Source organism: Microtus oregoni, unplaced genomic scaffold (assembly GCF_018167655.1).
Source record: "Microtus oregoni isolate MIOR12 unplaced genomic scaffold, Mior012 000006F_ref0000085, whole genome shotgun sequence".
Classification (NCBI taxonomy): Eukaryota; Metazoa; Chordata; class Mammalia; order Rodentia; family Cricetidae; genus Microtus; species Microtus oregoni.
In genome coordinates, this window is record NW_024543065.1 from 42,986,796 (window position 1) to 43,103,367 (window position 116,572).

The following is a 116,572-nucleotide window of genomic DNA, read 5'->3' on the forward strand; positions in this document are numbered from 1 at the left end:
AAGTGGATGTTGGTCATGAGGGTTTGTGGTCAGAAGCAGTCACGTCCATGTGCAAGAAAGACAAATCCCCCCAGCATGAAAAGCATCCCCATTGATCAGCCACCTTGTGATGGAGGAAGGTCATTGGTTAATTAATAAAGAAACTGCTTGGCCTCATAGGTTAAAACATAGGTGGGTGGAGTAAACAGAACAGAATGCTGGGAGGAAGAGGAAGTGAGCTCAGACTCGATAGCTCTCCTCTCTGGGGCAGACGCGATGAAGCTTCTACCCAGGATGGACATAGGCTAGAATCTTCCCGGTGAGCGCACCTTGGGGTGCTACACACATTATTAGAAATGGGCTAGTCCAGGTGCGAGAGTTAGCCGAGAAGAGGCTAGATATAATGGGCCAAGCAGTGTTTAAAAGAATACAGTTTCCGTGTAATTATTTCGGATAAAGCTAGCCATGCAGGAGCCAGGGCGGCCAGAACGCAACCCTGCCACTCCTTCAACAACCTTGGTAGCCTGAGCTCCAGATAAGTTTAGACTTTTACCTCCTTCAGATAAATGCCATCTCCCAAGAAAGACACCCTGTGATGGTAAATACTGTCAACTTGATAGTATGTAGTGTTACCTAGGACCAAGCTCTGAACAGGTCTGTAAGGAAGTTTCTAGGCTGAAGTAATTGCGATGTGAAGAGCCGCAGCAAGTGTGAGCAGCACTACACTAAGGGCTTGAGCCACAGACAGAATAAAAGGAACACAGAAGTTGGCGAGACAGCCCAGCAGGGAGAGGCACTCACTACAAATGCCTGGCAACCTGACCTCAACCCCCAGAACCCATGTAATGGTGGCAGGAAGGAACTGACTCCCTGAAAGGTGTTCTCTTGCGGCCATACACATGGTGTGGCATTCGCCCTCACCACCACCACCCACTGATAATAATGATAAGGGGAACCAGCAAGGGGGCTTATTGAGGAAGAAGGGCACTTGTCACCAAAACCCCCACAAGTTACCATCTGGTTTGCACAAGCACACCGTGATGCATGCACAACACACACATAAACAATGTACAAAAAAATTGAAGCTACAGGGGAGCTAAGCAGCAGCATTCCTTCCTCTGCCTCCTGTCTGAAAATGCAGGGTGGACAAGCTGTCCCAAGCCCCTGCCATCCATCACATCTTCCACGCCATAATGGATCATACCCTGGAGCTGCCACCCAGACTGAAGCCTTTTTCCCTTCAGTGGCTTTTGTCAGGAAGTTTTTCCCAGCAAGAGAAGGACAAGCCAGGGCGTGGTGGCGCACGCCTTTAATCCAGCACCTGGGGAGGCAGAGACAGTAAGTTCGAGGTCAGCCTGGTCTACAAAGGAAATTTTAGGATAGCCTGGACTGTTACAAAGAGAAACCCTTTTTTTCTTTTGTGTCTTTAAAAACAAAAACAAAACAAAACAAAACAGAAAGACAATGACGAATTAATAACAGGAATGTATGTTTCTGTTTATTTGGTTGTAAACATTGCAAATTGGCACCACGTGGTCGGCCTGTAATCTCTGGGCTCTAGAGGCTGAGATGAGAAGATCTAGAATTCAAGTTCAGTCTGAACTACACAGTGAAACTGTCTCAAAAGAAAAAAAAAGTGGAGTTGAGCCAGCCGAATTTAAGCAGACCAGAATGGATGAGAAGTAAGTGGGAGTTGTTGGAAAACCTTAAGAGCCAGGCTTTATGAAGGGGAGTATACAGTCAGCAGAGCAACGGCCTTCCCCAGGGTAGCTAGATCCCATCACCAGAACCTGGGACACAGGAATAAAGGACTGTGTTACTTTACCTGGCGAACAGGACCAGATAAGAAGATAAGATAGCATTAAGTCTGCTCTACTGATTTTAAAAACAGTAAAGCATTGTCTTGGATTATCCTGATGGGCTTATATGACCAAGGGGATCATTAAACATGGAAGACGGAGGCAGGAGAATCTAACAATTGTAATGGCTCAGTGGTTAAGAGCACTGGCTTGCTCTTCCAGAGGACCTGGGTTCAATTCCCAGCACCCACATGGAGATTTACAACTGTAAACTCCAGTTCCAGATTTGGAGTCCTCTTCTACCCTTCTCAGGCACTGCATGCACATGACAAACAGATATACATGAAAGATAGGTATCTAGATAGATATCTAGATAGATAGATAGATAGATAGATAGATAGATAGATAGGACAGATGGAAAGATAGATGCTATCAATATTGTACATCCAAGAGTACCTTTCTATATATGATTTGGTTGCAACTTCTCAGGCACTGCATAGGATAAACAGATATACATGAAATATAAATAAATAGATATATAAATATATTGTACATCCAAGGGCATCTTTCTACATATGACTTGGTTGCAAAATATACCCTAGGAACACTGCTATTAAGACTGAACTTGGGCAGCTTTGGAGTGGATGCCAAAGAGCTTTCAATTCTGACCTCTAGTGGCTTCAAAATTATTCTGTAGCTTCTTGGTGTCACTGTGCCAGCAGAGCAGGTGCTACGTGGTTGGCTGGGCTCTGCAGTCACCTGGCAAGTGACAATTCTAGGCCAGTCCTGCTCTAAGTACCCAGGGGTCTACTGAGCTTTGGGGGTGGGAGGGAGTTGGTTTTTCAAGACAGGGTTTCCTTGTGTAGCCTTGGCTGTTCTGCAACTAGCTCTGTAGACCAGGCTGACCTCAAACTCAAGAGATCTGCCTGCCTCAGTCTCCCAAGTGCTGGGATCAAAGGTGTGTGCTTCCCAGCTCTCTACTGACCTTTTTGATGCTCCGGAAATTCTACATCCCAGCTGAGTGTCCCATTTCTGAAGCAGAAGTTCCCTAAGACAGCCCGACCTCAGTGATCACTGCCATATGGTGAGCTGCGCCTTCCACCACTACAGAGTCTGCAGCGGCTTGCTTCATTGCCTCAGTAACTTAAAAGTCGGTTTCTTAAAAGGAATAAATATACAAGTTGTGTGTGGAATAAATTCCATATACAATGGATAAAATAAAACCTATGACTCAGGTTCAGGGTCATGTGGCAATATGTTCAGAGGTGAAAGTCTCTGTCACAAAGCTGGACAAACTGAGTTGGATCCCAAGACTCACAAGACAAGAACGATTCCCACAAGTTGTCCTCTGAATGAACTCGGCACGGAAGGCAGACACTCAAGGGCATACCTGTGCACATGCACACACACCTACACACTAAGCAAATGTTTGTTTTTATTTTAAATCTATGGCTCAGCTACATTTGGAGATTTCACTGTTTTGACTTCTTTTGACAGGATCTTGTAGAGCCCAGGCTGGCAGAGGATGACCTTGAACGCTCGATCCTCCTGCCTCCACCTCTTAAGTGCTGGTGTTACTTAATAACCCGGCAAGTTATTATAATCATACAGAAGCTTGAGAATCTAAGGTTAAAATTATCATAGGAATTGGAGAGGTCATGATCTCAGGTCATGCTGGTCCTCACAGGCAGCGGCCAGCAGCTTTTCACCTCATTCCATCTGGGCCAGGGTCTCCCCCGAATCCCAGCACCTCAGCCAGGACATAAGAGGTCCGTAGCTGTCCTTTACTGAGCCAGACAAAAGCTTAATGCCCACACCAGCCCATGAGGTAGCAGTTACCCACGGCTGTTTGCAATCAAGAGCCGACCTGGTTACTTTGGTTATCAGCTTGACACACCCAGAAGAGGAAGGGGTCCTCAACCGGAGAACTGCTTGGACCAGAATGCCCTGGGTGAATGTCCGTGGACATTTCTTGCTTGCTAATTGGTGTAGAAGGGACAAGCCCACTGTGATTGGTCCCATTCCTGGGCAGGTAGGCCTGGGCTGGTACCTGACTCAGGCATGGCAACGCGTCTTTAATCCCAGCAGGCAGATCTCTGTGAGCTCAAGGCCATCCTGGAGCAAGTTCCAGGAAAGCCAGAGTTACAGAGTAAGACTCACTGTTAAAATAATAATAATAATGATGATGATGAAAATAAAAGACAGTTATCTGAGTGTAAGCCTGGTATCTGCATCAAGCTCTTGCCTTGAGCTCCTGCCGCGGCTTCCCTCCTCCGTGATGCACTATAACCTGTAAGCTAAAGTAAGCCCTTTTCCTCCCCAGTTGCTTTAAAAACAACAGCCAACTCTCAGAGAGAAGGCAGAAGTGTGCAAAGGCCCACAAAGAACTATGACTGACCGGCCACATTTGTCTGATTACCCGCTCTTTAACAGTACATCAATCAGTCACCACCACAGCTACCTTTGAACATTGCCCAAAACCATTCCCAAGAGAGACTCCACCTGCCACCACCACACATGCCCCTGTCAATGCTCAGCTGTCGTCCAACTGAATGTGGTCAGCTAACAAAAAAGGACCAACATTGCCATCTAAAGGAAGATGGGAGCATGGCAGCCAGCATCGATGGTCTTAGGAGTCTAACAGTCCCAACACTGCCCCTAGAGGATGATGAGGGCATGGCAGCCAACAGCTATAGTCTTAATATTCTGACAGTGCCAACACTGCCTCTAGAGGAAGATGAATGCATGGCAGTCAGTAGCCATGCTTTTTAACAGTGCCAACGCTGCCCCTAGAGGATGATGGGTGCATGGCAGCCAGCAACCATGGTCTTGAGAGTAACAATGCCAACAGTGCCCCCAGAGGATGAGGGCATGGCAGCCAGAGGCCTTGGTAATACAGTTCCATCTGGATCTTTGAAGGTTATCTGGGAAGGGAATGCCCCCTTCCAGGGGACCCATGAGCCATGTCCAAGCCCACCAAGTTAGCACTTTCAGCCCAAAGTCTCCGGGCTACTTCCTCATCTTCAGCCTCAGGAGACGGAGCCTTCTCTCTGAGTCCATCAAAGTACTTCCCAGAAACACTCTCCAGTTCCTCTGCCACTGCCAGGTACGTGCTGGGCTGGGCCGCCAGCTGGGGACTCTTGAACAGCAGCCAGAAGAAGGGCCCTACAATCAACCACAGAACATTCCGTCAAAAAAAAAAAAGAAGGAAAGAGAGAGAGAAGAAAATTCCCTGCTCTACCCCCCCAAAACCCCTAGGGATGGAACCTTCCCTGAAGCCCCACGGACCCACCTCCATGCCTTTGTCCTTGCAGTTCCCTCTACCTAAAGGTCCCTTCCCTGGCAACATCAAAAACAAAACCTCCAAACAGAGGGATGAGCACAAATCTGCCTCCTACAGAAAACCTCCCCAGGGTTTCCAGAAAAAAATGAAAACATATTTTTCCCTAGAAATCAGCTCAAGGCTTATCCTGCAGGACAATTTTCTTATTCATCAGTGGGGCTGTAGCCTGCTTTGTTGATCTGAGGTCAGAACCACATAGAATTATGACTCATCTTCTACCCCAGGAAGACATGGGAAGGAGCAGAAAGAGGCACACACAGCACTCAGAAGGTGAAAGGTCAGAAGTTTAAGACCAGTCTCACCCATATAATGAGTTCAAGTCCAATTACTCATTAAGGCCATAGTGAGGGGAAAAAAGTCAGGTGTAATGGCACATTTATTTAATCCCAGCACTCCAAAGGCAGAGGCAAGCAGATCTCTGTGAGTTCGAGGCCAGCTTAGTCTACATAGCAAGTTCCAAGTCAGAGATACATAGTGAGACCCAGTCAGAGAGAGAACCAAAAAGAAATAAAGGGAAAGTCCTGGATCCCCAGCTAGCAGCGCTCTGTGAGGGGATACCCAGGCTGGAAGGGGACTCACCAAGTGTGAAGCTGGAGAAGGCAGAGTTGTGCATGTCTGTGTGTCTACCCAGCTCTGTCCTGGCCACACCGGGGTGCAGAGCATTGACCGTCACACCTGTGCCTGGGAACAATAGACAAGACAGCTCAGCTGTTAAAGAGCTTGCCACACAGGAGGTCCTGAGTTTGATGCCCAGAACCCAGGTCAAAACACATGCCTGTGATGGTAATCCAGGCTTCTAATACCTAGTGAGTGCTGGGAGGCAGAGACAGGTAGATCCCCAGGGCTCACTGAAGCTAGCCTAGCCTAGGTGGTGAGCTCCAGGCCAAGGAGAGACACTGTCTCAAATAAAAAGCAACATGGATGTCAGCCAACATTGTCCACTGACTTACACACACACACACACACACACATACAGACCACATGCATGCACACATGCTCGTGCACACATACAAACAGGCACACATAAAGACTAGTGAAAAAAGACCAGGTTGGCCCCTTGACTAGAAGGCTGCTGGAGCCACCACTACACTCTGGGTCTTCGCTATCCTAGGCTGCTTCCACACTTGAACCACATCATCCTCTGTGGCTCTGAAGCCTCCATCTCAAGTGGTCTCCCCAGCACAGCAGCCCTGGAGTGTAGGGATAAGTCCCGCTCCTTAGGGGGCGTGTTCGCCTCGGGCTAATGTCTGCCTATAAATTTGGCGAGCGTGCTCCGAGCTGTCTCTTCTGCTTTCCTGGTCTCCGCAGGAACGGTGGTTCTGTAAGTCTATTTCTACATTAAAACTATATATATTTTTACAATCTGTCTGCATTCGTTTACGCCACTACATTTTGGCGCCCAACGTGGGGCTCGAACCCACGACTCTGAGATTAAGAGTCTCATGCTCTACCGACTGAGCTAGCCGGGCAGACGGCTGGGGTGCTGGGGACGCAGCCCCGCCGCCCTTATTACTACACTGGAGGTATGAGAGACCCACTTTCCTGGGCTCCACCACCCCCACCAGGGTCTGAAGCAGGGGACTAGAATGGGATCTAAGATGCTGCAGTTATGACTATCTCCCAAGGGTGGCTGGCACTGCTGGCCACAGACAACTTTTGAGAAACAAGAAGCCAGGGGAAGCTTCTTTACCTCTAACACTACATTCCTTCCATTAGAGTAGAAGGAACTGGGGAACCATCCAGGAAGAGTCCTGAATTCAACCAACTAGATGCTAGGAGCAACCTCTCACGAACCCAGTTGCGACAGGCATGTCTGCAAACACTGATGTGTCCCCTAGGGCCAAAACCACTTGCAGTGGACAACCACTGGCTTAGAACACCAGAGGCTTAGAAAGCTATCCAAGATAAGCATGTCTGATGAAGGCAGGTTGGTTGAGACCAAACAGCAACCATTAGAGCCATGATTTATTAGTGATGTCTACCTCCAGCACTGGAAGGGGCCATGGCATGGTGGTACAGGTGCCATCCTTTTGTCTAAAGCTACTACGTGCCCTTCCACCAACAGCTCAGGGTTTCAGAACTCTTCCAGATGAGGAGGAAGGAAGGAGAAGAGAAAAGATCACCATGTGCACACCTTGCAGCCGGCGGCTCAGCTCCTTGGTGAAGAGGACAACAGCCAACTTGCTCTGGCAGTAGGCCGCCTTGGTGTCATACTTTTTCGTCTTCCAGTTCAAGTCATCAAAGTCTATGTGCCCAGCAACATGAGCCAGGGAGGACAAGTTGATGATGCGCGAAGGGGCCGAGGCCTTCAGCTTGTCCAGGAGCAAGTTTGTCAACAGAAAGTGACCTAGATGAAGGATGACAAGAAAACATTATTTTCTCACAATGGCTATTTTACTTTTTTAAAATATTTTTTATGTGTATGAGTGTTTTGTCTGCATGTGTATCTGTGCAAAACATGCATGCAGTGCCCATGGAGGCCACAAGAGGGCAGTGGAGCCCCTGGAACTGGAGTTAGAGATGGGGGTCAAACCCAGGTCCTCTGAAAGAGCAGCCAGTCCTCTTAACCACTAAGCCACAATTTTAATTTTTCATTTCCAGCGGTAGCATAATCCTCCTCTTCCTCTATATTCTCCCTTATCCACTTTATTATTCTGCTTGGAGTTGTTTTGTTTTCCTAAGGAGAAAAAAAACTTAGATTTACATTCAGCTGATTTTTCTTTTTTTCCTTTTTTTTTTTCCAAGACAGGATTTCTCTGTGTAGCCCTGGCTGTCCTAGAACTCAGTCTGTAAAGCAGGCTGGCCTTGAACTCAGATTTTTGTTTTCAACTGAACACGTACCACAGCACATGGAGGGAAAAGCATCCTTCGGGAGCTCTTATTCTCCTTCCCCCACCACCCCAGGTCAGGGATCAAACGCAGATCAGGCTTAGCAGCACGTGTTCTGTTTCTGAGACAAGTATCACTATTAGCTCTGCCTGATAAGCTTAGGAACTCACTCGGTTGGTTAGACTAACCTTGAACTCCAGGCAATCCTCCTGCCTCTGCAAGGGTTAAAGGTGGCAGCACTGGATATGAGAACAGGCTGACTGTGCCACCTATTGTTGATCTCAGCGGATCCCCATCCTCCCTCACCGCTCCATGGACATCAGGAGCTGGGCACTTCCATCAAGGGTGTATTAGTGGCTGTGCTCCCCCACTAGAGCCATGGTGGATGACACCAAGCCCAGTGTCTCTGTTACTATTCTATTGTTATGAAGAGATATCATGTCATCCCTTATAAGAGAAAGCACATGCCTAGTTTTAGAGGGCTGGTCCACATAATCATGGTGGCGGGCAGGCATGGTGCCAGAGAAGTAGCCAAGAGCATTATATCCTGGTCCACAGGCAGAGGAGGAAAGAGACAAAGCCCAATGACACCCCGCCTCCAACAAGGCCACAACTCTTAACTCTTCCCAAACAGTTCCACTAGCTGGAAACCAAATATATGAGGCTATGGGGGCCGTTCTCATTAAAGCCCGCATACCAAGTTAATTTTTTTTTAATCATAGTTATTCTGGTGGTGAAATGGCAGCTTCCTCTTGCAGCCTCTCTTCCTTTTTTCTCCCTTTCATTAGCAAAAATAAGAATTTGGGAAGAACGCAAAAGTTAAAGGACAAAAGCATCATCCAGTCAATAAAGAGGCTAACGAACTGAACAGACAGTTCTCAACTGAAGAAATGCACATGGTCAGCGAATATTTGAGAAGGCATTCTGTACCCTTAGCAGAGAAACTGTTCTGAGACCTCATCTCCACCCAGTAAGGATGTCCATCACCCAGAGAACAGATGATGACAAATGCCGGGGAGAACGCGTGGAAAGGGAGCCTACTCACTGCTATGGAATCTAAGGTGGTGTCGCCACTATGGACATTAGTGCGGACTTCTCTACACTGGACTATCACACGGCCCAGTTCCATCTCTCCTGGACAGAGACAGAGGCGCTCTGAGTCAGCACACCACAGAGACACCTGCTCATTCAGGTTTAATCTGCACTGCACTGCTTCCTAGAAGATCATCAACAGATGGAAGAAAATATGATACCAAGACCTTGTATCCAAAAAAGAAAAAAGGCCAGGCACAGTGGCATGTGCCTACAATCCCAGCACCGGGGAAGTAGAGGAAGGAGGATCAGATATTTACAGTCGTCTTTGGATACAAGTTCAAGGCTAGCCTGGGTCTCGACAGACAAGAAGTTGGGACGGGAGCATGCTGCAGAGGACGGGGTGGAGTCTGGAGAGGAGAAATGTTGGGCAGAGATGATCATATTTCACTCTAAGCATATAGGAAATTCTCAAAGTTAAATTCTTTTTTTTTAAGTTTTTGAGACTATACATAACCTTGACTGGTCTGGAACTTCTTATATAAAATAGGCTAACCTAGCAATTCACAGAGAATCCACCTGCCTCTGTTTCCCCAGTACTAGGATTAAAGAAAGGTGTGTACCACCACCTGGCTGAAGGGAAAAAATTAAAGAACATGTAATAGATAAATGCAATGGAGAAATAGGAGGCCATAAAGAAAACTGAAATCAGAGCTGGAGAGACAGCTCAGCAGGTGAGAGCACTGGCTGCTCTTCCAGAGGACTCAGGCTCAATTCCCAGCATCCATATGGCTACTCACAACTCCTATCCTAGGGGATCTGATACCCTCTTCTGGCCTCAGAGGTCACCAGGCATGAATGTGGGGCACAGACACACATACAGGCAACACACACATACACGCACGCGCGCGCGCGCACACACACACACACACACACACACACACACACACACACTAAAAACAAATCTTTTTTAAAAGAAAGAGAAAAAAACAGAAGGGAAGAGACAGTCATTTTCACTGTCCATCTGGCACAACCTAGCCTGAAAACAGAACCTCAGAGGGGAGCTGCCGAGGTCATGTTTGCTGTGGCCACGTTCGCAGGCGGGTATCTTGGTTACGATGACTACCCTGAAAGTGGCTGGTGCGCAAGCCTCTCCCTGCTCTTGACAGTGGATGTGATGTGATCAGCCACTTCCAGTCCCAGCTGCCTTGACTTCCTGAAGCTATGGGACTGGAACTGAGAGTCAGATAAACCTTTTCTCCCCTAAACTGCTCTGCCAGGGCGTTTTATCACAGTCACAGAAATAAAACAATGAAAGAGTGCTGTGGGAAAGCCTTCAGCCAATTGCCTTTAAGATACCAGCCCATGCGGTCTCGTGTAGACAGCAAGTGCAGGCCTCTTGGCTGCTGGATTCGGTTCCAGTTCCCAGAGCGCGCTGAGGACTGCAGATGCTACTCTGTGAGTTTATCCCCTAATAAATAAACCTTTGTTACACTCCATTCCAGGCTATTGTGGAACTCTTTTGTATGCCAACAAAAGAGGACTACGGGAAGAAAAAGAAGGCCTAAGAGAACTGCAGTGGGAGAGAGTAACAAGTGAGACCAAAGTATAAGGACACATACATTTGAAATACTACTACTTATTGATGACCTAAAAATTAATTAATTTTTTTTTTTTTTTTGGTTTTTCGAGACAGGGTTTCTCTGTAGCTTTGGAGCCTGTCCTGGAACTAGCTCTTGTAGACCAGGCTGGCCTCGAACTCACAGAGATACACCTGCCTCTGCCTCCCGAGTGCTGGGATTAAAGGCGTGCGCCACCACCGTCCAGCCTAAAAATTAATTTTTAAAATAGAGGAAAAAATGAAGACTTACCCAGTCTATGGGACAGACACTTACATTAATAAATTTTAAAAGAATGGAGCAAGACCCCACCCCACCCCAGATTGGTGACAGCCCAGATCTCACCCAGGTGGTTGACACCAAACTGCATCTCAAAGCCATCCTCAGTGGTCCACTGCGGGCACCGCATCACGGCTGCATTGTTGACCAGAACGTCTACCCGTTCCTCCTCTAGAAGACATGGGTGAGGACAGACACATCAGGGCTAGGGATGGGCTCCACCCCAGCCTAGGGTAGGACAGTGTCCCACACACATTCCTGTCTACCTGGCCCCTGGGAAGGTGGCTACTTGGGAATAGCATCTTTGTAGAGATATTCCATGCCACTCAGGTAAGATCATGGAATGGGCCTCGATGCAACCAGGGCTAGTGTCCTCCTAAGGGAGTCCAGGCAGGCTGAAGCACAAAGGGAGGAAATCCAGTGACAACAGACACAAAGACCAGAGTGCTGGGCACTGACTGGTAGAAGTTGGTTGCTGGGAAAGGGTCTTGGAAGTCACCAAAGGGTCCTGGGTTATAGCAACACTCTCTGTTTGCTTACTGGTCAACCATGACATGAGCAGCCTTTACCTCGTAGTCCCACAGCCACATCCTAAGCCTGAGCTTTGTAGCTCAACACGGTGGGGGGGGGGGGGAGACTGTCACAGATGCAATCTAGTGAAGTCCTCGGGGCTGCAGATACAGCTCAGGTGGTAGAGTGTTTGTCCAGCCTGCACCAGCCCCTGGCTTCCATCTCTAGTACCACACAAAACAGGTGCTGTGGTAACATCTGTAATCCAAGCACTCAGGAAAAGATAAGAGGATCAGAAGGTTGGGGTCGTCCTCAGACTAAAAGGGAGTTCAAGGACAACCTGGGATAGCCACCTTGTCTCAAAAAAAATAAATAAACAGGAACTGGGGGAGATGGCTCTGCAGTTAAGAGTGCATAATGTCCTTAAAGAGGACCCCAGAAATTTTTCTGGTTGACATCACAAAATGCTACAAACCAAGCAAGTTAAACAACAGAAACTGGGGCTGGAGAAATGGCTCAGTGGTTAAAACCACCTGCTGAGTTTGAAGAGGACCTGGGTTCGGTTCCCAGAATCCATATGGCAGCTGCCCGGATAGTTTCATGGCAACTTGACTCAAGCCAGAGATGTCTGAAAGGAGGAAATTTCAGTTGGGAAAATGGCTCCAGGAGATCGGGCTGTAGGCAAACCTGTAGTGCATTTTCTTAATCAGAGATCAGTAGGGGAGGCCCAGTCCATTGTGGGTGGAGTCACTCAGGCTAGGGGGTCCTAGGTTCTACAAGAAAGCAGACTGACCAAGCCAAGGGAAGCAAGCCAGTTCACACTTTCCTCCATGGCCTCTCCATCAGCTCCTTCATCCATGTTCCAGAACCGCTTGAGTTCCTGTCCTGACTTCTTTCAATGATGGACTATGACGTGAAAGTACAAATCAAATAGCCCCTTTCCTCCCCAACTTGCTTTGATCATGATGTTTCATCACAGCAATAGAAACCCCAACTAAGACAGAGGCCCACCCATGTCTCCAGTTCTAAGGAATCCAATGCCTTCTTCTAGCCTCCTTGGGCAACAGGCATGAACATGGTACTACATACATGCCAGCAAAATACTCATACTCATAAAATAAAAGTAAATAAATCTTTAAAACGTCATAAATTGATGGACAAGATGCTGGATCAGAACCTAAGCAAGAGCTGGTCCAGCTGGGGCTGAGGAAGGGAATCTGCCCCAAGCCTTGGCTAATAGATGGCCAGTTCCTCCCTATATTTCTTACAGCATCTTCTCTCTGCACAGCCCTCTGTGCCCCAGTTTCCCGTAATGATGACACCAGGGATACTGACCTAGGACCTATTCTAATGACCTTACTTCAACTTGATAATCTCCACAGAGAGCCTACCTCCAAACAAGGTCACCTTCTGAGATCCTAGGTAGGAGTCAGGGCCTCCCCCACAGAGACATAACTGAATCCTTAACACTTCCAAGACATTTTCAGTGGAGATAGGAATTGAGTGTCTAGCACCTAAGAGATGTGGATCAGGCCCTCATTCTTCCTTCATGGGGAAGAGATATAGGACACCAATGAAGTACACAAGCTCCAAGCCACAGGTGGTAATATTAGCAGACTATTGCGGAAGCTGAGGCAGGAAAATGACAAGTTCAAGGCCAGCCAGGGTAAGGCAAAACCTTGTCTCAGGGCTGGAGAAACAGCTCAGAGGTTAAGAGCACACATTGCTCTTGCAAAGGACTGGGTTTCAATCCCATCCCCTACACCAGGGGTCACAACCACCTGTCACTCCAGCTCCAGGACATCCATTGCCCTCTCCTGGTCTCTGCAGGCACCTGCGCCCACATGTACAAACAGACACACAACCAAAAATAAGTAAGCTAGTAAAATAAGATACATCATTGCTGATAAAGGCCATACACCTTTAATCCCAATACAAAATAAATGCTCAGGTCACTTTTCCTTTTTATTCATTCCGGGAGCCCAGTCCATGGGCAATGCTGCCCACAGGGAAAGTGGGTCTTCCCGACTAACCTCGTCTGGAAACTCCTGACAGACAATGCCCACCAGTTTATCTCCTGGATACTTCTAGGACCTGACACACCGACAACCAACACCACACGTCTGTACAGTCCCAGTGTCGGGGTGGGAGGGGGGAGATCAGACCTGAAAGCTGGCAGACAGGAGTTTATGTCTTAGATATAAAGCCTGACACGGTGGCTCATGCCTATAATCCTGGTCAGCCCGGGCTACAGAGTGAGATTCTGTCTCAAAAATAAAAAGCCTGACTGGACTTTTGACACTGACCAGTTCACATAGCTTCCCTGTGACTTGGTTTCTGCCTTTATTAAAAAGCATAATAGTGCCCGCCTAGTAGAAACACATAATTACTATCCAATCAACAGGCATTTGCTAAGCACCTATCATTGGGCACTGGAAATACAGGGTGGAGAGGAAAGTCAAGGTCACTGCCTTCCTGAAATGGACATTCCAGCAAGACTGAGAACCAAAACCCGCTCAAAAGGGGACTCTCCCCTTCATCAGTAAGTTCTAGCCACAGGAGGTTTCTTGGGCTAATAAGTGGTTTTATTAAAAGAAAAAAGAAACTAAAAGAAAACTAAAAGAAACTCTCTCAGGCTGGAGACAGCTTGGAAACCCTGTCTCCAAAACAAAAACAAACTACCAGGGAAAAAAATTAACAGGGGGCTGGGAGATGGCTCAGAGATTCAGAGCACTGCTGCTCTTCCAGAGGACCTGGGTTTGATTCTCAGCACCCACATGGCAGCTCGCAACCATCTGTATCTCCAGTTCCAGAGGAGCCACGCCCTCTTTTGGCCTCTGTAAGCACTGCATGCATGTGACGCACATATGTGAAAATAAGAAAAACACTCATACACAGAAATAATTTTTAAAAAATAAACTAAGAGCTGGAGAGATGGCTCAGAGGTTAAGAGCACTGGCTGCTCTTCCAGAGGTCCTGAGTTCAATTCCCAGGAACCACATGGTGGCTCACAACCATCTGTAATGAGATCTGGTGCCCCCTTCTGGCATACAGAAAGATATATATAAACATAGACAGATGATTGATGAATAGATAAATAGATAGATAGATAGATAGATAGATAGATAGATAGATAATAAAATAAAAATAGCATGTTGAACACATTTTACACTCCCTGATAGTTGCTTCAAGCTATGCTCCTATTCAAAACACTGACACGTGACAATTTTAACATCACCTAGAAGGAAACAAAGGGGTGAGTCAGTCCTCAGTGTGACAGAAATATAGAATTTGTCAGCTAAGCCCTGGGTTATCAAAGGGCACTCAACAAACAAGAGCCTCCGGCACTGCCCTCCAGTAGCGCACGGATTATCCATGACCTGACACACAGGTCCCTTGTGACTCATCTGTGTCCTTAGAAAATTGGGAGCAATGATGAGTCAGCATCCTCCTCTTCTCAACTCACCCTCAAACTTCAGATGTGATTCTGGAATAAGCACATTCAGCTGCTAGCATCTCCCTGACTCCGCCTTCTTTTCTCCTCGATCTCTGTTTGGAATTCCCACCTTACTCTATTCTGTGTTGCAATAGGCCCAAAGTAGCTTCTTTATTAACCAATGGTAATAAAACATATTCACAGCACACAGAGGGGAATCCCACATCATCCATGTTTATGGATCAATAGGATAAACATGGGGAAATGGGCATTCTACCAACTGTCATCTACAGACTCAATGCAATCCCTATGAAAATTCCAACACAATTCTACACAGATCTTAAGAGGACAGTTTTACAGCTTCAAATGTGAACACACACACAATAACAGAATAGCTAACACAATGCTGAACAATGAAGAACTGCTGGAGGTCTAAACTTCTGTAAACAGAGCTACAGTGACAAGCACAGCACGGTACAAGGCAGACACGTTCATCAAAGGACAAACATGCAGGCCCAAACATAAGTGCAGGCAGCCATGTATACTTGATCTTTGCTAAAGAAGCAAGAAACACACACTGGAAAAAATAGCACTGTTACAGTTTTTGTCAAAAAAGATAGTTGAATATAGAAGAATGCAAATAGATCCATACTCATCACCTTGTATAAAACTCACTTCAAAAGGGTCAAAGACCTCAATATAAGAACAAATACACTGAACCAGACAGAAGAGGAACTGGGAAATACATCTGGACACACTGGCATAGGAGATGACTTTATGAACAGAACACCAATAATACACTCCCTAAGAACAACTAATAGACAAGATGGCATGAGACTGAGAACCTTCAGCAAGACAAAGAATGCCATCATTCAGACAAGGCAGCATCCTAGAGAATGGGAAATGACATTTACTGTCTCTACATCCAATAGAGGACTAATATCCAAAATATATAAAGAACTCAAAACACTTGATAGGAAGAAAATAAATAACCCTATTTTAAGATGAGGCACATATACAAACCAAGAATTCTCAAAAGAAATATCTCTAGCCGGGCGGTGGTGGCGCACGCCTTTAATCCCAGCACTCGGGAGGCAGAGGCAGGCGGATCTCTGTGAGTTCGAGGCCAGCCTGGTCTACAAGAGCTAGTTCCAGGACAGGAACCAAAAGCTACGGAGAAACCCTGACTCGAAAAATCAAAAAAAAAAAAAAAAAGAAATATCTCTAATAGCTTTAACCACATAAAGAACTGTTCAAAATACTTAACCATTACAAATATGAAAATCAAAATTTACATTGGTATAGTTTTTTGCATAGTGATACAAGTTCAAATTATATTTGTTATTTCTATTTACAATATTTGTACACCTATGCAAAGTTACTCTGTCAGATTGTATACATGCATGTTTCTACCTCTGTTTAGGACATTTTGTATTTTGATACAACTTTTAGGATATATTTTCATATTGCATTATATACTACTTTTACCTCTGAACAAGATACTTATACATTGTTTACATTTTGAGGTCACTGTCCCCATTTGCTGCACATTTGTTTACAGATTATTTAATATTCTGTTATGAAATCTTAGTCCTTAAATTATACAAGTATTAAATGTTATAGGTCAATAGTTATTCATGTTTGTTGTACATACAGTCAGATCAATTAGGTTCTTTAGACACATAGAGGTTATATTCTGTCTAGATAGGTATTCTTCAACCACTGCAAGGATCTGTAGAACATAGCATTTAAATAATTTAGGGTTATACTGATATGAGACACAATTGCTTCCGACAGCACCAATCTATTCCTGAGAGAATGTTAAGCACCGAAGACACTCCACTCGGAATTTGTTTTCTTCTTGGCACAATTGGCCTTTGGGCAAGGAACTGCCCAAAGTACATGGTATCTGGAGACTGGATAAGCAGGGCACAAGGAAAAGGACTGTCAAGACAGGGTAAGACGGTACTGAAAATTTTCCTGCCTCAAAAAGTGGTCTGTAAGTTACGCTAGGCCTTAGCTAAAGTTGGTTGCTTCAACATTGCAAATGAGATTTTGGGTGATTGCTCAGGTAGCCAACTGCCTCCGTCATGTACTGCTGGCTTTGGAAAATGCTTGATTGCACTTCCTGCCTACTCAAGTAATATTATCTTCCTTCTCAAGCCTTCGATGGAATTGAAGATTAGATAGTCTTAGTTACCTTCCTCTTATGATTTAGTCAAGTCAATTTCCGATGCAAGACTTAGACTCTTTAAAATAGAATGTTTATTAAAACATTTATCATGTGTTCCTTGCTTAATATTGTTTATGATGGTTGTAATTTTATACTTGATATCTGTTCCTATTGTATATAGTTTTGTTTTGGCTTGAATCGCTCTTATTTAGACAAAAGGGTAAGTGATGGGGAATCTTTGTCAACTAATTATCTTTAAGAGGTGGAACCAAGTTAGGCTGTGGCTTTCTGGAACCTGGAGAAAAACAGCACACGGCTAGGTGCCTTCTCTGTGTGGTTCCCTTTTAGCACAGTTGAGCTTGGACTTCTCGTTCCTGTTTCGTGAGTTTGCCCCTTATAATAAATATAAATATGTAATTGTTTTATCTTTTAGCTAGCCTGGTTATTTTTCGAATCGAGATAATTCAACAGTTCTGGTTCTCTGTAGGTATTGGAGCATAAGGATAGACCCACAGGATTAGATTTACACTCACAAAAGAGGCTGCCTCCCCATTCCCTTCCAGTACTGACACAGTCAGGGTGCTACTTATGAATCAGGAAGTGAGGCCTCACCAGAAACAGAATCTGCACTGTGTTGCACTTCCAGCCTCCAGAAGAGCAAGTAGGAAATGTCTGCTGCTACTCATCACCCAGACTACAGCTCTTTACTCCAGTCACCCAAACAGACTAGCTGCCCAGGTTCCAGACTCCCCGCAGGGAAATAAGAATTCAGCATAAACCTGTGGCTGGAACAACCAGTTTAGGAGCAGGGAGCCCCCTCTTACTAGCTCTGGAAACTGTGGCAGCCTCCACTACAAAAGGGTGAACTAGGAGGCCTAGCTAACTCGGAGGCCTGAGCTGCAAGGTCCACAGAGGTGCTGGAGAGACGGCTCAGCGGTTACACGTACTTGATACTCTTCCAGAGGACCCAAGTTCAGTTCCCAGCACCCACAAAGAGAGGCTCACCACCGTCTATAATTTCAGCTGGAGAGAATTCAACACTCTCTTCTGGTATCTGAGGGCACTCACACATACACATAAGTAAAAATTAAAAAAAAAAAATCTTTTAAATGGAAGAATATTATTATTAAGGTCCCAATGGCAAACCAAAATTCCATTCCATGAAGTTCACCCTGGGAAACCCACAAGTTTATTAGGCTTACTTATAGATAAGGGGTTATAGGCAAGAGCATAGCTGACCCCAAAGCTGCATGGCCACACAGATGGTGGCCCTCTCAGTTAACCATCACCAGCCACGTGTAATTAAATGATAACTATATACAAATGCTGGGAGCACAGTCCAGACACTCAGATGAGGGTCCAATGACCACCCCAACCTCTCTGTCTTAGTTGCTCTTCTATTGCTGTGATAAGACACCATGACCAAGGCAGCTTAGAGAGGAAAGCATTTATCTGAGGCTTACAGTTTCAGAGAGTTAGAGTACATGACCATCACGGTGGGACTATGACAGCAGACAGGCAGATGCTCTTGTACACTGTAAAGATTTGTCACTTGTATTTATCTAATAAATGCTGACTGGCCAGTAGTCAGGCAGGAAGTATAGGCAGGGTAAACAGACTATGAGAATTCTGGGAAAAGAAAAGGCAAAGACAAAGTCATGTTGGGGCCGAAATATGCAGGCCTATATTCCACACTGTCTGGCGGTCAGAGAATCTGAGCGACTTGCAAGGCACCTGCCACACAGGAAGGGATCGCCTGGCTCTTTTGAAGCAAACTCTGTGCCACCTCAACAGGTGCCAGGATATGCTAATGCCGTTCTGCTCCTTCTGTTATAAATTATGAGGTCACCTGGGAAAAAGGTGTTTTCAGGCTACATGACAAAAATAGGTATAGACAAGATGTGACTTAAGTCATTCCCCACTACCTAGGAAACAGAATGCTAATGAAGATTTGTTAACTTCCCTCTATGATATAAAAGCTGTTTGGAAAATAAATGTGGGTGATTTCAGGATCTGAATGATCACTGAAAGTCCCTCCCGATACTGTCATGTGAATAGTGTCTTCATTCCCGCGCCTCTATGCTGGTGAGAAATGTTTTATGTTGGGGGTTGGACCCTGAAAAACACAGAAGAGTAACCAGATGTACAGAGGAAAACATGAGGAACCCATGAAAAAAACTGCACCATAGGTGGAAAGGTGAATAAGGAGCGCTCAGAAATAAGTAGTAGAATTTTAAAAAGCAGAAAAGTAGGAAATAAAAATCAGGAGTAAAAATTTGTAAATAATAAATATAGATATGGGACAAGGAAGTAGCATTCAGTTATGTATGTTGATAGCTAAAGGAACTAAAAGAGGAGCAGAAGCAAAGGCAGAGATATTTACAGTTTGTAAACAGCATATTCCCACCCCTGCACTGGCTGAGTACCCGCAGCCTCTGGCTCAGGGCAGCCAAGGTGAGGTCGCACCGTCTCCTGCAAGTGGAACTGCATTAGTCGTGGAGATGCAGCTTCTATCGCGGCTGAACGGGCAGGAAGAGTGAAGGAAGTGTAGTGTTTTGCTAGCTATCGTCTGGGTTACTGCGGAAATGGTGGCAGTCCACGCACAGGCGCTGTAGCCAGCTGGGTCTAACCTGCCTGCATGGTGGAGCCAGAAAGGCAAGCAGGCCAACAGAAATGCATCGAGGCTAAATTTCCCATGCCTCTACACTGCTGAGAAACGTTTTATGTTGTGGCTGGATCCTGACATAAGTCACCAGCCAGACACAGAGGAAGCAAGATGAGAATGCCTCGCTGAGAAAAGGTACCAAGCCACGTGGCTAAACATAGCCAAGAATTATGGGTTAATTTAAGTTGTAAGAGCTAATTTTTTTAATTAATTTATTTATTTATTTATTTAAAATTTCTGTCTCTTCCCTGTCACCGTCTCCCATTTCCCTCCCCCTCCCCCAATCAAGTCCCCCTCCCTCATCAGCTCGAAGAGCAATCAGGGTTCCCTGTCCTGTGGGAAGTTCAAGGACCACCCACCTCCATCCAGGTCTAGTAAGGTGAGCATCCAAACTGCCTAGGCTTCCCCCAAAGCCAGTACGTGCAGTAGGATCAAAAACCCATTGCCATTGTTCTTGAGTTCTCAGTAGTCCTCATTGTCCGCTATGTTCAGGGAGTCCGGTTTTATCCCAGGTTTTTTCAGACCCAGACCAGCTGGCCTTGGTGAGTTCCCGGATAGAACATCCCCATTGTCTCAGTGTGTGGGTGCACCCCCGAGGTCCTAAGTTCCTTGCTCATGCTCTCTCTCCTTCTGCTCCTGATTTGGACCTTGAGATTTCTGTCTGGTGCTCCAATGTGGGTCTCTGTCTCTGTCTCCTTTCATCCCCTGATGAAGGTTAATAATCAGGAGGATGCCTATATGTTTTTCTTTGGGTTCTCCTTCTTATTTAGCTAATTAATAATAAGCCTGAACTAATAGGTCAAACAGTTTATAATTAATATAAGCCTCTGTGTGTTTCTTTAGGACTGAATGGCTGCAGGACCAGGTGGAACAGAAACTTCTATCTACAGGCAGGCATGGTGCTAGGGGAACAACTGAGAGTTCACATCTGACCCATAACCATGAGGCAGACAGAGCTAACTGGGAACAGTGTGGGCTTTTGAAACCTCAAAGCCCATCCTCAGTGACACACCTTCTTCAACAAGGCCACATCTCCTAATGCTTCCCAAACAGTTCTACTACCTTGGGACCAAGTATTCAAACATAAGAGCCTATGGAGGCCATTCTCATCCAAACTACATCCCCTCCTACTCTGAGGGAATGCCAACAGTCCACAACCAGATCACAATGGACTCTCATGAGTAGGCACAGCTGATCTTACAGAAGAACAGAAAAACAGGTAGTAGCTGAATTCAGCCAGCAGATCACATTGACCAACCTCTTCTTCAGAACTTACTAGCTTCAGGTTCCTAGAGAACTGACTGGAAGCTCTAAACCTTGGCTGGAAAAGTCAATGTCTTCCTGCCTACCTTTGATGATCTTCCTAGCAAACTCTCGGATGGACTTGAGGGAAGCCAAGTCTAGGTGCTGGGCACGCACATGGGGATTCAAGGTCTCTCCACGAATGTCCCTCGCAGCTGCCTCACACTTCTCCATGTCACGACAGGCCAGAATGACGTTGCCTCCTGGACACCCAGAAGAAAACATGAAAAGAAAAAGAAAATAAATGCACCCCTACATATCTATCCAACAGACATAAAAATATACACCCGCTAAAATCTGTATACAAGCAGTCTTAGTAATATATTCAATGACCAAAACATAGAAACGCAAATATCACCAGGCTTGGTGGTATAGGCCTGAAACAGCAGTGACTCTGAAGGCTGAGGCAGGAGGATTGTAAGTTCAAGGCCTGCCTGGGCTACAGAGTGAGTTCAAGACCTACCTAGGCATTTTAGTAAGAACCTGTCTCAAAAAGTAAAAAAACAGGGCTGAGGATGTAATTCAGCAGTAGAGCACCTGCCTAAAATCTACCAGTACAGGGCTGGGGGCAAGGCTCAGTGGTAGAGCCCCTGCCTAGCAAACGAGAGACTCTGAGTCCAATCTCCAACACAAACAAACAATAGCAAACATCCATCCACTAATCAATAGATAAACCAACTGCAGTCTATCTGTGCAATGGATATTCAGTCATAAAAGGGAATGACACACTGACATATGACACAGTGAATGAACCTTGAAATTACTATACTCGATTAGTCAGACACAAAATTCATACATGACACACTCCTTTAATCCCAGCACTTGGGAGGCAGAGTTCAAGTCCAACCCAATCTACAGACGAATTCCAGGACAGGCTCCAAAACTACAGAAAAGCCTGTCTCGAGAAACCAATAATAACAATAATTCATACATACATGCTTCCATTTATATAAAATGTCCCAAAAAAGCAAATGCAGAAAGAGAGACCCAGGTTTCCTGGAGCTGTGCTGGCAGGGGAAGATCAGGGAGCCATGGATGATGAATAAAGAGATGATGGGTAATCTTAAGGGTCATGAAATATTCTAAGACCATGTTAGAAGACGGAAACATTTTGGGGGCATATGGGAATGTTCAGTGATCTTAGTGCTACCGTTACTCTGAGAAATGCCACCAGACGCTGTCTCCTGTCTTCCACAAGCATGTGCACACACACAAATACAAACTTATCAAGACATACAAATACAGGGGCTGGAAATTGGCTCAACAGGTACTTGCAGTTAAGTCTGAGAACCAGAGTTCAATTCCCAGGAACAACATAAAGGAAGAAGAAAACCAGCTTCCATAGTTGTCCTCTGAACTACACACACACACACACACACACACACACACACAAATGGCAAAGCTCAAACCCTATCCCACCCCAACATATACATACTACATAATAAAAACAGATTTTTTTTTTTTTAAAGAATGTAACTACTCCAACAAGCAAACTTACACAGTAGTCTTTTCAGGGTCTGGCTTTTTTCACTTAGTGCATATCCTCTAGAATCACCGCACAGGAGCATGTCCAAATTCCTTTCCCTTTGAAAGCTTGGTAATATTCCACTGTATGGATGGACCACATTCTGACTGTCTGCAATGAGCACCTGGAATGCTTCCTTCCACCGTTGAGCTATTTTAAACAACACTACCATACACACCAGTGTGCACGAATCTCTTCAAATTCCGAAGCAGGTGTTGCTCTTACCTCTTTTAGCCAGTTCCAAAGCCGTTTGTTTCCCAATACCTGTGTTGGCTCCTGTCACAATGACAGTCTTCCCAGGTATGGTGGCCTTGCTGGGACAAGCCCCACCAGCGACATAGTCCCTGAGGGTGAGAAACAGCTGAATGAATTCTCTCTGCCTCATGCCTGGACTTATGCCAACCACCCTTCAAAGTTCACATCCCCCACCAAAGCACCAAAACACATGGTATTCTTATCATGGTCTCAGCAAAGACTACACTTGAGAAGTCTCTGTGAGGTGGGATTACTATTTTTTATAAAAACAAAAGATTAGGGTCAGAGGTGGTGGCATACACCTTTAATCCCAGCACTTGGGAGGCAGAGGCAGGTGGTTCTCTGAGTTCAAGGTCTACAGAGTGAGTTCCAGGGCAGCCAGGACTACACAGAGAACAAAATAAAACAAAAAGATTGTAAACAGAAACACAAGCCCAGCTTTGAGAGGCAGTGGCAGAAGGACCAAGAATTCACCAAGTTCAAGACCAACCTAGGCTACATGACATTTTGTCTCAAAACAAGTAAATAAAATAAAGGACATGAAGTTGGAAGGAAGGTGCATCCGAAGGAGTCCAGGGAGTTGGAGAACACGAGTGGGAAGTAGCTATGATAAATGTACATTATACACAGCGTGGGGCTGGAGAGAAGTCTCGGCAGCACAAGTTCTGCTGCTCTTACAAAGCCTCCAGGTTCCGTTCCCAGCACCCACGTGGTGTCTCGCAACCATCCACAACTCCAGTTCCAGCTCTGACACACTCTCCCTCTTATAATCTCGGAAAACGCGACATAAACATACACGCAAGGAAAAAAAAAAGCAGGCCGTGCGTGGTGACACGCGCCTTTGATCCCAGCACTCCGGGAGGCAGAGGCAGGTGAATTCAGTCAGCCTGGTCTACCTGAGTTCTAGGACAGCCAGGGCTGCACAGTAAGACCCTGTCTCAAAAACGCAAGGGAAAAAAAAGGAGGAGAGGAAGAGGGAAAAGAAGGCAGACAGGAAGTGCGGAGAGGAGGAAAAGTAAAGAGGGGTCCAGAGACAAAAAAGTGTGCAAGGTCCGGGCCCCACCCCTTCTCCTTAGGTGACCTTGGGAAGGTGACCCACCCCCACCCCCCCAGCTCAATCTGGAAAAGCGGTGCTGGTGGGTAAGCTGGGAGAATCCAAGAATGAGGACTGAGGATAAAGGATCCTTCTCTGGCCTTAATCGGCAGTCCCCTGCCGCAGGTCTACCACCGTGCGTGCACAGAGACGCACAGACTCACTTGAGCAGCACGGTGCCACCGATCACCGTGCCCACTACGGACACCGGCAACAGAAAGCGGTTCATTCCAGGCTGGGGAACAGAGGACCGGTAGATCTGCCCTCCGGGCCACTACAACGAGGGCCCAGTAACACACGTGCGAAAGAGCGTGGAAGTGGAAGGACGCGGCCTCCAGAACACGCCCTGAGGTGGGGCCAAGAGCGGGGACGGGGCTTCTTTGGGACGTAGGCCATGGCGCACTTAATGCTGGGAGTCGTAGTTTCAGGAGATGGGGCGGGGCCGAGGCTGACGGGCGTGCCAGCAGCCGGATCAAACGTCGTCACACTCAACCTATCCAGGCGTCCTAAGGTGGGGTTTGTTTTGTTTTGTATTGTGTTGTGTTGTGTTTTGTTTTGTTTTAATCAGCTGGGAGCTGCTCCCGGCACTCCGGAGACAGAGGCAGGCAGATCTCTGAGTTCCATGCCAGCCTGGTCTACAGGAGTTCCAGGATTACACAGAAAAGCACTGTCGGGTGGGGAGGGGGGGGAACGGGGTAGGGGGAGAGTTTGGTAGAAACCATTACCATTTATTTCCAGACAGCGAGCCCCACAGAATGAACCATGAGCTTCCCTCGCTACATGATATTTAACAATAGTACTTTCTGCATAGGTCTTGTGGGGGAAGGAGGAAGGCTAGGGCCCAGACCCCTATGTCTGAGGGAGGATGGTGGGGTCTGGACCCCTGGGTCTGAAGGAAAAGAAGGCTATTGACTTTAAAATGACCTACTGAGCCCAGTGGGATGGCTCATGGGGTAAAAGCTCGTTATACAAGCTTTGCAACTTGTGTTTCATCCCTAGAACTCGCAGGGCGGAAAGATAAAGCCAACTCCCAAAAGCTGTCCTCTGACCTCCCACCGTGGCACGTATGTGCTCATACACAAACACACCCAAACAAAACAGAAGTAAACAGAGAAACGTTTTAATATAGTGAGGCCTTGGTGTCTAGAAAGGAGTGGGGGGGGGGGGGGGCAAGAAAAGAAAGAAGGAAGGAAAAGAAGTTAGGGGGAAAGCTATAGATTGTGGAGGAATGCATCCTGAGGTAGAAAATTTCCCAGCATATTTGGCATCTCATTTGTCCTCCTGAAGGTGATATTGAGATAATATTTTTCAATTATCAGATTGGCAACATTGAAAATCATGTTAAACATTCGGTGCTGGCAAGGATGGGCGGGGGAAACTGTCTGTTGGCAGGAGTGTCACTTTTCCGGTGTTCCTGAAAGCCTTGTCGCGGGGTCATCCAGACACTCCCCTATATAAGAAGTCATGCTTAGGGGAGGCTTGACTGTTCCAAAAGAAAACCAACCAGGCTTCATGCACATTTGTGAGTACTCCCTCACCATGTCTTGCAACAATTATTTAGTGCCTCTTGTGTTCCCAACACAGTTACATCTGAATTCAGTCCTTGCCCTCATAGTTTCCCAGACTGTAACAATAAAAGGTCATTCTCCTGGGCCTGAAGGATAACCCAGTGGTTAAGAGCACTTGCTGCTCTTGCAGAGGACCCGGGTTCAGTGCCCAGAACCCAACATGGCAGCTCACAACCATCTGTCACTGCAGCTCTAAAGGACCAGACACCCTCTTCTGACCTTTATGGGCACTGCACAAAAATGGTGCATAGACATACAAACAGGCACAACACTCACTAGCATAAAATAAATTAATTAATCTTTAATTTAATAGGTGTGTTTTTAAAAGTGTCTGAGTCCCTTCATTTACCACCAATGTGAGGAGATGTCCTAATTAGGGTTATTATTGCTATGATGAAACATTGTGACCAAAAACAAGTTGGGGAGGAAAGGGTTTATTAGAATGGCTTACAGCCTGTGGGCCAGCTAGTCCAACAATGGCTGTCTACCAATGGTCAAAGAATCTAATAGCCATTCAGTCTGTGAGGCTGGCCTTCATGATACACCAGGATCCTGAAGAAATAGGCTCCAATGCCAGTGAAGCAATGGATTTGGAAAGAGCATGATTAGAAAATTGCATCTGGAGTAGGAGATCGCTAACCATGTGTTTTGGAGAGGATTGCAAAAGCACCTTGGCACTCTGGGCTAGAAAAGCCTTTGAGTGCTGAGACATTAGTGGTCTGTTCTGTAGGAGCTTGGAAGATAAGGATGTTGAGGTCAAGCCAGTAAGCAACCCTTCTCCATGGCCTCTGCATCAGTTCCTGCCTTCAGGTTCCTGCCCCTGTTCGTGTCCCTGTCCTGACTTCCTTCAATGATGACCAGTGATGTGGAAGAGTAAGGCAAATGAACCCTTTCCTCCCTAAGTTACTTTGGTCATGGTGTTGATCACAGCAATAGTAACCCTAACTAAGACGGTGGGGGGAGGGGAGGCAAGCTGTGGAATAAGCCACAATGGTGGCTACTGCTGTGAAATATTTAACTATGTAAAGATGTGTAACATTTGTTTATGCTATGGCATATTATGTTAACTGTGTAAAAGAGTGTTACATTTGCTTATGCTGCATTTGTTTAAGAATGTAAGGATGCATGTTTAATTATGTAAAGAGGTGTTGCATTTGTTTCACCTTGCCTGCCTAAGGCACCTGATTGGTCCAATAAAGAATTGAATGGCCAATAGTTAGGTGGAGAACAGATAGGCAGGGCTGGCAAGCAGAGAGAATGAATGGAAGGAGGAATATAGGCTGTTGAAATACGGAGCGGCGGGCTGTGTCCCGCCACCCGGCTAGCTTTACCCAAAATAATTATACGGAAACTGTATTCTTTTAAACACTGCCTGACCCATTAGTTTCAGTTTCTTATTGGCTAGCTTTTACATATTGATCTAACCCATTTCTATTAATCTGTGTAGCCCAAGAGCTGGCTTACCAGGAATGATCTTAACCTGCGTCTGTCTGGAGTGGGAGAATCATGGCGACTCCCTGACTCAGCTTCTTTCTCCCAGCATTCCGTTCTGTTTACTCCGCCTACCTAAGGGTTGGCCTATCAAATGGGTCTAGGCAGTTTCTTTATTAATAAGAAATTACTCCCACATCATTTCCCCTTTTTCTGTTTAAACAAAAAAGAAAGGCTTTAACTTTAACATAGTAAAATTACATATAGCAAAACAGTTATCAAGCAAGAATTACAGTTACAATATTTATATCTATTTTATCTTTTATCATAACTAAGGAAAATTATAACTATCTATTCATTCTTTAACTCCATCAAAGACTCCAGAAGGATATAATACTACCTAAGTAAACAAGAAATAAGAAAACTCTAGAAATGACAGAGACATCTTGTTGCCTGGACAGTCACCCAAAGTTCTTTTGTATGGTTGGGGCATCCATCTTCAGCCTTCAGGCCCATAGTATCCAGCAGACATTTCCATGAAGCAGGAAATTTCAAAGACAGTTCAGTCACTATCTGCTGTGTCCTGCAGAATGTCTCGCAGACTCTTTCATGAGTCATGAACCCCAAAAGACCGTCTCACCTTTAGGCAAGTTCAGCAGTCCTCTCTCTGCGGGTTCTCTGTGTCCATTTTATGCAACAGTCCAGGCAAGAGCAGTTTCTTGCCCAAATGGCTATCAAACTCCATAAGGATCCTCTTCGATGCCCATCTTCCTCTCGAAGTAGATTGGTGCTGCCAGGAGCAGACGTGTCTCATTGTCATGAAAAGTCCTAAGTTATTAAAATATTTTAAATGCCATATTCTGTAGCCTTTGAGAGATATGAAGAATGCCTATCTGAAATATATCTCTATATATCTAGAAAATCTAAGTAACATGACTACAAACTTGACTATTATGATTATCCATCAACAACCTATATTTCCTAATTATACATTACATTTTAAAAATGAACTACACAATCACACCTTATTCAAGATCAAAAATACATATACATATAACAAAATTGACCTTAAAATCCATACCATTGCAAATTATTCATACCTATATCATATCCCCCTTTAAATGTAAAAGAACATTTATAAACAATATTTTGGAAACATGGGCGCAGTTTTTTCTCTCCAAACTGCTTCCTGTTGAATGGGGGCGTCGTTAATTAGGTCTTTCATGGTATAACCTGTGTGCTAGTTTCATCTCAGTTGGCAGTTGAGCGAAGCAATTTTCTGAAGATGTTCACAACAACCTTTCAGGAGGGCGTGGTCTATCATACCAAATTGGGATAGAAGAAATCCACAGGGTCTGGTCCTCTGTGAAAACAAAAGAAGACCCTCTCCAAAGCATCATATCCTTAAACCCAAATTTTGAAATCGTAATACCCTTATATCCATTCTGGTTTAGCTTGGCAGCCCATGTAATGAAATGTCTCTCTGTACTTAGCTCCTTCACAGTCAAAAAATTTAAAGAAAACACAATGTACATAATCCAGACTCTCTGTGAATTTTTCATTTTTACGTGGCTTATTTTTCTTTATTTCTTTTAATTTCTTAACTGTACTCTGTCTCTTTAAAGACTTTACCTTTTTTTTTAAAACCATTAACTTTATTTTCTATATTCTTTTTGTTCTCTCTCTCAAGTCTATGTGCATTCATCCAACAGTGTGGTCTTTTATGTCTGAATATGTTTTATTGTGAATCTATAACATTTTTTTACTATCCAGGAACATTTCTTAAAATGTTAAGCAGTTCTTAAAAACTTAAGTTGTGCCATGTACAGGTAATACGGTACCGCCTGTGTCCTGCCCAGTTGAAACCTTAAATGCGCTGTTTTTATGGTAATTACGGTAGTTCCTGCCTGAGACCATCACAGTTCAGCATGGCAGAGCTGAGCCAAGCCGCTCCTGCCTCAGAGCCATTTGGTGCCCCTGAGCCACACACAGTTCCAGGCACATAGCAGTCCACATTGCCATCAAGCAAGCCGTAGAGCTTTACTCCAAATGCTCCATTCAAAAGCTCTGTCTCCCACAGGAGCCAGACAGAGATCGCAATGGCGGCACAGCCCAGAAAGCCGGCATTTTAAAACAGCCAGTTTTTTCCTGCTGCTGAGTCAGGACAATTTCTTTGCGGCACGCAACCCACAAACAGCAAAAAGCTATCTTAAATTCTCTTTCTCTCCTTTTTAAGCCCTCTCAGGTTTTACGTGGAGTTCATTAGCACGTTGGGTGCCACTCTGTTGAAATACGGAGCGGCGGGCTGTGTCCCGCCACCCGGCTAGCTTTACCCAAAATAATTATACGGAAACTGTATTCTTTTAAACACTGCCTGACCCATTAGTTTCAGTTTCTTATTGGCTAGCTTTTACATATTGATCTAACCCATTTCTATTAATCTGTGTAGCCCAAGAGCTGGCTTACCAGGAATGATCTTAACCTGCGGCTGTCTGGAGTGGGAGAATCATGGCGACTCCCTGACTCAGCTTCTTTCTCCCAGCATTCCGTTCTGTTTACTCCGCCTACCTAAGGGTTGGCCTATCAAATGGGTCTAGGCAGTTTCTTTATTAATAAGAAATTACTCCCACATCAATAGGCTCCGGAGAAGAAGGAGAAGAGAGAAGAAGGAGAAGGCGAGAACAAGGGAGAAAGAGAAGGACACGACGCCCAGGGCAAGAAGCCAGGCAGCCACCAGACAGACAGACAGACAAACAGACAGACACAAGAAGCAGTGAAAGTAAGATATACAGAAGCAAAGAAAAGTAAAAGGTCCCAGGGCAAAACGTAGATGAAGAAAAACAGGTTAATTTAAGTTTTAAAAGGTAGCCAGAAACAATCATAAGCTAAGGCCAAGCATCCAAAACTAATAATGTCTCCATGTCATGAATTGGGAGCTGGTTAGTGACCCAAAAGAAAAAGCCTACTACAGGCTACTTTCTTGGGTTTGCTTGTTTGTTTGTTTTGAAGCGGGGCCTCCTGAAGCTCGGGCAGGTCTCTAACTCCCCAGGTAGTTGAAGATGACCCTGAGTGCAAGCGTCCTAACTTCCTCTCTACTGCTAGGTCAAATTCTCACTGAGAAGGCCAGTTGGTCCTCTCAACTGCCCTAGGAGTACAGCCAGTCCGCCCAGTGGCAGGAGAGAGCCACAGACAATACACAGACAAACCAGCATGGCAGTGTCGCAATAAGCTTAGTGCAGAAAACAAGCATTAGGCCCCAGCTTGCCAGCCCCTACCATGCAATTTCAGAAAGATGTCTTTTGTGCTTACAAGAACCTGGTCCACAGTGAGTCCCGGAACGTGACTGGCTAGGAAAGTGGTTATTACAAAGAAAAAAATGCAAGCAAACTCCTGCTTTTGAAGGCCTCCTACCCGATTCCCAGACACACCCATGGTGGATGGAATGTCTTTGTAAACTTCGGGTTGGCTGTGCTCCCTTTGCCAAGGTTTCTGTTGTCACGAAGAAACTGACTTGTACTGGGTGCTGTCCCAGGTGCTGAGAGGATTCGCCTGCAGGGTCCCCTGATCTTCCCAGGGCAGATGCTTCAAAGCACCCAGCAAAGGTCTCTCTCAGCCCCTCCTGCCTTCCCTGGATTCCTCTCTATCTCTCTCTCCAACTCTTTCTTCCTCCATCTCTTTCTCCCTCCCTCCACTTCCAACATTTTTTTTTTTTTGAAAGAGTCTCTTGTAGCCCAGCCTGGCTCAGACTACCCTTGAACCTTGAATTCCTGATTCTCCTAACTCCACCCCATTCAAGGTCTGGAATTACAGGTTCACACCACCTTGCTTGGGCTCCTGACTGTACATCCTAAGTGCTAGGAAAACTGATGTATTTTACAGAGCACTGGGAATCAGACCCAAGGCTTTGTTCATGCATGGTGGACAAGCACTCTACCAACTGAGCTATAGCCCCTTGCTTGAAGTTACTGAATAGTGGGGTCATTTGTTACATGGCCACAGGAAGTAAAGCAAGGATTCTGCTTATCAGGACACCTTGTTGGAAAAATACCTTGAACAAACTCTTCAGATCCTGACCAGGGTCCAATGTTGAAACTCCAGTTCCTCCCCCCTCATTGCTGTTGCCAAACTCAAACTCCCTCTATGACCCGCATCCTGATAGCTTCTAAAGATAAAACAGCCTTGTCTGGACAAGCAATCCAGGAGGGAGAAAATGAGGACTGGCACATAGCTCCCATTTTCCGACTCCCCTAGAAAAACTCTGCTTATTCCCTCCCCCTTATGGTAGACACCCCTTTCCTGCTATGTCAGCCCCTCGATGTTTGAAACAAACATTCAGTCCATTGAGGGCAGTGTCCAGTCTCTTTTCTGTGTCCTGTCCCTTTAAGTTGCCTCAGAAATCTAACCTACCTCACAGCAATGGTTCAGTAACTCGGAGAAAAGACGGGCAAAAGAGATGGAGGAACAGAGGGTGGGTGAGAAGAGACTGAAGAGGTAGAAGAAGAAAGACACAATAGGAGAATTGGTGATGTTCCCTGCCAGGACTCTGGGCAAACAAAGGCAGGCTGGGGCATCCTGAAGAGGAAAGAGGAGGCTTCTGTGGGAAGATCAAGAAGGGAGCTCCCAACTGTGAGACAAGCTAGGCAAAAAATAAATAAATAAAAATAAAAGTAAGAAACAAGAATGCCTCTGGGGTGGAAAGAGGAGAGCAGCCTGATTTTGAGGTGAAGCTGCAGGGGAGATAGAAGAGAGGATGCAGTCCTACAAAAGAACCTAGATTGTGGTATAAAAGCCAGGTTGCCAAACTTGTCTGCAGCTCAGAGGGTACTAGGAAACCACAGGGGAGTTTAAAGCAATAACGGTTATGAGTAAGACGGCTGTTTTCATGAAGGGGGGTGCTGTGGGACAATGGTCTGCACCCTGTCACTTGTACTTTAAATAAACACTGATTGGCCAGTAGCCAGGCAGGAAGTATAGGTGGGGATACCAGGAAGGAATTAGAGGCTGGGCAACAAGAAAAAGCGAAGAGGATTCTGCAGTCTGCAGTCAATACCCAGACACAGAGGAAGCCAGACACAGAGCAAGCAAGATATGACTGCCTTCACTGAAAAAGGTACCAAGCCATGTGGCTAACATATACAAGAATTATGGGCTAAAATATAAGTTATAAGAGTTAATAAGAATCCTGAGTTAATAGGTCAATCAGTTTATAATTAATGTAGGACTCTGTGAGTTTCAGGCAGGACAGAAACCTCAGTCAACAGAATGGTGCCCAACGTGTGGACAAGTGCATCCACAGAAAACCTGAAAGAGCTTGGGAAGTAATTCTAGACACAAAATTACAGCATTAAGCATGGCTTCTTGGTAGCAGCAATTTCTCGGGTTTGCTCTCTTTGCTAGAGGCAAACGCATCTCATTTAAGAGAAGCTTCCTGACTCAGTTTTAGCTGCAAAAACTTTGCAGCCCTTTTAAGAAGCTCTGCCACAAAACTTAAATAGTATTTATGAATAGCCTACAGCATGCTTCTTGGTGGTGGCACAGACCTTGAAATGCCATAAAGTTGTGGCAATAAACATGGCTCTGGCCAGTACCTCCACCATGAAGCTAGATTCTCAGAAAGCTAAGGAATGGGGTTTATCCAACTGTCAAAACCACAGCTTTAATCCTAGCCATATCACTTAGCAAATTAAAGACTCGTGTGCTCAGGAAAAGAGAGATATACAGTAAAGACAGATTCAGATGAAGAAAACCTCTAAATGGTTTACAGTGTGTTTAAATATATGTGTAGGCTTGGAAGAGAAAAGAAAAAAGGATAAAGTTTTTAAAATAAAAAAGAAAGAAAGAGAGTAGTTGGCTGTGGTAGCACATACCTTTAATCCCAACACTTGGGAGACAGAGGCAGGCCGACCTCCTCTCGTGAGTTCAGGGACAAAAACCTCAGTCAACAGGGAGATGTGTTTGCTTGTTGTGTGTGTGTGTGTGTGGTGTATGTGGTGCATGTATGTGTGTGCATGTGATGTGTGTATGGTATGTGTGTGCGTGTGTGGTGTGTGTGTGATGCGTGTTTATGTGTGTGTGGTGTGTGTATGGTGTGTGTGTGATGTGTGTGTGTGTGGTATATGTGTGTGGTGTATGTGGTGTGGGGGTGTGTGGTGTGTGGGTGTGGTTTCGCTGTTGCTGCTGTTCTCTGTCTCAGATGCAGACTATGGGCTGAGGAGAGACAGGGGGCAGTGCCAGCGTCAGGTCCCTCCCCACATGTCTAGCTGTCCTCCAGCACCCATTCTTCACCCTTTGCTCATGGTCCCTGGCATTGTAGCAGTCCCCACCCACTTCTTCCTTCCTCCTGGCTGGGAGACAGCAGTGAAGACAGCAGTTGAAACAGCCATCTTGAGTCCCAACGTGGAAACTCCGCAGCAGTCTATTCCTTACCCATGGACCTGCTTTCCACGGTTTCAGATACACAAGGTCAACCACGGTTCAAAATGTTGAATGGAAACTTCTAGAAATGAACACTTTGTAAGTCTCTGATTGTGTCATTCTGAGTAGCAAGATAAAATCTGGAGCCTTCCAAATGTGTGGGTGCTGTGCCTCCTACCAGCATGGAACTCCAGGAGAGCCACTCTGGGCTATTTTGTTCGTATATCTATCCATGGAACATATTACAATACCTGGCAAAGAATAAATGCTTAATAAACAATTAGTGAGGGAACAATCTTGAAGGAACTTATGAAAAGTCCAGAGCAAATATGGAGACGCAGAACTCATCTCTCAACTTTCATCAGAGAAGCTCCTGTTTGCAGTGGTGGGGGGAGGATTAATGAAGACTCACAATTGGTTAAGGTGCCAAGGGCATGAGACTACAAAGTAGTCAGGCAGTGGTGGCGCATGCCTTTAATCCTTGCACTTGGGAGGCAGAGGTAAGTGGATCTCTATGAGTTCAAGGCCAGCCTGGTCTATAGAGTGACAGAGTGAGTTCCAGGACTGGTTCCATAGCTACTGGGAAACCCTATCTCAAGAGGAGAGAGAGAGAGAGAGAGAGAGAGAGAGAGAGAGAGAGAGAGAGAGAGAGACAGAGACAGAGACAGAGAGACAGAGAGAGATTGCAAAGCGCTCAAGCCTCACCTGGACATATACGTCACACTACCATCTCCTAAGACTCAGACATCATTGTGGGAGAGCGGTGGAAAGAGTATAAGGCTCAGAATCTGTGGGTGACCACAGGAAACAGTGTCTTCTGGACACAGCAGGGCAGCTGCACAAATGAACGCAAAGTGGTTATAACCGAGTGCACAAAACCTGATCAAGTTCAAGACAGACCAGATCCCAGAGAGGGAAGATGGGTGTGCAATCCCAGGCCCAAAAGACAAACCATTGGCAACCGATAAACGGTGAGAGAAAGAGTCAGTCCCACGTCCCAATGGAAGATCACACACCCAAGGACACTTGGTGCATCCACACGACTTGATAGGTGGGGGGAAGGGAAGGCACAAAGGTGGGCAGGTAGGGAAGAGTGGGTGGATCTAGAGTGTGGGGTAAATATGATCAGAGTATGTATAATATTATCAAAGAATTAATTTTAAAAGTTTTTAGGAGGGATCTGGAGAGAAGCATGAATGATTAAGGTCACTGACTGCTCTTCTAGAGGACCCATGTTCAACTCCCAGCATCCTCATGGCAACTCACAACTGTCTGTAATTCCAGGTCCATGGGGCTCAACACCCATGGCAAACCATAAATGTACATAAAATAAAATAAATAAATAAAATAAAAAAGTTTTTAAGAGAAGTTCAGATCAAGAGGCCAGCATTGTAAAGTACCTGCCCAGCACAAAGAGGTCTTAGGTGTGATTCCCGGTACTACAAAAGCCAGGCAGGCAGCACACCAACAACCCAAGGACTCTGGAGGTAGAGGCAGGAGGATCAGAAGTTCAATATCATTCTCAGCTACACAGCAAATTTGAGGTCAATCTGGGCTAGAGACTCTGTCTCCCAAAAAATGAAAGAAAAGAAGAGGGAAGGGAGGGGAGGGAAGGGGAGGATCTTAGAGCAGGAAGGAAAACTGAGGCTGGAGCCATTAAGGCAGCTACTGGAATGCGGAACTGCCTGTCTACCGAGCCTTCTTGCCCCTGTGCCTTCACGTCACCTTGGTTACTGAACTGTTTGTTCATTCCTCTGTCCAGCTTTTCCGTCATCAACTGGCCGGCACTTACTTAAGCATGACCCAAACGGTTGGCCTGTCTGATCAATCACACAGGGAGGCCCTCCTAGCCTGTGGAGACAGGTACTAGAAATCACACCCATTTTAGAGAGGAAGAAACTGAAAGTCAGGATCTCAAAAAGAAAACCTCACACTTGCTCCAACCCACACCTACACTGGTGTCTGGCCACCCCCACTGCCACCGGCCTTCTCGGAAGGCCAACTCTTCCAGTTTCAGTCAGGGACTGCTGAGGCGGTCTCACCTTCTGTCCCTCCCAAATAACAAACAGTCCCCGCCACCACCCTGCTCCTCCACCTCCCTCTGCCAGCCAGGCCGGTTCTGGAGAGCCACCAAGCACCAGTCAAGCATCCAGGGTGTCGCTCCCTCCCCCATCTCAGGCTGCTCCTAGCAGGAACTAACTCTGGGGGAATCCTCCTTGTCTCCAAGCTTCATGAGGGACCCAGCCACCACCCCTAACTGACTCTGTGGCCCAGACTGGCCTGGAACGCACTGTGTTGTCAGGCTAGCCCGGCCTTGAGTTTGCACTGAAGCACCTGCTCCTGTCTCCCTGTGCCATCACCAGGGCTGCTCCGCTTCAACAAGAGGCCCCACAACATGTGCACGGGGTGAGCACTTCCGGACTCAAGGGGCTACGGTAATACTAAAATAAGCAGACTTGATGTCAAGAATGAGACAGATTGGTGAGTCCTGGGCAGAGTTGGAGGAGGGAGCAGGGATAGATAAGATCAAAATACAGCCAAGAATGGTGGTGGTGACCCATGTGTGAGTGCCAGGACAACCAGAGCAACATAGTAAGAATTTATCTAAAAAAATAAAAATATGTTGTATGCGTACATGAATTTTTTTTCTGGTCATCTTTTTTTTTTCTTCCAACACAGTATGTTTACTGATTATTTGGGAATTTCACATAATGCACCCCAGTCACACTCACTTCCCAGTCCTCCCAGGTCCTCCCTCCTACCCTTGTAACCTTCCCCTGAAAAAGGAAGAAGGAAAAAAAAGTAAAAACAAAAACAAAACAAACAAAAAAGCCCACAAGTCCAAATTGTGTTGCCCATATATTCACTGGATCATAGTCAAACTCCCAGTGGCCTGTCCCTTAGAGAAAACTGAGTCTTTCCCCACCCCCGCCAGAAACCAACCACTGTGAAGAGCTACACTTCAGCGTCCATATCACGATGTTTAAGAGTTCTCTTTTCTGGCCGTGGTGGTGCACGTCTTTAATTCCAGCACTTGACAGGCAGAAGCAGGCAGATCTCTGTGAGTCTGAGGCCAGCCTGGTCTACAAGAGCTAGTTCCAGGACAGCCAGGGCTGTTACACAGGAAAAAAAAAAACCACAAGAGTTCTCTTCAATGGTTCTTTGCTGTCTAGACTGTTTCTTTTGGGGTGTTAGGTCAGGTCAGGGGAGAAGGTTGTCATAAAAGCCTTCTATGTTTTTCATTCTCAACTTTGAGTCTGTAGTCATCGATACCACTGCAAAAGAAGCTTCCTTGCTCTTGATAGTCAGTGGCAGCGTGGACCATGAATTTCCATATAATTTCTGGTAAAAGCACAGACCACAAACCTAAGTATGGTCTCCCGTGGCAGAACAGACCACAGGCACCATCATGGCCGTCGGTGCAGCACAGACCACAGACCTAAGTATGGTCTCCCGTGGGAGTACAGACCACAGATACCGTCATGGCCCTTGGTGCAGCACAGACATCAGCATGACCTCCAGTGCAACATGGACCATGGACACCAACATGGCCTCTTCGGGGGCACGGCCCAAGAACATCAGCATGGCTTCAGGTGGCAGCACAGACCACAGACATCCATATGGCCTTTAGTGGTAACATGGACCACAGACATAAGTCGTTCCTTTTTCAGTACTAGCAATAGAACTCAGAGCCTTCCATGTGTTAAGCAGGCTCCCTACAGCTGAGCCGTGGCCTCATCCCCTCACTGGTGGATTCTAAGCAGATGTTCAAACCACAGCAACACGTCCCCAGCCCCTCACTGTTAGATTCCAGGCAAGTGTTTTATCCCTGAATCACATCCCCATCCAACAGCTGTAGATTCCAAGCAATCGCTCTATCATTGAGCTACATCCCCAGACACAGGGACCAAATCCACTTAAGCCCCTCAGTCAGAGCTGTCCGGAGACTGACCACCTTCACAGCCGCAGCATCCCGCTCATCTCTCACAGCCGTGGCCAAAGCTCTGCCGATTTCATCCACCAGCCTCCTTAGGGCCTTCCTTCCCCAGCTCAAAATCCTCTGTACATTCCTCAAAATCCAGGTCAATACTCGGGCACCACCCTGGGAAGCCTTCCCTCTCCACCCTAGAGCAACAGCTGGCCCTGGAGCCTCTGCTCACACCATTGCTTCACCTCTGCCCTGAAAGCTTGTTTCCCTCAGTGTGAAGGGAGGTGCATCGTGTCCTTGGTTTGGGTCTTAGTTTTTTAGTTGACTATAGCCATGATTGTTTCTTACCAGGTTGTTGTTGTTTTAGTGTGTGTGTGTGTGTGTGTGTGTGTGTGTGTGTGTGTGAGAGAGAGAGAGAGAGAGAGAGAGAGAGAGAGAACATTGTGTATGCATGTGGACCAGGTTGTTGCTGTTGTTTTGGAGTGGTGTGTGTGTGTGTACGCGTGTGTATGTATGTGTGTGAGCATTGTGTGTGCATGTGGACCAGATTGTTGTTGTTTTAAAGTGTGTGCGTGTGTGTATGTGTGTGTGAGCATTGTGTGTACACGTGGGTGTGGCATGCTGCCCCTGCGAAGGTCAGAACACCACTTTCAGAAATCAGTTCTCGTCTTCTGCCGTGGATTCTGGAGGTCTAATTCAGGTTGTCAGGCTTGTCGCAAGTGCCTTGACCCACTGAGACACCTCACCAGTTCAATTAATTAATTAATTAATTATGTGTACCGCTGTGGAGGTCAAAGGACAGTTTTCAGGAGTCAGTTCTTCCCTTCCACTGTGAGTTCTGGGGACTAGACTCATGTCAACAGGCTTGGGAGCAAGTACCTTTACTGACCTCATGTAGTCCAGGCTGGCTTCGGCTTTGAATGTGAAGCTAAGGATGTCCTTATATTTTTGATCCGTTTGTCCCTACCTCCTGAGTCCTGTGGTTATAGGTGTGCCCACAATGCCTGGTTTATACAGTGCTGGGGATTGAACCTGGGTCTTCATGCATGCTAGGCAAGCAGTCTGCCCTCCTAGCTACATCCTATTTCCTGTCTTGTTGTTGCTGTTGTTTTCTGTTTTGAAGCAGGGGCTCTCTGAGTACCTCAGACTAGCCTTTAATGTGTGGCAGTCTACCTGCCTCAACCTCCCTGGTGCTGGGATATCAGGCAGGGGCCACCAAGCACAGCCTCAATTTGAAGTTCTGTTCCCATAAGCTCCTCTGAGGGCTGTGAGACGCCTCAGAATGTGAAGGAATCTCCACCAAGCCTGACTGACGGCCAGAGTTCAGTCCCAGGAACCCACATGATGCAAGGACAGAACTACTGCCACAAGCTGCTGTCTGGCCGCCATGTGCATGCATGCGTGGCGTTCGTGCAAGAACACACACACTTTGGAAATAAAAATATTTTAAAATGTTTGGGTTTTGTCTTTTTCTCCAAGATTTTTTTAAAATTATGTCTGTCTATTTGTGGGTTTGTACCACTGAGCCACACCTTCAGGCCCTCGCTGGGCGATTCCGTGCCCACAGCAGGCCTGACTTCCCTCATAGAAGGACAAACGAGAGTAACCTGTAAGCTAAAATAAATCCTTCCTCCCCTAAGCTGCTTTAGGGGGTTGTCATAGCAACAGAAGGAAACCAGAACAGAAAGTCCTTCAGTTGACGGGAAAAGACTTCTGGTTCCCTCATCCTCACAGCCCCTCGGGGATACATTAAGTAGTCTCTCCAGGGACAGGACACAATGCCTCTGTCACCTACACTCATGCACACACCACAAACCAAGACTATGTGTGTATGCAGATGGGGCGCATTTCCTCAATAAGGGTTTCCTACTGAGGGAAAGGGTAAGGCAAACATTAGAAATCAGGGCCCTTATGTTTATGTGGTACTTAGAATAGAACCCAGGAGCTGGAAAGATGGCTCAGAGGTTAAGAACATGTAAAAGCTCTCCCCAAGGACCAGAGTTCAATTCCTACATCCACGTTGGGTGTCTACCAATCACTTGTAACTCCAGATCCTGGAACTCTGATGCCTCTTGCCTTCTTGGGTGACTGTACACACTCACATAGAGACACAAATACTTACACATGATAAAAGTAATTAAAACTAAATCTTTAAAAAGAGAGAAAATATAGCCCATCCCCCCCCCCCAGCAGACTCTACCACTTAACCACTTCCCGGCCCATCAATGGGGGATTCTACGCAGGCACTCTTCTGCTAAATGATGCTCCTTAGAATGCATTTACTTTTATCTTTTTAATTTTATTAATAAAATTTATTTATTCTATGTGTTTTTCACATCATGAATTTGATTCTATTCTTTCCCCATCCCTTTGCATCAGGCTCTGCCCTTTGACCGTTTATCATAAGACAAGCTTTACTAAGTTGTCCAGGCCCTTGGAAGACCTTGAATTTTCAATTCTCCTTCCTCAGCCTCAGAATTACAGGCCAATGGTTAGCCGGTTGCTGTGTAAAGAATGAAGAAGTTCTCTTGTATTCAGGCAGATATAGTCCTCTGATAACCAGCTCCTGTTTCATGACTCCACCCTCCCTGGTAACCAGCTCTAGCTCCCCTTACCTAGAAACTTGATTTTTCTCCTATGGCAGGAACTCGTGTGAGAGGTCTAGGTGGGAGTGGAGAGGTTAGAGATGATGAAAGTGGCAAGGGTCAATGAAGAATGGATAAGGAAAATGTGGTATATTTGCACAATGGAGTACTACACAGCAGAAAAAAAAATAACAACATCTTAAAATTTACAGGCAAATGGATGGAGCTAGAAAACATCATTTTGAGTGAGGTAACCCAGACCCAGAAAGATAATTATCATATCTACTCACAAATAAGTGGGGGTTTTTGTTTTTTTCTAAATTATAGCAGAATTCTTTTATTTATTTATTTATTTATTTATTATGGATACAATATTCTGTTTTGTATATATGCCTGCAGGCCAAAAGAGGGTACCAGATCTCATTACAGATGATTGTGAGCCACCATGTGGTTGCTGGGAATTGAACTCATGTCCTTTGGAAGAGCACGCAATGCTCTTAACAGCTGAGCCATCTCTCCAGCCCCCTCATAGGTGGTTTTTAAACATAAAGCAAAGAAAACCAGCCTACAAACCACAATCCCAGAGAACCTAGACAACAATGAGAACCCTAAGAGAGACATACATGGATCTAATCTACATGGGAAGTAGAAAAAGAAAAGATCTCCTGAGTAAATTGGGAGCATGGGGACCTTGGGAGGGAAAAGACAAGGAGGGGAGCAGAGAAAGATGTAGAGCTCAATTATTATATATATATATATATATATATATATATATATATATATATATATGAAAGTGTCAAGGGTCAGCAGCCACACACCAAGGCCCTATGTGAATGAGGAAAATTCCACCTCCTGGATACAGTGAACCAAGGTGTTCACTGAGCCAAAACTGAGAGGGTGATAATCAGTCCCGCTGGAGGCCCTCCATGGCTGGATGAGCAGGCACGGGATGGAAAGGCTTCTTCAGGGAGGGATTCCTCAGGTGAGCTGTCCAGGGAGACATTCACAGCCTCCACCCCAGGCTGTCTGAGTCAGGTTTGCTAGGGGTGGGAGCCTCATTTGACTTTGGGAGCCAAAGCCACAGTTTAGAGAGAGGGAGGGGAAAGGAGGAAGAGCTCTTTGCACTGGAATGAGGGTGGAGGGTCAGGTTTCAGTGTTGTCTGGACTACATACAACCAGGAGTAGTTGTGGGCAGGAGGACTGGAGGGTAGGACAGTGGGTGGATTCCTCTGCAGTTCTTCAAAGAGAAGCAAGGCTCAGCCTTCCTCCCTCAGACCCAGGAATTCAGGCCCTAGACCCCTCCCTGAGACCCAGGAGTCCAACCCCAGTCCTCCTCCCTCAGACCCAGGAGTCAGCCCCAGCCCTCCTCCCTCAGACCCAGGAGTCAGCCCCAGCCCTCCTCCCTCACCAACCCCAGCAAAGACCCTGTGGTAGGTTGGGATTTGGAGTTCAAGGAACAGGGAAATTCTCTGTTCAAACTCCAAGGAGGAAGAAGTAAGGTCAGATCTGAAAGATGCCAGCTTTTATGGAAGAAGAATCCAGGAACCAAATGTGATCTAGGGTCCCTGAATTAAGGCGACACTGTGGGGGCCAAGTACACAGCAGAGAGAACCTTGTCAGGCTCCTCCATGGTCCATAGTGGGTGAATAAGACCAAATGGGAACCACAGAGTGAAGGAGGGAGAGGCGAGGAGTTGCCCCTCATCTGCTTTCTGGGTTTTGCAGGTTTCAAATCTGACATTCCATCCACTAACTGGCAACCAACATCCACAAGGGTATTCTAGCTTAACATGGGCAGGTGAGATGGCCCAGTGAGTAAAGACGCTTGGCATAAAGCCTGATAACTTGACATCAGCCCCCAAAAGCCACCTCCACAGTGGAAGGAGAGAACTGACTACATACGTTATTCTCTGACCTTCACACATACACCATCACATGCACACACACACACACACACACACACACATACGCACAAACACGCACTCGCGTACAGAGCCGACATTACTTAATATGGTGCTCTCCAGTTCCACTAATTTTCTCACAAATGACATGACGCCATTTCTTCTTTGTGGCTGAATAGTACTCATTTTCCTTATCCATTCAACCATTGTAGGCACCTAAGCTGATTCCACAACGTGACTCTTACAAATACTGTTTGGCCTAATACCTGAAGATACTGGTCCTCAGTTTCCTCATCGTGGTAAAGACACATACCCATCATGGGTTTGGGGAAGACATGATGTGTGCGGCTTAGCCACTGAGGACCGTGGAACAAAATACCTGAGAAAGGTGTCTGTGCCCATTCCAGGGGTGTGCCAGGGAGGCTGGGCTGTTAGTTCAGGTCTAGGCTTTGTTGTTACCACTATTGTTTGAGCCTATTGTAGACCAGGCTAGCCTCAGACTCACTATGTATCTGAGGATGCCCTTGAACTCATGGTCCTCCTGCCTCCACCTTCTCTGTCCTGGGTCACGCGTGTTTTATGTGATGCTGGGGACTGGACCCCTTCATGTGTGCTAAGCAAGCACTGTACTGACGAAACTGCATCCCCAGACAGGGTCTCACACTGTAGCCCGGCCTGGCCTTGGACTTACTACATAGCCTAGGCTGACCTCAAACTCAACACAGTCCTCCTGCCTCAGTGCTACAGGAGTGAGCCACCACATCCGGCCTTGTCAGTGGTTCTCAGCCTGTGGGTCGTGACATCAGATATTTACATTATGATTCATAGCGGTGGCAAAATCACAGTTACGAAGTAGCAACAAAATAATTTTATGTTTGGGGGTCACCACAACATGAGGAACTGTGTTAAAGGTTCACATGAGACAAGTCTTATCCCTCAGCTCCATAGGGATGACTGAGGGAAATTTTCCAAGGAAGATGGAAGCGGGTAGGTGGAGTCTGAAGCCAGGGCAGCAGTGGCTGTGTGTCCTGGGAGGCAGGACACATGGTGGCCCTAGAGACGCACTCAGTGTTTGATCTCCTTCACACACACACACACATACACACACACACACACGCACACACACACACACACACGACACAGACTCTTGGTGACCTAGCTGTAAGAACAAGTGGCCCAACCACTCCACGCCTTAGCTTCCTTACTAGTCAGTCAATAGGAAATCCAACCTCTACCCCACCCCCAGCGCCAAGGAGGACTCAAAGATATATTTAAGGAGGAGTTTTTAGCTCAGATGTGCGAACAAGTGTGACAGCAAATTGCTGTTGTTATTCTGTTGTTACAGCGGACACACATAATTTCCGGGATCCCCTGCAGCCAGCCCAGCCCCCGCACTTGAGACTGTGTGCCAACCCCGCCCCAGCCACCTCAGGCCAGCAGTGCCAGGTGAGCGCTCAGGTATGCAGGAGCCACAAGGCCTGGGAGGAGGCAAAGGAGGAGTCTAGAATACAAGGGAGGGCGAGCTGAAGGCTGAGAGTCAGACAGAACCAGCAGGCAGGTGAGGAAGCCTGAACACCGGAGCGGCCAGGCCAGACCAACCCCGGTGTGAGGGAGGAGAGAGCTGGGGGCTGGATACCTGGATATAAGGGAGGCGAGCTGGAGCCTGGACCCCTGGGTCTGAGGGAGGAGAGCTGAGGTCTAGACTCTCAGATATGAGGGATAAGGTACCTCTGGGTCCCTAGGTCTGAGCAAGGAGGGTTGGAGTCTAAATTCTTGGATCTGAGAGATGAGGTCCTCCCTGAATCCCTGGATCGGAACAAGGAGACCTGGGGTCTCAACTCTTGTATCTGAGGGATAATGTTCTCCTTGGTCACCTAGGTCCGAGGAAAAAGGCTGGAGCTTGGAAGTCTGAGTGTAAGAAAGGAGAGCTGAGATCTGGACTTCAGGGTCTAAAGGAGGAGGGTTAGAGCCTAGACTCCTGGGTATAAGGAAGGGGGCTAGGGGCTGGGCCCTAGGTGAGGGGAAATGGTCAAGTCTTGACTCCTGGGTCTAAAGGAGCCAGGCTGGGCCTGGACAACTTGGTCTGAGGGAGGAGGGCTGAGTCAGGGTCACGTCACTGAGCCCAGTCAGTCACTCACATCTTTGCTGGCTCTCAGGGCACCTCCAGGAGGACAGAACACTCATTCTGCCACCATGAGCACCACCACGGGGTAAGTGCCCCCCTGCCCCTCCACCCTTCCCCCACACCTGCAAATCCTGTTTCTACAACCCAGGCTCTAGACACTCGGGAGGAATGCTCCCCTCCCTACCCAGCCTGTGGCTCAGCACAGACAGAAGGGGTTCATTTGTAAATATGCATACTCTGCCATGGTGTGGCTCTGGCAGAGGCATGTCACCTCCTGGAACCCAACCCCTCTTCTCGATAAATGGGAATTGGGGACATATTTCGAGAGTTGATAGAATCAGGCACGCATGACAGAACTCAGCCGGCCCTTCCCACGGCAGACACTCCCGCCTTTAGGAACTGCTGCGGTTCCTGTCCTTATCTTAGTATTAAAAATCGACCCTCTGCTAGAAAGGCGTGAGGACGGTGAAGACTCAGATCTCCTGGTTGGGGGCTGGGGGGTTGTACAGGAAGACAAAGAGTGGCAGAAACTAAACAGTGAGCTCTCCAGCTCGTAGGTCCTCAAACGTAGCGACATGCCCCAAGCAGGATCAGGATGAAAGGCAAGGGTCTAACTAGACTTGATTGCCTAGCTCTGACCTGCTGTTATTCTGGTAGAAATTGGGATTTAAGAAATTACAGGGAGTGGGGATGTGTCTCAGCTAGGGGAGTGCTTGCCTAGCATGTATGAAATACTAGGGGAGAGGGGGTTCTAATCCACACCACCACATTAACAAGGCGTGGGCACAACATTAATCCCAGCATTCAAAGGGCAGAGGCAAGCCGATTTCTGCAAGTTCAAGGCTAGTCTGGTCTATATAGCAAGTTCCAAGCCAGCTAGGGCTACATAGTGAGATTCTGTTTCAAAACACATCTAAATAAATTAACCAGTCGTGGAGGATTATGCCTATATTCCCAGTACTTAGGATATAAAGGCAGGAGAATCAGGAGTTCAAAATCATCCTCAGCTTTGGGGCCAGCCTAGGCTACATGTGACTGTGTCTCAACAAAAAAGAATTATTGCAAGCAGTAATTTTAAGAGGAGACTGAGGACAGGAAGAGACAGGGAATAGCTTGCCTGGGAAGATCTGAACTGTGCTGGAAGGGAAAGGGAATAATTCTGTGCCCACTCCGGCTACTGAAAAATCATTGCATCAATTCTCATTTATTGAGAACTATTGTGTGCTAACCGCTGGGCATCATCATAATCAGAATAATAATAATTCTTATCGAGACTGAAAAATACATTACCTACCAGGTCATATTGTACGACAGCCACACCAGGTAGATGCTGTACTATGTTACAGGAAGGGAAACTGAGGCTGGAAAGATTAAGTTCCCTTACCAGGGTCTTGTCGAGGTTTTCTTTTTGTAGGTTTACTTTTATTTTTATTTATGTGTGAATGTCTATCTGTCTGCCTTATGCATTTGTGCACGTGAGTGTGGTGCCTGCAGAGGTCAGAAGAGGGAGCTGCATCTCCTGGAGCTGGAGTTGCAGGCAGTTGTGAGCTGCCTCATGTGGGTGTTGGGAACTGAACTTGGGTCCTCTGGAAGAGCTTGTTCTGTTTGTTTGTTTGTTTGTTTGTTTTTAAAACAGGGCATCTCTGTTTAGCCCTGGCTGTACTGGAACTTGCTCTGTAGGCCAGGCTGGCCTCTTACTCCCAAGTGGGATTAAAGGTGCATTCTACCACTGCCTGGCAAGAGTGTGTTCTCAACCACTCAACCATCTCTCCAGCCCTGAGGTCTTATTTGTTTGTGTTGTTTGTTTGTCTGTTTATTTGGGTTCTTTTGGTGTTGTTTTGTTTACAGGGTCTGGCTCTTCTTTATTTAGAGACAGGGTCTCACTATGTAGCTCAGGCAGGCCTCAAGCTTACAGAAATCCTCCCATCTCTGTCTCCTGAGTGCTAGAATGATGAGTGTGACCTAATCACACCAGACTCTGCCCTTCTGTATTAGTCGGTGTTCTCTACAGGGACAGAACTGGTAGAATGAACACACACACTCACCACACACACACACACACACACACACACACACACACGACTTACTGAAGTAGCTTACATGCTGTGATCTGGGTAGCCCAACAATGACTGTCTCATGACACAAAGGCCAGGAATCCAGTCATTGTTCAGTTTCCCAAACTGGATGTGTGAGCAGTCCCTGTCTGGTGCTGAAGTCACCACGAATTTCTAGAAAGCTGTTGGTTTTCTCTCTATATTAGAATCCTGAAGAAGTGTGTTCTAGTATCAGTAAAGGAATGCCTCGGCAACAGAATATATGAACCTGCCAGACAGGGTCAGGGCAAGCAGGCAAAAAGCAGGAGTTTCCTACTTCCACGTCCTTTTGTGGGGGCTTCTGTCACAGGTGTGATCCTGGGTTAGGATGGGTCTCCCACCTCAGATGATCCAACTGAGAAAACCCCTCACAGGCATGCCCAGCACCTTGGATTTAAGTTGATTCCAGATGTAGTCAAGGTGACAACCAAGATTAGCTATCTGTCTGTTGTTGGAGGAGGCTGCTTGTTTGTTCCCAGTTGCCCAGAACAGAAATAATCACACAGAAACTATATTATTTGCAATACTGTTTGGCCAATATCTTAAGCGTATTTCTGGCTAACTCTTATATCTTAAATCAGCCCATTTCTATTAATCTGTGTATCGCCACGTGGCTGTTGGCTTACCGACAAGGTTCCAGTGCATCTGTCTCCTGCGGGCAGCTACATGGCACCTCCTTGACTCCACCTACTCTCTCTCTCTATCTCTTTCAGTCTGGCTTCACTCTGTTAAGCCATTGGCTGAAAGCAGTTTCTTTATGAACCAATGACAATAAAACATATTCACAGCATACATCATCTCCCACATCAATCTGTCTTTCTATCTGTCTCTCTCTGTGTATGTGTGTGTCTTTCTGTGTCTGTGTCTGTCTGTCTGTCTATCTCTGTGTGTCTGTGTCTCTGTGTGTGTGTGTGTGTGTGATCCCCTGAAGCTGGAATTACAGGTAGTTGTGAGCAGCCTGGCCTGGTTGCCCAGAACCAAACCAGGATCTTCTAGAAAGGCAACAAATTCTCTTAACCACTGAACCAACTCTTTAGCCCCACCTGCCCCATGAATTTGAACCCAGAGCCGGATATTGTAGTGTGTGCCTATATTCCCAGCACATTTGGGAGTACAGGCAGTAAGAACTGAAGTTCAAGACCATCCTCAGCTACACAGTGATTTCAAGACCCTATCTCAAAAACACTAAAGGATTTTTAATATATATAGAGAGAGTTCTAACCAGGGATACATAGGGAGACCCCATCTCAGGGAGAGAAACAAAGGCAGGCAGGCAGACAGAATATTTGAACCCAGGTCTATGTAACATAGCAGTCTCTGCCCCCACACATTATCACATCATACCATCTTTTTAAACACCTGTGTTGCCCTGTTCTCTCCTGATTAAACTTTCCATGGCTCACCCTTAGCCTGGCATTCCTGCAGAATCTATCACCACCCCCATGGTTCCTCTCAACCTGTGAGTAAAGACCCCTTTGGGGGCCAAATGACTCTTCATGGGGATCATATATCAATCAGATATCCTGTATATCAGATACTTACATTACGATTCATACCAGTAGCAAAATTACAGTTATGAAGTAACAACAAAAATAATTTTATGATTGGAGGTCAGCACAACACGAGGAGCTACATTAAAGGGTCACAGTCTTAGGAAGGTTGAGAACCATTGCTCTAAGCCCTTATTTTTTTCTTCACCAGGCCTGAAGCTGCACCCAAACCAAGTGCCAAGTCTATCTATGGTGAGCTTGAGTGTAAAAAAAGACCAAGAATGAAGGTCTTGGGAAAAGAGAGAATACAGTCTATAGTCTTGAGTCTGAGGGAGGAGGGCTGAATCTGGACTCCTGGGTCTGAGGGAGGAGGCTGGTTCTGGACTCCTGGATCTGAGAGAGGAGGCTGGGGCCTGGGCTCCTGGGTCTGAGGGAGGAGGCTGGGGATAGACTCCTGGATCTGAGAGAGGAGGCTGGGGCCTGGGCTCCTGGGTCTGAGGGAGGAGGCTGGGGATAGACTCCTGGATCTGAGAGAGGAGGCTGGGGCCTGGGCTCCTGGGTCTGAGGGCAGGGGGCTGGGGCCTGGTCTCCTGGGTCTGAGGGAGGAGGCTGGGGATAGACTCCTGGTCTGAGGGAGGATGGACTGGACTCCTGATCTGAGGGAGGAGGGCTGAGGTCTGGATCTAAGGGACAATGCTGAAGTCTGACTCTAGATGTACTTTCCCCTCCCTGCCCTTTAGAACAGAGGAAACGTTACTCCACTGTGGTTATGGCCGACGTGTCCCAGTATCATGTCAATGTGAGTCTGTGTTTTCCTAAGAAATCTCTTGGGGATAAGTGGACCCAAAGAGACAGGGCTTTAGAAAACAGATAGTCCATCAAGCAGAAAGGACTCTAGGGCGCAGCGGGGCTGGCACACGCATTTAATCCCAGTACTTGGGAGGCAGAGGCAGGCAGATCTCAGGGTTCGAGGCTAGCCTGGTCTGCAAAGCAAGTTCAAGGAGAACCAGGACTGATATATAGAGAAACCTTGTCTCAGAAAACCAACGACCGAGAAAGAGAGAGAGACTCTAGGGAAACTCAGCCGTCTCTCCCTCTGGATGTCCCTCCTCATTACCTGGGACTGAATCAGTTCCATCTAATCTTCCTCTGAGCTGTTCCCAGTGCTGGATGTAGGGACAAATCAGCCACAGTTCTGTATGGCAGTTTCTGAGAGGCCCCACAAGAGGGTGTGGAATACTGTCATACAGAGCAGAGGAAGCCCTTATAAGGGAGTTAGTCCTTATTATTCCCTTCCCTTGAGGGGCCTCCAGTCTTGGTAAGAAGATGGCCAAACTAGAAGGACGTCTACTCAGTGCTGGCCACTAAAGGAGCCCTGGTGGCTTGGAGGCTGGTTTTTGTTTGGTTGTTTGGGTTGGTTTTGTTTTGTTTTTTTCTTTTGGGGGGGGGGGGTGTTATTTTGTTGGGTGTTTTGTTTTGCTTTGTTTCCGAAACAAGGTTTCTCTGTGTAACAGCTATCCTGGAACTAGTTCTATAGACCAGGTTGGCTTTGAATTTACAGAGACCCACCTGCCTCTGCCTCCCGAGTGCTAGGATTAAAGGCATGCTCTGCCACCACCCGGCTTGTTTTGTTGGTTTGTTTTGTTTTTTGATGTCTTCTGGGTCTGAAGGAAGAGGGCTGGAGCCTGCACTGGTTCTCTGGGAGGAGGACTGAGGTCTGGACTCAAGGCTCTGAGGGAAAGGATTCTGGGAGACATGTGGTTTGAACTGGAAGTCACCTCCAGAGGCGCTTAGCCCACCCAGCACCAGGCTGCCATTGCCTGGGATTCACTGCGTTCTTTGTCTCCTGCCAGCACCTGGTCACCTTCTGCTTGGGGGAGGAGGATGGCGTGCACACGGTGGAAGATGCTTCCAGGAAGCTGGCCGTCATGGACAGCCAGGGGCGCGTCTGGGCACAGGAGATGCTACTGAGAGTGTCGCCTGGCCATGTCACTCTGCTTGACCCGGTCTCCAAGGTGTCAGGGGACATGCGGGTAGAAAGAGCGATGGGGGCTGGGATATGAGTGTGAATCTTGGCTCCTACGCGTTCTTCCCCCGGGAACTTTGGCAAGCTGTCTTTTGCAACCTCACCTATTAAACAGGTGTTATTTCTAGGACCCTAAACTCTTGAAGTTGTCCTGTCCCAGCTCCTGGGCACAGCTGAAGAAGTATCAGGAGTCTATACTTCCGTTTACCTTTCTGTCCCATCCTGCAGGAGGAACTAGAGTCATATCCACTTGACGCCATCGTACGCTGCGATACGGTGGTACCCCGTGGCCGGAGCCGCTCGCTGCTGCTCCTGGTGTGCCAAGAGCCAGAGCGTGCACAACCAGATGTCCATTTCTTTCAAGGCCTGCTCCTCGGGGTGAGTGGGCGTGACTCCATGTGGCTTTCTTTTGGGGCGGAGTCTGGGGCGGGGCTTGTTTGGGGGCGGGGCCTAGGAAAGCGAGTCTGGGAGGTAGCTCGGTTTGAGGACCGATTGAACTCTGAACCAAGACTGAACGCAATGATGGGAAGAAGATGCAGGCGAAAGGCTGAGATACTCTGAGGCCTTGAGAAAAACCTGGGAAGATGGTCTGGGGATCGGATAGAACCAAGATGAGAGTCCGTGGTGTCCGTCCAAGACACCAGGAAGCAGGGTGCTAACTACAGGAGAGAGGTCTGGGCGGACAGTGGGTGGGGCGCAAGAGGGGAGATCTAAAAGTATGATTGACAGGCGGAACTCATCCGGGAGGACGTCCAAGGGGCTCTGCAGAACTACCGCTCCGGACGCGGGGAACGCAGGGCGGCAGCGCTCAGGTGAGGAGGAGGAAGAAGAGATGCAGAACGTTCTGGAAAACATTCTCCCGTCTATGGGTCTAATTCTCCTCAACTAAGAAATGAGCTTGATATGAACAACCTAGAGTGTTGAATGTGGTCACAAGTTAGCCTTGGTCAGGTCTGACCTGTACCTCCCAGACAAGGTGACCCCTCGCCCCTTCTCAAGACTTGAACCTGTCTTGGTCTTTTGTTTATCCGTCTGCGTATCCAATTCCTCACTATAAAACGCCCGGCCCACGTTTGACCACGTGTCTCTCTCCCTGGTACCATTGGTTGGCCCAGCCTCAGTTTCCCCCTTCTTACTAAGCAGGGCAACGCAGGAGGAGCTCCAACGTGGCGCCTCTCCGGCTGCGGAGACCCCGCCCTTACAGCGTCGTCCGTCAGTCCGCGCGGTGATCAGCGCAGTGGAACCGTCCACGGGCCGTGGGCGACCCCAAGTGGAGCCAATTCCAGAGACGGGGGAAGCGGGGAGACCCGGTCCAGTTCGCACTACCACGAGCAACGCTATCCCTACCTCCCCGGACCTGGGCCCGCGGGGTCCTGAGCTGGCGGGTCTGCAAGCGGAGCGGGATGTGGTGAGCCTGCGTGAGAGGCACGCGGCGATCAAGAAAGCCCGGGGCTGGGGTGTGAGATTCAGGAACGTGGCTCTTCTAGGTGTGACAGCTGCATAGGTGCTGAGCTCCGGGGTAGGGCTTAGTTCTAGGCCTGTCCCTGGAGACTGGGTATAGACCACCCACTGCCCCAGTTATAGGCGTGGCCTGACGAAAGAGGTGTGTCAGGAGCTCAGATTGGAAGGCCTGGACCTAGACCAGCTTCGAGACTCTGAAACTTTTGCTCCTCTTGCGTATGGCAGGATATCCTGAACCACGTGTTCGACGACGTGGAGAGCTTCGTATCCAGACTGCAAAAGTCAGCAGAGGCTGCCCGGGTTTTGGAGCACCGCGAGCGCGGCCGCAGGACACGACGCCGAGCTGCCGGAGGTAAGGGGCATTTATGGCTAACGGAGGCACACCTTGCTAAATGATGCCCAAATATCCTCTCTCCCTGGAGTCCCCGACCACCAGCCAGGTCTGACTTCCTAAGGCCATCTGTTTGGGTGCTTATTCCTTTGGAACTATTATCCACCTCACGTGCTCCCCACCCACAGAGGGCCTGCTGACGCTGCGGGCCAAGCCACCCACGGAGGCTGAATACACCGACGTGATTCAGAAAATTAAATATGCCTTCAGTCTGCTGGTGAGGACGCATCATTGCTGGGCATCGATGGGGTGAGGGACCTACGACTCTGACCCATCCACCATCTGTGCACTGATATTAAATGACCTCCCTCCATCCAGGCCCGACTGCGGGGCAACATCGCCAACCCCTCCTCTCCAGAGCTGTTGCACTTTCTGTTCGGACCTCTGCAGATGGTGAGACTCATTCCCAGCCCTCAGGGGCCCCCTCCCCCATTTTGAAAGGATTGGGACTTCAAGAATGTCGTGTTGGCATGCTCCCTCCTGTTGGCCTGGTAGATTGTGAACACGTCAGGCGGCCCTGAGTTCGCGAGCCGCGTGAGACGACCACACCTGACCTTGGAGGCTGTGGCGCTGCTCCGTGACAATGTGACTCCTCGCGAAAATACACTGTGGACTTCTTTGGGGGACTCCTGGACCCGCCCAGGGTGAGAGGGGAAAGCAGAGTATAGAGGTGGGACTTGACGGACAGGATGCTGCTAAATAAATTGAGGAGGGGGTGGGATTTAGGGTAAATGCCAGGATCCAATTGGAGAAAAGGCTTGAGATTAGCGTGAAGGAAAGGTTTAAGCTCTAACCAGTCTAATTGAAGCAAAAGGTGGGGTCTTGGAGAATTTAGAGATGGACTACAAGGCAAGGAGGGGTGCTTCTGTGAGTGGGACCCAGCTACATGGAAACATCCAGTGTGTGGAAGGTGTGTCCTATAGGTTCCGAGTGGGAGGGAATCTGAGCTTGGAGGCTTAACCGCAGAAGCAGAGTTGGAGACCTGGAGAGACCAAGAGTGGGTCAAAGGGCAAGGAAGATTGATACAAGTGTCTAGAGAGTAGCTAGACGCTTGGGCTTGGTGCCACACACCTGTAATCCCAGTATTGGGGAAGTGGTGCCAGAGGATCAGAAGTTTAAGGTTGCCCTCCACCAGAAGCCAAGCTTGAGACCCTATCCCAAAAACGGCAGTGCAGGAGGTGTGAGCTTCTGCAGTTTTATCCCCGAACTTATTATCTAAATGTGGACAGAGAGAATTGCCTCCACAGAATAGTTCTCTGTTTTTCACATGTGCTCACCCAAAGCCCACACACTACAGTAATAAGCAAATAGATAACTGTTTCATGTAATCAAACACTTAGGAAATCGAATCGGGAGACTATCTGCAAGCCAGACTAGTCAAGGCCAGACTAAATAGCTTTCTCCAGGCTAGCCAGGGCTATCTATCAAGACTGTCCCAATCCTCCACCCACCCACCCCCTAAATAGGAAATGGTTTTGGCCTCAGAGGCTGGAGGAGGCAGGAGAGTGGAATCAGTGTGTTTGGGACTATAATTGATGGGTGTTTAAGAGAACAAACTGCTCTTCCGAAGAATCTAGGTTCGATTCCCAGCACCCACATGGTGGCTCACAGCTGTCTGTAGCTCCAGTTCCAGAGAATCCGATGCTTTCTTCTGCCTTCCATGGGCACCAGGCACACACGGGATTCACACTTGTGTACATGCAAGCAAACCAACATACACATACATTTTTTTTCTAAATTTTTTAACAAGGAAATATAATGTCCCTGGCTGGACTGATGGCTCAGTGCTTAAGAGCAATGGCTGCTCTTTCAGAGGTCCTGAGTTCAATTCCTAGCAACCACATGATAGTGCACAACCATCTATAATGAGATCTGGTGCCCTCTTCTGGCAGCAGGTGTACATGCCCGTAGATCACTGTACATGAGAAATAAAATCTTGGGGGGGGGGGGAAGTTGGTTTTCAAAAAAAAAAAAAAACTAAGAAAGAAATATAATGTCCTAGTGGGGTTTTGACGGTGGAAGCAGACAAAGAAAGATGGAGTTTAGAATCTTAAAAATAGAGCCAGGTTTACAGGAAGAGAGAAATTTATGAACTAATGCCCCTGGCTTAGTCTGGCCTGATCTTTGGCCACGTCTCTGGCCACAGGGTGGAGCTGCCCCCAGAAGAAGGATCTCCATACAGTCCCGAATTCTACAGCGGCTGGGAACCTCCAGCCACTGACCCTCAGGGCCGCGCCTGGGAAGACCCAGTGGAAAAGCAGCTACAACATGAGAAGCGGCGCAGGCAGGTGAGGCAGAGCTGCCAGGGAAGCACTAAGTTTCCCCTTTCCGCACAAGGGTGAGCAGGAAATCTGAGGTCCAGCCTGCCTGACCCCATGCTCTCTTACTTCCCACAGCAAAGCGCCCCTCAGATCGCTGTCAATGGGTAAGTGTCAGGGCGGCCAGAGGTGGGGCTGGGAGGACTGAGTCCCGGGGTCACCCGGCGCTGACTCCGACTCTCCCCTTCTTTTTTCTTGTCTTTTTTTTTTTTTTACCCCCTCTGTCTTCCCGGCTCTTTGCAGGTGGGTGAGGTGGTGAGGAGGCGGGGCTGGGGTTAGGGTGGGGTAGGAGCCAGGAGGGAGGGGGGAGGAGCCCAGAGTTCTGGGTCCAAGGGAAGAGGGAATGGAGGCTTAAGTTCTTAAAGCTGAGAGAGTAAGGTGCTGGAAGTGGGTGTGACTAAGGGCTAGGACCCCAGTGTCCTCAAAAGACTGAAAAGGACCTGGGAAAGCACCATACTTGAATCCCCAGAGCACTGGCTGTTAGAGAAAAGATGGAGACCTAAAAGCAAGGTTAGGACTTCCAAGAAGATGGATACATGTCTGAGGAAACTTAGAAAGTGCTGGCATCTCTGGGCCACTAACAGGGTGGGGCTTCTGACTTCCTAAGGCTTTAAAGAGTAACACCTACTGGGCGTAAACGGGAATGCTTGCAGGGCTAAAAGGGGCAGAGGAAATTGAAGGCCAAGACCTGGACTCCTGCCTACTTCCCTGGGAAGGAAAGAACTAGGGGCCTAAATTTATAGTTCTACCGAACTGTGGAAGCTGAGGGCTGTAGGTCCAAGGGAGGAAGTGATGGAGAGGGGTCACAACTCTAGGGTTCTTTGGCAAATAGGGGTCAGGAGTGAAGGGAGTGGATGTGGGTTGAGTACAAAATTATAGAACTGGAGGAGACGAATGGGGGTCTAGGTGAGAGCCCCAGCAGAGGGTCTCAGCAGGGACGGCATACTGGGAGCTGTCAGTCCCACACATGGGGCGCCGAGGCCCTGAAGAGTCCCCTTCTCCCTTGTACAGGTAGGCCTGATCCGGGATGAGGTCTGTCTTGCTGGGGGGGGGTGGGAGGGCCATAGCCAACCATCCCCCAGGCTGCCTGGTGCCACAGGACCCTCGCCTCTGTCTGCCTGCTTCTGAGTCTCGGGCTCGGTGCCGCCAGCTTTTTACTCACCTTCTCTGGCTGTAACTTCTTTGCCTGGAAAGTGAGGAGTCTCTGGTGCTGTAAGGGGCTTGCAAAGAGCTCAGAGCTGTGCTTCATCTTGAGTTCAACTCAGGCTGTGTGTGGCACAGTTCAGAGTGACCCTGACAGGGCAGCCTGGGGCCAGCTCAGTCACACCTTTCTCTCCTGTGGTGGCCTTTACCACACTATGCCTCGGTTCCCTCCCTATAAAAAGTGAAATAATGGCCATACTCTGATGATGCAGGCCTGTAATCCCAGCAACTCAGAAGCACAAAGCAGGGGGGATCAAAAGTTCAAGGCCTACTTGAACCACAGAGAAAGCTTCAAAGACCAGCCTGAGTAAAGCAACAAACCCTCGCCTCAAAATAAAAAATAAATAGAATAGAAAGCGATCTGGGAGGGACTGGAGAAATGACTCAGTGGTCAAGAGCCCTAGCTGCTCTTCCGGAGGACCCTGCAGGCTCATTTCCCAGCACCCACATAGTAGCTCACAACCATCTGTAACTCCAGTCTCACAGGATCTTCTGGTCTCTGCAGGCACCAGGCACACAAGTTGTGCACAGATTTACATGCAGACAACACATCCATCTATGCCAGGCAGTGGTGGCGCACGCCTTTAATCCCAGCATTCAGCAGGCAGATGCAGTTGGATCTCTGTGAGTTCGAGGCCAGCCTGGTCTACATAACGAGTTCCAAGACAGACTCCAAAGCTACGGAGAAACCCTGTCTCAAAAAACAAAACAATCCATACATATAAAACAACATAGAGGAGTGGGCTGCTGCTAAGTGGCAGGCATTTTCCGAGAATCTATCTGTAAAGGGTTATGGGCATAGCTCAGCAGAAGAAAGATTGCCTGTGAACCCGGTAGTGAGGGTTGGGCATATGGCTTAATGGTAGAATTTAACCAGTGAAGGGCTCTGACTGTGGCTCCCCTGTAGAGCCTTTCCTAGTATCTACTACTGAAGGACTGGGATGTGGCTCAGAGGAAAAGCGCTTGCCTAGAATCTACCACTGAGGGGCTGGGATATGGTTCAGTGGACAGTGCCTGCCTAGCATGCACAAGGCACTGGTTCAATCCCCTGTACCACAAAGAAAAATAAGTTGGAGTGGGGATAATGGTGCGATCTCAGAAGAAGGAAAAAACCAAGTAGGATCCAAATTCACGGAAGTACTGGAGAATGAAATCTGAACGGTGATCGGCAGGCATTACTATGTAAGCATGAGGGTTGGCTCTTGTTTGTGCCCTGCTCACTATCCTAGGGACTGATCGGCACAGACCTGCTGTTTCTAGCTGAGTCTCACCATTCTCACTGGTAAAACACAAGCGAGGGGCTGGAGAAATGGCTCAGAGGTTAAGAACACTGTCTGCTCTTGCAGAGGACCTAGGTTCATTTCCCAGCTCCACATGGTGGCTCACAACCATCTGTAACTCCAGTTCTAGGAACGCAGTTCTAGGACACCCTCTCCTAGGTGCTGCTCACAGGTGGTGCACACACATACATGCATGCAAAACACATACAAAAGGGGCTGAAGAGATGGCTCAGAGGTTAAGAGCACTGACTGCTCTTCCAGAGGTCCTGAGTTCAATTCCCAGCAACCACATGGTGGCTCACAACCATCTATAATGAGACCTGGTGCCCTCTTCTGGCCTGCAGAAGAACACTGTATACAAAATAAATAAATAAATATTAAAAATAAAAAAGTTTAATTTAAAAAAAAAACATACAAAATTAAGAACAGAGATACAAATGAGGAACTGGGGATGTAGCTCACAAGTAAAGAACTTTGCTAGCATGCACAAGGCCCTGGTTTCAATCCCCAGCACCCCATAATGAATTAAATAGTAATCGTAATACTCAGCTGTAGCTTACTGCATGGTGCCAGGCAAGGAAATAAGCTAACTACATTCAAGCTGTGACTCCAATGTCAAGTCTATATTAACATATTAACCTGGACCTATGCTCTGACCCCTGCTTGGCTCTAACCCCACCTCCCACCAGCACCAGCAGGGCTGGCTATCTCCTTATCTCCTACCAATTTCATTCTTCCCAGTCATCAAGACCCAGAACTGGAAGCTGAGTCCCAGCTAGAAGAAAGAGCCAGAAAGTGGGTTCTGTGTAATTATGACTTCCAGGCCAGAAATAGCAGCGAACTGTCTGTCAAGCACCGAGATGTGTTGGAGGTTAGCAGTGTGGGACCTGAGACCCTAAAATTGGTCAGTTCAGTCCTAGGCATAGAACCGGGTCATGAATTTTCTTATATTCCCACCTAGGTCCTGGATGACAAGCGCAAGTGGTGGAAGGTTCGAGACCATCAGGGACAGGAGGGCTATGTACCCTATAACATCCTGACACTCCACCCTGGACCTCAGGTGCACCGCAGCCAAAGTCCTGCAGGAAACCTAGTAAGTCCACACATTCTTGATTCTTTGTGGTGAAGTGGAGGTAAGATCCTGGGTACTAAGGATGAAGGCAGAAAAAAATCAGATGTGAAGGGTATTGCTTGGAAAGGGGAGTGTTCAGATGTTTGTTCCGAGGGGGCTGGAAGCCTCATCCCCCTCTCTCTTCATTCTCTTCATTCTCTTCAAGGAGACTAGTACTCCTCCTCCTCCACCCGCACCAGCTCCAGTCCCTACTCAGGTGCGGCCCCACTGGGACAGTTGCGACAGCCTCAACAATTTGGACCCCAGCGAGAAGGGTGAGTGGTAGAGCGTCACTCTGGGAAGAGATCCTTGTCTTCGCGTACCTATCAGGCTCCAACCTGGGCATGCTAGAGGCTCCCAACCCTCTCACCCCAGAACCCTGAGTGCGCACTCCCTCCCTTCACGGTTTCCCTCCTGCAGAGAAATTCTCCCAGATGCTCAGTGTCAATGAGGAGCTGCAGGCTCGCCTGGCGCAGGGCCGTTCGGGTCCCAGCCGGGTAGCCCTGGGACCCCGCGCCCCGGAGCCCCAGCTCAGCCCGAGCTCTGAGGCCTCGGTGGTCCGTGCCTGGCTGCAGACCAAGGGTTTTAGCTCCGGGTGAGTGGGGCTCCCCGGGACTAGTTTGCAGAGAGAGATACCTGAACTGACTGATTGGCCCAAGGGTGGGGGCGTGGAAACTATGGTGCAGGGGCAGGCCCAGGTTGCAACACCCAAAGCCCGAGGACAGGCTCCAAAAGGAGACCCATCCCCTTTCTAAACTCCTCAATCTCCAAGCTTGAAAACCCTTCCTTGTTTGAGAACTCTGATTGGACAAGCAGCTAGGTGGGTGTGACGTGATTGGTGGGACTGAGGAAGTTTGAGTTGAACTGTGAAGGCCCATGCTACCTTGCTCAGGACTGTGGACGCTCTCGGCGTGCTGACCGGTGCACAGCTCTTCTCACTGCAAAAGGAAGAGTTGCGGGCGGTGTGTCCCGAGGAAGGGGCTCGAGTGTACAGTCAAGTCACCGTGCAGCGCGCGCTGCTGGAGGTGAGTGAATCCTTCGGGCCAGACGGTGGGAGGCAGGGGCGGGGTGAGGGGAATCGCCCAGGATTCACATACTCAGATCTTGATTTCTACCCCGCCCTCCAGGACAGAGAAAAAGTGTCAGAGCTGGAGGCCGTGATGGAGAAGCAAAAGAAAAAAGTGGAAGGCGAGGCCAAAACAGAAGTTATTTGATCCTTCCTGGCTCGTTCACAAAACGTAATGAGATGGCGGGGTTCCCAGCGCCCCCTAGGACCACAGTCGCAAACTCCTCCCCATCACCAGTGGCAATAGAAATCCTGAAGGATCGCCCACCGTGGCGGGCAGACTGTACTGACGGTGCTGACTGGAACCCCGACTGGTGGGAATGGGCAATGGGGCGGAGCAGAGAGACACTACCAGAGAGGCACGCCCAAAAGGCGCAGAGGGCCCTGTGCGCTGTGATGTGCTATAAACAGCCTCCTTTTTAGGCCATGTCACCTGCTGTCGCCATCTCTTGCCGGCTACCAAGGAGCCAGGAATCTGAGAATGCCCCATGTTTTTTCCCCATAGTCCTGGAGACTCCAGTCTATCCTCGCATTAGCCCCACCTACAACCTTTTCGTGTTCAAAACCCTTCCCTGGCTCCTCGTTGTTCTCAGTTTTTTCACCTGGCATTTGAAGCCTGGGGTTTTTCTTTCAAATGCCTCATGTCTCCACCCACTCTGCATTTCGGCCCAGCCCCTTTCAGCTGCAGGCTTTTTGCACTTACTGTGTCTGAGGGCTGGAGCAGCCTTCATCATCCTAGGTCAGCTCGCCTAGTCACACTGTGGACACCTCTGCCCAGCCTCTAAGGATCTAGCCATGGAGATCTAGATGCTCCCTGGGCATGCCACAGGCTCTTGGGTCTTCCCGCCCCGTCAAGAATTTTCTCCCTGCCAAGCCCTGCAACTTGTCCAGGTTATGCAAGCGGATGATAAGAGCAGGTTTTCTCATCCGGGCTAGAGATCTCTAAGACCTTTCTTTTCCCTGCATCTTTGAAACACACTTCCATTCGACCTCTAGTCCCGGTGCAGTCAGTCCTTACCTGGGCCACCAGGTGGCGCATCTCAGATCCGACCCAAAAGAGGCAGCCTTAGGCCAACAAGTTCCCTGGGCCCCTTTTCTTCAGGAACATGAGCCACTGCAGATCTCCAATTCGCCTTCCCTGTCTATTCTCCTGGTACATGGGAGAAACCCTAACTCCAGCATGACAGCTGATTGCTTATGACCCCTCTGGGCTCAAGGCACCCTTCCTCGCTCTTCAGAACTCAAGGCATTGGTTCATGCTGTTGTTGGCTCTGCCAGGTAATCCTGGCCCTATGGAGTCTGATCACTGCCTGGGACTCCATTTCTTATGTCAGTGTTGGTTGGTTTAGTTGGTTGGTTTTGTTGGAGACAGTCTGTATATAGCCCCAAGTTCTCAATCCTCCTGTTTCAGTTTCCTGGATGCTGGGATTATTGTCAGGTACCCTGCTGCTACCCTCTTTTCTAATAGAGAAACCAAAAAATGCAAGCAGTTGCCCAAACTATTTTGAATTCCTGCAGTGAGCTCCCAGGCTGCAGGCTGAAACACAGGCAGGAACCAGCGGGCTTGCTGGACCATCAGGTGCCTGTGGCTCTCTGTGGTCTGATCCCGGCTTTCACCATTTGTGGATCACCTTGTCCAGTCTCCTCCAGGCTGCAGCCAGCTAGGGGAAGCTGTTACAGCTCAAGTCGGAACCCTCACCCCAGAGCTCACGTTCTTAGCAGAGCCATAATCCTGTACAGATCCATCACCTCTGCTACCTCCCTTCAGTCACAAATTTCCTTGGGACCAAAGCATGCCAGGCCTACTATATCCCATGCTGCACATGTGGTTCTCAGCATGCAAACATGCTTCTTTCAGATACATGGCTCACTCTGCCGCCTTCTAGTATCTGTGCAGCTTGTCGTGGAGCCTACTTTTGATTACTATCATAAATATCACACACATACACACCAGATACACATATACCACACATGTGCCTGACATACCACACACACATACACCATATAACCAACGCACTACATCAGCCATACCATGCACTACACACACAATATACACCGCACACCACATATACACAGTCCATATCAGACAACATACACCACACACACACACACTGCCCTCTCCCCCTTCTGCCTTCTCCCCAGCACTACAGCTGAAGTCCATACATTGGCTACCTCCCTCCTATGGCACACTGGCTGGTGGACGGAGCTGTTCACTCTGGCGACACCAGCAGGCAGAACTGAGCCTGGCTGGCAGCAGCCCATTCCTGACTCTAAGGATGGCGGTACAGTCCATTGCAAGACTGGCTCCTGGCTCTGTTCCAGTCACTGTGGCCGCAAAGGACTACTTACCATCACTCCTTTCCCAGAGAAGCTAAACTTGCAGAGTTCTCTATGTGGATCATCCTACATTTTCAATGCTGGCCACCGACTCCACTAATTTCCCAGGAACCGAGAGTAAATGTGAGCGCTATCAGAGAGCCACAGACTTCTTCTGACCCTTCTCACCCTATCTCCAGCAGCTCACTTTAGCAAGGTGCCCTCCCCACACCTGTGAGCAAGCTCCCAGTCACCCACTGGACCCCATCCAAATGCACGAGCGGTTTAAGTCAGACAGCCGGAGCATACAAGCTAGAAACAGTGCCCCACACCCAGCGGTAGACAAGTCACTGAGTGGCAATGTCACGACTTTATTTGTGGTGCCTGTGCTTTGTCTCAAAAATACCTTCTCCCCCTCCCCAGACAACGGATGGGAAGGAGGCAGCAAAAATAGAAGACATCCCTCCCTATTGCACATGGACCCTATATACAGGCCCACCTGACAGAGGCCAGTGGGACTCTTGGCACATTCCTGGATCCCTGCAGGGGAGGGGGAGAAGTGCTGGGTAGCATCACACGTGCAGTGGGACCCCGGGGCAGCCACTCTGCTCCTGGATACTGATCCTGTGTTTCTTGGTCCTTGCTTCTTTCTTGGTCCCATTTCTGGTGCCTGCCTACTCTCAGCAACATCTCCCTACCTGGCTCAGCCTCCCACCCCCATCCTGGCCTCAGGGGGCCCCCACTTGATTCTTGGGGACTCTGTGCTTTCCTCCCGGTTCTGAGGTCCCGAGAGGAATTATGGCTTCTCAGCAACTTCCCCCGGAGCCCTGTCACTCATGTTCACTCGGGGGAAGGGGTGCGCGTGTCAAAAGCAGCTGTATAAATATGGTGCGGGAACTCCTCCGGAGTCACTTCGAGAGTTTGCTAATGACGCGGATCAGTGCTGCATTCTCATCCTTGAGCCGCTGGTTGTCAGCCCGGAGGTCAGACAGGGCCTAGGGTACAGAGCAGAGTCAGCCGGTAGTGCTAGGCAGGTTGGCTCTGGCCACTGCCCATCACAAGCCCCAGTCACCTTCAGCTCCTCCTCCAGCTCGGCTGCCTTGCGCTCCAAGGCCCTGCGCTCCTGCAAGGAATGGGGCTGTTCAGAAGCAGGGGGCGGGGCAAGGCCAAGACACAGTGGGCCCACCCCAGCAGCCTAAACTCACGAATCTCTCCAGCTCCAGGAGCGCAGGTCTCTCAGCAAAACGTTCTTGTCTCTGGTGAGGACAAAAAAGACTGGGTGTCACCTCGCACCCCTAGTCCAGTCAGAGCCCCGTCCCCGGGGGAGTAACCCTCCAACCAGCCAGGGCCAGGTCCCTTGCAACTGGAGCTCTGTCTCTCGCTGTCCCCAACACAGTTGGTTCTTAGGTCTCAGCATCTGTACCTGCGTGGCCCGCTCCAGCTCCACCTTGAGCTGCGCCAACTTCAGGGTGGTCTCTGTCAGGGCCTCACGAAGCCGTTCATTCTCCTTTCGAAGCTCCATGTACAGCTGGGAACACAGAGCAAGCAGGCAGGCTTAGAAGGGCCAGGTGTGGGCCATCAGCAGAAGCAGGAAGGGCATGAGGTGGGATGCTGCACCTTCCGGAAGCTTCCATCAGGCTCTTCATGTTCCTGCTTGGATTCTGGATTGAGGTCTCTCTGCGAACGCTGCCTGCGGGCAGTGGAGCCGCCATCCACAGTGCTGGACAGAAACTACAGGTCTTAGGAACCAGGCCCTGCCAGAGAGCCCGGCTCCAGCCCGCATGCATGAGCCAACCTACCTACACTCCAGGCTCCTCTCCGCTAGCCCCGCCTCTTCCCCCTGCAGAAGAGCCCTGAGAGTTCAGTCTCCATCCAATGTCCAGGCCTGCCCTCCCTTCTGCCTGCCCACCCTCCACACAGCATCCTCACCTCTGCTGGCCCCCTTCGCTCATGGCCAACCTTTCGGTGCTCCCTGGCCGCCTGTGGTCCCTGGCCCTGCCCGTCGGGCGCCTCTGCTAGGGAATCAGCGGTAATCAGCCCAGACACCACTACAAGGGCCCTTGTCTACTGTGCAGGAAACCTGACTTAGCCCCCAGTTAACAAAAAGACTTCATGGGAGAGATAGGATGGCTCCCTGGGGACCAATTTCCCAGATAGCAGACCTCACCTCTCTGGGCAGGGCCCTCAGCATTCTCCACGCCAGGGACCCGAGGTCTCCGAGAAGGGTCCTGCCAGGGAGGAGCACAGTCAGAAACAGGGAGATGGGTTCCACCAGCCCCACTTCATCTGACCCTGCTCACCAGGCTGGACGGGACAGGCTGATCTGGCTCAGGGGCCTTCCCTGCAACCTTCTCTGCTTCCTTCAAGTCTGTCAAGGTCACACCCTAACAGAAAGAACATGGTCAGGGAAAAGGGCCTAGACTTTGACAGGACTCAAGTTCAGGTCCGCAGCCTCCTCCCTCAGACCCTGAGAACAGACCCCCACCTGTGTGGACCTCCGAGACTGTCGCATAAGGCGGGAGCGAGCCTTCCGCTGAGACTCGGATTCTTCATCACGCACAGGCATCTGGTAGGACCTATGTGGAGAAGCCTGAACTCAAGAGACTGCCCCTTGAGTGCTTTCACTCTGCGAAATGCATCTCCGAAGGGTGCACATTCTGGCAGAGAACATTTCAACTGGCCAAACAGGACCCCAGGGGAGCCCACACACAACACTGCTGTCTCAGCGCAGCCTTCCTCTGGTCTCTTTACCTCCGACGATCCCTGGAGTCAGTTAGGGGCGCTGCAGAGGCTGTGGGGACATTTGGCTTCACTGGGGATCCAGGCTCCCTCCTGGAGGGTGGAGCGGAGTGATCCAAAGAAGGAGGCATGGCAGCCTCACACCTGTAAGGATTCATTCATCAGCAAATAGTCCTCAGGCCTGCATTCTGTGCCAGGCATGGGAGGAACCACAGAGAGTAAACCAGCCATGGCTGCTGATGAGTCATTTCTGAGCAAAACATAAAACAAACAGCAGCCAAAAAGGCAAGTGTGGAGCATGGGGAGAGAAGGTGCTTGGAGAAAAGAAAGAGAGTAAGAGAGGTACATGTACTGAGTCCATGTTAGCACAGCAGTCCCACTGGGCCTGGGAGAAAAGGGGCATACAAGCCGACATGAAGAAGGAAAATCCCAAGCCAGCTCTAAGGACTCAACAGGAAGAACAAAGGCCCTGAGGCAGTCGGAGCACAGTGGCCTGGGAGTTTTACAGTAAGCATTTATTTGATGCACCCTAAGGACTTTCTCAGGATCTCAAATTCCAGGATAGCAACAGACCTGTCCCCCTGCCCCAGCCCCTGGTACTTACAGGGTAGAGGGCTCTGGCACTTTCTGGGCAGGGGTAGGGGTTATTCTGGCAAGACGGGGCTCCCTGGCCTGTGGGCACAGGAGAGAAACAAAGGAGGTACTCTGTGCCCCAAGGCAGGAGCCTGGATCCCACACACTTCACAACACCTACCTGAGAGGAGGCCTTTTCAAGGAGGGAGGAGGAAGCTGAACGCTGCAGACCAAGAACTCCCTCTGTACCCCTCCCTTCTGAGGGACCCAGAGCACCAGAGCTCCCTGTCTTCTGGAGACCAAAGCGCCTGGAGAAGGGAGCCTCTTCTGGCATCTGGGAGAGGAAAAGGTCTTCATTACTGAGCAAAGGTTTGATCCAGCTCCTCAGAGCCCAAGAGAACCAGGAGAACCACCATAAGTCACGCCAGAGCAGGTGCCACCAAAAAAATAGCTCTTTGTCCACAAGGACCTAGGAGCCAAGTCAAAAGGCCACCTTCCTGAGTGGAGGTGGAAGTGTTTACCGTATTCCACCCACTGCCCCAAAGCTCACATCAGCTCAGGTGGACAGACTCACCACAGGGCTCTTGGGGCTGGAGGACACAGGGGAAGACACTCCATTGAGGGCTCTTGGTTCCACGGCTGGATGATCTATGTGCAGAACAGAAAGGGACTGTCACACGAGATGCCAGTCACCTCTACTTGGGGCCTCAGAAGTCCAGGCCCATACTCCTTCCTTAGACCCAGGGGTCTGGTATCCCTACCAGCTGGGGCTTCTTCTCCCTCATCCTCATCCCGAATAAGGGGGTCCCCTGCCCCACCAGGCCGGCGCTCCTTCGACAGATCCTGCAGGGAGATTTTCTCACGGCTGCTCAAACGACATACAGAGCTCCTAGGGGAAAGACAGGGTGTCCATGTCCAAGTCTGGTGGCGAGTCCAACCCACCCCAAGCCCAGGCATTTCTTACCTTCTGTGCTTGCTGTTTGAGGGCACCTGTGGTTCTTGACCTTGGTTCTGAGAGGCTTTCTTTTGGTTCCGAAGCTACAAGGAGGGAAGGGGGTAACTGGGGGGAAGGCAGAGAGCACAATCCCTCTCGTATCTCCTAGCCATCCTGTGCCACCTCTCCACCTTGAGGGCCATCACGCATAACTGAGCTAGCCACACTTTATGCAGGGTCCTGCAAACATGGGGGACTTAGTATCCTGACAGCACATTGGATCCGGGGCCTGTTCAAGCTCTCTTAAGTTTGGTCTCATCCAGTTGTCACGGGCCTCCAATCTTACTTCCAGAGGGATTCTTCTACTTCCCAGGAGCCAACAACTTGCTCAGACCTCCTCCCGACCCTTCGGCACATCTAAGATGCTAGTCAACTCTTGGCAGCGCAGGCCAGGGCAGGTGGCTCTTTATGGTTATCACAGGCAGCTCTCAGCCTGATGACAATGGCCACTGTCCAAGACTAAAGAGGCCGCTGTCATAACCCCATGACTTGTCATAGCAGTACTCCACCAGGAATGCCACTTGCCCATGCCCTCCTTGCATCTCAGTATGCCACGGGGCACAGCTCTGGAGAATGTTCCCAGTGGTTCTTCCTGGCTGGCTCCCACAATGCCTGGGCCACCTTACTAGATAAAGCACTTCTAGCCCATGCCATCTGCTTGGGGCCCATATCCACCATCCCTTCACTCTCCATTTTCCTAGCAAAAGTGCTAACTAGAAACAGTGTTGCGGGTGGGGGGAGTTCAACCTGTGTCACACACACGCTGTCTCCCTAATGAGCAGGCAGGGAACTGGACACAGCCTCACCTCCTCCAGATATGGAGGTGCCCCTGTTCATAGCTCTCCAGCAGAGCTGGGCTACCAGGTGGGAACAGCAGGTCCCAGGACTGAGGGTGTCAGTCCTCCCAGTTACTGTTCCCTCCCTAGAGATGCCAAGTAAAGAGGCAAACTAGAGTGGAGACTCACATCCTCCTGTTTCTGGGCCAGCTCCTCCAAAAGGTTCATCACTTCTTCATCAGCCAGGTCACAGGGACGCTGCCCCTGAGTAGGGAAGGAGGTGGATGATGATGATGTCCAGCTTTCTCCCCTGCCCTGCCCCACCATCTGACATGGCCCTCACCGCATGGGTCAGCGAATCCATGCCCCCACCATGCTCAGCCAGAAGACGGCAGGCGTCCTCCACACCCCAATGGGCTGCTGCATGCAAAGGTGTCCAGCCATCTCCATCCCGGAGCTCGGTGTCGTAGCCAGCTTGGAGTAGCAGCCTAAGGGCCAGGGAGGCTGGGGTCAAGTGTCAAACTAATCCAATGGCTGATTTCAAATTCTGTTCTGTGGCTAAAGTATTACTGATCAATATTCAAACATCACACGATTTGCTGGCAACCAGCCCTGCCCCAAGCTCCCCCGTACAACCGAGCCCTCCCTTGGACCAGCAGCTACAAATCAAACCTGCAAAAGGTTCCTTGCACCACAGGGATCCCACTCTTCCAGTCCCCCAGGTTAGAGGACTTAGGGCTGTGGTGAGAGGTGACAAGGTAGGTACAAGACTCCCCCACTAACCCAAGCCCATGAAGAGAATGTGACCCCCCCCCAAGGGACTGTAGTTCTGGAGCCACACTGTTTCAGAATACTGGCTCTCAACAGTGACAAGCACCACACAAAGACACACATGTACACACCCTCTCCACAATCGTAAACATCATCACTGGAGTCCTAACTTACAGGCAGAAAGAACAGTAGCATCAGTGGGCGGGGGCTGGAGAGGCTGCTATACCTCTGTGGTAGGCAGCCCTACTACACAATGATAAGATCCAAAACATCAGAATGCTGGAGCAGGGCAAGCCTGGCTTAGCCAATGACTTTCCAGAAAGCTACAACCTGGGAGCTCTATGAACTCAGCATAGGACAAAGCCTCTTTTGAAAAAAATGTAGTGAGATTCTGTGTCAATGAGGAAGGCCTCAAGCAGAGGGAGGCAGAGAGGCTTGACAGACTGCAGAGCACTAGGAGTCCCGCCTTCCTCACATTACCCAAGATTCCCCGTCCTCTTGTCCCAGGGCATGTTGGGCTTCTTGCTATATTCCTGCATGCTGGTCTTCTAGTAGTGGGACTGGGACATCAACCCAGCCATAAAACTTTTGACCTACAATTTGTCCTGCCTGCAAGATATGCTGGGGTAATGGTGACACAGAACTTGTGGGCGTGGCCAATCAAAGACTGGTCCAACTTGAGGCCCATTCCACAAGAGGGAGCCTTGATGGTCAGAAACCAGAGGCTGGATAGCCAGAGACCTAGGGTAGAACCAAATACAACTGGAAAAAATAAATAAACAAAAAGTCAATGAAATGATTCCTAATGCTATTCTGCTATACTCATAGATCTGAGCCTAGCCCAATCTTTAACTAAGAGGCTTCCTCCAGCAGCTGATGGGAGCAGATGCAGAGACCCACAGCTCAGGGAACCCCACAGAAAAGGGAAGGATTAGGAAGCCAGAGGGTTGGAGGACATCAAAACATGACCCACAGAATCAACTAAACAGGGCTCACAGGGGCTCACAGAGACCGAAGTAACAATCAGGGGTCCTGTAGGAGCCTGCACTAAGTCCTCTGTATATATGTTAAGGTTGTTAAGCTTGGTGTTCTTGTGGGACTCCTAATGGTGGCAGTGGGGGTGTCTCTGATTCTTGTCCCTATTCTTGGGACCCTTTTCCTCCTACTGGGTTGCCTCATCCAACCTTGATATAAGGGTTTGTGCAAAATCTGGTCTTACTGTAACTTGTTATGCTGTGTTTGGCCGATAGCCCGAGATGCCTGCTCTTTTATGAAGGGAAACAGAGGAGTGGATCTGGGGGAAAGGAGGAGGTAAAGGTGAACTGGACAGAGCGGAGGGAGGGGAAACTGTAGTAGGGATGTATAATGAGAGAAAAACAAACAATTAAAAAAATAAAAAATAAAGACTGAATGGACATGGCAGAGACAGGAAAACCTCAGAGGGAGATGGTAGCTAAACTTGCCAAAAAGGTAGGCTCACGAATCAGCCAGAGACCCTGCCTCAATATGTAAGGTGGAGAGAAACTAGAGAAGATATTACATGTCAACCTCGGGCTTCTACACATACAAGTGCCTAAATACATGCATGCATACACACCATACAACCATTAGCCAGACATACAACTGTGTGAAAACAAACCTAGTCTTCCTTGTAGCTAGCAATTGTCAATAATGAGAATTGGGTAAGTGGAACACATGCATTAAGTGATGCAAAAACTTGTGGAATGTTCTCCTGACAAGGAACAAGACATTTGCTCCCTTTGCCTCTGCTTCCCGCTGACTTGGGATGTAGATGCAATGGCAGGTGAGGCAAGTCACAACAGACCACATCCTGAAGTGGGCGGCATGGCTGGAGCGGAGTGCAGCTTCTGCTCTTAGATGCTTAGGGCATCCTGTCCCCAAAAGGGGTGGGCTCAGAGCTCAGCCTCAGATTTGGGACTCATACTGACAATACAGAGGCTGAAGCCCCTCCCTCAGGAGCAGAACTGCACAGACAGCCTGTAAGTCTGGGGGTGGTAGGTCTTAAATCCTGCCTGATAAACCTGCCGACAACTTTACCAGTATGGGAAGCAGAAAGACAGGGAGGTTCATCTTAATTACATTTGGGGGTTTGGTTTTTACAACAGGATCACAATATACAGCACTAGCCTCATATGCACAGCAGGATGTAGACAAATCTAGCCTGAAATTCCAGTAATACTCCTGCCTCTGCTTCTCAGGTGTTGTGATTACACATGTACAAGACCATATCAAGCATACACACATACACACAGTTCTTGCTAGGTAGCCAAGGCTAGCCTAGAACGCACAGCAATCCTGCCTTGACCTCCAAAACACAGAAATTAAAGACATATACCACCATGACTAGCTTAATGATGTTTTTTAAAGACTTTTTTTTATTTTTATGTGTATGAATGTTTTGCCTATATGCATGTGTGCATACAAACACACAGAGAGATAAACACGTATCATCTTTAAACCTCTTGAGCACAGCTAGGGAGAGGGAAATACTCTTGGTGTTAGGTATACAAACTAGAAGCCCCAAAAGCTTCAAGACACAAAACAATCACTCTGGCTTCACTCACCTCATCACCTCGATATAGCCCTTGGCAGCTGCCACATGCAGGGCAGAGGCCCCGGTCCGGGGGTGCCGGGCCTCTGGCATGGCACCCCCATTCAGCCAGCACCTTGTGTCATGAAGCAGCAATTCTTCCTCAGCCCGCTTGGCTGCCTCGACATCCACACCTGGGAGAATGAGAGGTGACAGGTGGACTCACACAGGGCACTCTAGGAAACCCCGGCTACAGTCTCCACTAGTGACAGTCTCACCGTGACTCACCAGTTCCCGGCTTGGACTCCGGAGGCTTGGCCTAACCCTGTGTTTTCCAACTGTGCTATCCGCAGACCTGGGTACCACTGAGGGGTTTTAAGACACAACAGGCCAGGAATGGAAACCACAGGTCTTGACCCATGTGGATCAGTATCTCTTTTTTTTTTTTTTAAGAGAAAACCTCATTTCCTGAGCAAACCCCGCACCTTACTCCATCTAAGTTGTCCTCTGCCTCCTGCTATAATCTATAACCCAGCACCTTCACACACTACTGGCGTCTTTTCCTTTCCAAGTGTAATTAAACCAAACAAAACTTCACTGTATGGTGGCTCATGCCTCTGCTTCCAGTTTCAGTCTGAGCACAATGATCACCATCAATCTGAGCTACATAATTAAGTTTTTTTATAATTTTATTTGTTTTTTTTTAAAAAAAAAAAACCAGCCAGGCGGTGGTGGCGCACGCCTTTAATCCCAGCATTCGGGAGGCTGAGGCAGGTAGATCTCTGTAAGTTCGAGGCCACTCTGGTCTACAGAGCTAGTTCCAGAACAGGCTCCAACGCTACAGAGAAACCCTGTCTCACAAAAAAAAAAAGAAGAAGAAAACAAACTATCTTTTTTTCATTATACATACCAATCCAAGTTCTCACTCCCTCACCTCCACTTACCCCTCTTACCCCCCATCCACTCCTCAGAGAGGGTAAGGCACATTGCTTTGGGGAAGGTCTAAGGCTCTCCCTATCTAGGCTGAGCAAGGTATCCATCCAAAGAGAACTCCCAAAAAGCCAGTACAGCAGTAGGGATAAATCTTGGTGCCATTGCCAGTGGCCCCTCAGTCTGCCCTAGCCATGCAACTGCCATTATGGGGCTATCAAGAAACCTGGTTCTAGAGAAATTCCCAGGAATCCACAAAGATGACCCCAGATAAGACCCTAAGCAATACATAGTAAATTTCAAGCCAACTTGGACTAGAGAGTCAGATTCTGTCTTTGAAAACAATAACAATTAAAAACACGACAGCTGCTGATGGGCAGTGGTGGTGGCACACCTTTAATCCCAGCACTCAGAGGCAGAGGCAGGCAGATCTCTGTGAGTTCAAGGCTAGCTTGGTCTACAGTAGAGTGAGTTTCAGGACAGTCAGAGCTGTTATTCAGAGAAACCCTGTCTCTAAAAACCACACACACACACACACACACACACACACACACACAAAGTTACACACCACACCTATATTCTCAGCACTCAAGAGGCTAAGGCAGGATTGTTTCAAGTTCAAGGTCAGCCTGGGCTGCAGCATTGGACCCTATCATCAAAACATAAACATCAAAACACAAAGCCAGGCAGCCTAGCTGAGGCTGAACCCCTACCCAAAAACACCATCCCTCACTGCGATCTTCATTCCTTTGAGTACTATGAACTCACAGAGATCACAGCAAAATGGTCTCTGCTGAAGAATGCTCTGTTTTCTCCTGGGAAGGTTATTAGTGCCTATGTTTTTACGATTGTGAAACTTTTTCACTTCCCAAAGTTCCTCAGAGTTGAGCTGTTGTACAATAGCTGGCAGCCAATGTGGACCCACCAGGCACTCGAAACTGAGATGGGCTGTGAATGTAAAGTATATTTGGAATTTCAAAACACAGGAAAATGTAAGGGCACTCATGAACAGTTGTTTTACAACTTTATTTTGAGCACACAAGGCATGGCAGCATGGCCAGAGGACAATTCTCAGGAGTCAGTTCTTACCTCCCACCTTGCTGAGGGAGGGCCTCTCAATTCTGCTGCTGTGCTGTGTACTCTAGGCCACTGGGCCTGCCTCGCTCTAGGACCTGGGAGTACAAATGTGCCCCAGTGCCAACGGCTTTTTACAAAGGTTCTAGAGATGGAAACTTGGGTGCATCTAACATCTTTACTGAGCCATCTCCCCAGTTCCCCTTACTGTTTTGACTGCGCCTAATTTGAATACTGGGTTTGTTTCTTGTTTTGGTGCACGCACTTGTGTATCTCTATGTGTGTGAGAGACAGATTTACATATCCCAGTGTGTGTGTGTGTGTGAGAGAGAGAGAGAGAGACAGATTTACATATCCCAGTGTGTATGTGAGAGAGAGAAAGAGACAGAGAGACTTACATATCCCAGTGTGTGTGAGAGAGAGAGAGACAGAGAGACTTACATATCCCAGTGTGTGTGTGTGAGAGACAGATTTACATATCCCAGTGTGTGTGTGTGTGAGAGAGAGAGACAAATTTACATATCCCAGTGTGTATGTGAGAGAGAGAGAGAGAGAGAGACAGAGAGACTTACATATCCCAGTGTGTGTGTGAGAGAGAGAGACAGAGAGACTTACATATCCCAGTGTGTGTGTGTGTGTGAGAGAGAGAGAGAGACAGAGAGACTTACATATCCCAGAGTGTGTGTGTTTTTGTGTGTGGGGGGGGAGGGAAGGAGGGGGAGAGAAAGAGAGAGAGAGAGAGAGAGAGAGAGACTTACATATCCCAGAGTGGGGGGTCTCAAACTCACTAAACAGCAGATGATGAATGAACCTCTGGTCTTCCTGTCTCCACCTCCCACGTGCTGGAATTGCAGTTTGCATGGCCACATCTAGCTTGCGTGGTGTTGAGGATCATGGTTAACAGATAAGCACACAACCAACTAAGCCACATCCTCAGCCTTAGAAGTTTCAAACTACATCTGTGGCTCACCCAGGACTTCCATTGGGCGTTACTGGCAAAGGTCTTTAGGTACCACCTGGCTTTAAATACCAACACAACGGGACTGGAGAACTGGTTCAGCCATTAAAGGCTAGGCTCACAGCCTACACAAGGGGGTAGAAGGCAGAGACGCACCAGTTCAAGGCCAGCTGGGACTAACAGAGATCCTGTCTGAAAACACCAGGGAGCAGGGTTTAGTCCACTGGGAGAATGCCTGCCTAGAAATGTAAGGCCCAAGTCAATCCCTCTACACACAGTGGGCTCCTTTCTAGTCTCACTACACTCCCTCATAGCCAAGGCAACCAACTGCTCCCCTCAACATATGTATTATACACTTCTGCCAAAAAGCTTTAAATGAGATCCAATAAACAGTCCTCAAAGTTGGTTCAGGATGTTCTTTCTCATCCCAAGCCAAGGCCAACTCTATCCGACACCGGCTGTAGCTTGGTGCTACCTGGTGGCAGCCAGGTCCTAGCCCTTTCTTTGCATCTCCTGGCCAACCTGCCTAACGGTGGCAGAGTTCAAGAATGTGTGGCTAAAGTCCATCTACAGCAGTCACAGAGAACAGGGCAGGCAAGGCCAGGACCGCCCTTTTCCTCCAGCCTCCTGCCTGCTTCCTTAAAGGGAGTCGCCCGCTGTTCCATCCTACTGTGGCAGGGAAGGGGAAGGGCGGAGTTCCCTGCTTTTCCTCAGCCACAGTCAGTATTCTTGTGCATGTTCAAGGGTAGCCTGTGTTTTCCACACAGCCAAGACCTGCTTGCGTTAATCAGTTTTGAGGTTGGCTGGCTAACTGCGTTTTTATTTTATGTGTATTGGGTGTATTGCCTGTGTTATGTCTGTACACATGTGTACCTGGTACCCAAAAAGATCAGAAGAGGGCGTCAGACTCCTCTGGAAGTGGAGTTACAGGTGCCATGTGGGTGCTAGAGTTGAGCCTGAGTCCTCTGGAAGACCAGCAAGTGCTCTTATCGCTGAGCCACATCTCTGGCCCCTCCCCCTTATGTCTTGAGAGTGGGTCACTCACTGATTCAGCTAGACTGACTGGCCTGCAGACCCCGGGGATCCTCTCTACCTGCCTTCCCCCCTACCTGCTAGCATTACAGGTGGTGCTGGGCTTGGGTATGTGGTTGCTGGGGAACCAAACTCTGGACCTTATGTGCAACAAGCTGCTCTACTGAGCATATTCCCAGTCCTAGAAAACAGTGTGTGTGTGTGTGTGTGTGTGTGTGTGTGATACTGAATTTACTGTAAAAAAAACTATTACACTTGTTTTATTACGTGAATGTGTATGTACACTCAAGTACACATGTGGAAGGCAGGGGACAGCTTGCAGAAGTTGATTCTCTCTTTCCACCAAGTGGATCCCAGGGACTGATCCCAGGGGTCAGGCTTGGTGGTGAGAGCCTTCACCCACTGAGCCACTTCACCAGCCTGAAAATAAAGCTTAAATGGCATCCAGCCACATCTGCTTTTTTTCATCCTGTCCCTGGCTCGTTTCCCTCCATAGCAGCTGGTAAAGTCATTATAACAGAGACCACATACCCTGTAAGGCCTGAAATATGTACTGTGCAGCCCTTCAAGGAAAAGTCAGCCGACCCCTGCTGGGACCACATGGTTATACATCGGGGCATCATCCACTGTCTGGTGGGGCACCGATCTTTCGGTCTCGCCCACAATAAACACTGTGCCGCATTCCTGTACGCTCACCACCTAGGAGTATAAGGGCCAGGGCAGGAGCTCGGTCTGCAGCGTCAGCTCCTGCCGAGCACTCCCTCCAGGCACAGCACTCCTCTGCTACCCTCCTGCGCCAGTCACTATCACAGTCCCCTGGGCCTGTCTCTGCGAGCTGCAGGCCTCATCTGTCCTTCCTGGATGTCGGGTTCCAGGGGAGATGGCACTTCCTAAGTCTCCTTCCTAGACACTGTGCTTTAGAGTCTTTGCCAGGGGCCTGACCCTGCAGCCTGGACCACAACAGCACTGCTAGGACCTGGCAGCACCCACTCTTCCTCCTTCAGTAACCACATCCTGACTTTCCTCGCCCACATGGCTTCGGTGTGACTCTGCTCAAAGCCTAGTCCCAGGGTGACAAGTTCTCCTGCACAGTGATGGGACCTGGGGCTGACATGAGATCATGTGCCAGTGTCACCGAGAACTGTGGCTCAGCCACTGAGGAGGGTGGGGCCACTGTGCTCCAGGTAGGCACCAGCCTGCAATGCTAGGAGCCTAGCTAAGCACCTGGGTGAGAGAGAACAGATCAGACTATGAGGCCAAAGTGGCTGTGGCATTAGGGATCCATCTTCAAAACTAAAACTCTAGGGCTTGGACAGGCAGCTCAGTTGGTAAAGTGCTCACCACACAAGCATGAGATCCCAAGTTCAATCCCCAGCATCCACGTAGAATGCCAGGCATGGCAGTGCACCTGTAATCCTAGCACTGGGGAGGTAGCACAGGAGGACCCCTGGGTTCACTGGCCAGTCAAACTAGCCCAATCATTGAAGCTAGTGAAAGACCCTCTCTCAAAATTCAAGGTAGACGACTCCCAACAAACATTCCAGATTGACCTGTGGTCTCCAAACACAGGTGTGCATGCATTCATGTATAAACAGGCATACGAAGAACTGAGGTTCTGCACACATTAAACAGAAACTCTATCTTCCCCCATTTTTATTACATTCATTTATTTGTGCATGTGAGTGAGAATTGCAAGACAATTTGAGGGGTTAGTTCCCTGGTCCACCAGCAGGCACCTTTTCCCTCTGAGCATCCAGCCAGCTCTGCACCCCACCCTCCTCGTTTATTTGTTTAGTTTGTTGAGTCAGAATCTCTTGTGTAGCCCTGGTTGTCCTGAAACTCACTCTGTAGGCCAGGTAGGCCTCAAACTCAGAGATTCACCTGTGTCTGCCTCTCTCAGTGCTAGGGTTAAAGGGATGTGGTAGGATTAAACCACCACACCCAGCTCTACTCCCAGGGTTATTAGCACCTGGGAACTACATTTAATGGCCTGTTTGTACGAATTTGGGAGCTCTATTACTTTGATTACTCTTGGTATCTCACACAAATGGAAACTCCGCACTTGTCTCTGAGTGCCTGGCTTACTTCATGGAGGTCTTTAAGCTTCATCCACATGGTTGGATGTGTCAGTTTCCTTCCTATTAAGGATGAATTGCGTTCTTTTCTCTGCAAAGACCACATTTTGCTTATCCTGCCACTGAAGGACTTCCTACCCTCCCTGGTACTGAGGAGGGAATTCACATACTAAGACCAAGTGCCACAGACTGAACTACTAAGCCACACCCAAGCCCTATCCTACTGTAAATGTGCCTGCAGTTAGCATTCTCATTGCCCAACAACACAAAATATAAAGAAGAGAACCAGACAGAGAGGCACACTACTGCATCCCAGCACTCAAGAGGCTGAGGCAGGAGCCCAAACTCAAGACCACACTGTACTACAGTAAGTTTCACAGCAGCCTAAGCCCAACTAACTAATTAATAAAATAGTAAGTACTGTGGATCATATCTTGGGATGCTTGTTTTGTTGTGATGTGGTGCTGGGGATTGAACCTGGGCCCTCGCCCACGCTCAGTAAATGCTCTACCAGTGAGAAGCTTCCAGTCCTCTCCCTATTTATTTTTATTACTTTTAATTGTGTGTGCATGTGTATCTGTGCAGGGGCATGCACATATGTGTTCCAGTACCAGAAGAGGTATGAGACCCCAGACACTGGAGCTGTAGTGAGCCGGAAACTGGTGCAAAGCAGAAAGCACTCACTGGCTGAGCTCTCTCCAGTTCCTGTTTTTGTTTGTTTTACTTTTTCAACAGAGTCTCACTAAATTGCCCAAATTGACTTTCAACTCACACAGTAGTTCAGGCAGGCCTTGAACTCACAATTCAGGCCTGGAAGAGGGGAATCTTTTAGTCAAGAAAACTGCTCATTTGAAAACTGAGGGATGTACCAGCACAGGAAGAGGGAAGGGAAGTGCCCAAGTGGGAGAAGATCAGGCCACAGCAACAGGCGACCTTGTGGCATGGATAGGGAGAGAGGTAAGAGCCGGGGGCTGCCCCACCTCACTGTTGGGGAGAGTAAAGCAGCAAGGCCTGCTGAGGGAGGTGCTTCCCCATTACCTGGGCAGAGTTTACAGCATCAGCAACATAGTCTCCAAGTGACTGAGTAACGGAAGGGAGGAGGGCAGGCTAGACAGGGAAAAACAAGAAAGGTATTGATGCCTGTGTAGAGGGAAGGGAGGAGGGCAGGACAACACAGTAAAGGGCATCTGTTTAAACTGCAATTCCATCCTTATGAAATGTCCATAACAGACAGGTCCCTCCGACAGAAGGCCTTAGAGGCTGCCAAGGGTGTGGAAGGGAGCTAAGAACTACAGATTTCTTTTGAAGGTGACTTTTTAAATACTTTGAAATCAATGTGGCATCAGCTCTACAACTCTGTGGACCACAGCACAACCACGAACTGCACTGTGAATGAGTAAACTCCTGGGCATGTTGATTACAGCTCCAGCGGCAGCTTTAGTATAAAAACCACAGGTAGGCCAGCGGGCTGGCAGGGTAGCTCAGCAGGTAAAGTTCCACCCCTAGGACCCCCATGGTGGAAGGAGAAGCCTTCCATAAGTTGTCCTCTAACCCCACAGAGCTTGAGCACTGACACTCATAAAAAGGTTTTAAAAGCAGCAGATGCAGTGCTGACACACACATGTAATCCAAGTACTCAGGAGGCTGGGGCAGGACTGCTCCAAATTCATGTAGTGAGTACCACATAGCAAGACCCCATCCCAGAGATATAAACAGGGCTTAAGAGCTGCCTCAGCACTGGATGCTCTTCCAGAAGACCCAGGTTCAATACCCAGCACCCAGGGCGTCTGTAACCACAGACATCTCCCAGCCTCTGCAGACACACAGACATGCAGAACATACATGGAACGCAGACAAAACACCCAGACATAATTTAGCAAATTCTGAGATGAAGCCCAGGAAAGCATCTATGGTGGTTGCCATAGCACTGAGGCAACTTTTCTGAGTTTGAAGTTTTACCAAAATAAACTCAGGGAAAGGGAAAGGGAGCTCATCTCAGCCGCTGTTACCCCTGCCCTACTGTAACCCAGGGAGGCTCCTGACTAACCTTCATCTCTTGGGTGTCCACTCGCTACCAAGCATTCCCACGTGACTCACAGTCACCTGAAATTCAATGTGCCAACATGGTAAACCTATTGTCTCTCCATCCTGGGTGGTAACATGCAAGGACAGGGGAACCATGATCTGTTTGTCCTCTGTTCCCTCTTATCTCTTAGCTGGACACTCCCCAGTTTGGAACTGATTTCAGGGTACACTGGTGTCTTATGTTCCTGGAGAGCCTGCTAAGCTGCATGGCAGCCCCAGCCCAGCCTACTTCCTGATCCCTTTCCCTCCAGGCCCTGCACAAGAGAGCTAAGAGCCATCCAGCTATATCCCAGTTGGCTCTGGATACTATCTGTTTGTGTGTTGATGGGGTCTCATGTAGCCCAGGTTGGTCTTGAACTTACTATGTGGTGGAACACGACCCTCCTGCCTCCATCTCCCAAGGCTAGGATTACAGGCATGTGCCTGGACACTAGCTTCTCAGGCAGGCAGAGAGGGATCTCAAGCCCTGTTAAGAACTTGCTATTAGGAACACACACACACATACCCCACCCAGGAAAATGAATAGGGCCAGACATAAAGATTCAAGATGCTCCTTACTCCTGGACAGGCCCCTGCTCACAGTAGCTCCATCCCTCAGCTCCTCGGAGCTGGAGTGACAGACACACTCACAGCAGTTACGGTTCTTATTCTGTGTCTTACAGCATCTCACTAGAGCCTTGGCAACCCTGGGGATAGGTACCACTCCCACTTCATGGGGGAGGAAACTGAGGCACAAAGACAGCCAGAGTCCAAGGAAATGGGCTGACCTTTAAGCCCAGACTCCCAGATTCCAAAGCTCTCAATCCCATAGGCCCACCTCGGCGGGCGATCTCTGCCTTCAGTAGCCCCTCCATGGCATCCGACTCAGCCAGGTCCAAAGGCAGGTCTCCATCACTGTTAACAGCGGCGATGTTGGCCCCATGGCTCAGAAGGTACCTACGGGCAGGGGAAGGTCAGAGCTGCCAGACCTGGACCTAACGTCTAACCCAAGCCCTGCCCTTCAACCCTCGCCTCACCTGGCAATGTCCAAGTACCCACAGGAGGCAGCCACATGCAGAGGCGTCCAGCCCTCGTTGTCTGCCTGGTTCACAGTAGCACCCTGCTCCACCAGGAAGCGTACCACCTCCAGGTTCTCATCTATGCAGGCCTGAGGATGGGGACAGGCCCATTAGCTCTCCTCTCACAAGAGGCCCAACAAGGAAACATTCCTACAAAGGCACCAGGGCCAGGGACAGGTATGGAAAGCAATGCTGATGGCCTTCGGCACGGGTTCCAGGGGTCCTCCAGCCACCAGCTGCTCAAGATGGTATCTTTTGTTACCCATGCTTGGGTCACCTGCACATGTAGAGCTCACGGAGACGAGGAGCAGGCTCCAAAAGGCAGACTGAAAGTGGACATGGAAGAGGTGGAGCTGCCATCCCTGCATGTGACTGCAGAACATATTCTATAAAGCGGGCGAGTCCCAGAGTCCAGCCATCCCAGGGACAGGGCATCTTGGGCAGACACACCCCAGGAATCCTCTTCTGGGGAAACCCAGGACCACGAAGCTTAATAAAGTCCATACCCAGGCTAGGTAGTGGCAAACACTCACTGTTTTCTGTGTTCCACCCACAACACAGAAAAAAAAATCACCCCAAAGAGACACACAGGCAGCACATCTCAGAAACAGAGTAGAGGGCCTGGGGCACATTCTCAAAAGGGATGCCGAGGTTATGTTCCCTGTGGCCAGGAGTCCAAGCAGACCAAGTGCGGGGTCACTGAGGGCCTACCATGCACAGGTTTCCTCAGAACATCTTTTCCAAACACCCCACATTACACTACAACCCCGCCTCCTCACCCTTAAAACTGAAAGCTCGGGGAGAGGAAGGCCTCACCCTAGCTAGCACAGCACCCGGTGCCATAGGAGAGCTGGTCTTAATCCCTGATGACCCTGGCTGGACACTGGAACCACTGAGTCTAGGGAGGGGGTTCAGTCCGGACTCCTGGGTCCTCACAAAAATTAACCCCCTTCTTCAAGCTCAACCATCTGGGAAGGAAGCTACGAGGGCCAAGAGCATGAAGTCATGGAAATTTAGGCTGCAAGAGGGGGGGCACACGTGCCCTGGGAACGGGATGAACTCTGGGCTTCACTCTGGGCTCAGTTTATTTCTACCCTGTTGTCATGGTGATGGGAGGGGGGGGCAAGGAGGCAGATGGGCCTTTCCCTTTCAAGGACCTGGCCGGGTGCGGGCATCCATGTGAAAGATGCCTGAGGCAGGGCACTAGGGACCAAGAATCCAGACCCACCTCCCCCTCCCTCAGATGGAGAACTCTAGCCAATCCTCCTTCCTTAGACCTAGGGAATCCGGGCTTGCCCCCACCCCCAGACCCAGGTGTTTGGGCTCCCCATCTCTCCCCTGTTCAAACCTAGGACTCTTAACTCCCAGCCATACCTACTCCAGACCCAACTCATAGCCATTATTGGACAAGGCAATTATTGGATAGGGGGAAGAGAAAGGAATGTCCCTGCCTTAAGGTAGAGGTTGGTTTGGGGCTTAGGAAATACTACAGCAGGAGGCTGATGCCCCAGGGAGGGTTTAGGACTGGAAACACTAAAAAGCCCAAGGTGTAGCAATCTGGAAAGACTAGAAATCACCACAGAGGATGGCCAGATGTCCCTGTTTTCCTGGGACCAAAACTAGCTCCGGGAGCTTTCCCTGTGGAAGCCAGGGCAGTGCCAGGAGGTGAACTACGCTTGCAGTACTCCAAACCCCAGCTTTCTGTGTTCTGGCCCTGTAAGCAAACTGATCTGATTGAATCTGATCTCCCAGGCTCCCAAGCCTCCTGCAAAGCTCTGAGGAGTCAGTTCACCAAGGTCTCTCCAGGGTGGGAGGAGAGTCCCACCTGGAAGGCTGATAGGCCACTCCTGAGGTTACAGGTTCCTGTGGAGAGGGTGCTCTAGGGGCCTCGGGCAGATCCAGAGGAAAGGGATATAGTTGGAAGGGACCACTCAAGAGGGCCAGGGACTTTGGTGATCAGTCTGAGCAGATCTGTTGGACTGGTCAAAGATGCTGACACCCTGAGAGGGGTCTTGGGGAAACAGTACCCTGCTGTATGTAGAAAATGCTCAGACAGCCCTGGAAGCAAATTCCCGGTGTATACCTGCAGCTCATGCAGGCCCCAAAAAGGAAGTTTTCCACATGACACCTCTCACCATAGAGTCCTTCAGGGTGACCACTGGTCCCATTCCACAGATAAGAAAACTAAGGGACACAGAGAAAAGACATTCAAAATACAAGGGACAACGACAACTGACATTAGGTCAGTACTGACTGCCTTTTATTGGTTTTGTGACTGTGTCTCATGTGTCCCAAGATGGCCTCAAACTCACTGTGTAGCTGAAGTTGACACTGATTTCCAACCTTCCTGCCTCCGCTTCCCAGGCACCTGATTTCTGTGGTAATGGGGATGAACCGGAGGCTTCCTGCCTTCTAGGCAAGCACTCTACCACCTAAGTGGCATCCCAGCCCAGGACAGACAGATTCTGACGGCCTGTCCTCCACCTGTCAAATATCCTCCCTTTGTTCCCCACCTCCATGAACAGCCAGGCTTCCCTCCTAGGATCCCGCTTCCACCAGTAACTGAACCACGGGGATCCTAGCAAGAGGTCAACTTGGGAGATGGAGGCTGCCATAAAAGAAGACTGACACTGACCCAACACTGTGACCAGAAGGAAGAAAAACTGGGATAGAGGCTCTGGGCTGACTAATCTTGTCTCTGGTGATCCCAACTTTGGAAGATGGGAAGATAAAAAGAATACCGATGGTCCTCACTCTCAGGCACAGATCACTGGAAATAAGAATCACAGTGTCTGAGATGCCCAGGGTTTTGGTGGTTGGGTAGGTTCTAGAAGTTGACAGGGTAGAAATATAGGAGAGAGGGCATAGTTTGTTTTGTTTGGTTATTTTGGTTTTTTGAGACAATGTTTCTCTGTAGCTTTGGAGCCTGTCCTGGAACTAGTTCTTATAGACCAGGCTGGCCTGGAATTCAAGGAGATCGGTCTGCCTCTGGCTCCTGAGGGCTGGGATTAAAGATGTGCACCACCACTGCCCAACAAGAGGGTATAGTTTTTAAAGAAGGATACTGCCCAGATGATAGGTGGAGTGGCCATGCCTGTAATCCCACAAATGAGGGGGCAGAGACACAGGACCTGTGTCTGAGGCTGACCTGAGCTACATAGCAAGACTTTGTCTCAGGAAAAACAACAACAAAACCAAACAAGAGATGAGAGAAATAGCCCACAGCTTGGAAGATCGAATACTTAGAAGTTTCCAGAAAGGCAAATAATGTGGATAGAGAAAGAGAAGTCAAGGAGAAACCTAAGAGGTGGCAAGATCCCCAAAAGGGAATGAACCGAGAACTGAATTAAGAGGACATGGGGGCAGAGGATAGGAGAAAAGACAAAGATAGCATGGGATGACCCAACAGAAGAAGTATCTTTTCAAGGGAACAAAGGGTATATAAAGACCATCCTAAGGCCACTACGGACAGTACAGGTCACAGGTATGACACAAGGTGGACCCTCAAAGAGGTGACACTGAAGAACCTGGGCCTAGCGTAAGAGGAGGGTCAAGTCAGACTGCAGGAGGACGAAACCTCAGACCTGGAAAACTGCAGCACAGCCTGGAAAGGAGAAACACTGCCAGCGGAGGCACGGAAGTAAGCAATCTGCAAAAGATGTACGGAGAAAGGTGACAGCACAGATGACAGAGAAGAGGCGGCCACGGAGCAGGCGGGGCACTCAGAGGTGGCAGTCGGTAGGGGAGGTGGCTCAGGGCCGGGAAGGGAGGATGCCCTGGTGGCGCAGACCCGGGGCGCGGGCGCTGACCTGGTGCAGGGCGCTGATGCCGTCGGCGTTGGTGGAGTCAAGCACCGCGCGTGCAGATGGCGAGACGGAGGGGTCGGACGCAGCGCCGGAGCCGGGGCCAGGGTCGGCTGCGCGCAGCATCAGGCGAGCCTCGTCCAGATCGCCGCCCGCACAGGCCGCCAGAAACTCGGCGGCGCGCTCGAAGCGGACCGTGCGGGCACGACGCTCCCCGGGGCTCGGCTCAGCCCCCGCCCGCGCCCCCCACTGCCGCAGCTGCTCCTGCCGCCGTTCGCGGGCTGCCGCCGCAGCAGCCGCCGCCCCCGGGCCCGCCGCCGGGCAGTCCTCGCCCGACATCGCGCCGGCCGCCCGCCCGCCCGCCCACCGAGCGAGCGAGCGCCGGGCGACGAACAGCAGCCACCCGACCGCCCCGGGGGCCGCCGGGAACCGCCGCAAGACAAGCACCGCCCAGAGGCTCGACCGGCCCCCGGACGGAACGTTGACGTCACGACGCTGACCCATAGCCCTCTGGGAAATGGAGTCCTGATTGAGGAGATTTGCGTTACTAGCGCGGCTAGGTTAGCGATCGAGGACGCAGGCGGGCCTCGGGGAGTGCTGGGGAATGGATTCTATAAACTGAAGTTTTCACTAGACTCGCTAAATCCTGAGGAATATCTGGGAATCTGAAGCTAGAAGGGGTCGAATGAAAACCGCTAAAAGGCATGCCTTTAATCCCAGTACTTAAGAGGAAGAAGCAAACGAATTTCTGAGTTCGAAGTCAGTCTGGTCTACAGAGCGACTCCCAGAACGACCAGGGTTACACAGAAACCCTGTCTCGAAAAACCGAAAAACTAAAATTGCTTAAAGGAGGGCATGCCCCCAGGGAATGATGGGAATCTGGGTATAGAAGCTGCACAGAATGCCCAGGGGGCGGAGGGGATTCTGGGAAATGTAGTGTGGTTTGTAAAGTGGTTAAACGAAGGTGCTTGGGAAATGATGGCGTATAACGGAACCTGAAAGAGACAGAAATAAAATTCCCATACTTTTTGTGTTTTGTTATGAGACAGGTTGACCCTCGAACTCATTATGTTAACTAAGAATGCCCTTAAACTGCTGATCTTCCTACCTCCATCTCCTACAGATGTTTGGGGTTTTATTTTTGAGACAGGGCCTCGCGTGGCCTAAAACTCGCTATGTGGACCAGACTGGCCTCAGACTCACAGAAATTCTCCTCCTTCTGCCTCTCAAGTGCTGGTATTCAAGGGGTGCCACCACGCCCGGGCTTGTTTTGGTTTTGAATCTGCTGTTGATGGGGGATACACTCAATGAGGAAAAGCATTTGTCTGAGCAAACCCTTTGGTCATCATGACTAGAACCGAGCCTGAGAGTAGGCAATAAACAATATTTTAGGATGAATGAATGGGCTCCCTAAAGCATCAGGAAATTGACTTCTCAAACCAGATTAAAGACAGTAGCCGCCAAACTAATCTGAGTACCCACTTTTTTTTTCTTTTTTTTTCGAGACAGGGTTTCTCTGGAGCTTTGAAGCCTGTTCTGGAACTAGCTCTTGTAGACCAGGCTGGCCTCGAACTCACAAAGATCCGCCTGCCTCTGCCTCCCGAGTGCGGGGATTAAAGACGTGCGCCACCACCGCCCGGCTCCTGAGTACCCACTTTTAACACTCTGGAATAAAGTTCCCGGGCAAAGTTCAAAGGAATCAGATAACATAAAGTAAGCTGGAAATGTAGTCTCAGGACCACGCCTCCTAAAGGGTTCAGCCCCCTGACTTCCAAAAGTGTCCGAGAACCCAAGGTACCCAGAAAAGTCCGTCTCCAGATCAAGAAAAGCCTGCGGTCTCTAGTCGTAATCCCTTGAGCACACCAGGAAGAAGGGGCCCAAAGAGCAGAGCCCAAAATGACCGCACACTTTTCCTTAGCCCACCTGGGGCTGCAGAGGACTCTAGGTGATGTTATTCACATTGTATCATGCTGTCCTGGCATGCTGGGATTTATAGTACAAAATCTGATTTCCACTAGGTTTGGGAGTTTTATAATAGACCCAACAGATAGGAACACCTTAATACTTCAAGTATCTTCCCCCAAAATCCAACTGGAGAAGGATAGAAACACCTTGAGACAGAAAAATAGACCAAACACAGACCCACCAAAGTTGGACAGAAAGTTGTCAAATTTGTAGAGAGAAAACAAACGGTTTCCTAAGGGGAATAATGACCATAAATCCAAAAGTATAATCCCATGGTTTTTGAGATGTGAGATGCCTAATCCACACCACACACACACACACACACACACACACACACACACACAAAATTCTTCCCCAAGGCAAGAAATTAGCTATTTCAACCCCTGGGGTCCACAAGGAAGGAGATCACTGACTCCAAAAACTGACTTCTGATTTCTACCCCCAACCATGGCATATATACATACACCCCACCACAATGCACATACTAAATAGATATTTATAAAATTAGCCACAAAATAAGGCTGCACCGATGCACAGACAGAGGTAAGACTATTAATAGCCAGTTTTGGTCTGACTGTTGTTTTTGTTGAGGTTTGGTTTTTGAGGCAGGATCTTAATATATAACCTTCTACCATCTCATCTCTCAAATTCTGGGATTATATGCACGCCCCTACACACATCTGGCCTTCAGGTGTGTTATTTTAAACTATCCTTAGGAAGAGTTAATAACCTTGTACAACCACTTTAAATTCAAGAGGCAATTAATTTATAAATTAATTTTTCGGAGCCACCTATGGCTGGCCTGTCTGTTACTATCACTACACCAAACCTGGGTCAACGGGAAGCAAGTATTAAGAGCATTAGTCTCCTACAAGGTTGTAGTCTTTCAAATGTGACCTCCAACTAAGGAACAGGAAGAATTCACTCTCCAAATGGAATTCGGTCACTGCAATTACAGAAGAAGATTCAACCCCAGCCCCTAAAATCACGATCACTTTTTTTCCCCTAGTTTTTCAAGACAGGGTTTCTCTGTAGCTTTGAAGTCTGTCCTGGAACTTGCTCTGAAGACCGGGTTGGCCTTGAACTCACAGAGATCCGCCTGCCTCTGCCTCCCAAGTGCTGGAATTAAAGGCATCACCAGCTCCATTATGTATTTATGTACGTGTCTGTACACAAGTACACCACTAGAGGGCACCAGATCTCCCATAGGTGGAGTTACAGGGTCTTGTGGGCCAGTTGTCATAGGAACTATGAACTGAACTTGGGTCCTCTGAAAGAGCAGCAAGAACTCTTAACCCATTGAACCATCTCTCCAGCTCCAGATTCACATCTTTTTGAAAATTGTTAAATTCCTTTGTACATGTACGCTCATATATGCCAACACACATGGAGGTCAGAGGACAACTTGCAGGAGATGTGTCTCTCCTTCTGCAGGTCACAAGGCTTGGCAGGACACTCCTTTACCTCCTGAGTTGTGTCCTGGGCCCTAGCACCACATCTTACAGATCTTTTCCTATGCCAGCCTTCTACCTCGTTCCCTACACATAGTCTCCTAGCATACTTGTTATTATTATTATTCGAGACAGGGTCTCATGGAGCCCAGGGTGGTCTTGAGCTCACTGCATAGCCAAGGATGACCTTGAAATCCTGGTCCCCCCTGTCTCTGCCTTCCAGGTGCTGGGATTACAGACAGTCACCATCCACACCCAGCTTAAATAGTACTGAAGATTTAACTCAGGAGTGCTAGCCAAGCTATACTACACTCCTGGCCATGAGCTGATGGTTCTCCCAGGCAATATAGAAATGTTAGCCATCCCACACAGCCAGCCACACATAATGACAACACTGAAGAACTCAAGCAGATGTCTGGAGAGCCTTTATTTTGAGTTACAGAGGGGATACACTCCAGTGGCTCTTGGACTCCAAACAAGGGGACAAATCCTGGCAGTCTCACTTCCAGCGGCCTCCAACTCGACCCTTCCCAGCCCCCTTTCGACTGTTAGAGAAAAAGGTGGGGTCAGGAAGAGGCTCTAAGCCTCTGAGATAAACTTAACACAGCGCCTTTAAAATTAAGGAAGTCCACCAAATACCCACCCCCACCCAAAGGAAAAAGAAAGCAGAGGCCACTCCGTGCGGTTTCCTTTTTTTGCAGTACTGGGCAAATGGAGTCAGGGCCTCATAAGTTAAGTAAGCATGCTGTACTGAGTCACATCCCCCCATCCCTCAGTAGGGAATCCTAGGCAGGGGCTCTACCTCTAAGATACACCCCCAATCCCTCACTGGGGATTCTAGGCAGGGGCTCTACCTCTAAAACACACCCCTAATCCCTCACTGGGGATTCTAGGCAGGGACTCTACCTCTAAGACACACCCCTAATCCCTCACTGGGGATTCTAGGCAGGGACTCTACCTCTAAGACACACCCCCAATCCCTCGCTGGGGGATTCTAGGCAGGGGCTCTACCTTTGAGTGCCTCACGAGGGTAGAGACACTACCACTGAGCCATTGTCACATTGAGAGCATCCCTTTCAGATAATCCCCAGTTAGTGGTTGGTGGCCATGTGGGAGTTGACTTTCTTGGGTTGGTTCAGAGAACTCATGCAAATTTATGAGTAAGGGGCTTGAGGGTGAAGGAAGAAGGGTGAGCTGAAGGTGGTGACATGCTACAGGACTCAGTGAGGCTGGAACAGCACAGAAAAAGGTTAGAGAAAGACAGAGACTGAGTGGGAAGCAGCAAGAAGCCTGGACGTGGTGAAACACATTAGTAATCTCTCCACTAAAGAGGATGAAGCAGGAGGATCACCTAGAGTCTAAGGACAACCTGGGATATATAGCAAGAATCTGACTTAAATTTAAAAAAAATTCTAGGTGTGATGGTTCTGTAATCCCTGTACTTGGGAAGTGGAGGCAGGCGAGAGTCAGAAGTTCAAGGACAGCCTCAACTACAAATAGAGTCAAAGATCATTCCAGTTTACAGGAGACTTTGTCTTAATAACATGAAATAGAGAGGAGGAAAAGGGTCAGGAAGTGGAGATACAGATGAAAGAGAAGGAAGAGGAGAAGGAGGAGAAAGAAGAAGGAGGAGGAGGAGGAGGAGAAGAAGAAGAGGAAGAAGAAAGGGGGTGTTGCTGAGATGGCTCCACAGGCAAAGGTGCTTGCAGCCAAGCCTAGGATGCGTTTCATCTCTGGGACCCACACGATAGAAGGAGAAACCAACTTGTCAGAGTCATTCTCTGATCACACTTGCACCATGGCAGCGCTTGCACATGCACACACACGCTATGTGAATGTGATTCCAAATGTGTAAAAGAATATATACTCAGAAAGAAAGAGATGGAGGGAGCAGAAATGGGGGGAGACTGAAACCTAAGAGATTACAAGGAGAAGCGAGAGACTGGAGTGCAGGCCAATAATCCTAGCACTCAGAAGCTGAAGCCAGAGGATCAGGAGATCAAGGCCAGCCTCAGCTTCCTAGTGAGACTGGGCTACACGAAACTTCACCTTAAAATAAATAGACAGACCATCAACAACAAAAAAATTCAGGAAGGGTGAACTATGTCAGTCATCCCCACATACCACTGACTTGAGACATGAGGATCTGCTACAGATCCAAAAACAGCCTGGGCTACATAGTGAGCTCTAAGACAGCCTGGGCTACAAAGTAAGACTTTGTCTTGAAATAATGAGCAAATTAAACAAACAAACAAATAAATAAATGAACTCATGAGAACAGATACAGAAAGGATGCCTCAGGGAGTAAGAAACAAAGACATAAAGATGCCAAAAGGGCAGAGGTGTGCAGAAGACATAGAGGGAGGGAGCAGGGAGGAACAGAGGGAGGGAGCAGGCTAGGCCTTAGGTGGAGGCTGGGGGCCACACTTACAATTTCTGGGCATGGCTGATGCGGTTGTACAACACATTGATCTGTGGAACAGGTAGCCAGGTTAGGAGTGGCTGCCCAACGGAAGACTGCCTACCACCCCGTTACCCAGCCTGGACCCTAATAGAGCAGGTCCCACCTCGTATTTCTGTTGCTTCAATTTCTCCATCAGGTCAAACTTCTCTGACTCCAGCTGGTGGATCCATTCTGACAGCTCCTGGGCCTTCTCTCTAGCAGGACGAGAAGGAATGGGATGTGCGAGACTCAGGCTGTGTTCTGGGCCCAGAAATATTGAGACACCTACCCCAAGTCGTGCAGCAAGTCTTTGAGTTTGGTATAGTTGGTATGTTGTGGAATATTACCTTAACTATGTAAAGGTGTGTTGCATTTGTTTATGCTACATTTGTTTACTTATATAAAGATGTGTTGCTGTTTCACCTTGCCTGCCTAAGACACTTGATTGGTCTAATAAAAAGCGGAACAGCCACTAACTAAGCAATAGAGGAATAGACAGGCTGGCAAGCAGAGAGAATAAGTACAAGGAAGAATCTAGGATGGAGGGAAGGAGAACAAGGGAGAAAAAGAGGGAGATGCCCGGACCAAACCAGCCAGCCTGCCAGCCAATCACCAGACAGCCAGACACGGAGTAGGCCAAACATAGATGAAGAGAAACAGGTTAATTTAAGTTATAAGAACTAGTGGGACAAGCATACACTAAGGATGAGCATTCATAACTAATGCTAGATCTTTGTGTCTTGATTTGGGAGCTGACCCCGAGTGCAGGGATTAAAGGCATGCGCAACTACTGCCCAGTTACTTGGTTTTTTTGTTTTTTTTGTTTGTTTGTTTGTTTGAGACAGGGTTTCTCTGTGGCTTTGGAGCCTGTCCTGGAACTAGCTCTGTAGACCAGGCTGGTCTCGAACTCACAGAGATCCGCCTGCCTCTGCCTCCCGAGTGCTGGGATTAAAGGCGTGCGCCACCAACGCCCGGCCCCAGTTATTTGGTTTTTATTTATCACTCATATATTATTTTTTTATTTTTTGGTTTTTTGAGACAGGGTTTCTCTGTGGTTATGGAGCCTGTCCTGGAACTAGCTCTTGTAGACCAGGCTGGTCTCGAACTCACAGAGATCCGCCTGCCTCTGCCTCCCAAGTGCTGGGATTAAAGGCGTGCGCCACCACCGCCCGGCTCTCACTTATATATTATTTATTGTACGTGTGTGTGTTTAGTTTTGACTTCTGAGACAAGGTCTGCTGTGAAACAATTCTTTTCTACACTATGAATACGTATTATTCTCATTGGTTAATAAAAAGCTGACAGGCCAGTAGCAGGGCAGGAAGTCAGGTGGAAAAGCCAAACTGAGAATTATGGGAAGAAAGAAAGCAGAGTCAGGGGAGACACCAGCCAGTCGCCAGGCAAGAAACACATGTAGAAAATGAGGAAATGAGAGGCTGTGGGTTCATTCTAGGTTAAGAAAAATCAGGTTTGATCAAGGAAGACCCCTGAAAAATCTCCGATGGGAACGGAGGGCCCAGGTGATCCATTTCAGCCTGCCTCTGCGGCAGTGTCCTCTGAGTTCTGCATCCAGAACAGCTCCAAGGATGTTGGCTGAGATGGTCCAGCTGCAAGAATACTCCAGTCAGGACTTGACCATAATCTTAAATTTTCTGAGGATCCCCCAAAGATTACCAGTGCATCCAATCAACAGGAAGTAGTCTAGAGAACTATGTTCACATTCCCAAAATTAAATTATGAATGTCTGTCATCATTTAGGGGGGTTGGTTACAAGTCGTTATAGATCATGGTCAGAAAAAAAAGCTAAACAAAGGAGATTAGATTCAGGGATCTTGTTCTGAAAAGCAAAAGAGGGGATATAGAAATGATAGGATAAAAGAGTAGATTATTGAATCTACTTTAATCCAAAAACAACTATTAATCTTACATATTTTACATTGATATGGAGTTTGGTTTATTGGCACAAATTTAATTTTGTTATACTGTATGTATATTTCTACTTTTGTTTATGCAACTCATTTAAAAATGTAATATATAATTAAGAAATACAGATTATTAGTCGTCTATAATAGTCACACATTTCTACCAAACTTATGGTCATGTTAGTTAGTTATGTTTTCTAGGTATACAGAGATATATTACAGATAGATATATTTCAAAATATGCCTACAGAGTATATCATTTAAAATGTTTTAAGAACTTAGACTTTTCTCAACAGTGAGACATATCTGCTCCCGGCAGGAAAAATTAATTCAAAGAGGATGATGGGCATCAAAGAAACTCCACATGGAGTTTGCTTTCCTTATGGCAAAATCTACCTGTGTGGGCAAATAAACTGCCCTTGCCTCAATAAATTACAATATAGTTATAGTTTTCTTTAGTTCTGACAAAAGTTATATTAGATGCAAAACTTTAGACTCACCAAGATAAGATAGTTAAGTATTTTCTCTAATTTTGCCAAATACAAATAGATTGGTATTGTTACTGTAATTCTTACTTAATGACTGTTTGTTGTATATAACTTTACTATATTAACCTTCCTTTTTTTGTTAAATATTTATTTATTTATTATATATATACAATATTCTGTCTGTGTGTATGTCTGCAGGCCAGAAGAGGGCACCAGACCTCATTCCAGATGGTTGTGAGCCACCATGTGGTTGCCAGGAATTGAACTCAGGACCTTTAGAAGAGCAGGCAATGCTCTTAACCACTGAGCCATCTCTCCAGCCCCCTTAACCTTCCTTTTTAATTAGACAAAAAGGGGGAGATGATGTGGAACAATCCTTTTCTATATTATGAATATGCAATACTCTCATTGATTAATAAAAGCTGACAGGCTGGCAGCTGGGCAGGAAGTTAGGTGGGAAAACTAAGAACAAAGGGAAGAAGGAGGCCAAAGTTAGCAGAGATGCCAACCTGCCGCCCAGGAAGCAAGACATGCTAGAGCACAGGTAAAGCCATGAGCCACACGGCAATACATAGACTATTAAAAATAGGTAACAAGCCTGAGCTATCGGATGAGCATTTATAACTGCTATTTAGCCTCTGAATTGGTTATTGGGATTGGGTAGTTGGGACAGGAAACATCCAATTACAAAGGTCTCTTGTAACTGAAGCCTGGCCTCCTACTCAATATATAGGAGAGGATGACCCTGAACTTCTGATCCCCCTGCCTCCACCTCCTGAATGTTAGGATTGTACCTAAATGAGGAAGAGGGTACTATGTATGCCCGACTCTACAGGCCATGCCAGGCACAGGATAGTTTGCATCTGAGTGACACTTCAACCAGAGAAAGCAGAGGTGGCCCAGAAAAATAACGTCACTTGCTTGAAGTAACACAGCACCAAGGCACAGACTCAGAGTATCGCGCGTGGAAGCCCTACATGAGCCACAAGCACCTACCGGAGCTGGTCCTCCCCCATGTAGTCAATGTCCAAGGGTTTTTTCCTCTCAGACAGAATCCTGAGCTTCATCTCCCGGCCAGTCTGCCGCTTCCCACGTTTCTGTTCTGCCTGGAAAGGGAGGAATCCCAACCCAGGGATGAAACCTGGAGGTTAAAATCCACTCAGAGCGGGACTGGAGAGATGGCTCAGCAGTTAAGAGCACTGGCTGCTCTTCCAGCGGTCCTGAGTTCAATTCCCAGTACCCACATGGCAGCTCACAACTATCTGTAACTCCAGTTCCGGGGCATTTGACTCTCACACCAATGAACATAAAATAATAATAATAAATTAAAAAATAATTTTAAAAAATCCACTCAGAGTCCTGAAATCATGGCTAGTACCTCCAACGGCTGCTCCATGCCTCCTCCCTCAGACTCAAAGGCCCAGGCTCCATGCCTCCTCCCTCAGACTCAAAGGCCCAGGCTCCATGCCTCCTCCCTCAGACTCAAAGGCCCAGGCTCCATGCCTCCTCCCTCAGACTCAAAGGCCCAGGCTCCATGCCTCCTCCCTCAGACTCAAAGGCCCAGGCTCCATGCCTCCTCCCTCAGACACAGGAGCACAGGCCCCATTATTCCCAAGGGGACAGAGATGCTCAGCAGTTGGTCACATGTTGTCTGAAGTGACAGCTGCCCCTACACAGGACCTCGGCTCAGTCGTCCTCTTCAGGACCAGCACTCCAAAGCGTCCCCTCCCTTCCCTCTTGTACACACAGACCCCAGGCTTGCCAGGCTAGACTCACCTTGACCAGGTAGCCCCCAAAATGAGCCCCCATGTTGGACAGAACCTTCTTCTTTTTGGCGTCGTCCTCTGCTCGCTTCTTCGCTTCCTCCTCCTCCTTCCGCATCTTCTCTTCCTGTGAAAACAGAGCGGTTCCCTCCATGAGGGAGGAAGACACTAGCTGGGTAGTGGATGGCTCAGCTCCATACTGAGTGAAGATGCGGTCACCGAGGAATCCACTCCTTAACGTGATTTGCTCCCCTCCCCCGTTTTTTCTCCCAGAGCCAAGCCCTCAAAGTCACAGAAACCCTCCTGCTTCAGCTTCTCCAGGGCTGGGATTATAGGTCTAGGCCCACCGCACCCGACAAAGCCCAGTCTTTGTGCTATGGTTTGAGGTTTGAGCCTCTTGATCCAGCCATGCCTGAAGCTGGACCAGAAGTAGACTTTTTATTTATATGCATTTTGTCCTTTTATTAGAAAAACCTTACGTGATACATTACAGGGACTTTCTGAGACCCGCAGAGAATATCAAAAGTGGGAAAGGAAGCAAGTATTCTTCTCTAGCCAAGGGACAGACACCTACAGCCAGCTTGGCCTGCCGCTCTCGCTCCTTTTCGGTTCTGAATCGCTGCTGCTCAGCTCTCTCTGCACGACGCCTCTCCTGGGAGTGGAATGGAGAAAGATGGGGGAGGAGGATCGGAGGCTAGCCTCTCCCCCAAGTTCTCTCTCCCTTCACCACTAGGCAGCAAGAGAAATAAGTGTGGTTTCTTTTGTTTGATTTCCTTTTTTGAAATAGTCTCAGATAGCCCAGGCTGGTCTCAAACTTGCGGCAATCTGCCTGCCTTGGCCACCTAAGTGCACGCCTGGCAGAAATACACACTGGAGTGCAACCACTCAGTGCCCCCACTGTTTCTCCCGGAGACCCCAAAGCACTTCACGGAGGAAGGGAAAAGGAGAGACCGAAGGACCCGACCTCCCAGGCCTCCCTGGCCTCCCAAGCTCACGATGCGATCTTTCAACGCAATGAGCTCCTCCTCCTCCTTTTTTCGCTGCTCGAAGTGCACATCAATGAGAGTCTGCAGTTCCAGCAAGTCTTTCTCCATGCGCTTCCGGTGGATGTCCTGCAGACGGAGCCCGTGAGGCCGCGGGACCAGGCCCTAGAGCCGAACCCTTTTCAGCCCCAGGGGATAATTGACAGCCTGCAGGGACGGATTCTAGCAGATGTCAGCAAAACGTTCTTTGCTGACAACTGGGCACCGATCCAGGCATTTCAAGAAGGGAGCAGAGAGACGCGAGCAGAATGGGCTTAAGGCGCCAAAGAACCAGCAAGTACGTCTGGGGTAGGACAGCTGTCACTTACATCAAAGTCCACACGCTCCCCTTCTGGAATCTTCGGGGGGATCAAAGGAGGTACCACTGGACGGCTGTGTGGACAGAAGTGGACAGAGATCATCCACAGGCTGGCCTCCCTCACCCACCCATCTCACCACACACCGAAGTGACAGCTGCCCCGAGTCTGTGTGGAGACTACAGTCAGAAAAATACAGTTTGAATATGTTGAGTTTAATAAAACATGTAAGACTGTTTGTTTTGCCTGTTTGGACATACTTATAAAAGTGGACAGGGCCTAGTGGCACAAATCTGTCATTCGATCGACTTGGGAATCAGAGGCAAATCAGGGCCTGCCTGGTCTAGAGGAAAGCTGAGACCACCCTTGGAAACTTGTGAGACCCAACCTCAAACTAAAAAGTAAAAACAGGACTGGGGATGTGACTCGGCAGTCGAGCACCTGCCTAGAATCCCCAATGCGGGGCTGTGGATGTGGCTCAAGATGGAGTACGTGGCTCAAACATGCAAGGCCACAGGTTGAGTCCTCTGCATTAAAAAGGCAGGGATAGCCGGGCAGTGGTGACACACGCCTTTAATCCCAGCACTCGGGAGGCAGAGACAGGCAGATCTCTGTGAGTTCGAGGCCAGCCTGGCCTACAGAGCTAGTTCCAGGACAGTTGCGGTTGTTACACAGAGAAACTGTCTCAAAATAATAATAATAATAATAATAATAATAATAATAATACAAAAACAACCCCCCTTAAAAAAGGGGAGGGAGCTCAGCAATAAAAGGCCATTCCTGGGGACCCACATGGCAGAATGAGAGAACTGGGCCCCAGAAGTCATCTTCAGAACGCCACACTTGAGCCTCGCACACACACCTTCGTGCTCACACACACTCACAAAATAAATAGTAAAATGCTTTAAAGCGTAACATGTACTGCTTTCGTATAATTTTTTGTACATGCTCCCAGACACTCCATTTTCTTTTTAAATGCTTTTCTCTAATTGTACGTGTAAGGGCTCTCTGCCGGCAGTCTGTGCAGCCTGTGTGTGGCCAAGCGCCCACAAAGGCCAGAAGAAAGCATCGGATCCCTTGGAACTCGAGTTATGTGGGTGCTGGGAACTGAACCCAGGCCCTCTGGAAGAGCAGTCAGTGCTCTTAAACCCTGAGCCATCTCTCCAGTCCCTAAAATTGTATTTCAAGGGTAAAGATGGAGCCCAGGACTCATGAATATTAAATTCCATAAACTTCTCTAAGTAACTTACGGTCCCCCCAGCTGTGTTAATGTCCTGCTACTCGCTGTTTAACAGCAAGAGTGCACGGCTGTAACAAGAAACACATCTGCATGTTCAGAACACCTACAGTTTCTTTTAATAGCTGTGATTTGAGATTGACAAAACCCGCAGACATCAAAGCTGGAATTTCCAGCGCTACTGTACTGAGCGTGCAGCGACACTGCGCGGCTCACACTCTTTCCAGGGTGCAGGGACTCTGCGCAGCTCACACTCTTTCCCTGGTGCAGCGACACTGCGCGGCTCACACTCTTTCCCTGGTGCAGCGACACTGCGCGGCTCACACTCTTTCCAGGGTGCAGCGACACTGCGCGGCTCACACTCTTTCCCTGGCACAGGGACTCTGCGCGGCTCACACTCTTTCCCGGGCACAGGGACTCTGCGCGGCTCACACTCTTTCCCTGGTGCAGCGACACTGCGCGGCTCACACTCTTTCCAGGGTGCAGCGACACTGCGCGGCTCACACTCTTTCCAGGGTGCAGCGACACTGCGCGGCTCACACTCTTTCCCTGGTGCAGCAACACTGCGCGGCGCACACTCTTTCCCTGGTGCAGAGACACTTAGCGGCTCACACTCTTTCCCGGGTGCAGCGACACTGCGCGGCTCACACTCTTTCCAGGGTGCAGCGACACTGCGCGGCTCACACTCTTTCCCTGGTACAGCGACACTGCGCGGCTCACACTCTTTCCAGGGTGCAGCGACACTGCGCGGCTCACACTCTTTCCAAGGTGCAGCGACACTGCACGGCTCACACTCTTTCCAGGGTGCAGCGAAAGTGCGCAGCTCACAGTCTTTCCAAAGACTCAGGTTAACGAACACTTCCTGAGCAATTCATTCGTCACCACACTCTATGCCTTGGTAGGGTTCAGTCTCTGCCAGAAACCCTCGGAAACTGCCCTCACCTCCTCCCTGCCTTCCCCGGAGCTCTCTAATCCCTTCACTCTACTCCCTTGACCTGGAATCTTCGGGGTTGTGTTCCTTCCTCCTAGGGCTCTAAAGCTTGGCCCTAACATCACCACCCCAGGCCTCCTCTCAGCTCAGTGAGCTTCCACTGCTGGCACCGGCCTCCCTGGCTTAGCCATAATCTCAGAATGACCTGGTTCTGCATCCACACTGGAAGAGATCCACTCAACTTTGCCTGTAAGACATGACTTTCCTTGCCTACAATGTACCCAATACCTTCTTTGACTAGCAAGGTCTCCAACCATCAGGATCTATAAATCATCTCCCTCAGGAAACCTTCCTTGATTGGCCTGGACTGTCGCAGGCTCCCTTGAATGCCGTTCTAGAACCTAGGCTCTTATGATAGCAGACCTGTTTCACAAGGCAGGAAAGTCCTTAATAAGAGTTAAGGTTGTCTGTTTCAAGTCCTCATTTCTCTGCTCTTCAGGTGCCCTGTCTCAGCAGGTAAGGAGCATGCGAGGACCTGCTTGTGACCCATGCCCGCCCTGTAGCATCTCACCTGGGTTTGGGGCGCTCTTCTTCTGGTGGCAATGGGGGGATACAAAAAGATAATTAGAAAGAGTTGAGTGTAGAGCGTGGCACCCCTAAGAGAGAACCCAAGGAAGATCTGAGAGTCCAGTTCTGGGGGACGGCCATTAAGAGAGGGAAGGGGTGTTAAGGTGACCAAGAGGGGGGAAGAGGGTCACTCGCATCAGATATACATTCTGCCCTGTGTGGAGACACCCAGTCCCCAACTTCTGGAAACCCAAGAGACCAAACTCCTCACTGTCTACAATTACTACAGATATACATTCTGCCCAGCAGTGGAGGGGACCCCATCTCTTCATTCAGGGACACCCCCACTCCGACCTCTGTCCCCAGTCCCCTATTCCTTTGGAACACAGCCACCCCCCTTAATAGTACTCTAAAGTCCAAGTTCCTCTCAGCTCATGCCTGTAATCTTAGCCTCTTGGGAGGCTGAGGCAGGAGGATTGCTATGAGTTCAAGGCCAACGTATATGCTACATATGCAGTTTCAGGCCAACTTGAGCTAAAAAAAAATAAAATTAAATTAAAAAAAAAGTGATGAACACCTGTTATCCCAGTGCTCGAGAGGCTGAGGCAGGAAAGTTGCTGCAAGTTCGAGGCCAGCCTGGGCTACATAAGACCCTGTCTCCAAAACCAAACAAATAAAACACAATGTAAGATTAAAAAAAAAAAAAAAAAACCCCTTCAGATCCCAACCTTCGAATGTATATAGGAATCAAATATAACATACAGGGGCAGGAGCCAAAAGGAGAGGCGATGGGACACCTCTCCAACAACACTCAACTTTCTCTACTAAGTTTTCATCCCAAGATTGGAATGAAAACTTGTTACAACAGTCCCTGTAATGAAGGGAAAAGGTTTAAAGACACGCAAGGCAATTTCCCTTCATGGCCACCAGAGGGCGCAGGGCCCTAGAGGCTTAAAGGATCAGACTGGGCCAGGCAGGTTATCCAGGAGCGGATGGGGTGATAGTGGATGGCGCACCTGATGATGTCGGGGTCCCCAGACAACCCGAATCAATCCCAGGAAGCGAAGAAGCTATGGTTACCTCGCTCTGCCACCGGCTCCGGTTCCTCGGGGGCTGGGAGAAGCGAGGTTTGGGAGGTGCAGGGAGAGGAAGCCACACAGTAGCATAGAGGGGTGGGGAGAGAAGCGAGATGCAGTTAAAGAATGGACCCAGGATCCTCCAGCCCAACACATCGTTCTTTCCCCCTCCCCACCCCACCCCCACACCAAGGCCTCCTAGGACCTGTGGGGTTCAGGCCTCACCTTCCTCCTCCTCCACCGCCTCCTCATCTGGAAGGAGTGGGGACACACAAAGAAGATATTAGATCCGGGATAAGGAGCATCAAGTGTGTACCAGAGACTCATAGGGTACCCCAGCCCTCGCTCCTCAGACCCAGGAGCGTCCCAGCCTCCATCAGGTCTGGGGTCTAAACCCAAGTCCTGGGTAAGAGGAGAGTGGGTTAACAAGATGGCATTCGTGCCCCAGCGGCAAGAGCAACAGGGACTATTCCCACCTGTTGTCAGGGGTTTCCTGGGAGCAGCTTCAGAACATTCCACCCGCTCCACACTTCCCCCTCAAGGAGCCGACTTCTTCCTCCACCGCCTCGAGCCCTCTCCCCACTTACCTTCTGCCTGCTCCCTAGAAACATGGACAAGTAGGGAAGGGGAGAGAGGGGACAGTTAGACATCTCGGAATGATCATCAAGCCCCCAATCCTGCCAGAGGCCATCACTCACTCCTCGTAATCTTGTTCTTCCGTGTCTGACATTCTGAAGTGACCTGCAGAACAGAGAAGAGAGGCCAAGTAGGATAGGGTCCCCAAGGGAAGAGGGCTGGTGCCTGGACTCCTGGGGCTGAGGGAGGTGCGATGGGGTCTGGACCTCTGGGTCAGAGCAGGGAAGGCTGGCATCCAGCATTCCAGCTCATGGAAGCCGGCCCCAGTCCTGTCTACCCTGCCCCCCCTCTCCCAGCTGTCTTCTTTTGTCCTGTGGCAGGTTCATGGGAACCTGATCCCTGAAGGGATTAGGAGATATTGGAAAAGGGACAGGGTTTGAAGACAATAGCAGCCCCACCCCTAGTGCTATTTTGGGGGAATGTCATAGACAGAGAAACAGAGGACATTTCCCAATAAGGAACTGGAGAAGTGGGACGTCCCCACCACCACCACTGCCCCTCTCCTACCACAGCCCCTTGCTCACCTAGCATTCCTCCCGTGTCTATTTTCCTTTCACCTAAATCCTGCTCAGGGATGTGTGTGCATCCATCAAAAGCAGCTTCAGCCTGATCTCCTAAAGACCGCAACTCCCTCCCCCAAATTCTGTTCCTCCGGGCCTGAAAGTTCCCACGTTGAGACCTTCAGAGGTCGGTACCCACAGATTCTGAGATCCAAGTCCTGTGCCCTTGTTATGTGAGACCAAGAAATCCTAGTATCTCTAGATTATCAGGTGCCCAGTTCATACGAGCCTATGTGTGGGCCCTTACATCCCAAGACCCACAAGATTGGGGAGGGGTGGAGGGGGGTGTTGAGACAGGGTCTCAAATAACACAATGTAGCCCACCTAAATCCTGCCCTTGAATTCCTGATTCTTTTGCCTCCCCAAGTGACAGATCACAGCCTGCACCTGTCTGAACCCCAGATATAAGACCTCAGGGTATAAGATCGTCAAATAGAACCTGACACCCAAACCCAGAAGTCCCATCTGCAGCACCCGGGATTACAATGTCACCCTTCCAAAATGTCTGTTTCTTTCCTCAAGCTGGCCCCAAACTAAAAATCCTCCTGCTTCAATCTCTTGAGTATTGGGACTTCTGACCCGTACCAGAGACCTCAGGCCCAAGTCCTTCCCCAGTTCCTCATACCTCGAGATTTCCCAAACTTCATACAGGAGCCATTTGCCCTTCAAGCACAAGTTCTGTGCTTCCTCCAGCCTCTGAGACCGCCACATTTTTTTGAGACAATGTTACTGTGTAACCCTGAACTCTCTTTGTAAACCAGCCTAGATTTGCGCTCATAGAGATCCAAATGCCTCTGTCTTCCAAATGCTTCCTCCACCATGTTAAGAAGAGCACCCCTAGAATCCATAACCCACAAATCTACCCCTCCACCCCTGCCATTCCAAGTCCTCCCAAAGGCTCAGGCTTAGCTGGGTTGCTGCTGCCTACAATCTCAACACTAAGGTAGCGGAATGATTGCTGTAAACTCAAGGCCAGCCTAGGCTACAGAATGAGACTGTCTCAAAGCAGGAGGAGGAGGGGAAGAGGAGGAAAAAGAGGAGGAGAAGGGGGAGATTCTGACCTCACTTTCACACCTGGTTCTCACCCTTATCCTGCCCACCCCCAAAGACATCTGTGTGAAGAACTGAGAGCCCAGTTACCTAAGGCTGGGTCCACTGATGCTGCAGAGGGGATCTGATGCTTCTGGGAACAGTGACGCACCCCCTGGGTTTATAGCTGGATGCTCAGCCCCGCCCCCGGGTTGGAGGAGGGGGCTAGGATTCCTCTGTCCAAACACCATCCCCCATGCTCAGAGCCTGTCCTGCCCTCTCTGGCTCCAGTTTTGGGGTCCAACCCCTGCCACCTGCTTCAAGATTCCTGTTGGATTCAGTCAACAATGCCCTAGATTCCAGGCTGGGTCAGGCACCTCACAAGCTCTCTTAGGACACCCAGCAATATTCTGGGCTTTGGAGTCCCCAAGAATGGAAACAGTATAGGAAAAAGGGCTTAATGGCAAAAGGGGGGGTCTAAGCAAGGCTTCCTGCTTTTTTCTCTACTTGGCTTTTCTAGCCCTGTCTGCTCTCTCTCTCTCTCTCTCTCTCTCTCTCTCTCTCTCTCTCTTTCTCTCTCTCTCTGTGTGTGTGTGTGTGTGTGTGTGTGTGTGTGTGTGTGTTTCTGTTCCTCCATCTCTCCCCTCTCAGTTCAACTGTCTCCCGTCCCCACCCCCACTCCTTTGTCTGCCACTGGGATTCCACCACAGTGACAACAGGCTGCTAAAGCTGGGAAGCAGGTGTGGGGAGGAGGGGGAGGATGGGGTGTCAGGCTCGAGAGCCCTCATCCTCCCAGCCCCTGCTCTTTCCATCTGACACAGATCTTTTTTAGTATCCTCCGGCCCTCCCCTTCTCAGCCATGACCTTGAACTCTAGGGACTCCATGGCCGCCCTGAAAGCGTGTTCCTCCATGCCTCAAACTGCATCTTTGGGTTTGTTTCTGCGGGTGTTCGGAGGCGCTCTCTTCCCTTCTTGGGTTTGGGCTCTCTTTGCTCTCTCTCTCTCTCTCTCTCTCTCTCTCTCTCTCTCTCTCTCTCCTGTCTGAACTGCTGTGACATTCTGCATTTTTTGTTTTGTTTCGAGGGCAGGGAGTGAGGAAAGATTTGAGATTTCATGTGGCCCATGCCAGCCTCAAACTCATTTATGTGGCTAAGAGTAGCTGGAACTCCTGATCCTTCGGCCCTGCACCTCGGCAGTGCTGGGGTTAACACAGTTTCTCCATGTTTTGGTCCTTATGTGTTCCTGGGGTGTCTGTATGTAGTCACCTGCAGCTCTGCTTCTGCTTTGCCTTTCTTTTTCTTTTTTCTTTTTGGTTTGGTTTTCGAGACAGGGTTTCTCTGTAGCTTTGGAGCCTGTCCTGGAACTAGCTCTTGTAGACCAGGCTAGCCTCAAACTCACAGAGATCCGCCTGCCTCTGCCTCTGCCTCCCAAGTGCTGGGATTAAAGGTGTGCGCCACCACCGCCCAGCTGACTCTGCCTTTCTGTGTCTGGGTCATATGTCTTTCTCCATCCTTCTGAGTGTCTCTTTTTGTGTTTCTGCCTCTCTCTCTCTCTCTCTCTCTCTCTCTCTCTCTCTCGTTTCCTGTTTCTGTGGAGCTTTTCGTGAGTTTGTTAGTTTGGTTGGTTGGTTGGTTGGTTGGTTGGTTCTGACTGTGTGAGACAGGGTCTCACTATCTCTGGCTGTCCTAGGTTGGTTGGTTGGTTCTGACTGTTTGAGACAGGGTCTCACTATCTGTCTCTGGCTGTCCTAGAATCCACTCTGTGAGCCAGGCTAGCCTCTGCCTCCCACATGCTGGGATTAAGGGTGTGCACCACCACACCTGGCTTCGTTTTCCATGTCTGTCTCTCACAGGGTCTCCATCATCTGTTTGCCTCACTGTGAGTGTATCTGTGTTTATATTGTTCTTTTCTTGGCACTTTAAAAAAATAATTAAGAAATTTTATACATATGGATAGTTTGTTTGCATGAACAGAAGCCAGAAGAGGGATAGGATCCCTTGGAACTAGAATTGCTAATAATTCTGAGTTGTTATGTGGGTGTTGGAAATCAAACCTGAGCCCTCTGGGAAAACAGCCAGTGCTCGCCACACAGAGTCACCTCTGGGCCCACTGGCTCATCTTCCTTTGGATTTAGCATGTTCTGTGCCCCTGCAGAGGAGACTACCCCATGTTAGAAACCCATATTCGAAGCTTGCCTGTGACCACACCCCCATATGGTTTGGGGGGACGCCAATCCTTATTGCCCCTATCTTTTCTCATGTCTAAACTCCAGGGTAGCAGGCACACACAGTCACTTCCAGTTCAGAGAGGTTTATTCCTCAGGGACATCGTCGGCGCTAAGGGTGGGAGCCCGTGGGCTCAGCCCTCAAACTTTTTCTTGCGGCCCTCCATTCCACTTAGCGCGTCGATGTTCTTGCGCCAGTCTCCCACCTCTCGGTTTTCCTGGAGGTGAAAGGTCAGAGATTACGAACTCTTCCTGGTATCTATCCCCTAAATACCTTCTATCTCCCCTCTAGCTTGCTAGACCACTCTACGCTGAGCTGAATACCTGTCCAAGAATCTGGTTCTAGACAATCTGACCAACTTCCATAAATGTCCATTCTCTTCCATGCCCCTCTAGTCACCTCCATGTACTTCCTGTCTCCCCTGTGCACCCCAGTCTCCCCCTCCCCCTGTACCTCCACCCTCTCTGTCTGGACTTTACCGTGGTTGTGGCTCCTCAGACCCTCTCAAGCATCTGCCTTCCTCACCCTCACCCACACTCACCTTCTCAATGTCCTCCTTCTTCACCTGCTTGAGGTGGGCCCTCAGGTCCAAGGACTCCTTGGCCCGGGTCCCCAGCAGAGCCTGCATCATGGCATCTGCAGAGATCCTTACTCTTCGCAGGGTGGGCCGCTTAAACTTGCCACGCAGGTCATAGATCTTCTGGGTCAGATCTGCGATCTGGGGACGACCACATGGGGCCCACGTGGAGATCCCCTTACCTCTGCTTCCTTCCCTAGTCTTCCAACCTACATTTCCCCTTTATCCCTATCTTGCCATCAGTATCTAAGCTCCTGCCTTTCTTCGAGCTCTGGTTCCAGGTTAAAGCCTCCAACTGCTGGGCTTTGGCACCACCTTTGATCCCAGCACTCAGGAGGCAGAGGCAGGCCAATCTCTCTGACTTCAAGGCCAGCCTGATCTACAGAGCAAGTTCCAGGACATGCTCCAAAGCTACAGAGAAACTCTTTCTCAAAAAACAAAACAAAAAGAGAAAGAAAGAAAGAGAGAAAATGCCTCCAACTGCATGCCTACTCTTTCGGATGTTTCCCGGCCCCATCAAAGCTTCTAACAGCCCAGCCCAGCAATGTGCAGATCTTGACTCCCTGACAGGGTCTCAATTAATTTACTATTCAATAGTCCAGTCACGCTGCCTCGTGCCGTCTCTCTGCTGAAACAACTTCCTTTCCCACGGTGTAGGCACACCACTAACTGCTTTCTGCTCTGAGTTCTCAAGCCCAGACAGCCATAGTCCTCAGCCTGAAGCCACAGACCTGGGGATAGCAGTCTACTGTGAGGGTGCCCAGACTTCCCCAATATTCCCACCTCGGTGATGTTCTTGGTGACTTTTGCTTCCACATCGTATCTCTCCTCATCCACTTTGTCCACCCGAGCATGGAGCTGCCGACATAAGTCCTTTTGAAAAAAGTGCATCTGTGTTGAGAGAGAGGCTGGAGAGTGGGTTCCCTGGTCTGCGGGAGGAGGCCTGGGCTCTGGATCCCTGGGTCTGAGGGAGGAGGCCTGGGCTCTGGTTCCCTGGGTCTGAGGGAGGAGGCCTGGGCTCTGGTTCCCTGGTCTGAGGGAGGAGGCCTGGGCTCTGGTTCCCTGGTCTGCGGGAGGAGGCCTGGGGTCTGGATCCCTGGGTCTGAGGGAGGAGGCCTGGGCTCTGGATTCCTGGGTCTGAGGGAGGAGGCCTGGGCTCTGGATTCCTGGGTCTGAGGGAGGAGGCCTGGGCTCTGGTTCCCTGGTCTGAGAGAGGAGGCCTGGGCTCTGGTTCCCTGGTCTGAGGGAGGAGGCCTGGGCTCTGGTTCCCTGGGTCTGAGGGAGGAGGCCTGGGCTCTGGTTCCCTGGTCTGAGGGAGGAGGCCTGGGCTCTGGATCCCTGGGTCTGAGGGAGGAGGCCTGGGCTCTGGATCCCTGGATCTGAGGGAGGAGGCCTGGGCTCTGGTTCCCTGGTCTGAGGGAGGAGGCCTGGGCTCTGGTTCCCTGGTCTGAGGGAGGAGGCCTGGGCTCTGGATCCCTGGTCTGAGGGAGGAGGCCTGGGCTCTGGATCCCTGGGTCTAAGGGAGGAGGCCTGGGCTCTGGTTCCCTGGTCTGAGGGAGGAGGCCTGGGCTCTGGATCCCTGGGTCTGAGGGAGGAGGCCTGGGCTCTGGATCCCTGGTCTGAGGGAGGAGGCCTGGGCTCTGGATCCCTGGGTCTGAGGGAGGAGGCCTGGGCTCTGGTTCCCTGGTCTGAGGGAGGAGGCCTGGGCTCTGGATCCCTGGGTCTGAGGGAGGAGGCCTGGGCTCTGGTTCCCTGGTCTGAGGGAGGAGGACTGAACGCTAGGTTCCTGAGTTTGAGAGAGAACTGCTGAGATCTGGACTCCTGGGCCTGAGGAAGGGGGAGCTGGAAGGAAACGACATTGGAGTGGACTCCAGGGAACTTCAAGTAATATGGCTAGGAATTAAGAGTCCTGAGACTTGGCAGGGAACGGCTGGAGAAATATACTGAGTTTTGGATGTTGTAACGCTGTCTGTATTGCTTGGCATAAGGTCCCGAGTGAAACGGGAAACCGTGATTGTGCTCCTGAGACCCAAGGGTTGCCAGACCGGAAACATGGAACCTCCGGCCCCAGGTTCGACAGGAATCCCTGCTTTCTGAGCTGGTACCTGAAGCTCTTCAAAGCCCAGCCCATCCAACTCCAAAGGCTGGCACCGAGTGCTCAGAACGCGCCCTTTCTCTCCACGTCGCTCCTCTGCCTCACGCTCTATCTCCTGCTTCGCAATCTGCAGCATCAGAGTCTGCAGAACGGTTGAAGACGACAACAGTGTTCCCAAAAGCATAGCAACATAAAATGTCCCTCCATCTTCCAGAGAGACAGAACATCCAAGTTGGTATCTTTTACTCAAAAACTGTCTCGTTTCTGCGCACACATATGTGCGTGGGGGGGGGGGACGTAATGACACACTCCCAAATGAAACCACACCCAGAAAAGCTCCGCCCATAAAGGCCCTGCCCCTCCGAACAAGTCATCACCTTCAGCTGAAGTTTCCTCGAGGCGGAGATCTTAGACTTTTTCTGCCAGGGTGACATGGAGAAAGGTCAGCGAGAGGTCCCAAAGCTGCAAGGCCCCACCTCTCACTCGAGTACAGGTACATTTGGGCCACCCATTCTTCAACTAGAACCCGAGTCCACCGGAAGCTTGGGCTCTAACTAGAGCTACACACTGCCCATCTATCCACCGCTCCCCACCCCATCGCCTATGCCTTGCTGTGGGCAGCTAAGTCCCGCCCCCCAGGCAGCTGTCACGAAGCCCAACCTGCACCTTTCAAAAATTCTGCCCCACCAATAGGGCTCCATCCATCACCAGAGTCATGCCACCCCCGTCAAGGCCTTGGTGCCGCCCCTCCCTGGTCCCTGAGGATTCTGCATCCAGAAGCCCCGCCCAGCGATGACCCCACCCATTAGGACCCCTGCCCACCTTGGCGTGTGGCTCCGTGGCATAGGCTCGGTAGTTGGCAGAGGAGCGGCGTCGGATAGGGGCTGGTGCCGGCTGAGGATCCCCAGCCTGGAGGTGGAGCAGACTACAATCACTGCCTAAACCCTCTCATCCTGTCCTTCCCGGGACCCTCACCTACAGCTGCAGGTTCCCCCGCCCACCGCGCCCCAGTCCCTTGCAGCGCCCACTCTGGGACCAGGGTTCCCTGCTCCACTTCTTAGTTCACAGCGCTCACCGCATCGCTCCTGAAGGGAGAGAAACCGTGAAGAGGCAATCAATGACGGGGCTTCCACTGACCAAGAGGTCGGGGCTACTAACTTTCACTCCCTCGGACCCTGGGGGTCTGATTCTCAAATGCTTACTTATTTCCACCCAGAAATCTAACCACCCCTGCATTCTACCAACTCAGGCCAAGCGCCCTGGAATGGCCCGATTACTCCTCCCTCTCCCCGTTCCTTGGGGATCCAGTCCAAGATTTACTTACTCGTCTGCCATGCTGATCCCTCAAGAGAGAGAAAGGGATCAGAGCTTCCTGGAGGGTCCTGGAGGGGTGTCCCCAGTGACCTTGGAGGTCTCTAGAGGTTGGGTCCCCTCTGGGCTGCTCGAGCCTCACTGAGGACACTGAGATAAGGGCGAGGACAAAGACTAAATATACTGCAGTCTCCTCCCCTGCCCAGGACAGGAGATAACAGGGTGTGAGGGGAGGAGTGTGCAAAGCCACAATTGGATGACCAAGGTGCCCGGGGTCCACAACCCCCTCCTTCTGACTCTGGTGACCCAACTCCCTCCTCCCTCAGACTCTGGAAAATCTGGAAGCCAGCCCCCTCTTCTCTCAAAGTCCAGAGTCCAGACTTCAACTTCCCCTGTTCACACCCAGAAATCCAGGCCCGTCCTTCTTCCTTCACACCTAGGGGTCCAAGCCCTGGCCCCTCCCTAAACTGCAGTCTTTCAGAGGCCTAGGATTTCTTGTGCCTCCTCTATTTGGGGGTCAGTTTCAGTGACCATAGCTTGTTTAGTTTGAATGCTCATGTGTCTGACCCCAGGTTGTGAAACACGACCAAGTTCATTTGTAAACCCACAAATAGGGCTTCTACTGGGCCCTCCTCCCTTTCTCCCCAACTACTTCTCCCGGCACTGGACACCGATTGAGGACAGACACACAGAGGTGACCCTGGGCTCTTTATTTGAACCACATTGGGGTGGGGGATGTCCTCGTCCGTCCCAACAGTAGCATGTCAGGAGAGAAAGGCCCAAGGCAAAGGAGAAGACCTGGAACTCAGGGTGGTGCGCCCAGCCAGGGATCAGCCTCAGGATAACTCAGAGAACAATCTAGGGCCACCACCACCCTAATCATAGAGCTGAGTGGTCCGGGAAAGGAATTTAAAATTCTCGTCCTATCGCTGGGGTTGAGAAAGAACGTAGAGTAAGACAGCAGCCCAGCCAGCGATGGCTGAGGGCTGCTTATATGAGCCGGTGTCAGTCCTGGGCCTGCTTCAGTGGTTAAAGGGGGACCGCTTTCGTTCCTGGGTTTGGGAGGTGTATTCACGGTGGATATAGCCATGGCTGGGTTTATCACTTCCGGAGGAGGGGCCAGGTCAGCCTGGGTCAAGCTGATTGCTTCTAGAGGAGTGGCCAGGTAAACCTGAGGTGGGCACATCTCTTCTAGAGGAGGGGCATGGTCAGCCTAGGGTGGGCTCATCGCTTCTAGAGAAGGGGCCTGATCAGCTTGGGGTGAGCTAATCACTTCTAGAGGAGAAGTGTGGTCAGCCTGGGGTGGGCTCATCGCTTCTAGAGGAGGGACAAGGTCAGCCTGGATTGGGTTTATCGCTTCTAGAGGAGAAGCCTGGTCAGCCTGGGGTGGGCTCATCGCTTCTAGAGGAGAAGCCTGATCAGCCTGGGGTGGGCTCATCGCTTCTAGAGGAGGGGCATGGTCACCCTGGGGTGGGCTCATCGCTTCTAGAGGAGAAGCCTGGTCAGCCTGGGGTAGGCTCATCACTTCTAGAGGAGGGGCATGGTCAGCCTGGGGTGGGCTCATCGCTTCTAGAGGAGAAGCCTGGTCAGCCTGGGGTGGGCTCATCGCTTCTAGAGGAGGGACAAGGTCAGCCTGGAGTGGGTTTATGGCTTCTAGAGGAGGGGCCGGGACTTTACAGGGCATCAATGCAGATTCCACAGCTGAGTCTCCACTACCCATAGTAGAGTTTCCTAACTTGTAAAAGCGCAAAAAGGTCTCCGAGGGGGTGGCCCCTGTATGAGGGGCGAACCCAGCCGCCCGCGCTATCTCCCCAACACGGTCAGAAAACGCCTTCAACTCCTTGGGCCGCAGGTCCACCAAGTACCTGGTTCGGGAAACCACATGTGAGAAGACTGGGCTTTGGCCCCGGCTGGGACCTTCCCACCCTGCTCCTCTCTGGCTCACCGAGCTAATTCCACAACCAGGTTCCCTCCAGGGGCCACGCAAGCACCAAGCTCAGGGCTGAGAAGATGGACCATCCTGCGAAGAGAAAAGGCCCCAAGCTCAGGGCTTGAGAAGATGGGCCAGCCTGCGAATGCTAGGAGCTGTGACACACGGGTAAGGACAAAGGCCCTGAGCACGTGGAGACTGTAAAACTGATCCCTGGATCCTGAGAAAGAAGAAACCGGGCCTGATGCTAGGTCTCTATGAGCACACCTGTGTCCTGCTTACCCGCAGGACACATAGAGCAGTTGGAACCGGCCCTTGTAGCAGGTCTTATGGTGGAGAGTCTGCGAAGAATCGAGGGACAGAAAGTGCATAGTAAAGGGTTCTCGAGTAGGCGCTGCAAGAAAAGGGAAGAAAAACATCAGTTCTGGGGCTGGAGAGAAGACTTACCCTGCTAAAAGAGTGTGCTTCTCTTTGTACCTAGCACCAAAACTCGTGTTGGACTGTTTATAACCACCTCTAGCTCCTTTCTAGGGAAATGCGCCCTCTTGTGGTCTTTGACAGCACCTACAAGTGTACGTGCATATACACACAAACAAAATCTAAATCTTCAGGGAGGTAGTCAAAAAGACACACGGAGTGGGCAGACAAACAAATACTGGAGTTCCATGTTCTCTACTTTTTGTTTTTGTTTTGTGACAGGTTCTCATCTTGTTGCTGATGATGTCTGGATTTGTTACCAAGACCTGAATGCTGGGATGACATGCATGACAACGCGTCGCTTTCTTGGCTTTTTCTTTAGAATTATTTTTTGGTGATGGTGTGTTTCACAGTGTGCATGTGAAAGGTCAGGTGACAACATTATGGAGTCTGCTCTCTCCTTCCACCTTTACTCACGTCCCAGGGATCGAACTTAGGTTGCAATACCCTGATGGTAAGCACTGCTCCCTGCTGAGCTATCTTGTTCACCTTCCTTGTCCTTCTAGAACCCCCCCCCCCCTTTTATCCTTTCTCTGAGCTGGATTCCCACAAATCTGGGGAGGTGGGCCCATGAGGCAGAGACCTATTTTGAATAGAGGAACAGGCTCTTAGGAAGGGATGAGCTAAGGGATGGAATAGTAAGAGCGAAAGGCAGGATTCAAGTGGCGAGGATGTCTGGGGGGAATCTAGACAGTTTCCAGTTAAACCTCTACAGAGGACTGAGAATTCTCCTACTGGTGGTGTCAGGATTTAGGAAAGGGGGAATAAAAGAGAAAAAGAGAACAGACATCAACGAAAGGCCAACTGCCCAGATATTCCAAATTAGCTCCATCCAAAATTGGGGAAAAAACAGCCCATCTGAAGTTTGCAGCTGTTGGCTTCCTACCATCCGGCTCTGGCGACTCCAGGTACCCCTGGATAGCTCTCGGGCCCCTCCAGGCGGCCACTTCTCTGAACAGCTCTGTAACATTATGCTGCGTGATCTCGCTTGCTGTCTGCCCAGGAGAAAAGGGGAGGGGCCCGATGTTAGCCTAGGAACCTTATGGGGTGGCCTAGATTGGCTGGGGTGGGGCTTACTGCGCACAGGTGACAGCTAGAATTTCTTGTCGCTTTCCCAGGGCTGGGTTTAGGACATAGTAAGAGAACTAGATCGTAGCGCTCCCAAGTGGGGTCCAAGAGGTTGGGGACAGAACCTGTTACTTGGAGACACCGGACCGAAATGAGGGATGGAGCTCAAAAAGGCATTTGGCGGAAGGGGCAGGACTTGGAAGGCAGAGGGCAGAAACCTGCCTACTGGGCTGAACCCCAACCCCATCAGCCACACACCTTGACCGGTTGTCCGTTACTCGTCCGTAAGAGGCTCTGGTCGTCTGCCTCGATGCCAAAAGCTACAAAGGGGCCCGTGGCGATATCCCCCCAGTACCCTCGCGCTGCCACGCGTTCCCCACGCTGGAAAAAAAACGGGAAAATGAGAACTCGGGTGAGGTCCAAACCGGGGACCTTGACTCATAGGTTGATCTAAAAGACTCAGAGCAAGCCTGGGGGTAGACACGCACGTGGCTCAGGAGGCGACCTGACGCCAGAGTCCTGTTGGGCACGTGGTAGGCACTTGAGTCTCTGAGTTCAAACGCAACACCTGTGTCCCTCCAGCGTCGGAATTCCTGGATGTGGATGACTTGGGCCTTGATGATGGAAAAGGACTTGATGATCAATCTGGTAAAGGAACCCCAACTCTATACCTATAGGAATCACTCTCCCTCAGACCCCAGTCTTTCTTCCTGATACCTGGGGTCAAAGTCCCAGCCCTCTTGCTTCACTCAGGACTCAGATGCCGGCTACCTGCTCCCAGGCTCCCTTACCCCTCGATCATGCAGCTTCATGCGCAGGTCCCAGTCTGCAACACCACGCCGGGCATCGTAGCGGGAACCCAGGTAGTGGCGCAACCTCGAGTCCCAAAGGCGACTCATGGGAAACACCTCGGGTCCTTTCTCCCCGCCTGACCAGAAGCGGAACACGGCCTCCAGGGCATCCCGCTCGCGGAACTGCACAGCCACGGACACATGGAGATAGCCAGAGATACAGGGAAGGTTTCTCTTCAATCCATTAAGTGGGAATGAGGAGAGAGAGAGAGAGAGAGAGAGAGAGCGAGAGAGAGAGAGAGAGGGGGGGGGCGGAGGGAGGGAGGGAGAAAGAGAGAGAGAGAGAGAGAGAGAGAGAAAGAGACAGAGAGAAACTCAGCGAGAAAAGGCTTCCCTAACCCTATGACCCAATAGTAGGAGCCATCTCCTTTCTTCCCACAGGCCATGCTCCTTCCATCCCAGAGGTGGGCAGCTGTGGCACCTTGAGCGGCCGGAGGCTGAGCCAGGGTAGTTGCTCCTCCAGGCGATCAGGTTCAGGGACCAGATGAGACAGGCGGCTAGCCTGGTCGCGCACGAAGGCAGCTACTGAGGGTCGCAGCAGCGCATTCCCCCACAGCTCCAGGAAGGTCTCACTCCGCTCTGGAGGGAGGTGGGAAGGAGGAGGCTGAATGGAAGATGTGGCAAACTTCACCAGTTCAGGAGCTGCAGCCACCACCCAGCACCGCAGATCGAAGCTGGGACTTCACGGAGGCAAGGCAAGCTGGCCTATAGCCTCAAGCCTCTTTTGAAATTTTGGGTTGTTTTTGGTTTTTGAGACAGGGTTTCTCTGCGTAGCCCTGGCTGTCCTGGAACTCACTCTGTAGAGCAGGTTGGACTGTAACTTACAGAGATCCACCTGCCTCTGCCTCTCAAGTGCTGGGATTAAAGGCGTGCGCCACCACCACCCAGCTAGATGACAACTCCCAGGAGTCAGTTCTCTCATCCTACCCATGTGAGTCCCAGAAATGAAACTCAGGTCACCGAGCTTGGTAGCACCTTTACTAACTGAGCCACTTCCATAGCCTCTGTTTGGTTTTTGAAATGGCATTTTATGCATCCCGCAGAACCTAGAACTCTATGTAGCCAAGGACAGCCTGAACTTCTGAACCTCCTAGCCTCCTCCCTAGTGCTGAGACAACCTGTGCCACCATACCAAGGGGCTACATCCCCAAAGTTTTACCTATTTAGTTAATTTTTTTTATGTATGAATGCTCTGTATGTACACCTGCATGCCAGAAGAGGGCAACAAATCCTATTATAGATAGATGTGAGCCACCACGTGCTTGCTGGGAATTGAACTCAGGGCCTCTGGTTCTTCTCTCCAGAACCCTTATTTTGTGTTTTGTGTTTCACTATATTCCCTGGCTGGCCTGGAACTCACTCTGTAAGCCAGGTTGGCCTTGAACTTACAGAGATCTGCTTGCCCCTGCGCCATGCCCATCCCATCTCCAGAAGGCCAGCATCTTTGAAGGGAGAAGGAAGAGCCTTGAGTTTGGATGCTAGGGTCTCGGCAACTGACCTTGAAGCCCCATCTTCTCGGGATCCTCTAGGGCTAGGCTGAAGATCAGCATGTGTCGTGCCACAGCTTCTAGATTATTCTCCAGCACATAAAACTGGAGGGACGACAGACAAGACAATTCTACAGGTCTAGGAGCCCAGAACACTAGCCTCCTGCACCCGCCCTCCACCCCTATGGTGGAGCACAACCAGGGGCTGTGTACAAGCCAAGGCAGCGCTCCCCCACTGAGCTACATATCCCAGCTCTCTTATTCTGTTTTCCTTTTTATTATGAGGCAAGGTCTCACTCGGTCATCCTTGAACCCTGGCCTTCAACTCTCTGCGGCTCAGGATGGCTTTGAACTTGAGATGCTTCTCCTGCCTCAGCCTCCTGAGCAGCTGTGATTACAGGCTTGAATTATTAGGTCCAGGAGTTGGAGAGACGGCTCAGCAGTTAAGAGCACCAGCTACTCTTTCAGAGACCCTGAGAGGAGTTTGTACCCACATGGTGGCTCACAACCATCTATAATATATCTGAAGCCCTCTTCTGGCATGTGGTTATACATCAGAACACACATATAAATAAATAATTTTTTTAAAAAAAAGAAAGAAATACTAAGTCCAGCTTGCCAGTTCCTTCTTCAGCCATAAGTCTAGATTCCAAACCATCCCTCGCACCACAACTGGATACCTTGTCTTGGCCTCTCCCTCTTTCTGAAGCCCAGGAGCCCCAAGCCCTAGGACATGCATGGGTCTGAGGCCTCCAGCTTCCATCTCCTCAGACCCATAGCCTAGTCTCAAGCACTTTTCCTCTAGGACCCGGAAATTTTCATTCCAATCCTCTCTTCTCGCAAGGGCTCAGGAATCTGCGCTCTCAGTTCATCCTGTCCCATCCACAACCCCAGAATCCCAGCTCACATTGAACCTCCTGAGAGGCCAGAGAGCCGCCCTGGATAGCGTCCGCAGCACGTGTCGCCCATCCACAGAGCCTAACAGCAGGGCATCCAACTCCGGGATCTTGTGCTCTGTCGCTGCCTGTGACTCTGGGTCCACGGGAGGACCTGGCAAGACAATAGCGGGCAGGGGCCAGCTTCCTAATCTTCATTCCTGCAGCTGCCTTTAGAAGCTACGAATCCAGCAAGCTTGGTACTCCAGCCTGGGTTCCAAAGGCAGTTGTACCTCTGCATTATGGCATTCGATATCATCAAAGAAGATTGTGGGGGTGCTCCTCTCCCAAAGCCATTTAATTTAAGGAACGTATACGCACACGCACGCACGCGCGCGCGCATAGACACACACACACACACACACACACACACACACACACACACACACATCCCCTGCAATGAACACAACTGCTATGAGGGATGCACACGTGGGGGTTGGAAAGGCACTTCTGTCTAAGACCGCATGTGGTCCTGAGGTAGAGAGACTCACTTTCAGCCTGTAGATCCAGCGCTGGGGACAGACCCCACCAGGACACAGAGCCGAAGCCGGCGCCGGAGCCCGCAGGTGTGGTCATCGCCCTGCGGCACAGGGATCCTGGGAACTCATTTGTCCACCCCATCCCTTTATCACTGCCCCTCGCTTCTTGCCCCTTCACCTTCAGGTTGGTCCCCTCACCTTTATCCTTCCAAATATCCGGAGGTAGATCCTCTTTTGCAGAGTGCTGTGTTGAGCTCCAGAAAGCCCGCAGAAACTGTCTTCTAGAGGCTCCGCCCTCTATTAGCAGTCAGCCAATGGGAGAATGTGGTCTTGCATCATTGTTACCAGTTGACCAATGAACGTGAAAAGGCGCCGCTCACGACGAACTTTTGACCAATAGAAGCGCCGAAGGACCGCTAGGCGTGGTCCGGAACAGGACGCCGGACGCGGTTGTCATGACAATACCCCAGTCAGAGGAGGGCGGAATCTGGATCTGTTCAAATTTCTAGGAAGGGAAGGGCTTAACTCGCTGCTTCTATTTACATTAGAACTGAACGAAATCTTTTTTCCCCCTTTTTTTTTTTTTTTTTTTTTTTTTTTTAGTGAGACAGCGTCCCTCTGTATTCGAGTTACTCCAAACTTGCAGCAATCCTCCTGTCTCACTCACCGGACTTCTGGGTTTAAAGTCGTGAGCTATCACCCCTGGCTTCGCATGGAATCTCTATAAATTCAAACTATAACGCGGAGCCCAGACTGGTGCCTTCAGATTTGTTTTCCTTTTTCTTTCACACCTGGGCTCTGACTGAATACAGGACTCAACGGGTGGAAAGCAGGTCCCTCCCTGATCAGTAAATTTTCAGGCTGCTAATCACAGTCATTACTCAATATTGAATCCTTAGCTGGTGCTGTGGCAAAGACTGGTAATACCAGCATGGTTCCGTAGTTAAGGGCACTTGCTGCTCTCCTAGAGGACTGGAGAATTGAATTCAGTTCTCAGCACCCACATCAGGGGGATCACAACTGTCTTCACTTCCAGCTCCCAGGGATCGGACGCCTTCTTCTGGCTTCTTTGGGAACCCACAAACACCTCTCTCTCTCTCTCTCTCTCTCTCACACACACACACACACACACACACACACACACATACACATACACACACACACACACACTCGCACACATAAACAATAACAACTTAAAACATAAATTAAAAATAAAACTCCCTCCTGGGGCGATACCTAATGTTGGTCTCTCAGACCCAAGCAATGAACAGAATTTACAGGAATGAAAAAAAATAACAATAAAGAAAGCAATGGTACAGAAATAATAACTTCAGGGCTGATATCAGTTTGATAGCGCTCTTGATAAGCAGCCTTGAAGTACTGCATTCCGTCCCCAGCACCACATAAAACCAGGTATGATAGCACATGACTATCAGTGGCAGAGGTGGGTGGAGGGGGCGGTCATGGAATGGAAGCAGGGTTTAAAGTTCAAGCTTGATTATATATGGAGAGGATGGAGAGATGGCTCAGTCTTCAAGAGCAGCCAGTGCTGCTGGGCTCAGAAGACCTGGGCTTACAACCATCTGTATGCAACGTCAATTCCAGGGAATCTGATGTCCTCTTCTGCCCTCTTCTGGCCGTTGAGGGCATACAGTCACATGGTGCAAGGAAAACACTCATACACATAAAATAAAAAGAAATGTATCTTTTAAAAGCACTATTTGTTATACTACTAAAGTATATAATTTGAAATATATAATTCTAGATTCATGATAAAATATAAATTAGTAATATCATTCCTTCATGTGTGTTTTGTATTGTATGCATGCATGGTGTGGATGCTTGTGCCCACAAAAATGTAGAGGCCAGAGGAACGTGTCTGGTGTCTGCCTTATCACTGTCTGCCTGATTTCCTTGAGCTGTCTCTCCCGAGACTGAAAGTTCATCATTACTGCTAGGCTGCTCCCTGAAGCTGTGTCTCTCTGCTCCCCAGTGGTAGTATTGCCGGTGCTCTCAGTCTTGCCTGCCTTTTATATGGGTGCCCAGGATTGAATTCAGCAAGTACTCGAATAGCACACTTCATTTCTTTTGGGGGTGGGATAATATTTCATTCTATTTCTCCCTTATAGTTATGCATGTCACCCCTCCTTACCATGTCATTCGAATGTCACCCCAGAAAAGATCTCCCTGAACTCCCTAAATTTCTCAACATTCACTGGATTTCACTATCTAAAAAAATATTAGATTTCTCTTTTTTTTTTTTTGAGGGATGGCTTCTCTATCATGTAGCTGTGTCTATTCTGCAGACCAGGCTGGCCTTGAACTCACAGAGATCCACCTGCCTCTGCCTCCCGAGTGCTATGACTATGTGCATCACGCCTTTGATACACGTATGTTTTAGCTATACATATGTGTACCACATGTGTGTCCGGTTCCTGCGGAGGTCAGAAGAAGCCATCAGCTCCTGGAACTCCAATTATGGATAGCATGATTCAATATATGGATGTTAGGAAACAAACCCAGGACCCCTGCAAGAACATCAAGAGCTCTTAACCGCTGAACCATCTCTCCAGACCGTGGATTTAATTCTTGATATCGGTGGTTATTTGTAATAGTTTTCTTCTTATTGGTTTGCTTTCTTGCTGAGACTGAAAACCGAGACCCCAAGATCTTAACCTAAATCTTAACAGATTTAGAGACTAGAGAGTTAGCCCAGCAGTTAAGAGCACGTTGCCCTTCCCAGCATCCACACGGTGACTCACAGAGGCCCACTAACTCTAGTCACACAGATCCAATGCCCTCTTCTGACCTCAGTGGGCATCAGGCACATACACGGTGCACAAACAAAGAAGCAGGCAAAACATTCGTGTGCACAAAATAGTAAAATAAATAAATCTTTAAAAATAAAGAAAACACATAACAGGTTCAAGTACCAGAACTTAAAGTCAAACTTCTTGGCTATCTGACCCATAGCAAACTGCAGAAATTTTTTTCACTTGCCAATAAGAAAAAATATTGTATTTATCATGAATTTTCTGAAGAGCAATATTGGCAGTAAGTGGTGGTAGTAGTTCATTGTAGATAATACTGTCTTCTTTTTAAATTGTATTTATTTATATTTTTAAGAATGAGTGCTCTATCTGCACATATGCCTGCTCGCCAGAAGAGGGCATCAGATCCTATTATAGATGGTTGTGAGCTGCCATGTGGTTACTGGGAATTGAACTCAGGACTCCTAAGAGAGCAGCCAGTGCTCTTACACTGAGCCATCTCTCCAGCCCCAGTAATAATTATGGCCTTCTTACGAGCAATGCACACAGTCACACAGGAAAAACCACTGCTAGGATTTTGTGGACATTTTCTAGTTTTCTGTCTTTTCTTTCTTTCTTCCTTTCTTTTTGTTTGTTTTTGCTGCCTGTCTTGGAATTCACTCTGTAGACCAGGCTAGCCTCAAACTCACAGAGATCCACCTGCCTTTGCCTGCCGAGTGCCGGGATTAAAGACGTGTGTCACCACCACCTGGTGATTTTGTGGAGACTTTCTAAATCTCATGGACACGATAATCCATGGAACTGATTATTGCTCATTGGTTGCCAGGAAGCTCAGAGGTCAAATGTATACTCTTTCCCTAGTATCTGGGGATACTTCATGCCCCCATTTCCTACTTAACCCACTGTTCAGAGGGCTGAATTCTCAAACAGCAGAGACCTGTCCATCACACCAAATCCTGCCTGGAGAGAGATAGAGTTGGCTAAGTAATCATCCT

At 49.3% G+C, this 116,572-nt stretch overlaps 6 protein-coding genes across 12 annotated transcripts; 1 reads left to right on the forward strand and 5 right to left on the reverse strand.

Annotated features, from left to right (window-relative positions):
• Positions 1–1,455: 1,455 nt before the first annotated feature.
• Positions 1,456–24,141, reverse strand: Rdh13 (retinol dehydrogenase 13). 3 transcript variants are annotated; one of them, XM_041654688.1, is made up of 7 exons: positions 24,004–24,141; positions 22,717–22,835; positions 21,014–21,169; positions 10,947–11,051; positions 7,256–7,468; positions 5,701–5,802; positions 1,456–4,943 (listed from the first exon to the last, which is right to left on the reverse strand). In XM_041654688.1, the coding sequence occupies exons 1-7, from the start codon at positions 24,066–24,068 to the stop codon at positions 4,699–4,701; spliced, it is 1,005 nt and encodes a 334-aa protein (XP_041510622.1). In that variant the 5' UTR covers positions 24,069–24,141; the 3' UTR covers positions 1,456–4,698. The 3 variants fall into 3 exon arrangements, with proteins under 3 accessions (XP_041510622.1, XP_041510624.1, XP_041510625.1); XM_041654690.1 differs by lacking the exon at positions 10,947–11,051; XM_041654691.1 differs by lacking the exons at positions 22,717–22,835; positions 24,004–24,141 and adding an exon at positions 22,465–22,575.
• Positions 24,142–43,851: 19,710 nt separating this feature from the next.
• Eps8l1 (EPS8 like 1) lies at positions 43,852–58,647 on the forward strand. Its single transcript, XM_041654366.1, has 19 exons — positions 43,852–43,875; positions 47,585–47,625; positions 48,114–48,172; positions 49,227–49,388; positions 49,628–49,777; positions 50,129–50,211; positions 50,543–50,807; positions 51,086–51,212; positions 51,380–51,468; positions 51,570–51,644; positions 51,747–51,895; positions 53,398–53,539; positions 53,648–53,676; positions 56,794–56,923; positions 57,014–57,145; positions 57,330–57,438; positions 57,584–57,758; positions 58,056–58,188; positions 58,291–58,647. The coding sequence occupies exons 1-19, from the start codon at positions 43,859–43,861 to the stop codon at positions 58,375–58,377; spliced, it is 2,154 nt and encodes a 717-aa protein (XP_041510300.1). The 5' UTR covers positions 43,852–43,858; the 3' UTR covers positions 58,378–58,647.
• A 2,239-nt stretch (positions 58,648–60,886) lies between these two features.
• Positions 60,887–82,394, reverse strand: Ppp1r12c (protein phosphatase 1 regulatory subunit 12C). 2 transcript variants are annotated; one of them, XM_041654699.1, is made up of 22 exons: positions 81,971–82,394; positions 78,120–78,250; positions 77,921–78,039; positions 68,984–69,143; positions 65,971–66,115; positions 65,817–65,891; positions 64,822–64,895; positions 64,619–64,746; positions 64,432–64,505; positions 64,039–64,191; positions 63,889–63,956; positions 63,297–63,428; positions 63,031–63,121; positions 62,846–62,929; positions 62,713–62,773; positions 62,475–62,557; positions 62,345–62,385; positions 62,163–62,265; positions 61,969–62,073; positions 61,751–61,801; positions 61,618–61,668; positions 60,887–61,540 (listed from the first exon to the last, which is right to left on the reverse strand). In XM_041654699.1, exons 1-22 carry the CDS (start codon positions 82,301–82,303, stop codon positions 61,454–61,456), a joined length of 2,349 nt encoding a protein of 782 aa, XP_041510633.1. In that variant the 5' UTR covers positions 82,304–82,394; the 3' UTR covers positions 60,887–61,453. The 2 variants fall into 2 exon arrangements, with proteins under 2 accessions (XP_041510633.1, XP_041510632.1); XM_041654698.1 differs by having other exon boundaries at positions 62,475–62,560.
• Positions 82,395–85,789: 3,395 nt separating this feature from the next.
• Positions 85,790–99,509, reverse strand: Tnnt1 (troponin T1, slow skeletal type). 3 transcript variants are annotated; one of them, XM_041653619.1, is made up of 14 exons: positions 99,483–99,509; positions 97,845–97,887; positions 97,734–97,747; positions 97,372–97,398; positions 97,151–97,183; positions 96,075–96,096; positions 93,348–93,411; positions 92,992–93,108; positions 92,571–92,648; positions 92,010–92,123; positions 91,230–91,339; positions 87,948–88,038; positions 87,812–87,852; positions 85,790–85,925 (listed from the first exon to the last, which is right to left on the reverse strand). In XM_041653619.1, the coding sequence occupies exons 2-14, from the start codon at positions 97,874–97,876 to the stop codon at positions 85,880–85,882; spliced, it is 789 nt and encodes a 262-aa protein (XP_041509553.1). In that variant the 5' UTR covers positions 97,877–97,887; positions 99,483–99,509; the 3' UTR covers positions 85,790–85,879. The 3 variants fall into 3 exon arrangements, with proteins under 3 accessions (XP_041509553.1, XP_041509552.1, XP_041509551.1); XM_041653618.1 differs by lacking the exon at positions 99,483–99,509 and having other exon boundaries at positions 96,075–96,093; positions 97,845–98,111; XM_041653617.1 differs by lacking the exon at positions 99,483–99,509 and having other exon boundaries at positions 97,845–98,111.
• Positions 99,510–101,665: 2,156 nt separating this feature from the next.
• Positions 101,666–105,742, reverse strand: Tnni3 (troponin I3, cardiac type). 2 transcript variants are annotated; one of them, XM_041654176.1, is made up of 8 exons: positions 105,593–105,742; positions 105,344–105,353; positions 105,091–105,177; positions 104,646–104,687; positions 104,279–104,410; positions 102,957–103,064; positions 102,138–102,314; positions 101,666–101,813 (listed from the first exon to the last, which is right to left on the reverse strand). In XM_041654176.1, the coding sequence occupies exons 1-8, from the start codon at positions 105,601–105,603 to the stop codon at positions 101,730–101,732; spliced, it is 651 nt and encodes a 216-aa protein (XP_041510110.1). In that variant the 5' UTR covers positions 105,604–105,742; the 3' UTR covers positions 101,666–101,729. The 2 variants fall into 2 exon arrangements, with proteins under 2 accessions (XP_041510110.1, XP_041510111.1); XM_041654177.1 differs by having other exon boundaries at positions 102,957–103,046; positions 105,593–105,741.
• Positions 105,743–106,384: 642 nt separating this feature from the next.
• Dnaaf3 (dynein axonemal assembly factor 3) lies at positions 106,385–113,025 on the reverse strand. Its single transcript, XM_041654507.1, has 14 exons — positions 113,005–113,025; positions 112,819–112,907; positions 112,300–112,442; positions 111,404–111,497; positions 110,327–110,484; positions 109,846–110,028; positions 109,543–109,668; positions 109,313–109,435; positions 108,873–108,981; positions 107,792–107,903; positions 107,525–107,599; positions 107,246–107,444; positions 106,877–107,086; positions 106,385–106,750 (listed from the first exon to the last, which is right to left on the reverse strand). Exons 2-14 carry the CDS (start codon positions 112,901–112,903, stop codon positions 106,385–106,387), a joined length of 1,983 nt encoding a protein of 660 aa, XP_041510441.1. The 5' UTR covers positions 112,904–112,907; positions 113,005–113,025.
• Between the last annotated feature and the right edge of the window lie 3,547 nt (positions 113,026–116,572).

Bases quoted from the DNA above. Each gene is read 5' to 3' on its own strand.
- Tnnt1 (XM_041653617.1), bottom strand. From the start codon at position 98,017: ATGCCAGCCTTCCCTGCTCTGACCCAGAGGTCCAGACCCCATCGCACC. The intron at 93,412-96,074 runs GTGAGATGCTAC...CTGTCCACACAG, and splicing joins GAAGAGCGCCCCAAACCCAG to CCGTCCAGTGGTACCTCCTT. The intron at 88,039-91,229 runs GTAGGTGCTTGT...TCGTCCTGCTAG, and splicing joins ATGGGGGAGGACCAGCTCCG to AGAGAAGGCCCAGGAGCTGT.
- Rdh13 (XM_041654688.1), bottom strand. From the start codon at position 24,068: ATGAACCGCTTTCTGTTGCCGGTGTCCGTAGTGGGCACGGTGATCGGT. The intron at 5,803-7,255 runs GTGTGCACATGG...TATTGTTCCCAG, and splicing joins GCTGAGCCGCCGGCTGCAAG to GCACAGGTGTGACGGTCAAT. The intron at 4,944-5,700 runs GTGAGTCCCCTT...GGTTGATTGTAG, and splicing joins CTTCTCCAGCTTCACACTTG to GGCCCTTCTTCTGGCTGCTG.
- Dnaaf3 (XM_041654507.1), bottom strand. From the start codon at position 112,903: ATGACCACACCTGCGGGCTCCGGCGCCGGCTTCGGCTCTGTGTCCTGG. The intron at 112,443-112,818 runs GTGAGTCTCTCT...TTGTCTTGCCAG, and splicing joins GCTGGATCTACAGGCTGAAA to GTCCTCCCGTGGACCCAGAG. The intron at 106,751-106,876 runs GCTGACCACACT...TGCCCACCTCAG, and splicing joins AAGCGATGAGCCCACCCCAG to GTTTACCTGGCCACTCCTCT.
- Eps8l1 (XM_041654366.1), top strand. The intron at 47,626-48,113 runs GTGAGCTTGAGT...CCTGCCCTTTAG, and splicing joins AAGTGCCAAGTCTATCTATG to AACAGAGGAAACGTTACTCC. The intron at 57,759-58,055 runs GTGAGTGGGGCT...TACCTTGCTCAG, and splicing joins ACCAAGGGTTTTAGCTCCGG to GACTGTGGACGCTCTCGGCG.
- Ppp1r12c (XM_041654698.1), bottom strand. From the start codon at position 82,303: ATGTCGGGCGAGGACTGCCCGGCGGCGGGCCCGGGGGCGGCGGCTGCT. The intron at 63,122-63,296 runs GTAAAGAGACCA...TTCTCCACATAG, and splicing joins GACTCCAGGGATCGTCGGAG to GTCCTACCAGATGCCTGTGC. The intron at 62,774-62,845 runs GTGAGCAGGGTC...CCTCCCTGGCAG, and splicing joins AGCCTGTCCCGTCCAGCCTG to GACCCTTCTCGGAGACCTCG.
- Tnni3 (XM_041654176.1), bottom strand. The intron at 104,688-105,090 runs GTGGGCAGGGGT...TCACCCTGGCAG, and splicing joins CCACGGAGCCACACGCCAAG to AAAAAGTCTAAGATCTCCGC. The intron at 102,315-102,956 runs GTGGGAATATTG...GGTCGTCCCCAG, and splicing joins TCACCAAGAACATCACCGAG to ATCGCAGATCTGACCCAGAA.